Source organism: Thermobia domestica, chromosome 7 (genome assembly GCF_964235325.1).
Source record: "Thermobia domestica chromosome 7, izTheDome1.hap1.1, whole genome shotgun sequence".
Taxonomy (NCBI): Eukaryota; Metazoa; Arthropoda; class Insecta; order Zygentoma; family Lepismatidae; genus Thermobia; species Thermobia domestica.
The window spans coordinates 145,992,660-146,136,838 of record NC_137460.1 but is presented as its reverse complement, the minus strand read 5'-3'; the positions used below and the strand labels follow the sequence as shown (position 1 = coordinate 146,136,838).

Here is a 144,179-nt window from a genome sequence, read left to right as displayed (position 1 = left end):
ACTTTTGATGACATTTTGACCAGCCGCCATGTTGCATAGGGTAATCGTAGCGAATCGGGACTTGTTGTAGCTTCTTTCTTTTTACAATTTTGAGTTGAACCCCGTCTGGGACCCTGGGGCGAAAGTTTTTACTTCGATCTGTTGTCCTTTGAACATCATGTGACACTTGTTTTTCAGTTCTTCCGTCTGGCTGCCCGTTTCAGATTTATAGGGGTGGCCATATTGTTTTCAATGCAAATTTTGATGACATTTTGACCCGCCGCCATTTTACTTGTTGTAGCTTCTTTCTTTTTACAAGAGCTTTCAAGTGATATACCACTTGAACCCTCTTTCCATTTGACAATTTTGAGTTGGACACCGTCGGGGACCCTGGGGCGAAACATTTTACTTTGCTCTGTTGTCCTTTGCAACTAATGGGATACGTGTTTTTCAGTTTGTACATATATCGGACGGTTTTCGATTTAAAGGCCTGGTACGGACTAACGGAATCACCCGATATATATATATATATATATATATATATATATATATATATATATATATATATATATATATATATATATATATATATGAAAGTTGTATTCAAATTTGTTCCAAAACTGCACAGTCTCTTTGTAACTTCTTGAAGAATATGTAATAAGAAACTTTGTTGATGCCATTGAAGGTTTGGCAATGATACGAACATTGGTTATGATGATGTAAATGGAGATACAGAAAATAATACAGCTGTTGAGTAATTTCAAAGATTTCTTGTGAAAATAGTGTTGACATGTAGCGTATTTTCCTGTTTCGGTTAAGAGTTTTATATTTCATAAAATTTAGCTTAGAACAAACTTTTCAATATTTGTTTTCTTCGTGGATATTTGTGCTGCATTTATGTTTACCGTTATTACAAACTATAACACTGATGCTATTTATTATTATTGTCATTTATTAAATTTTTATGCCATGCTGGCGTATTAAAATTGTCTCACAATACATATTATAATAAAATTTCCAGTAGTGGCTTAACACATATCCTTGATTCATGATCAATAAAATAATTTTATGCAAAAACCAGTCATCCTTCATTTTATGACCTCTTCTCATGTAAAATACTAACAGTCACATTAAAAACCAATGACAGTACTTTGAGATAGTATATTTGAAAAATGTATAGCCATGTGATTCTAATTTTAAAGAAGGGATTCAACTTTGAACTTAATTTACTCAAATTTTGAATAACATCGTCCAAACAAACAATGAAAAAATCGTATAAATGTGCATCCTTCAGACGTTTATTTTTCATACATTAAATAATACGTGGCTAGCCCCTGAAGTACCCGATATGACGTATAGATGTCAGTTGTTGTTCCAAGAACATTAATATGGTCGAAAGTACTAAGTTTATAAAGCTTAAGTTTGAAGTTTGAAGACCCTACGTTGTTTAGTATTTGTTTGGTAGCCATCAATAGTGAAGCTCTCAGTTGATTTGTAAACATGAAAAAAAAGTGGGTCATTGTTATGTGATACAACCCTTTCATTTGAAACGTCTGAGTCCAATCAATATCAAAGTGTAAAGCTAGATTATACTCTGGGGATTTACTCTGCGTTCACAACAGTAAAATATTTGGTGGAAGAGTTTAAACAAGGCCGTATGAACTGCTGCAAAGAAGAACATCAAAATGTTCAAACAAATGAAGTGACCACGCCAAATATGGTGACGAAAATCTACAAAATGTTATTGGAGGATCGTCGACTGAAAGTGCACGAGCTAGCAGACGTGATAGACATTTAAAAAAGTGCTGTCCTAGCATATTGACTGAAAATTCGGACATGAAAAAGCTGTGCACGAGATGGGTGCCGCGTTTGATCATCGTGGAACATAAACAGCATCGTGAGGAAGTTTCATGAGAGTTTGGCGATGTTTCACGGCAATAAAACCGAATTTTTGCGTCAATTCATAACCATGGATGAAACATGGGTCCATCACTTCACATCTGAGACGAAGGGACAGTCGAAAATTGACTTGAAAGGGAGAACCAGCTCCAAAGAAGGCGAAGACAGCTCCATCTGCTGACAAAGTCATGGCGCCAGTTTTTTTTTTTTTTTTTTTTTTTTTTTGGAGAGGGCTAATGCGTATGGGAAAATTTTCATTGATTATCTTCAAAAAGGTAAAATAATAAACGATGAGTATTATGCAAACTTATTGCAGCGTTTGAGTGATGAAATCAAGAAACAAATGGACGCATTTGGCAAAAGAGAAAGTAATGTTTCATGAAGACAACGCACCAGTTCACATATTCGTTATCGCGATGTCCAAAGTCAATGAGTTAAAATTCGAATTGCTTCATCACAGTAAAATGAAGCCCTATTTGCCAGATTTAGCCCACTCGGATTATTTTATCTTTCCAAACTTGAAAGATAACTCGGTGGTAAAAGATTTGGCAAGAATGAAGAGGTGGAGTCTGCGATTGATGGCTATTTTGAGGAGCTCGACTGTTCATACTATAAACATGGTATCGGAGCTATTGAACATTACTGAGAAAAGTGTATCGAGCTAAAAGGAGACCCTGTTGAGAAATAGTTTTTCCATTTTTTATGTGTTTTCTTTGTCAGGTTGGATACTTTCTGGACTATAATTATAGTTTATTGAAATGGAATTGAGAATAAGTTGTGGATCCAATTTAATCACCCAACACAGGTCTTTCGAAATCAATTTATCCACTTGAAAGGTACTAAGTCTTATACACAGGTGTGTATAATAATAATAATAATAATAATAATGGTCATTGATGATAGGAAATGGAAGAGCAGTGGGATTATATATAAATTCGACAACTGAATTAATCAACTATCAATTAATTACTGGTACAGCGTTCTCATTAATAAAAGAGTACTAATAGAAAACACTATTAGGTCTATAATTTACATTAATTATGATTATTATAAATTTAATTATTGATAATTCAAGGTTACTCTTATGTTAGACAATTACAATATAATAGTGGCGAAAGTATTGTATTCTCAATTAGTATACGCTAGAATAAAACACAGATCAAGACTTCTAATTAAAACAGGATATATTTACGCACCCCGAGTTTTCAGTGGCCAAAATTTATTTAAAAGTACATAAATTTATGTAAATATTAGTTCTTCCGCTTAAAGCTTTGACTCATTTGCAATTAAGTCGTCACAATACTTTCAATTTAGCAAATTACCTTCACAGTTTAACCCCCGAATGAAATTAAAAACACACAGTTACTTTTTTTTTTTTAAAAAAAATCACCTTTTAAAGTAAATTAGAAAGTTGTAATAAAAACATTCACAAATTCAACATCATAAGCATAAATTAAAATGGCTGAGTAAAGAAATGATAACACACACTCGTAGCAAAGAGGCAAACGATAGCGCAGGTAGTGACAACTATTAGTACAAATGTTTATTATGTATTAGTGTAAAATATAAACTGAGATGTTTTTCATTTATTATTAGTCTAAATAATTAATTTGAGAGTCTGAAATTTGTTATTAACTAAATTTTGTTTATTACTTAAAATTGAAGCCTAAGGTCCCAAAGGAAAGTAATAAACAAGAATTTTAGGAATGATCCAAAAAATGGATCAAAAGATTGCGATCTTGGCCAATAATTAAATGTTGGGTCAGTAGTCACAAAATTTTTGAACGACCTCTAGATAAATCGAGTTTCCGGATATTTTACGGAACAAGCACATCAAACTGAGTTAAGTGGTAGTTTTGGTTTGGATACACTATATGCAGTTCTCCAGATATAAGACGTACAAAAAAACGTTTGGTTGAATGAAATATATTGGTTTTTTGGATCAGGAGCCACAAAAATTTTTAATGGCCCCTAAATCGAGATTTTGTATTTTTTAGGGAATAAGAACATCATACTGAGTTAAGTGGTACTTTTGGTTTGGCTGCACTGTAATAGTTCTCGAGATATAAGGCATACAAGAAAATATTTGATTGAATGAAAGATATTGGATTTTTTGGATGAGGGACCACACACATTTTGAATGGACCCTAAATCGAGATTTCTTATTTTTTGCGGAATAAGCACATCATACTGAGTTAAGTGGTAGCAGGCACGTAGCCAGGATTTCGTGAAAAGGGAAGGGGGGGGGGGTCCGTCACATGAAATACTGTGGTCATCACACTAAGAGCTCGATCATTTTAAACTATTTTACTGACAACATATATTGGTTCGTTTAGCCAACATGTATTGTTTTGTTATTACAATAAAATTATGGTAAGTATTTTTTAAAAATGGTAAGTATTTTAATAACAAACTATGAAGAAATCTTGAGTAAAATAAAAAATGTATTGAAAAAGCTTTTCACCTCAACTATTACCAAAAGCACATATTCACTATTATAAAAAGTACATACTCAATAATGTCTTGTAAATTAATTTACAATATCTGTGTTTCTTTCTCTTTTGAATCAGATGTTAACAGAACTTTCTTTCCACATAAATTTTTGCATTTATTATTCTTTCAACTACTGTCTGTTCCAAATGACAGGTTAAAGCACTAGTAGAAAATTATTTTTGAAATAACATGTTTGACACTGCAAGGATGCGATGACGAAAAATTATGAGAAAAAATTTCCACGCTGTTACACAACGGCACTATGCTTTCGGAAGCTTGAGATCTCCCTGACTAGTAGCAGAAATTCTGAGAATTCCGTAACTTTTTCTAGAAATTTCAAATTCCCTGACTCTTCCAGGATATCTCGCTCACATCGTCACCATGTATTGCAAGTAATACAAATCTCCTCATAAAAAAGAGTAACCAAAACCTTCCTGTAGTTTTTAATTTTTAACGCTGATTCTTCTTTTTCTCATTTCATTTTGTTTCATTTTTCCTTATTTTTTCCATTTCTGGTCTCGAAAGGGGGTGGATCCGGACCCCCCTTGGCTACGTGCCTGGTGGTAGGTTTGGTTTGGCTACAGTATATGTAGTTCTCCAGATATAAGGCCTACAAGAAAATTTCTGTCTGAAATATATTAGATCTTTTGATCCAATAAATAAATAAATATAAATAAAAATATTTTTTTCAAAATTATACAATACAGTACATTCTTTTGGAATATATATTCCATAGACTATCTGCAAGGAATTTGTTTAAGAATGTTATCAAATATAGTTGAAGATGGCTATTGCAGAATAAGCACATCATACTGAGTTAAGTGGTAGTTTTGGTTTGGCTACACTATATGTAGTTCTCCAGATATAAGGCCTACAAGAAAATTTCTGTCTGAAATATATTGGATCTTTTGATCCAATAAATAAATAAATAAATAAAAATAAAAATATTTTTTTTTCAAAATTATATAATACAGTACATTCTTTTGGAATACATATTCCATAGACTATCTGCTAGGAATTTGTTTAAGAATGTTATCAAATATAGTTGAAGATGGCTATTCAACGTTTCAATCACCCGCACACTCTTCTGTTTATATAGGAACATTGATTTTGTTTGTTGAGACGAGATATACTATATACGTACATTTCTCTTTTATTGTAATAGAAGAAAATACTTGACAGTATTCGTGAATACAGTATGAAGTGTTGGATCTTGTACATGGTGTGTATAATTAACAAACACTCACTTTTATATGTATAGCTGCCAATTAGCATCTCTTAAATTAAAAAGAAAAGGAGAAATATCTTCAATAGAGTTGTAGAGAAAAAAGTTAAAATGGGAAAAAAATAAAATAGTTCCAGCATCCTATTTAACTTGTAATAGAAAAGTCATTTTTCTCTCTGTGTGAAGAGAGAGTCTGTTATAGAATTACATTCTCTCTGTATACTTATATCTCTTGAGTTCGTTTGACTTACGCATACTTGTGTGAGAAAACACATAGAAAGAAAGGGAGCATTATTGTTGAATAGGTCTAATAACCAGTTTTTCTATACCCACTTAGAGCATAGAATGAATAGCCGAGCAGAAAACACACTCACTCTTCATCGTACACCCCTTATCTCCCTTTATGTGTGTATTTGTGTGTGCAAAAACATCGACTGGGATTTTCGTCGAATAACAACAGTCTCGTCTCTCTCTCTCTCTACTCCGGATTGAATTAGCTGCTGATTTGCAGCAGCGTTCCCTTTTCCAATTGACTTTCATCTCCATTTCAAGCGAGACCCAATGACTTCCGGACTCGGGTTCCAATTTAAAGCGTGGATAAACGCCAGCGGCCTCGCGGCTAATTCCGCGCTTATTCTACATAAAACCCATTCCCACATCTCTTTACCCAGCATCCGTCTATATAAGTATGTATGTTGTAGACTTGTATAACATTTTGAAATAACAGGGAATAAGCAAGCTAGTGAAGGACAGAAAAATAAAAGAGAGAAAAGATAGAAAAAGGGAGAAAATAAAACACATAAATAGATACATTGACACGCGCGAAAAAGTTTTCCTCGCCCGTGGTAAAAGAAATGAGTGCGAGATATTTTGATCATTCGTGTCCCAGCGATGTATAACTGATGCCTTGAGGCTCTTTCATGCAAAAGCGACTATTTTGAAATGCCGATTCCCCTCCCTTGTAATTCTGAGAAAATTGCCTTTGAATGAAATTAGAGGAGTGCCATGGATACAGCAACTGCGAGGGATGGCTTCTTCCTTTACTACTATCGAAGGATGTTATTGAGCCTTTGAGGTTTTCTCTCACATATCGTTGGTGCAGGAGAAGATCATGATATCAACCCTCTCATTCTCCTGCAATTACAAGATAATTAATTACATTTAAAGTAGCCCACTTTGTAATTTCAATCACAACCCTCGTCTCAGACAGTTGCATTTCGAGATGTTAATAAAAGAATTGCTTCAAGCTACCTTTACCACTCATCTCATCCGTTTCTAGTATAATGTGAACATGTCGCGTGTATCATCTTTCTGTACTAACGACTGTTCTTGTATCAAGTATAGTTCATTTAACGAGTTTCTACATTTGATAGAAGTATATCTTATGTATCGGCAGCATAATTGAATTTGGAGTCTATTTATGTACAAGTGTAGAACTAATATTAGTAAGTGTCAATACTGCGGAAAATATTGTCCTTCATTGCTACTTTTTAAAAGAGAGTTGTTATTATTTAAAAAAAAAAAAACCTGCAATTACAACACAGCAAATCAATCGCTTCGTCAATTACTTTCTTATGTCTCAAATTAACGCTTATTAATAGCAGGACTTGGATAGTTCATAACTCGGAAAACAAAGGCCAGAACACCATAACGTTTCATGTGTATACTAAGTCTGTCAAACTCTATCGCTATGCTAAGTGTAATCAAGATTGGATAAATATAATTGATTGCGTGCATGTATTTTTTGTGGGGCCGAAAATTTTACTAACATGTAAATCCAACCTCAACTTTGATGGCCAATAACTCCGGATTCAAAGGTTTAAACAGCATAATTTTTCATATGCGTACTCATCAAGCTCAGCACGTTAAGTTTGGTCAACATCGGGTAAGTTTTATCAATCGCGTATTATATATTGTGTATCCTTGCATTTCTTTTTTATTATTAAAAAGAGAAAAATAAAACTAAAATCGAAAAACCATCCATGATTGTATCAAACACAAAATTACACCTATAATGACAAATTAGAGGCAACAACATTGGTATTTAATAATTAGCTTTCCATTTAAAAGTGAACCTACTGGTTACAGTGAGATGCGAACAACCATTGAAGTTTTCGTCGAAAGCTGAATTACTTCCGTCGGGGATCGAACTGGATTACACGGAGAGAAAACTCGCGTCTTAAGCGCTTGACTGCGGGCTACATATTCTGCTATACTACCCATAGACTAAAAATGTATGTCGATAGAAAATGTTGGATAAATCTTATTTATTTGTTGTAAGTTCAGCGTCTCATTTAAGCAACGCTTTGCAACGGAGCTGTATGAGACGTGGACCTATTAAAGGTCTCCACGGGATCTGGCAGAGCCTGCGGGCTTAGGCCCGAACCGGCTCGTGCCCCTGGCTCGGGCCTACAAAGCATAGATCAATGCGGGTTTGGCCCATAAATTTTTAAATAGACAACCAAATTTCTCAGGCTTTTTCGGGCCTAACTTTGTAATTATACTCTACAAGGATATTTAACGGACCGTTCTTTCTGGAGAACTTTCAAAGCACATCTAAATTTGTAACTTGAGACGCCTACTCAAAAAATCTGATTTACCATTGTGTAATTGAGAGTAAAGCTAACTGTGTAGTGGACAGAATGAACTAAAAGTAACAGAAATAAATATGCTTAGCTTATCTGTGAATGAAAGTTTGAGCAGCAGAATGTGAATTACATTCATTTTCTTTACATCAGTCAACAATGACTGCTTTGAGGAGAGCCCAGTACACATCCATTTGCATAAGAATTTGCACACATTGACATTTTATTTTAAAGATTTGAAGTATTCATGTTTCTGTTTCACGAGAATTTATATAAATGAAATGAAATGAAATATTTAGCTTAATGTCCCACAATTATGCACCAAGGCTAAGGGAGACGGTACCGGTATTTATATAAATGATCATTTTCTTTCGAGAATTCATATAGTTAGTAAATGTAAACGATAACCTTTATTTCGTTATTCTCTCTGAATCATGCAAACTTTTAAATTACAAAATTAAACCTCTAATTACAATGAAAATGTTAATTATTAATTTCTGTAATTCGGGCTTATTTCGGGCTCATTTGATTATCACATGAGCTCGGGTCGGGCTCGGGCTAAAGGCTAAAACATATTTCCGACCAGGCCTGCAACTCGAAGGGGCTAGGGGGGCCGGGCCCCCTAACTTTTCGTGGCTCCTCCAGACCTCAATACAAAATGTTATTATTAATACAGAAAAATACAATTTAGATATTTGTATGAGAATTTTTAATGACTTCGGCCCTCCTAACTTATTCATAGCCCCTCAAACCTCTGCGGCTGGTTTCGAGCCTGTTTCGGACTCGGGTCGGGCCTCACATTATAAATTCACGGACCTGGCCGGGACCGGGTTAAAAATTCCGGACCGTGCAGACCTCTAGGACCAACACCACATAATACGTTAAAATTTATAGTTCTCACACATGGAGACGAACTCGGGGCAACTGGCGCACATGCTAGTCACTAGACTAATGGGGAAATGCAAGGAGAAAATTTATGACACTAGTACCCCAAGTAAAAAAGAAATAATGAATCCAGAATAAAACCAATATATGTAAATAGTGATCTACCATGGAATTATTCTATTGACAGGGAGTCAAATTACTCAGAGACAAATCATGTTTCAGAAACAATAAGTACCTTAGTTCATAGTATTTTCCTCGTAGTACACATTTACGCATCCTAAATTTATTATTATTGTTAGTTTATTTTTATTATTCTCTTTGGCTTCTCTGATCTTAACCAGACAACACATTAGTTACCTTCTACTTGTACAGCGCTTCTAATAAACTCTACATTCTAGTATGACATTTATGCATATATACCATTTCGTCTATGGGTTTTGGCTGACTGCAGTTGCAACAACTGTTGCTTAAAGTGGGACACAATCACTATTCACGTTTACATGTGAGGCCAGTATCCCCATCGGAAATCGAATTAAGGACCACGCACGTTATCACTCAGCAACTGATGAGCACAATTTTTTGTTTGTTTGTTTGTTTGTTTTTCAAAGTTATTGACAAGAGGACATAGGAGGTATCTATATCTACGGTCGGCTAGTCATAAAATTTCTATCACTCACGATCGAGTTGAGAGTTTGTCCTGTCTCTCACGTCTGGCAGCAGTTGTGAGAAACCGGCATCCATTTTGGAAGCGACTCCACAACCTTGCCACAATACATTTGTTAACATTGAATTTCTGCGCCACATCAACTTGGGATCGGCCTAGTTCCAATCGCCCAATTATTCACCCGCGGTCAACGTCACTCAAATATCGTCTGCCAACCATTGTAAAGTGTCTATGCTTGATATCCCACACATGAACCACCAACTCACTGCTTGCAGCCTCGGACACATTTGGGCTGTCGTGTATGCTTGGTGGCAAAATCTGTTTACTGCGGTTGCGGTGGTGTTAAGCACGAGCTATAGCGGGCTCTTGCCTTGACTGTGCATCTCTTTCTATGTGCGTAAATATTACCAGTGTTTAATGGACTCCACACGTCACTTATCCCACGTTCTGTCCGGTTGCTCAAGTTTTGTGGGGCAGTGCACTAATGGTGACGTGATTACTTACTATATTGTAAATTATTTTGTTATATCAATAACATCAGAAGCCATTCTACCACATATCCGACTATGTAACCATCTATTCTAATAACGGGAAGAGCTCCTTCGTGGCCAAGCGGTTAGCGTACGCGCCTTAGCGTGGGAGACCGGGGTTCGATTCCCGGCGGGGGCTCATGTGGTTCGGATTCCACGTTAATTAGTAGGTCCCGTCTCTATAGCCTCGCTGCTGAAACGGACGTTAAACACAACATCATAACATGAAATACGGTACCAATAAAACATGTTGAACGTGTTTTACGCACAGCAATATAAACAACCCTTTTTATGTAGATTCTAGTAGTTGAAGTCCATAGTATTCATAAAACCTATCTCATAAAGTACACAAGATGAAAACTCTTACAAGGCCAAAGCTTAATAACAGGGTTTTTTCAAGTATTAGAAATTCTCTAACTTTTGTAAGTTTGATAAGTAAGTAAACCATATCGAAGTCAATTTAGGGAACTTTATGAGAAAGCGTCCATATCTTCTTCTTTCATAAAAACAGTACCTTAAAATCTAGAATAACTTACAAATGCATCACTTCTGGGATCAATACTGGGATCAATAGACAATGCATATAATGCATCATATATTTCCCCCGCTTGATACTGAATAGCAGTCACTGCATCAATATGACTTCCCCACCAAATTCACTTAAAGGATTCACCGTTTTTTTTCGTAGTTCCGCTTCTAACTCCCTCCTATGTAGTTGCAGAGTGATATATTCGATTTCACAAACATTTTCAAAATGAATGATTTGGCAAGAACTGAACGTAGCGAAACAATAACATATCCTAGATACAGTTTGGTGCGACGTTGTCGTTTCTAAGAAATCAAATTAAGTGTTGTATATACTGTCCCCTCTCCACTACCACTTTAAAAGCGTAACATATGTAAAGTCCAATAACATTCGTTGCCTGGGAAAAGTTCACAAAGAACATAGCCAGCTATAAACAATACCAACTCCCTTTCCACTCTTTCTTCTACATGCCATGTCTCTATTTGTCGATACAGCCACCCTAGTACTATGAAACTCTCTTCTTTCATAGTGGAATGGAAAAAGATGATGTAATTGATGCTACTTTGCAGGGATATAAACTCAAAAAGTCAGTAGAAAATACGTTATAAAATTTATCTTTTGAGACTCGTTTTGGCGCCCCCTTGACCGTGGCGCCCCGGACATTTGCCCGGGTTGCCCGGCTCTTGGTCCGACCCTGATACTTTTTACCCATGGAAAGGAACGAGATTGACCACCCAAATTTACAAAGACATATACCGAGGTCCCATGCTCATGCTAAATTATCAAATTTTTAATGTGACGTTTCCAAAATTTAAGGAAGTGGTCCTATGCACCCTCTCAAAATTTGAAGAGTAGGTCATTGCCAAAATTTTGAGCAGGTGGTCCTATACACCTCTAATGGACCTATACTCATCCATAATGTAACAAGACCTCATAATGGGGGATATATTAGGTTAAAACCCTTCAACTTTTGAATTTGTGGCAGTTTTACACTTATAAAAGGGACCGAGTTGGAGCACCCAAACCATGGTACATACCATGGTCCTATTAGCCCCTTCCGAAATTTGAGGCGGTGGGGAACGTACCCATTGCCAAATTTGAGAAAGGGTAGCTCTATGCAATTCTGATCCAGGAACCATGGTCCCTGAGCTAGGGATCCATTGACATAAAAATTCCGTCAAGTCACTCCCATACTACTAGCACTCACAAGAATTTTATAGGGTCCTCAGCATCCACACAAAAAAGAGAAAAATAAAACAAGGATAGAAGAGAAAAGAAAAAGATTATAACAAAATGCAGAAAGAAAAGGGGAGAAATTATAATTTTATGCGTTATTTGCTTTCTTTCCTTTAAAATGTGTAAATTCAAAGGTTGGTATTCAGAGTAGTGTGATAAAAATTAAGATAAATGGTTAGAACCATGGAACCTCCCTGGTCACACCGCTATGCTCTTATTCAAGAATATTTTCACTATGCAAAGAAAAAGTCAATAAAAAAAATTTAAAAATCAAATTAATGCATACAACTGCATTTTCAGGAGAGTCAATATTCAAAATTTTCCAGGAGGTGACTAACGGATTCTCCTGCTAAACCTGGATTTATTAAAAACTCCCAGATCCCCCCGCTTGTGGACTGTAAATTAGAGATTCCCCACTGACTTTCAAAACCCGGTGCTTTTGACTATCTGTCTCACTTTCTAATTATTATTATTATTATTATTATTATTATTATTATTATTATTATTATTATTATTATTATTATTATTATTATTATTATTATTATTATTATTATTATTATTATTTTCTTCATTGTGTTTGAAATATTCAACGAAATCGAAAATATCGAGGCTGGGGATGAGCGAAGCGAAACCTTTAAGGAAAATGGTAACATTAATTGGACAATAAAGATAACGATAAATCTCTCTAGCGCTGTTGCTCAGGAAGGACTATGGCCGGTTATATTAAATAAACAGTACTATCCTAAAAATAAAAATAGGTAAAATTCGTGCTCCCGTATATCCGAATGCTTGAGGCAGAGGTCTTTCGTTTTAATTCTAGCGTCCTTTGCTAGAATATATTCTAGCGTCAGGTGCTACAGTTTTGATTTTCCGTGGAGATAAAGAACTTTGAATGTTAACTCAGAATCACAAGGTAATAGGGAGCTACGTAAGCTTAAATATAGCAAACTCAGGTATACAATATATATATATATATATATATGGTGATAGAAACTGACCTGTTAGACCATAAGATCCAACAAAACCCATCTGGTTAGTCATAGACCTATTTAATACATTTGCTATTATTTCCCACCTATTATAGCACACTTTCGGAGAGTAAGAGAAGGTGACACATAGAAATGATCGAAAACTACCGATTTTAATGTTGAATTTATTGTTCTTCGGATCGCTGAGCTGAATAGTGACAACCTCGATGCCGTTTATGTCCAAGTTCAGTCTCACTAGCACACCTGAAGGGGAACTGTGACGTAAAAATAATCGAAAAGGATTAGTATTAATTTTGAATACATAGTTATTTGGGTCCGTAAGTTGATGGTGACAGTTCTGATGCTCTTTTAAGTCCAACTTTAGTCTCCATTGGGGTGAGACCTTTCTAGCACACTTAGGGAAAGTGCGAGAGGATGGCATATAAAAATAATCAAAAAAAGGCCGATGTTAATGTTGATTCCATAGTTTCCGGAATCGCTGACAATTACATTTCTGATGCCGCTTAAGTCCAAGTGTAGCCTCCGTTAGCATCCCTAGGATAGAATTGTGACATGTAAGAATAATTGAAAACAATCAACATTAGTGTCGAATTCATAGTTTTCGGAATCCCTAAGTTGTTTGTTGACAGTTATGATGTCTTTTAAGTTCAAGTACAACCCCCAATTGAAGTATGACCGCTAGCACTCCTACGAGGGTGTAGGAAGTAGAGAGGTGTTAAGATATGACCTATATGAATATCGAATCCATAGTTTTAGGGGTCCTTGAGACGAATAGTGAGACTCCAGATGCGGTTTCAGTCCACGTTTAGCCTAGTTTAGCACCTCTAAGGGAAGGAAAGGAGTGCAACATAAGAATAATCGAAAATGATCGGTTTTAGTGTAGAATCGGTAGTTTTCGGTGTAGCTGAGGTAGTCATACTCCCGATAGATTTAAAGCACAAGCACGGTCTCCAACGCCATGAGGGTGACAAGGTGTGAAAAATATGTCCCATATGACCCAGATTGGTGCCTAATCCATAGTTTTTGGGGTTGCTAAGCTGCTAGATGACATACCCGATGACATTAAACCCGAATTCGGGCAAGAACGGGCATATCAGCTGGATTGGGAATTTACAGGGGCAACGCCGAAAGCGTTGCTCGTACACACACACATTTATATATATTGAATGTATACTCTGGCGTAACACTGGAACACCTGAACAATATTGACTAAAATTGGTAAACAGACTCATATACCTTACAATCTGGAAAGAATACAGTGAGAGTTGGAAGCAGTGATATGTAAAAACAATGAAAAACGACCGATATTAATTTGCACTCCATGGTTTTCGGGATAACTGAAATGGATAGTGATTCTCCAGATACTTTAAGTCCAAGCAGTTCCTTCCATTAGCAGAGAAAGGAAAGAAGAGGTGAAAATAAAATGTCAAAAATGACTGAGATTAGTGTCGAATTCATAGTCTTCGAACTCAGAAAACGGCTGGTCCATTTGAAATAAATTTAGGAACACAGTTACACTAATACTCGCATCAAGCTGTTTCTTTTTTATATCAATTTGATTAACAGGCGTATTCTGTGTTGATAGGGTGTTTCAAAATTTATGCCAAAAGTAGAGTATCTTCAATATTTCTATCATTGAAATATGTATCCTACGGTTGAAGTCGATTCAAATATTTTCATAAAACTATTTTCCCCGTGCAAAGAACAGACATTTGAGCTAGTAAAATATATAACTTATGGTTCCAATTGTTTCACAAAATACGTAATATGCAAACATATTATTTGCATTTGAAGCAGCGGGACATGTTGGTTCAACGGTAGAACAAGTCCTCGTTTGATTCCAAGTCATGAACATCACATCCGTGGATTTTCTTGGGGTTCTTCCGTTTTCTCTCACACTTTGATTTTACCAATTATTTCATTATCATTCACTTTTATTAATCACCGGTCTCCTTTAGTATCAGGGCATAAACATGGAAAGTAAAACGAGAAATTTCACTTTTTGGTATTTGAAGTAGAATTATACTAATTTATTAACAGGAATTTTGTTTAGCAAAAATATCGGCAGCTACTTCATCCTATATTCAGGTTATATCTTATTAAAGAATCAACAGCGGGTAATTTTCAACCAGTAAACTTATAATCCTGTAAAAAGAGGTAATAAAGTACGTTGAATCTTTCCGTAAATTACATGGTGTGTAAGATGTGTAGGATGGTGATCCATTAAAGAGAGAATTTGCCTTCGCATTTATTCTTCTGTTACCCTTGAGTACGCCTATGCATATTCAAGGTGACATTGTGAGCTTCCGCTCGAAAGCACACTCTAATTCATTTTGTTCCACTCTGACATTTATGTAGACTTAATACTTACCTAACAATGTTGCACTGAAAGTTTGTCTTTCTTAGATTATTTGAGCAACTTATATCAATTGTCACTACTATTCAATCAGAAATACATTTTGTTTCAATGTATGGCATGGTCCCATGATCAATAGTCGGCTAATCGAGATGTACACGATAAATCACAAATATTAATGAATGATGCTAATTGGTGTCCCCTAATGAATACCCAACTCATATACCACTGCTCTAACTTAGGGCCACAAGTCACGAACTGAAATTGCTCCTATTTAATTAGTTCTACATCCTGTATGGTGGTCTCTACGCTAGTGAGTCTGATACTTGTCGGGAATCGAACCTAAAACCTCGTCTATGATAGACAATCGTATTAGCATATTGAGTAAAGAAAATAGTCTTTTGAGGCCTAAAGATTTCGTTGATTTAGATCGAATGGCAAGATACACTATATCTATGTTTAATTGGTCTGTGACACTTTAAGTATTTAAAGCAGTGCATATTTAATAACAGATTTGAATAGATCACATTAGAATAGGAAAAGTTTGAAGTCATTACATGAAATAGCAAATGGGTATTCAAAATCTATTTTCAAAATATTGTTCTAAAAGAATTGTTTTCGTGATTGAAATAAATATGAATGTTTGATCATAGTTATTGCGATTGAGTGGATCGAGACGAGACGAGACGAGACTTTGTAAGTCTCGGTCTCGTCTCGGTTGATAAGTAGCGATCTCGGTCTCGATCTCGTCTCGATTCAAAAATCGCCGTCTCGGTCTCGGTCTCGTCTCAGTCAACAGATGCTTGTCTCGATCTCGGTCTCGATCTCGAAGGCCAAGTCTCGGTCTCGTCTCGGGTCTCGTCTCGAAAGTCTCGAAATAAATAGTATGAATTAAAATTGTGAAAGTATTATTATCGTAGTCTGTCGTTTCCGCTTCTTACTTTTTGCCTTCATTCTTGGCTTAAAATTATGATATGATGTACCTCTTCGTAGCTAATTTGCTAGAGCTAATGCTTTCCATGTGTGTTTTCCAGGTTCAATCATCAGTGGGTATAACATACTTGGGATAAAACCCTAGTAGTAACTCATATTTCACTTTCAGCAATAGACTTTGTCTCAAATAGCCTCAGTACTGCCAATACAATTAAGCTCTATTAAATTAACTCCAGTACTATACAGTAGTTTATACCCTTCCTTTGAATCAGAATTCTTCAATACCTCCTAACAGATAACGCAACACATAACAGCATGAATGTATTTAATCGCGCCGAAATTGAAATTTTACAATTTCTCAGTTATTATCAAAAACATTCTGCTTTGATTGCCATTTTAAAAACAGAATATAACGTTCATTATCTTAACAAATAGAGTAAATTATTACTACAATATATTTTGTTTCAAATTGATCAAATGCTTTATTACCGTTTCACATCTCAGTGTTTAATTGACACTTTAAAACAGGCACTTTCTTAACCTTATGGTGAGAGCTACGGCACTCATCTTTACTATCTGTGGTCTCGAGTTGGATCACCAAACAAGTTAGATTCAAAGTCTTATGTTTCGTATAGTTCGCGTCTCACTTTAAGTACATTCTGTTTCTTATACAAGTTTATAAGGTCGTAATGTATTATATAAGGATATATCCAGTGCCATAACATAGATTAAGCTTATTCCTGAGTTCTCAGCGGTGCATGTGAAGTTTATTCGAGAAAACTAATCATGCGTTCATTACGCTGAAATTTTATATTGCTTGAAAATTACTTGCGAAACATGGACATACATATTATGTAAGTATATAGGTAATTCGAGCTATATGTATCTATTTTCTCTGTCCCGGCAAAACAAATGATTCTTAACTTTCTAGTTTTCTTTTGTATTAATTTTCGTAGTTTTGCTACAATATGAAAGCTCATTTTTTTTCGCTGTACGAATTTCGTTAAATTTTGGATCTGTTTTTATCCTACCTTACCTAGTAAGTTATATATACAGGAACTTTAGGCTATACTAAGTCATTTTTCGGTCGAAATTGAGTTAAGAATACATTATTAATAGACTATGTTCTTTCTAGTGGTGAACAATGTAAGTCTAAAAGCATCCTATTACTTTGTAACTACTTAATATAGTTTGAAAACAGTACTATAGGCCATACTTAAGGAACTGGTTTTTCGCTTCTCTTGTAAAATCACGAAATTATGACTTGGTTTAGTTTACCTCTGAGGTCCAGATATAATAAAATCATAGCCATAATCATAATCAACCATTGTCAATCCACTGCTGGAATAGGTCTTTCCAAGTCCTCTCCACAACTATCTATCTTGAGCAATTCTTTTTGAGGTTACTCTCCAGTTGTTCTTGATTTCGTCAAACCTTCTTGTATAAGGACGTTTCCTAGGCTGTATTTATCTCGTGGTATCCTGTCTAGAATTGTTTTTGTCTATCGATCATAATTTCTTGCAATATGTCCAGCACATTTTCCAGCCCATGTTAAAAATTATTCAATTAGTACCAGTCATTAGTTGCCAAATAATTCATTTCTATATTTGGCCTACAAATAGTTCAAATCTGCTACTTTTGGCGCACAGACACGCTAATTTTTGATCTTCGAATCTGGCAACACCGACTCAATGATCGAAATCAACACAATGTGAGGACCTCCGTTTGATCTAGCTGCTAGCACGCCTGATTTCGGTTCGGTGGTCCCGAATTCTATTTCCGATGTGGGTACAGTTGAACGACCGAAATGGTTCGGATTTCATTATTATCATTAGCTCCACGTCTCCTTTAGACGCCCTAGCATAATCATGGGACGTTAAACTAAAACAAACCAAACCAAAAATCAACACAATATGTATTACTAACTGTAAGTCCTTTATTACATATAGTTATATGGTATGGATCGAGTTTGAGGTGGTCGGTGGTCAAACTAAAACAAGTGAAATGTAACTAGGGTGTATTTAGAACTTTTAATTAAGCACGGTTTTAATGTAAAGTGTAGATCAGACCTAGGGCTTAGGGGGGAACAAACAATATTACTGAAAAGTTATCAGTTACATTTAATTTCAGTTACAATTTGCATTTACATGTATTGCTGGAACGAAAACTTTGACATTAACATTATAAATAGCTCAAAGACTATAAAAAACGTCATCTTTTGAAAACATTCTTCCACCATAAAACAAATTACGAGTTATTAAAATATTTTGGAGCTTAATTACATTGTTTGCACTATATTTAGAATAATATTTAGCAATTTATTTAAGTTGGCAACACTGCTCAAAATAATGGAACTGCGACTTGCTGTAATTAAAACCACCAAAAATATTGTTGTAATGTTATAGAAGCAACACAAATACGTTATTTTAAGCAGTATAACAATCACTATCCAAGTGTTTGGTATCTCTGAAAGGGTTTGAAATAACAATTGTTGTAAATGACATCATGATCACTTAAGTCTTTTGGAAGCATCTACATGATGAGACGTGATATGTCAGCACGTTTTCGAAGTAAAGTCTTTAGAAAAAGTTAAATTTTTCATTTCTTGTAGCTTTGTTCCTTCATTCATTCGAAATACATTATACCATAATCATAGTATTTGACGCTAAGATACAAATCATGCGCATTGCACCGTCTATGCTATTTGAGTTATAAGAGATCTCCAAAATGTTGATGTTAGTGATACTGTATTTTTCTTTGTTACACTGAGTAATATATGTGGTATTGTGTTTTTATTTAATATCTAAATCAGAAATAGGCAATACCTTACATAGTGCAATTTGAGAAAATACAACTTTCTTTTGCTTTGGTAACACTGCTTGTTTATATATACGCGCGGATCCAAGGGAAAGGCTATAGGGGCTATATCCCCCCTTAATGCTCAGGTATACACTGAATAAAATGAGCTTCAATTCTGCTTTACACTGGGTAAAGAGGCAAAGTATGGTTTAGCCCCTCCCTTGATCATATCCTGGATCCGTGCCTGTATATATGTATATATATACAGAAAGAGAGAGAGAGAGAGAGAGAGAGAGAAGATTATATATAACGGCAGTGGATTTTCTTTCGAGAGAGGCTTGAGGAACGGGTAACAAACATTTGTGTCGTATGTGCAATGCAAAAAAATTATTATAAATTTATTTCGGGAGGAGCTTGAGCCCGATACTTACCCTCTAAATACGCCACTGTACATCAGTCAACCGTTCCCATATTATCTCATACAGCAACGAAACAAATTTTGAGTAAAGGAAAAGTAACTATCAATATTCGAGACGAGACCGAGACTTTCGAGACTGACCAAGGTCTCGTCCCGATTTATAAAGGTCTGTCTCGGTCTCGGTCTCGGTCTCGTCTCGGTATGTGAAAGTCCGTCTCGGTCTCGTCTCGGTATATAAAAGTTCGTCTCGGTCTCGATACCATCCCTACAACAGAGTGTTCGGAATGAAATTAGTGATTTTTAAAAGTGTAATATAGTAAGAGAGAGAGAGAGAAAAAAAGAAAGAGAGAGAGAAAAACACATTTGAAGGAAAAGTTAAAAAAAAAAAGCTTTATAATTATATTATTATTACTTACAAGCCATTATAACTCACTATAACTTCACATGACCTTCATTTGTGACTCGGAGAATATACAGCCTGAATTCTATCACTTTCCACGGATTGTATAATATATGACGTATGACAGAATCAATCCCATTCCTAATATGTTTATTAGTTCGTCAAGGATACGAACCATTTCACCAGAATACACAATGTCTTTCACACATCCAACAGGAAAACAAACAGAGGAGTTAAATCAAATGAGCGTGGTGGCTAGGGAATTGATCCACTACCGCCTATCTATTATCCAAGAAATTCCGTATCAAGATACTCCCTCAATCGTAGGCTCCAATGTCGTAGGGCATCATCCAACTTCTGTGTCACTTGAGGTTGCAAATTGTAATTGCGAAATTATAATTTCTATTAATAGAAACAGTTACAATGTACAGAAAATAAAAATAAATTAAATAAAACAGTAAATTATAATAATATCGTATTGTTACATAATATAAATTTAAAATTAATAGAAACAGTTACAATATATAAAAAAGTAAAAAGAAATTAAATGAAACGGTAAATTATAATAATATCGTATTGTTACATGATATAAATTTAAAATTATATAATAAGCAACAATGAATATCAACAATTTAATATTATGATGTCTTTATTACCTACATTAATATGAACATGCATATTACAGTCTGAGGAAGATAACGTTACGTTATGGAAACTGTTACGAAATAATTTATCTTTAATAAAGAAATGCATGCTTTGGTCAGAAAAATGTTAATTATTTAAATAATAATTCCTGAGTGAACATGGAGGAAGAATATTTACAATTTTGTTGTACAGAAATCTCTTGTTTTCATGACTGGCTAAAACAACACATATTCCAATTTTCAGAAGACGTATACATTAAATTCGTCGAAAATGGAAACAGAGATTTTAGTATTAATTTTAAATTACACAATGTTTTGAAACCGGTGAAAAATGGGGGACGCAACTGACCACCAAAGCATCAAAATTTCACAAGGCATAAAATATTTGTTGACCTTAAAGTCGGACAACTCAAAAGCCAGAAAAAATATTGGGTTATCAACTATCTGTTGTCTAGCCAAAGTGTTAGTTGCTTCTGTCTTAACTTGTGAGTTTGCTGTAAGTTAATCAGAATATCGCAAATTTCCTAGATTTTAATTTTTTAAAATTATATATTTTATCTCGTATATTTTGTCTTGTATCGAAAACGAGACGTCTTGTCTTCAATTTCAAGACAGGTCGAGACAGAATTCGGCGATTCGACAGAAATAAATTTTTGAGTCGCGTCACAAATCGAGACAGCATTTTCTCGAGGCGAGTCGAGACAGTCTTAAATCTCCATTCGATTCGTCTCGTGCACATCCCTAGTTATAGCTAGTTACGCTGTGTCTTACTTGACTCCAAGATTTGCTATCGTGCAAGCAGTTTGCAGACAAGCTGAAGGCTAAGGGAGGGCAACTAGTAGTTTTAAAAATTAGACTAATTTTTCTCGAGACATTGGAGACAGGACGGGATATTTCTCGACTTATGGTCTCAAAAGTTCAGGATGAGACAAACATTTGTATCTACTCATCTCGAATTCTACAAAGCGTGTCTCGTTGCGTGGGCATACTAGCAATGTATTTCTTGATGTAAGAAACTTTCCAGTGACAACTGCAAGTAATACAATTGACAAGTGACCTTAGATCCTTAAGATTAACTGAAAACATTTGGAGAATGAGCAGCGTGTTGTGTTTGTAATTATCGTATCGTATATATATAGTTGTATTGAGTTATAGGACAAAGATAATACAATATCTTTATAACTGTTATTCATACTGTTTATGAGTCTATAACTATGTTTAATTTGTTGAAAACAGTGTAAGATTTATATGACTAGTTGTATTCATGTGAGCGAAAAATGATCTCTGCTATTGATGAATAAATATTTTTTCATTTTAAGGAAAATTATACAAGGTAATTATATGTATATTGTAATGTATGGTAGAGACGTTACACGGATTATTTCTTTTTGCACTTACGTAGTACTATAATAAGTTCTATTTGAATTCAATCGATGATTGCATGAAGGATTACATTTTTCTGAAATTTGATTTATGCACTTTTCCGATTCTCTACAGATATACGCAACTTCGTGTATAGAAAGAACAGATATTGAAGATGTTACAACGGTGCGAACGCAATATTGGTTAAGAGTAAGAAAGATCTACAGTCTTGGATTTAAATAGCTTCCTTTAATATCTCAAAGCTACAAACAATTGATTCAGGTCCTTCCTGCAAACAAGTTGTAGATCAGAATTGACTCTAAGGGCCAAATCTGAAGTGTACTAGGTAGTATAAGACAGATATTAAGAGCAATGTCTTACGATAGTTAGGGAAATAGACGAAAAGTTTTTGCTGAAATATTCAGTTATCTGTTACTAGTTAGCATACGTCTTTGGAGATTACACCACTGCAATTTAGTTCGTACTTGTTTACGTAATGTGAGCGTAACAATATTCATGAATAAAAGTTAATTATGAACTCTTCGTATTGGATAGCTCAACAACTTTAAAACCACTATTCAAAGAAATAATTATAAAAATATTCTCCAAAAGAAGAATTCAGGTTCAATTGTGAATATTTTTATATTTTCACATTGATTTTTCAAAATTATTTTTTCAGATTTACTAAAGCGCATTTTGAGATTTGATATTATAATGAATAATGCGTAAGACCATGAATTTATGGAAATTTCATTTTTCTTGTTATGAAACGAAATGACGGCTACATATTTCTTACAAAGATAATGAGTTGATTCAAAAAGAAAAAAAAACATAGTAGACTGGAAAAGAACGCCTTTCCTTCCTGTATTCGCATTCAACTCCATAATTTGACATTAATGTGTGAATTGGTGCATGTTTGTTATGTGTGAAACACAACGCAAAAAGATACTTAAATATTGTTCCGGAGTTATAAAGTCCCATAACTATCGCTCACGCTGACAAAGGAACTTGTTTCTCTTCCTGTAGAAGCTTCCTTCCCTCAGCCAATAAGGAAAAGGCCTGAAAAATTCTCTTTTTCTGCTAGTTTTGAAATACCATGTAAAATATTTGAGGTCCATCAATGCGTAAATAACAACAGTAATGGCCTCTGCATTATATTTTAAAGGATGACTTAGCATCCAAGAAATTCAACAGCGAAGCTCTCCTCTCTTCTCTTTCCTTAACTCTCACAAATGATGTCTTCATCTAAACAATTAAAGTCTTACTTTTATCCAAACACATCATTTCCGAAGCAAAAGACACAAGTAGATGTATTTCTATAGAGTTCTATAGAATTTCTTTATTTCTGCTACAAGAAAGATGGGAATAATGCAGCATCTTTCTCTCTCTCTCTCTCTCTCTCTCTCTCTCTCTCTCTCTCTAGACATATATATCCCAATTCACAGAACTGTTCAAGTATTTCTCAGCGTTGCAAACCAATTTTTTAAACATTATCGTACTATTCTGAATCTAATGTTACAAAGTGGTATTATGCAGTAGTATACAGAAGTGTATTTGTATATGAAGTAAGGGTGTGTAATGGGTTCCTCTATGCCTTGCTTTTTAAGAATTTCAAGCCTATTATAGCCTACACTAGTATAAGTTAAAAATACAGTGAAATGTGTATATCATATAATCTTAATCTCTATATACAGTGATATCAGATGGTGGCCCGATGAATTTCTGCCACTTCCTCCCTCGAAGCTGCGAAATTCCCCCAGGGCATATCTCCGATAATGCTCAACATACGATATTAGTATTTTTGCAGTACTACTTTCATTTCACTGTGTACTGAAAGTCTCTCGGGAAAATCTGAATTTGGCAATATCTATATTTACACAAGAGGTCCTGACTGACTGACCAACGAACAGAACAAACGGCTTACGCTAAAATCTTGAAGTTTGGATAGTACATAGAATTTATGAAGTAAGATAACACTAAAGAAGGCTTTTTGGAAATTCGACATGGAAGGAAGGGGACATTGGTGGTTGCAATTACAGTAAGATGTCAATATTGCGGAATCCTTTGAGATCAGGGACATAAATTTTGGTTTTTACTATTCTGAGAGAGATAAATTTTGGTTTTTACTATTCTAAGAAAGAAACCTGACAATACGGGGGAAATGTCGGAACAAAATTGTTTGAGATCTGAATGTGATTGTACAAATTCGAATTTTCACAACGTATAAATAAAAGTTTTCCAAAAATCTCGAGTTGTTTGGAAATAAAAGGATTGTCTCAAATTAAACGCTCCATATTTTGTTCATCAAAGTCAAATACAAATATGCCTCACATGAGTTAACATGATTCACATAATTCTAGTCGAAATCCACAAATCCATCATGTAATGACATAGTGAACGTGTACAATTAATAAGAAATATGGTGTCAAAGTTAATCTCCGTTTTCAATCCACATTTCACATATTTATTACAAAATATTAAATAAATTATCCAATGACAAACGAGGAAATCTGATTTGTAATTCCTGATTGCAAATTTACCCTAATCGTTGGCTGAAGTAGTTTCTTCATGTCGCCTTTGACCATTCTTATCAGTAGAACAGCTTAGTAAGATATATTAAAAGACATCATTGGTTCATGTGAATGTAACAGACCAATTGGACAATTCCCAAATGTTTATGACCTGCTAAACTCTGATTCATACAAACTTGTCCTCAAAATTGAATTGCAATTGTATTAACAAAAGCGATAAAGTTATATTTTAGAATACCAATCTACACCTAAGTTTTTAACTCTTTACACCTTTCTTCTGTCAATTCGTTCGATTCCCGGCGGGAGCTCATGTGGTTCGGATTCCACGTTAATCAGTAGGTCCACGTCTCATATAGCCTCGCTGCTGAACGGGACGTCAAACTCAAAATCAACTCAACTCAACTCTTCTGTCAATTCATTATTTGCGGGTGTCAAAGAGGAAAATCCATTAGCGTTATGTTCCTTCTAAACGGTATCATTTAAATTTAACACCAATAAGAGATGAGCCATTGTTAGTAAGCATGACTTGTGGCAGCTCATGTGTTAAAGGTTTATTGTTAGTGCTCATGTTATAATTGTCATAAACGAATAACGTTATAAAGTTGATAAGTCTTCACACTTCTTGTTTCAGCAATTTGAAATTTGTTCTTCAATTTTCCACTAGTTTCTTCCTTGTTGATAATAAGTTTTCTCGGTTGTATTTGATTATGTTTAAATTGTGTTAATATTGATTGTTCATTAGATTAATTATGTTAAGATTAGACGATAAAAATACCCAAAAATATAAAAATAATAAAAAGCTGGATACACTTCGCAAACTCGGCCTTCATACCACCTTGTAATCTCGAATCTTTCAAGAAAACTTAGAGGGATAAGCTATACATGTGTTTAAAAAAACAGCTTGTAAAATAGCGCTAGTGTCGATAAGAAACTCAAATAGTCCGGGCTCTGTATTCCAGTTCTATTCCATGAAAATATCAGAAAATAAGGCGACGCCACTGCTTAAGGTGACGACGTTTTCTTTCTTTTGTTGTTGAAATTATTGGAAGCATAGGTCTGAAGAGTAGAATTGAATGGTTTTAGCAATGAATGCAACAAATAATTAGAAAGTGCACGGATTATTCTCTGATTATTTATTTTATTTGTCTTTGGACCAAGTTTAAATAGCCTTCTCTTGAATTTGATCGGATTATTTTGAATATTGTCCCTCTCTACAAAACATATTGAAAAGATCATGACGGGGATAAATAGCATCGTTGCTGTTATCCCCATTAAACACCAATCGATCGATAGAAAAGACAAGGGAAATACGATGCCATTTATTGGCTGTAGTCGAGCCTTTACACTTACCTTACGATCACTTTGAAGATGTCATGCAACCCAAAATATAGTTATGAAAAGCGGGTTGCATAAAGCCTTAGGGATATATTAAATCGTTTACTTCTTGGTGCATATAAAAGACGTATAATCGAAACGTGACTTCACACGCAATAGGTCAACATGGGAACGAATATTCAGCACCAGATAGAATGACAAATACTAGAGAGAAAAGTGGGAATATGGTGGTATTATTTATTAAGTACTCTGCCTTTCGGCAGGTCTCTGCGACTAATGATTTCTTTTTTTTCAATTTTAGATTTGGGCCTGGAAATGTTTGTTTCACATTTCTCGATCTTCAGCTTCTTCTTTCAACTCCCAATATTTTCTTCTTTTCAAATCATCGATCAGTTGTATTCTTCTTCTTCCTATTCCTCGCTTTGCTTCTATGGCGGTATGAAAAAGACAATTTCTTCGTAAGGTGTGACCAATCCAATTGACCTTTCTACGGAGGATGCTGGCTATAAGTGTCCTATCTCTCTTATTCGTTTTAAAACATCTTCATTTGTTGTTCTCTCTGACAATTTTATCTTCTCCATTTTCCTCCAACACCGCATTTCGAATCTCTCTAAATATTTCTTCTCTAACTTCCTTAATGTCCAAATCTCTGAACCATATAGTCTAATGCTCCATATATAGCACTTGACCAACTTCTTAAGTCCAATATTGAGCATGCTAGTTAAGAGTGATCTTTCCTTGTTGACTACTTCTTTGGCTATGGCACTTCTTGACCTGATCTCTTTGGTGCAGTAAGCGTCTCTCGTCAAAATACTTTCCAGACACTTGAATCATCGACCGTTTCAAGTTCTCTTTGTTCTACTCAGACCCGTAAGGCGTGTTTCCACGGAAAATTCTCATGAGTTTCGATTTTGATGTTGATTTTCATTCCATATAGCTTCCCAGTGTCAACTATTTTGCCAATCATCTCCTGTAGTTCTTCTTCGGTTGAAGCTATTATAATCGTATCATCTGCATACCTGATCTTGTTAATGATCTGCCCTCCAATCTTGAAATCTCCAATTCCCGTTAATGCTTCCTTCATTAAACATTCAATATAAATGGTGAATAATTGGGGCGACATACTACATCCTTGTCTGACTCTCCTTCCAATCTCTACACTATTGGTTTCTCCTTCAGCTTCATTCAAGCGTATGTGTATTACCTGTCGTATGTACAGGTTTCGAATGAGTCGTCGGTCTCTCCAGTTGACTCCGATTTCTTTATGTATTTTAGAAGTTTCGTCCAATTGACCCGGTCTGAAGCTTATCGATCGTTCACCAATTAGATTAAAAGAGAGGCGTCACATATAGGGTGTTTCAAAACAAAACCGACAACGTTTGAGAGGCAATCCCTATAAAACAAAAACTCTCTGTGTACACCAACCCTGGTCTAAAACTGCTTCCTTTCGGTGATTTGACCAACGGAAAATTTGTTTTAAAAGTACAAAAATAGCTGTAGGTGAAGAACAAAGTGTCAGGCCGAAGTCGAGTAAAAGAGAATGTCCATTATTTTTAATCGTAGATTCCATTAATGGTGAATTGAATGTGTTTCAGGGACGCAACAAGGGTGGCCTCCAAAGAAACAGGAGAATTCTTGGAATATGTTATCAAAAATTGAACAAAATTAAGTACAATATTTCGGGGAACAACACTCATAGTACATCATTCAAGTTAGAAGTACACAGTTATAATTCGAAAGAAGGAGACATACACATGTTTAATTGACCTACTTTGTCTCAATACATGTACACCTACTCTCCGAGAAAGACTTCTCCCTCCAATGAACATATCCTTTCAGTACATGACTTATAATATGTAGGTTGCGTGGGAGTTCGCAGCTTTTGTAAGCATAATTGTCTCATTATTAAGATTATTTTGTACTTCACAGACAACCCTCTTCTCATACATATCTATCCATGATGTGTTTATATTTTTGAACTAATACACTATTGAACTTCCTATTAACAACACTTTTAACTTCTCTCTGACTATCTTCTTCATCAGTTCCTTAGTTGAAGTTTCATAGCCTCATTTCTTTCTCAGTGCCCTTTCACTTTTTATTCTTAATATATTTACAATGCCATGAATTATGTAATAGTTAAGAATCAGTGACAGCGACAAAGGGAGACATGGAGGCGAGCGCCTACAACCCGTGACGATGCCTGCACCTCTAATTATATTTTGCAATGTAGGTCAAGTAATATAAAATTACCCTTTCCGGTATACAAAAATTTGCTGCCAACCCTTCCAGCTAGTCTAGTAGTTAGCGCGTGCACATTTAGTGCGCATGGTCTCGTTTACTTGAAAATTTAAATTCACAAATTCATTTTACCATGTGTCCTGTAGACTGAAGGGCATAACCGTGTGATGTTAAACTAAAAATACTTTTCATTTAAAAAATTTCCTGCCCCCCAATTTTTTCTGCCTCTCTACTTGCTCCTTCCCCCACGAACAAATTATAGCTAGCGTTGGCACTGTTAGGAATCCTTCAGTAGTTCCTGTGTCAATTTCTTCCGAATTTAAAATATTTTTCATTGAATGGTTTACAGGTTAAGAAATAGTTATTGTGATTCATTCAAGCAGTTTATACCAGTGCTTCTCAAACTTGTTGTTACCGCGACCTACATTAAATATTAAAAAGTACTTTGTGACCCACCTACTTTTACTCAAATACACATTGTCATTCTACGAAATGGAGGTATAGAATATTTCAAATCAATTAAGTTTTGTAAATCATATTTCTAATTTTTCCATTGAAAGGTAACACAGAGCTAACATTATTTCCAACGCAATGCCCTACCTGGGACAGATTTTGACTCACTCATTTTCTTTTCATCCCAACCCAGCATCTCTATTGACCATACAACAGGGCAGGGCTCTGAGTAACCACTTCCTTTTCACCTCATTAACAAACACTTCCAATTTTCATTTCCTGATTTGTACTTACTTTACAACGTATGTTTACGCATCACAATAAAATGTTCATAATTAAAAGGAAAATTTTCTCGCGACCCACAGTTTGAGAATCACTGCTCTATACTATTAGTTCACTATTCTTGACTACGTAGATCTTGTATAAGTGATCTTAAAACGCCTGCTAATGTGAATACACTGTGTGAATACATCGTAATGTAAAATACACTATTATGAAAGGCGTCCAGTAAACATTCACACATATTAATCCCTAGGCCTTATCAGATATGTACTGAAGTTACCTGTACTATTTCCATACGCAGTCCTTTACCAATACAAAATATTTGTGGCATCTACAACTTCTTTACTTCGGCAACATAAAATTCTATTTCTTCGTTCACGTATCATTAGACAATTGTCTAAATCACTTTGTTATCCATGATACGACTAATAATGCTTAAAACTCGTAAGTCAAATCTACTTGATACTTTTATACGCTATTAATGTGATTTGCCTCTCACTCCACTTAACCTAGAACTAATTTTCAGCGTATGTACCAACTCCAGGGTAAATCCGTGAATTCCTACTACGTGTTTTGAGATGCGTTTCCACCAGTATATTAGATTATAAAAATAAACTTAAACTCAAATGTATCATCTTTCGGAAAACATCAAGAAGACTTAAGGACTCGACATTGCTAATATTATCCAACAAAAATAATGTAATAAATGTTTATATTGTTACTGTATATTATTAATTTTTATTAAGGTATTTTCTTTTTAATACAAGGAACAATACTCCAGTAGCTCAGCTGGACCGACAGCTCTGTTTCTAGATTTTGATAAGCGTAATTCATTTCACTACGCAAAGAACAACAAGGTAAGCATAGCTGGAAATATGTTCACTTTTTCCAAATATCTCTGTTGACTGCAGAAAGCAGTCCAGCGTCATACCTACTTGATATATAGATAATAATAATAATAATACGTTGCAAATTATCCTACGACCCTACATGCTCATATAAATTGATAAATTGGCACATAAATCGTACGTAAATACATATGTAAATATAGAAATATAGTGAGAATAACAAACATATTCTTAATTTATTTTTAAATGAAATCAAATATCTTGTTCTAGCTGAAACAATTCGACTCAAACATGAGCAACGCTACAGAAAATATAAAATAATGAATGACGTTAAAAGAATGTTCGTTAATCTTGATCAAACTTGCTCATTTTAAAAATATTTGATTTGGCACCAGTGGTTTTGGTACATGTCTGGCTCTCTAATTTCACTCGAACTTATTCTGAAACGTTATTAGTAAAGTTTAGAACTGAATGACAATATTTAGAACACAGAACAAGCTATTAAAATCCAATAGTAGGTACATAGTCGCAACTTTTAATGTACGTTGAACACTTTCCTGCAATGAAAAATATAGCCGCATTCTGTGAAAGCATTTAATTTTATTCGTTTTTTCCTTTCCAGCTCTAGTTCTATGCACTTCTAGAGAGAATAAACTAGTGATGGTCAAATAGCGGTCTGCAGGCTGGAGCCGGTCCCCGTGAATGTTTCAACTTCGTTTGAAAAATTATGATTTGTTCTCTTTTTATCATCATGCGTAACAGGAAGAGTTTAACTGGTTATTATAATATGCCTAGACTTGACTCCTAACTGTGAAAATATTTTCTTAATCTTTTGGTTACCAAGTTCGTTCTGAAAGTTAAGGCCATTACTACTGGGCCGACTTAGACAGAAAGAATAATAATTACTTTCATATGTTCGTAACTCAAGCCCTAATTGGCATAGATACCAGAAACAAGAAACAGTATGCGCAGAATAGAATAGAGCCAGAAAATACGTGATTTATGCACATTCAGCAAATTGTTGCTTCGGTGGGGCGGAGAGGGTAAGAGGGTAATTGAAAATGGACCTCAGATATGACTCCTAGTTGTCGTGGTCCGTAGTACACTATACATCGGCTATCATTGGAATAGATAGATCACCTTTACGAGATTTAACCAAAGCAGTCCTATTTTCAGATTTGTAAAACATATCAAATTTTCTTTTATGCGATAAGAAATTCAAAAATTACAGTCGATGCTGGCAACTCTGCATTTGTATGTTTGTATATAATAAGTGATTCTCTTCCCTTTTCACCCCTTATTTTCATCTGAAAGCAAAAATCCACTTATCTTTTTTTTTAAAAAAAAAATCATGAATTTCCTTTTGGCTGATATATTTTTTCCTAATTCATTATCTTCCCCATAGAAAGTGAGCTTTTCTGTAACGAAACAGTCATTTCGCTATTTCCACTTTGCAGCGCACAAAAATTGGTGTCAGCGATATGTATCTACCACTCTCTGCATAAATACAAACAAAAACCCCCCGTTGTGAGATTTTTCGCAATCCAAGCATGCCTAATAATTAGACAAGCTCTCTGCACTTTTTGTGTTGAAGAAGATGCTTCCTTCTTTCTCTCTAACGGCGGAAGGAAGGGACCATTCGATGAATGTGTGTTTTTGTGTGTGTGTGTGACTCATTAAAATCGTTTTTCACTCGTGTGATCTCCCACCGCAGAGTGGCCAACCTCCATGATCATATTTCCCCAATGACTGTTAATCAGCTAATCGTGAGTTATTACAGTTATCAATAAACAACAGGGAGAAGCATGATAATTAATGCAAAGCCGTTATTACCAATTTATAAAATACTGCGAGACAGAACCAAATTAGAATTATACTTCAGAGCTATTTTACATTATCCCTCTAAAGCGACGGTTCATTGGATAATCGGAAGTCATGCATTTTCTGAATCTTTGTTCTATTCTGCGTCTTCTGCTCTATCAAGTGTTTCATGTGTTTCGTTCGATTAGAGCCTGAGATACAAACATTTCAATGTAACTATAAGGAAAATGTATTTTTCTTAAAAAAAGAAGAAGAAGAAAAAAAACGATACGAACAACCTTATCTGACAGAGTGAGCTTGTTAGCCAAAATTTTAGAGAAAATATTTTAAAACTAAAAAGTCAAGTCTCGACTCAAGTTTATTGTGATGGTAAGCCACATTTTCCGTCTGAACGGACTATTTTCTTTTTTTAAAAAAAAGGAGCAAATCATATTATTTTAAATTTTTATTCTATACGCTGCTATATGGTCATCATTAGTGTAAAGTATAAATTTACTGAAATTATGATTTGAGGCGTTGGACGACAAAGTGGTGTAAGACACTTTTGAGACATTTTGAGATATTGAGACTTTTATTAGAATCGATATAGAAAAATCGGACAAAATCGGTTTTTTGTGCTGACATCTTTTGGCCTATTTTAAACTCTGAGATACGCAACTTTGCCATTCAACAGGTTATGATTTCAAGTTCACGGAAACAGATTAATTTCATGTTTGAAAAAAAAATAGCTACGCCACTTTAGCATCCAATGTCTCATTTATCTTACTAGTATACAATTGAAGACCAGTTTCAGCTATTAGTTCTCAACCAAATGAGTTAATATTTACATGACAAGAAAATATGAGACCTCTAGAATGGCAATAACGTATGCGCCAAAATTTTCATTTATACTCGCTATGTGTGTGTTTGCGTGTGTGTTTGCGTGTGTGTCAGTATATTCTATTTATGCATTCTTCTTTAATCAGAAAATGCCATTGGTTCATACACCTCAGATGCGTGTGCAATTTCAGCTCGAATACAACAGCACTTAGCTTTATGTATTGGTAACGTCTTAATTTATTGATTGTATTGATTAATGTATTGAATTACAATTCTGGATAAATACCACGTTTCTATACTAATAATAAGAATTTATTCTGATCTTATAACTAGTTATTTCAAAAATAAAAGGGGAAACAGAAACGAAATTTCAAATGTCAGTATATAGTGAGAAAATCTTGCGAAATTTTGAGCACATTTTCTCGAAACTAACAATTGAACATTTGGCGTATATATCGTTGCTACTATATAGGCCTCATAAATGGGATTAGTTATGACTTTCTTTAAATATCATTAAACGCTATGGATTTTAAAATAATTTGGGTAGTGTGACTCTTTGGTAGAGACCTCTTAAAGGATTTCTTGTTCGCCAGTAAAATGTATGATCTCGTAGAGGAAATATACCTCTCTATTGCACTTGTACCGTTTCTTCCCATTGTCTTCATTCTACTGACCACTTCATATAATTCCTTCCCATTTTTCATCCACCTCCTTCAAACTACAGGCATTACTACTGAACGTTAAATAACAGAAATAAAGTTTCTTATTGCGCTTTTACAGAAAACAACAGTTTTCTGAGTTCTAAAGGTATGTTAAATGGAATTTACATGGCGTTGATCATTTGATCTTTATTTTCTTCCCCATATTTAACAATCCATGCACCAGGCACGTAGCCAGGATTTCGTGAAGGGGGAGTGGGGGGTCCGTGACTTGAAATACTGTGATCATCACATCAGGGCTCGATCATTCTAAATTATTTTACTGGAACATATTATTTTACTGGAACATTGGTTTGTTTAGCCAGGATTTTGTAACGGGGAGGGGGGGGGACGTGATATGAAATTCTGAAGGCTCAGGAGCTTGATCAATGTAAACTACTTTACTATCAACATATATTGATTTGTTAGGACAATAAAATTAGGATATGTTGGTAAGTATTTTAATAACAAACTATGAAGAAATCTCGAGTAATAAAATAAAAAAAATATTGAAAAAGATTTTACAATATTTACGTTCTTTCTTTATTATTATTATTATTATTATTATTATTATTATTATTATTATTATTATTATTATTATTATTATTATTATTATTATTATTATTATTATGTTTATTCAAATATAACAATTTTCCTTTCATTATGACCTCAACTATTTTAAAAAGTATAGGGATGCACGCGAGACGCGAGAAGTCTCGTTTCTTCTCGCATTTGCGAGACGAGACACGAGACGAGAGTGAAAATTTTATGCGAGATGCGAAACGAGTCTAAACCATGCGAGACGAGATGCGAGACGAGACTCGGTTAAGTCTCGTAACATTTATGAATTACATTTAATTATATATTTAGTTATTTTACATTTATTGCGTTTTCTAAGTTGAGCGTTAATGCCTTCAGGAACAGAAAAGTGATTGGGGCAATAGACATTTTATGAGATTTAGTATTATTCAAGGTTGATTTTCAGAATTGAAGCCTTCTTTAGTTTCTAAACATCATTACAAAAGAAAAGCTTTGTAAATTGGAAATTTATTACAACATCGATTTAGGACTTTATTTTGCGACACAAACACATACACGCGGGCGCGCACGAATACATGAACTTCTGTTTTTGGTCTGAAAAGCGAATAAGACTTCCTATTGCTGCGAAATGTGATATTTATGTTGTTTCTGTCTTTTTCACATTACTACTAGCGATTAATGTTAGAGGATGGCGGGGAAATCCCCTCTCGTCAAAGTTTATCCCCAGCCCGGCTCGCAGAAATAACATGATATTTTTACATGGAATAAGTATTTTCTTTCTTTATATTTATCAAAAAATCCCCCTGTAGTTCGGAAGTTTAATTCAAACACTGGTTTGGTAGGATGGCCCTATAGATTTGGTGGGAGATGGTAGGAATGGCCCTATATCTGTCAGTAATTTTATTTTCTAGATCTGGCAACTATATAAGTTGAAAACGAAAGTTGATAAAATGCGATAATGCAACATTGCTACAGGCGCGAACGAACCGAAATAATTGGGTCGTATTGTGTTGTGAGGAGTTTTGTCGTTGTCTACAAGCGCTTTTGGTGGTATAAAAACAACTTTATAATGGAAAATTACCCTTCAAGGAAACGACCAAAACGTGTAAATGTTGATAGTGGCGACGATATTTTAGAAGAGCCAAATATTGCTGGAGAACTCTAAGCTGGAATACAATGTTGGATCCAGCAACAATTTATTCTGGTTTTGCTGTAAATTATGCTATTAATTTGACGAAAAATGGTGGTCCAGCAATCAAATTCCAGCACAACTTTTCTTTTAATTTGGAGCGGAGGGGACACAAGTTCGGATACCATGTTGAACTCTAGGTTCCGTCTCCTTAGGATGTTATGAACATTCATCCCATGGAAAGCAATGGCAAGCCACCATGGATTCACCTTGCCAAGGGACTTTTAGGTCAAATACCTGCCTTCGGACAGAATATCACATCATCATTCATTAACATCCATAGAATAACACATTGCAAAATTTTGACCCAGAATATATGCGAGACTGCGAGACCATGCGAGAAAGTCTCGCGCGAGACGCGAGATGAGACTCAAAATTTTATGCGAGACGCGAGACAAGACTTCACATTTGCGAGACGAAACGAGACGAGATCAACATTTGAGGCTGCGAGACGAGACAAGACTTTTGCATTTCTCGTCTCGTCTCGTCTCGCGTGCATCCCTTAAAAAGTACATATTCTTTATTATAAAAAGTACGTACTCAATAATGTCTTCTAAAATATTTTACAATATTTGCATTTCTCTTTCTGTTGAATCAAATGCTAATAGAACTCCTTTTCCATATAAATTTTTGTTTTTATTATTCCGTCAACTATTGTCGGTTCCAAATGACAGGTTAAAGGAGCAGTAGAAAATTGTTTTTGAAGTAACATGTTTGATTCTGCAAGGATGCGATGACGAAAAATTATGATAAAAAATATCTACAGTGTTACTCAACGGCACTATGCTTTCGGAAGCTTGAAATCTCCCTTACTAGTAGCAGAAATTCTGAGAATTCTGTAACTTTTCTAGAAATTTCAAATTCCCTGACTCTTCCAGGATATCTCGCTCACCGCGCCACCATGTATTACAAGTAATACAAATCTCATAAGAAAGAGTAACCAAAAGCTTCCTATAGTTTTTTTTTTTAATTTTTAAAGCTGATCCTTCTTTTTCTAATTTCATTTTGTTTCATCTTTCCTTAATTTTTTTCATTTCTGGTCTCGAAGGGGAGGGGGTTCCGGACCCCCTCCCCGTTGGCTACTTGCCTGCATGCGCAATAACAAATTTGAATCGTTGCTGTTTTTCTTAACTTCATTAGTGCATTTGAAGCTTTCACCTTAAAGATTTATAGGCAAAACCACTGAAGATGAATTGATTGAGATAATTAATGAGCATATCAGTAATGAGTTTATTTATTCCCGTCACAAAAAAAGGCCAGTGACATACTCGTTTTTCATTAAAAGACTCCCAATATACAAAACAATGATCAAAATACAGAAATGTAAACTGAATAAAGCTCAATGTATCAGAATATTAGACAATCCTGAACGGATAGATTTTGAGGACAATTTGAATACGTAAATAAACCAACGCCCTGGCCACAGTAGAATACCTCTTCTTGTCGGATCGGGGAAGTGAAGTAGTACCAGATCTGGGTCAGTGGTAAGATAAGTGACCATTCTTTCTCATCAGATGGTGTTGGAATTGCGGCGCCTATCCAGCGTCTTGAGTCCAAATGGGGAAAAATTAGAAAGTAGTCCGGTCAAGAAAGCCAACATTAACGGCGAGGGAAGCAAATGTGCTGACCACACATTGCCCCAAAAGCATGAGTCCCACAAGAGTTGTAAGGTCAGGAGTTTGGTCTTTAGTTGTTTCTAGAAGATGGAAATTTCTACAGAATTTTGGGATTTATTTCCCTTTATGGTATTGAATCATTAGCTATAGTTCATGGTACAATGAAAATATAGTTTACTATAACATGCTGAATAATAAACTAGTTTAACATTGTGGTTTAACTTGGTTGACTGGTTCGGAGTTTAAAGTGTCTTTCAGCTCCGAGGCCAATGAATGAGACGTAGATTTAAGTATAACGTGGGACCCAAACCACATAAGCATTCGCTGGGAATCAAAGCTGGGTCTCCCGTGCTGAAGGCACGCATGCTAATCATATACCTGTAAGAGTTCAGCGTGGTACTACAGAATGTGCCCATCTTATTTTCGAAACGTCATTTGCGACTTCTACTATATAGAACGTATATGTGGACAACTACTAACAGCCAGTATTAATACCAACAATTGGGTTTAACGAACCTTTTGATAATGTCATTAATAAGTATTTAAGTTACAATTACAAAATGGTATGAGTCATGCAATAGGCAGCGAGAAAGTAAAGTATGGTGGCCCAACCTTCTTTTATTACTTCTGTAATCACGAGTTTTACATTGTTTTTATGAGACGAAACAGGCTCTATGCTTACTTGTGAATCACGAAGAATCTAAATCCCTTCTTCTTTGTTTCTTTAATTGAAACTGAAAATTGTAATTTTTCAAAGATTTTTTTTTATTCAGTTGTGATGAAATGAAAAGCAATCAAAATAATAGTTTTTAAATGGTTTTCTTGTATTCCAGCCAATCTCAAAAGAGTGAGGTGGTAACCAACATTGCATTCTGATTGAAATAATGAAAACAGTCCAGCGATCACATTTAACCTAGTCTATTCAATTGAGCAGCAAATGTACAAGGTTTACTGGCTATGTGGCCATAAGGTATCATAATTTATGAATAACTTAATTTGGAAGAAGTAGGTCAGAACAAACTTTGTGATAATCGAGTGTAAACATGAAAGTTTGCATGGTTATAGAACGTAAACTCCTTATTTGTTCATTGAAAAGAAAAGGAAAGGCTTGCTCAGTGTAAGGAATATATATATATATATTGTATATTACCATCCATAAGAACGATGCATATTTTTTACCATTTTATACTTAAAACAAGGTTGTTAACAAGTTGTTTCGGTAATATCACCCAATCTTGTATGACAACTATCTTAAACTGGTGAACATTTGCCGGCGATGGAAGAAGTCAAAAAGGCGAATAAAGTTTTTAAATGACTGGAGTGTCATATATTGCTTGTTTACAAAATTTTCCACCGCAATTTCTAAGCCTCTTTTATTTCACAATGCTCTACAATAAAACGTTTCTACTTGTTAGGCGCTCAAAACTTTTCTGACTACCAGATTTCGAATTGGGTTAGACAATTTGACTGTTTGGATTTCTTCTCACTTGCTAATAAAAGAAAGAGAAAGAAAACCATACTAGGCCTATTATATCTCAAATATATTATTATATGAGGTGTGGCAATCAAATAATGAGATGGTGTCATAAATGTTATGTAATAAAAAGAAAGTTACAATTGACTGTTATTCCCTTCAATATACTCCCCTCCCTATCTATACACCGCTGCATACGTGCCTTCCATTGTTCAAAGCAATGCTGTAGGTCATCAGATGTCACCTTGTTCAACAATCTCCCGTTTTTCCTTTCACCTCTTCCACAGACAGAAAATGTGTTCCCTTTAATGCAGTTTTCACTTTTGGGAATAGATAAAAGTCACAGGGAGCCAGGTCTGAGTAATACGAAGGATGGTCGAACACAGGAAAGCGCTTGGCTGCTAAAAACTGCTTCACAGAAAGGGCATTATGGGCAGGCGCATTGTCTTGGTGGAGGATCCATGCATCGTTCTTTCACAAATCCGGTCTCTTCTTCCTTATTCTTTCCCTCAGCTTGATTAGGAATTCTTTGTAGTAGGTCTGATTCACCGTTTGACCCTGAGGCACCCATTCAGTCATGATGATACCCCTGATATCGAAAAAAAGAAACGATGAGCATTGCCTTCACTTTCGACTTGCTCATTCGTGTTTTTTCATTCCTGGCGATGTGGGAGTCTTCCAGTGCATGGATTGACGCTTAGTCTCGGGTTCATACTGGAAAATCCATGTTTCATCACATGTGATGACACATGTTAGCAAGTCTGGTTCTGCTTTGAGTCGTTCGTTAAATGACGTCACAGCAAATGGTCTTTCCAAAGTCTTTTTGTTCCTGAGAGAGGCTTTTTGGGACAATTTTGGCCCAAACTTTTGTCGTGTTTAAATTGTCATGCAAAATTTGTCTTATTGTCTCTTTGTTAATGTTTGTCATGTCTACAATCATCCGAATACTCAGACGTCTGTCTATCCACACAAGTTCATTAATTTTTTAAACATTTTCATCCGTTCTTGAACTCAAAGGGCGACCGGGTCGTTCATCATCTTCAACCTTCTCTCCCTACCTTCTGAAAATCATTTGTGCCATTCGAAAACTCGCGCACGTGATAGCATTATCACCATATACCTCTTTTAACGTTGTACAACATTCCGTCGTTTTTTTTTTTTTTTTTTTTTTAATTTCACCAGAAATTTGATGTTAATACGCTACTCAACTTTACTGTTTACCTTGATTCCGGCACTACTACAGAACACTTTCCTCTTCATGCAAGCCTGCAAAGAAAAGAAAAGCTTTCAGAATCATGAAACAAACAGTGGCTGCTCATGAAGGTTCAAGATCAACAACATATCATTAGCTACATATCCCCCACGATCTTGCTCGACAGGAGGTGGGCAGTCTCGTTATTTAATTGCTACACCTCGTATATTATATATGTATGACATAACACCCAAGTCACACTAGAATATCGCTTCGTATAAGATCAGCGGAGTCAAGCAGTGTCGAAAGACGGGTGAGCGTTAGTATTCCCAGACAGTGTTGGCATTGTGGTGTCCACCCAGCGGCGTGATAATTGGGGAGCTACTTGAAAGAAAGAATTAGCGAACTCCGGTCTAGAAAGCCAACACTAATGGCGAGATAAACCTATATGCTGACCACATATCACTCTAAAGGCATGAATGCCACAAGCCAGTTGATAGGCCTTGGCCTTCTAAGAGCTGTTGCGCCTGGGGTTTCTTTTATGTATATTATGTAATACTATGTATATTATTATTAGTTTATTTTAATAGACTATTATTATCTTACTTTAATATTATTATTTTATAGTATTATTTTATATAGTAATTGTAACATTATACAGCAGTATTTAATCGTATATGAACTATAAAAGTATGAAAATTTTGTTCTGTTACATAAATTCTTTTATACAGAATTGTACATATTACGTATGTCGTTGTATGCTGCCATAAATGACAAACCCGCAAATACATTCATATGAACTAGTAGTTATTTTCGAGATTTGTTATGTAACTGCGAATTGACATAAATCGCGTATTACATAAGTCGTAGGGTTACTACACGTATTCTCACATCAAGAATAGAGAGAGCATGACAAGAGATCGTTAACATAAAGACATTCACAACGTGTAGAAGTATTGCATATCTCGAATCAGGAGAACTTGTCTTCGACTCCAGCGCTGTCTCGATAGAGGTGAAGTGTTATGCGTGTTATCCCAGTATCGTGATGCAATTGAGAAGCTATGAGTTAAGAGATAGCCAACTCCTATCTAGAAAGCAAGAAATAATGGGGACTATGCAACCCTAGTTTGCAATGAACAAAAGCAATTGTCTTATTATACTTTTTCGTAGGTTTCAGTACCACGAAGTTTCATTTAGTTCTCACTCTTAATAAACAAATATTTGGATGGTGTGATCCAACAATTACTATTTTCCTTTCATCTACCACTACCACAGACAGGTTGTAAAAAAACCCCGGTGGCAGGAAGAGAAGTACAGAACTTTAAAAAATCGAGAAAGATACATACTTTTAAATTATTTTATGAGTATGTTTTTCCTCCTCTAATTCAACTCTATAAAACATTCATGTTAGAAGAAAGTAAAAATCGGTAGAAATTCTTTTTTATATCCTATGTTTAGAGAATTATTCTTTCGAGAAGCAACACTAACCCTTTATTCGAGAGTTATTAACTTGGCCCGCCTCTTGCCGGTTAGAATCCGTGACGAGGCTCACATGTTGGCCAATCAGAATGCATCGCTCTCGCCTCTTTTTCTCTCTTCAATGTTGACTCGTTTTCATTCCTCTATTGATTTCAATGAGATATAATTGTGCGTAGTTTTCTGTAACCAATGAGAAAATGCCTGTAGTTTATGGAACTGGCCAATCAGAACTTCCTTCTTGGAAAAATAGGGGGCTAAACTTTATATCCCCCTCCTTTGCTCTTTCTTTTACCCTCCCTTCCCCTCAAATCTTTAGCTCCTAAAGATCAATGGATAAACATATTACAAAAACCACTATAAACGTTTGGAATAGGAAGATGATAGGAGAAAGCGTTTTAGCTGTCTGTCATTTCACCATAGTTTCTCGTGCTTAGCTGTGATACACAACCGTGTACACAGACGGCATGACAACTGCAGCCGCATGCAAATCTTTCTTGATCAAAGACCTTCTGGGGGATGTGCTGGATAAACAACCTGAATTAGAACGAGTATTGGGTAAGTTTCTCTATGACTTTTTCATTTCTTTAATTTATATATACTGTCAAACAAATGTAACGAGATTATTATCTGATTTCATCTAATTTAACCATAATAACGACTTGCACAGTTTCTACAGAAAAAAAAAGTAAATTCGTAAAATTTCAAAATTTCTTGACTCGAGTCCACGTAAGGCAACGGATACCCAGATGGATTTTTAGTTGGATGAAGTGTGGTCAACACATTGTATTCTGTTATATCTGACATTTTAGATACAAGTTAGCTACTTCTTAATTTAAATATCTCCAATTTTATACGATATTTGATAAACACCAAAAATTCAGTGTCTCTGCCGGGAATGAAACTCGGAACCACGCGCACGCAAGGATTTGCGCGACTCAATTGGCTACATGAATATATCCCTAAACTTTTCCGCGCCCAGTCTAATATTTGTAGAAAATTTTATATCTTTTAATATACATAAAATATTTTCCAAAAGGAAGCAATAGATATGTTTGAGACATGTTATATCTTTGATACTATATTAATAGTAACAGTAAAATAAGAAAACAAAACATATTCTATTCAATAAATAATTCTTTTTTGTATTCTATCAGTGATTTATTTTATTTCAACAAACGTTTCGAAGATTATAACAACAAATCTATATATATAAAAGAGAACGTACAAAATCCTTTGTTCCCTCATCACGCTAATACGGCTGAACCAATTTCTTTCATTTTTGGGGGGTTATTAGGATTTGGACCCTAGATGGTTTTTATCATATCACTTTAATTTTTAATTACCAGTGTCTTGAGATAATTGACCATTCAGGTGTCCATAACGTACAAATCCTTTGTTAGTTATTCATCATAGGTAAAAATAAACGTATTTATATGCAACCCGCATGACCGTGTCACTCGGCGGGTTAACATAAATGACAGGCGATATAATGTTAACATTTACTGCAATCACTTGAAGGCGAAAAAGTAAAAATTATCTAAGTAACAAAGTTTATTGCGTTCCGGGGTGACCGCAGCGAAGCGGGGCGGGTTAACATAAATGACAGGCGATATAATGTTAACATTTACTGCAATCTTCTATGGTTTTTATCATATCACTTGAAAGCGAAAAAGTAAAAATTATCTAAGTAACAAAGTTTATTGCGTTCCGGGGTGACCGCAGCGAAGCGGGGTGAACGCTGCTAGTACATAATATAATTTTCACCAAATTATAATATTGTTAATTTATTTAATTATTATTATTTCTTTCATCCTTTTATTAATTATAATAAACTGTTCTAAATTTCACCTTTTTTAAAAACTTGCTTCTCTATTCAAGGGGGGTGGTTATTCTGTACCAGTCTTCGTAAAATTCTGAGTACAGGAGTGAAACGCAAAAAATACAGAACTCATAATTCCTATGCCGATTAACACAGACAAATTCGCAAATTCTACGTTATGTTGGCGCAGATCATTACGGAATGTGCCTGTTGGTTTTATCCCTTAATTTTATTTCTATTGCTTCTCTTAATACCTTTTTACATTCTCCTGACGTTTCGCTAATAACAAGCATTTTCCTACAAAACTATGATTTACTTTTAGTATACGTGTTACCAATGCTGATTTTTCTGATGAAATTAATACTATTAAGTCAATGAAACAAATCAGCATTGGTAACACATCTACTAAAAAAAATTATATATTCCTCACACTTGGTCATAATTGTACGTCCAATATATTTTAGGACACATTCACATGGATTGAACAAACACCTGGGATAGAATATTAAAACCTTTAGTTAATAAATTATAAACATCTCCATGAAAATTATGTTGCATATATAAACATGTAGGTCTACATATAATAATAATCGATTCTGTTTTAGTACGAAAAAAGACTCTTCGAGATATTGTGTATAACTAATTATTTTGTATTTACTATCTTTAATGTAATGATTGACTGAAATGCAATATTTTTATAGATAAATAATTTCTCAAAGATAGTGATAATTTGGTTTTATCGAGTTTTGTAAACATTAGATCGCCATCTAATTTATAATGTGTCCTTATTTTCGAAATGTTAACAAGTTGAATGTTAGTTGTCAGTAAGCTTAGAATGAAGAAAAAGAAATATTTCCAAACATTGACTATTGACTAAAATACCGTATTTTCTCATGAAATTTGTGAACGTTTTAAATCTATTTTGACCACTGGAAAATCGAGGTTCATAAAATATGGGGATTTTTAAATAGAGGTCTTGATCTGGATTTTATTCTAGTACATACGATAATTAATATTTACAATCATCATTTTGTTGTAATTTCGTAACATAGGACTAATTTTAAATTATTATTAATGAAGCTTATAACAAAATGACTGGAAAGTAATTTATACAGATCTAGCATTCTCTATTCGTGCCGGAAGCATTTAATTATTGAGGGCACTGTACGGGTGATTGACTTTTGATCGATGCGTCCTTGATGAAACTTGATGTTTCGTTGTTGTGAAATGCGAGAATTAGCCTTGGTGAAACGACTACGAATCCGCTACATAGTGGTCGAACTGAAAATAAGTTTGTAAAAATGTGTGCGTAGCATATACGGACCAAAAATAAAGTTGAAAATAATCCTTTAAAAATTAGGATGCGCAAAATACGCAGTGTAGCAAATTATATGAGAAGATACGGCAAAGCATTAGTTTTTCAATGTTAGTCCATTGTGTAAATACACTGGGAATATAGGAAGTGGTCCTTGGGTTGCTGATGAATCTATCACAAGTAGAGTAATGGTAGATTGACAGGTAGATTATTGGTAAAGAATTGTGGTAAGTTATCCTGACTACAGTAATGGAAGTAAGAATTTACAATATTTTAAATAATTTCAAGGTGGAAACAAAAAATAAAAATGAAATAGAAGTTACGAAACAGAAAATTATACATTACTTTTCAAATCAACATTGAAATTATGTTACAACCATTGCATATAAATGATCGTAAAAGTTAGGGAATTATGAAAATTTGAAAAATAATTGTATGATAATTATGCAGTTTGAAAGTTGTACGATTACTTCTAATTTACACGTTAATGTGTATAGTTATTTGCAAAACACATTAACTTGTTTAAATAAATACACGCTTGCTATTCTCTGAATATAAAATTAACAGAAAATTGTTGACTGAAGTTAATGAAACACACAAGCTAAATGCAAATAGTCTTATCATTAACTACTTTCAGAATATAGCTTTTTAAGCTCCCAAGCTTATATAATTTCAGAACATGCATATATATTTAATGTGATAAATGTTTATTTTTCCATATTGTTTTTACTAAGGGCAGTGTTAAAACCCTAAACCTTTTCCTTTGCGTACGTCACTGGTATCAGTGCTGGGAATATACTTCAGACTCCAATAAAAATAAATAAATAAATAAATAAATAAAAATCTTTGCTTCAAATTACTTACGGAAGAATGGTAACAAAACTCTTATTAGTTGTTACATTTTTTTAAACAAAAAAGGATTACACTATTCGAAAAACAAAGAAGATAATATTGAAGACATATAAAGAAAAATACTTCTTCTTCAGTCATAGATGTTACGAATGAAGTATTTCTAGATTGGTTGTATGTTGTAGAATTGTATCAGAGACCATAAATATCATCAATATATGACAAGCATGTTTGGAATTTGTATTACCTTCTGTGATTATTAACCGATTTTCTTTTATATATAAAAAGGAGGGTGCCACGGTGGATAATTGGTGGAGCGCTTACCTCTGGGACATGGTGTGGGGTCCCTGGTTCGATCTCCGGCCAAGAATATTTGTGGTGGACAATATCGTGTCCGCAGATTTTCTCGGAGTTCTCCCGTTTCCTCCCACTTTATCATTCCACCAATTCTTCCATCATCATTCTCTTGCTTTAATCATCGTCTCCCCTAGCCTAAAGCACAATCGTGAAACCTTAAACTGAAATATGTCATTTCATTAAAAAAAAAAAAAAAAAAGTTCTCAGTTTGACCTGTATGTGTGCATGTGAGTATGGCTGTATGCGATTATATAGAAAACGTTTAGTCATATTCTAATGCGGTTTGTATTAATTATTCGAATAAGTAATTCCCAAAAAAGGTTTATACGTATGAAATATTTTAAAAATATTAATTAATTAATCATTTAAAAAAAACTCCTGCTTCAAATAAAACTTATCCTAAGATATGCTGCAACCAGAGATTCAACAAACTAAGGTGGGTTACATATACCTAGGGCTTTTCTTTAAGAAAGCCAGCTTTCTGCAAATGATTTAACTGGTGATGGATGTTTAGGCCATTGCCGATGTCATGACTGTTTACATACCAGTTTTGCTCAATTTTCGCCAGAATATCATCTACTTTTCTGCGATTGATCGCGCACTGCGAGAAACACCTTGGACGTAGAAATTTCCAAAACAAAATCGACTGTTTTGCTGTTTTGTGTCTATGTTTCCTGTTGGAAGTGTCTAAATATCTGCAGCCTTGTAATGACGAACCTATAGGAAGTCTCGATGGGCAATTGGTAGAGCGCTTATATCTAGTTTCAAGAGTCGGAGGTTTGATCCCAATCCATGTGAGTTCGTGACGAATGACATTGAAAGAGAGAGGAGGGAGAGAGACTCAAATATGGGAACAGAGGGGGATACATTCTCATATAGAAGGTTAGAATCGGAAAAGCAAATGGTTGCACAGCATCCATATTCTGAGAAAAATTGTGATTTTGTAAAGCGTAAAAATCAAATTTTCTCAGTCGAACTTGCGATCATCACACTCGCAGTTGTTGAATTAAAATGGAGAAGTATTTTTGAAGCATCAGATTATTACGTAGAGACGGAAAGTTCTAAAAAAAATGAGAATGAAGAATTAGAAAATTCACAGATTTCGAAGATGGGTTTTGAACCAAGAACTTCTCAGTTATGAAGCTACAACGTTAAAAACTCACCCCTGGAGAATGGAACTTGACGAATCACTTGCGATGCAATGTATCGAAGAAGCAATGTTTAAGCCACGTGATATGCGAGAAAGTTCAGCGTCTGAAGTGCTGCAAAATATCATAAGTATGTATCCGGCGGTCTGGAAGTCGGACACCGAATCGATATCAGAAAGCCATTACTTGCTATGTCGTACTATTTTTGTTCTATATCAATAAAGGTTGGAACTGGAATTGAATAGATGGCTAATGGAGGAGATAGAATCTACTCTTGAGAAGGTGAATCGATTGCAAAAAACTGCATCTCGACATCTTTTACCGTTTTTGATCTATGGAAATCAGTAATAAGACCGGAAGTGGTAGTAAATTACAGTCCTTTCCGGTATTGGTAGAGTGTTGTGAGTTACGATGACATGTTCTCTTGACACTCTGAGTCGATTGCAAAAAAACCGCTTATCGCTATCTAGTAGAGTTTCTTTATGGCGATAAGTGTTGAAACCGCAAATGGTTTATTTTAAGCACTTCCCAGTTTGAATAAGGACTAATGGAGAAGGTCGAACCTGTTCTTGGGACACTGAATCGATTGCAGGAAATTGCATCTCGAAATCTTTTACCGTTTCCGCTCTGAGGAAATTAGTATTGAATCCGGAAGTAGTATTAAATTTGAACCATTTTTCTGTTTTGGTAAAGTGTTCGGGATAGGCATGGTACGTTGCCTTGAGACGCTAAATCGTTTGTAAATAAACATTTCTCGCTATCTGTTACCATTTTTGATTTATGGTGATAAACTTTGAAACTGGAAACGACAAATTTGAACCACTTCTGGTTTGAAGAGAGAGTTAATGGAGGAGATGGAACCTATCCTTGGGACGCTAAATCGATTGTAGAAAACTGCATCTCGATATCTGTTACTGTTTCTGCTCTGATTACCTGTCGATAGACGGACGGAAGAACGGACAAAGGACAAAGCCGTTCTATAAGACTTCCAAAACGTATACATTTGCTTGAAAGATCTGAGGAAAAACTTTAGTCAGAATGGCGGCTATCAGATTCAAACCGGGGCTCTACCGATTATGAAGCAAGAATACTAACCACTAGCCTATGCTCATTTAATAATGATTTAAACGACTGTACTTGATACTTGATATCAACAAAACTTTTTCACACACACACACACACACACACACACACACATCTATTTCGGTATACATAATACTACCACTAAGCTTTGGGATGTAATTCTTTATACCAAATTAAAGAAAAAATGTTACAAACATATGGGAATGAAGATTTCTGTAGTTTCACAGTACTAAAAGTGAAAAAAAAAAATATTTGAAACACTCTAGTTTGAAAATTATAGCACCTATCTCAAAGAAACACTTGAGAACAATTGGAAACTCTGTTACTTAGAATTTAAATTTTAAGTATCATTTTTTAGAGTCCTATAATAAGTATGGTTGTGCAAGTAAGTCTTTCAAGGAAGTTTGAGTTTTGGTTTTGAAACCCAGAGGAAGTACGTACACAAATGGATATTTTAGAAATAAATGGCAGTTATCTTTAGATAAGCCATATTTAAAAGCCATTTTATTTCCCTGTTCTAATTGCAAATAAATAGTAGCCCTATTACTTTTCACTTTCATGAGTATAACCTTCTCTTCTGGTTCTCTCTTATGAGCTATGCAACCACACACAGTTTTTTTTTTTTTTTTTTAATTCAAAGAAAAGTTCTTGTAATTATGGGTATTCAGTTTCTATTACCGAATATTGTGAATAATTTTTGATGAATTTCTCTCAAATGGATGTAATCAATTCTTAAAAAAAATTAATTTAATTTAAAAAATAAAATTCATATTATACAGTTTGTTTTGTATAATCTGTCTTCTTCTTTCTCTCCATATTTTCCCATTTATGTGGATCGACGATTCTGATGAGTCTTCTCCATAAATCCCCCCGGAATTCTTTCCCTGTTTGACTCGTCTTCCTGGGTTATTCTTAACCATCTCCATCAACTTCCTTCTTGGCCACCCTATTTTCCTCTTTACATTCACTTCCATTGTCATCACCTTTCTGACCAAATAGTCATTTGTTCTTCTCCTTAGATGACCAAACGCAGCAGTCTTCTTTCTTGGAGCTTCTTAGATATTTCTACAAGATTGGTTGCTCCCCTTACTCTCTCATTCCTCACTCTGTCTCTTCATGTTACCCCACAAATACAACGTAACATTCTCAATTTGCAAACTTCATTTTTTTTACATGTGCTCTCTTTATTAATCATATTTTTGCTCCGTAAATCATTTTATGTGTTATTTCCACGTCCAAATCACTATTCTTGGCAACAGATGAGTCTAAATATATATATATATATATATATATATATATATATATATATATATATATATATATATATATATATATATATATATATATATATATATATATATATATATAAAGCACTTCATTTAATCTTTCCTCTTGTAGCCTTACTTGCCTATTTCCTTTTCCGTAAAACTCGAAATATCAAGTTTTCTTTCTACTAATTTTTAGGCCTCTATCTTCCAAAGACTTCCTCCAACTCTCTGCTTTCTTTTTAACTTCTACACAATATTATTCACAAAAATAATACATCAGGGGGCTTTATCTTTCGTATGTTGTAACACCCATGGCAATGTTAAAGATTCATGGGTTTAAGGCTAAGCCCTGGTGTAATCCAACCCAAACATGGATTTGGCGTGTTAGTCGATCCCACACTATTTTTTACTTGGGTCATAGCTCCTGTATTTAAGAAGTTAGAAGTATTATAAAAATTCTCGTCTCGTCTCGATTTTCGAAAAATTTTACGCGTATGTTCATTTTTGAAATACAAATTGCTTTGTAGACTAGAATGACACGAAAATGATACTTTGTGTTTAGAAGCTCATTGAATATCCAAGGAATAGAAGAAAACTCGGTAATTGTTTTGCTTGTTGAGTACGTGCACTGAGTTTCTTTCTCCTCCCTAGTATGATTTTACTTTTAAGTCTCCCCCTGTAGGATTTATAACTGATCGGTTTGAAGACACTACTTAATCTACAATTTACTGCCTGATATAAATAGTCGTCTCTTCAGTTATGCAATACGACTGTAGTCGTTACATGTGCTACATTACATCTGTACCACGAGTATATATGAGTAGAGTCGAATCACATTTCGTCGCTTGTGTATCAATAAAATGGTCTTAGTGCTTGTATTGGAATATTAAGGTTATAATCAGGGAATTAAAACTCATGGGTGCAGGTCGCCACGACGAACAGAAATTCGAGTCTGGAACCTCATTAATTTACGGCCAAAACATGTGGGCCAATGCATCACACTAGATTTTTTTTTTATTATTATTATGACGTTTGATCTTCACAACTGGCATCTAGGTCAGAAGAATTTTTTACAAACATTGTAGTTATAACTATACCTGAATTGAAATGCAATTCAAAAATACTTAGAGAATCCAGTTAAATGTTCAGCAGACAGATACATACCATATATAGGTTACTTGTATCGTACCTAAGACAATGAAGAAAGTTAAAAGTTGCGAAAAATATGCCACAAAAATCACCTGTTCAAAATGCTCCTATTTTTCTTATTTGAAAATATGTTAACACTACATGAAGGTTGACTTTTCATGAATGACTTCATCCAAAAATGAATAGAATATACCGATTGCTGTAAAAGATTTAGTTTTTCTTGCGTGTGTGAATACATTCGAAAAATGGGTCGCTTTCGCAGCGCAGAAGTAGAAGCAATGTAAAGTAGATAAAAAGCATAGATTTCTTTGGTTCTCTGTCGACTTGTTCGTGTTTTCATCTCCTGTAGTTTCTCCAGTGTCATACTACTGCCTACCGGATAAATAGATCTCGAAAATTGTAGAAACTATCGCGTATGTACATATTTGCGGCTTTGACATCTGTTATAGTATACAATAACGTAACTGTATTTATCTGCATAAAAGAATTTGTATTGAAGCTGTACTGTATGTTTTCATACTTTTATAGGTTATATCCGAGTAAAAGCATGACGTTTCATTTATAAAATAATACTCTATAAGTAATATAATATTATTATACATTCAATTCGACTTACATAAAATTCAAGTTATGTAAAGGTAACGAAACACATTATTTACGGAAGTCGGGGGGTGTTACTGTACTTTCTTAATAAGTTCGAATCTGTCTCCTCGAGCCTCATTAGTTGAGGTTCGAAGTGTAACAAACACAAAAAGTTAACCATATAATTAATAATTTAACCATGGAAGACTACCCAACAACATAAACACTGGAATTTAGTTATACGCAACTCCAGCGATCAGTTTTGCTTCCTCCTCGACTGATATGATTGAGCGGTGATTTAATCTTTTGCCACAGCGGTTTTTAGTTTTTAAAGATCTATCGAACGAGGTGTCACTTGCCCCATATTTGCATTTAAAATTTTGAAATTGGGCCCCATGTCCCCTTGAAGAGTGGCCCTGGGGGGACCACGACGTCACCATTTGATTTGCCCCATGGTATTTCCTATTTGAGTTTTTGTTTACTTCATTTATGTTCAACTGTTTTCGACATATTTCTGTGGAAAGATTAAAATGGGCCACCCTGTAGATCTATATATATATACACATATATGTTCCATGATAACCACTGTAAAACTGTATTCGATTTTTTTGTTATACGCTGCGTATTGTCTTGAGACTTCTTAATTGTCCTCACTGTTTGGTTTCAAAATCATCCGAGAACGAAATTGTGACTGTCTCTCCCCTCGATAGCTCGTACATATTATTTTGCTCTTAATGCAATATGGTGTATATACTCTTTAAATCCTTCGCAGAAATCTCTCTGCTTTGGTTTCAAACCAATAAGTTTTTTACAAGTTAATTTACCTCCCTCAAATTAAAAAGAAAACACTAGGATAACATTCGTTAAAAAATTTTAAAGAACAAGAATTACTTGTGTCAGTTAGGATTAAAATTCCTGAGGGCAAACACAACGGAAATATCAAATAAAAGATAAAACTTTCTCTCGCTTTCACAACCTACATTGTCACTTCCACTTCTATAAATTAAGTATTTTTTTTACTAAGAATTGTCACAAAGTTCTTTTGGAATATTCAAAAATATTATTGAAGCGAGCGTAGGGAAGTTTCTACCATTCGACTAGTTCTACAGTTGTTTGGCCCTCTGTCCGTCTCCCCATGTGTCTGTTCCACGATAACTTTCGTAAAACTTATATGAATTTAATTAGACTTGGTATATTCCTTCGTTCGACTTACAGAAATAATCTGTTTGGGATTGCAATCTATTAAGAACAGGAGGTTAAAATAGAGTGAAAACAAGTTTCGCCGGATGTAATAAGTTTGAACTTATACATCCATGACAATTATCCGACATATATAACGAACGTAAAATTTATCCAATTTTACTAAAACTTGGTATCAATGTTTTTTTTTTTTTTTTTTTTTTTTTTTTTTTTTTTTAAGCATTATGGCACCGCAGTTTGGGATACAAAATCATAGAAATGCGATGTCAATGAACATTGAATCGCAAAATGGAATACACTTTCGTTCAAAATTTATTACTAAAGTGAGTTACATTTGCAACAAAAAACAACATTTCTTTGCCTTTCCTTCAAGACAGAACGATTCTCTTTCGATATCACGTATTCGTACTAGCAAATGTCCAGTGATAAATATCTCTAAGCTCGAAAACCCAACGTTTTATCTTTAGGTGTTTTAGATTCTCAATTATACAAACAAATCTACTACGGACTAGGGATGTCCAGATCCGGATCTCGGATCTGGACCCGGATCTTGAATCTGGATCCGAAATTCTAATCTCGGATCTGGGTCCGAAATCCGGATCTCAGATCTTGATTCTTACCCAAACCCACATCCCACCCACATTGCGATAAACTTGAATATGTAAAATTCGCCGAAAGTAATTTCACGAAGTCCTGACAGTGAAGAAGAAAACAAAAAGTTAAGACGAATATTGAGAAGTCTATTTGTCTCCTTCATTCTACTCTAAAGATCAAATGCTTGCCTTACTTGAAAAAAAAAAAAAAAAAAATCTGATTTGATCCGGATGAGAGTTCGAATGTCGAATCTAGGTCCGCCCGGTTCCAGGACCGAGATACACACCTGGGATTTGGAACATTTGAAACCAGAATACATTTGAAACTGGAATGCAAAACTCGAATATTTAAAATTCCTCAAGAGACCTATTTCATTGACAATTAAGAAAACATAAACAGTTAAGACAAGTATTGACTAGTTTTTACGTGTATTTATCTTGCTCAGTCTGCTCAAAATATCAAATGTACACGTTACAATTAGATTTAATAATTATTTAGTAAATCACAATATGAGCACCGAGAATAAAGCATCAATTTTGGTGCCCCTTATCTAGATTTGAAATTTCGGATTCATACATAGAATCAGGCTAAGATAAATATTTGATATCTGGAAACCGAAACATGTGCTAGTACCAAGATCGTAGCCGTTATAATGCGAGTGGAAGGCACTTGCACTAATACCGCGTGTACTTTGGGGAACAAGAGAAACTAAAAAAAGATAAATATTCTTTTTCAGGGGTAAGTCACGCTTTAACATGACTTTTCATGAGTGTTGTGTTCAAATACGAAAACTGTAATGGCGACTTGTTTGAAATAAAGGTCTTTTCATTTTTAACAGTAAAGTTAGGTACTTTCACATTGGGGAAAAATTTGCAAGGCACATTCCACCGATTAGGGTGCTGATTCTTATGGAAGCTTTCACTTGAACCGGAAGATTTTCTCATGTGGGTGTCGGATTGCCACAATTCACCTTGCTGAAAGACGTGGTTTATCAGGAGGTCGGCCAAGTTACTTTTGGACTTAGCCTGTAGACTGCTTCTGGTCTCAATTATTCCCATATAACAAGACTAACCATATACATAGTTGGTTCGAAATGAGTTAAAATATCACTAATTGACCTTAAGGGGATAATAACGATTTAAATATTCGTAAATCAGAAGAGATATGAAAGTTAGCGTTAAAATAAATCCGATAGGCCTAATTCCGGAATGAAGAGATTTATATGCAACCTAAAGATAGCAATAAAACTCCTTATATAACATTTTCAAAGATAAGATTAACAGTTATCTTCTTGAAGAGGGTTTACGGCAGCATAGAAAATTATAAATCCAATTATTATAAGTAGTACCTCTGACAGCCCTGCATTTCAAATCACAAGCTCCCTTCATCCTGACAAGTGGGAATTCACTTGCCCACAATGACTTTTCAGCCGTTCTAGTAACATCATCAATATCTCAGTTTGGGTTTGGGGATCATGCTTCAGTGAACCTTGACTATCACCATCAACAGCTATTAGAGAATCAGAACTTATTTCTATACTAGATAATATGGATAACTATAGCTTCTCGTCTATAGAAGACGGAGAGCGTATGGTATTATCGCAGGAAATATTTGATACATAAGACTTAGATTGTCAGTATTTAGGAGCAACTTTAAAAAGAATCAGTTACCTTAAATGTGCTACCGCTTAGCCGAGAATACCCAACAGCCATGGTCGGGTGGTCTGCGACATTAGGCTGTGGATCGTTTGCTGTGAATGTCTTGGATTCGAATCCCGCTTCGGGCATAGGTGGTTTTAACTGTCCTTATTTACTTCTATGTCTATGTGGTGTCGTAATGGTTACAGTGTAATCCGTGCAAAACGTTTAGCAGGTTAAATAATTTGATAAAAAGCTGTTGCCTTTTCATATATATATATATATATATATATATATATATATATATATATATAAACAAAAATTTCGTGCTGACCCAGCATCGTGAGAACAATTGGAGAGTTATCTGAAGTAAGAGGTAGCGGACTCCAGTCTAAAAAGCCGGTATTAGGGACTTCGGTTGTCGATGCGTTGACTACACATACCCACTTTGAACGTATGTCCACTGGTAGGAACCAAAGGACTGTCGTGCCAAGAGTTTATAGTTTGTTTTAATTATCATAAATGGCTTCTTTATTGTTAAATTTTATCCAATATTTTCATTTCAACTGGTTTGCGAAACTCAGAGCTAGCTACTTGTTTTCTTTGTAATTCATGTTCATAGTCAGCACAACTAGTCACTAAGGAAAAGCAAACTTCTTAATAAAATTCGTTTCGCGTCTTTCGTCGCTCTAAGTTTAGTTATTTTTTTTAGCCTTTTTAAAAGTTGAAAAGCGTTTTATCATTTTCCCCTAGTTTACCCTATTTTTTTCTAGTTTTACCTATGCTTCTTTGCACGGACATTGCACCTATAGGCACAGCTTAATGTGTTCGTTTACAAAAGCGGGCCTTTCTCCTGTCACTATAGAAAGTGAGCGTGCCCTGCATCAGAGAAATATTAATTGACGTATGTAAATGAATATACGTATCTGTAAGTCATAATTACTCACAGTTAGTTTTTGCATCGTACATAGTTTCCTCATCTTCATTAATCTCTTCACCCTCGCTTCCTGAATTCCAGTTCTAGTATTCTTTCTTGAACAAGGTCCATTTAATGGGGGACTGATGTCTCATGTAGGCCTTTTAACTATAACATCAGCAATAAAGAAAGTAGGGTTTAATTTGCACTAATTTTAAAACATTATGCTAATTATTACCTAAATAATAATAATAATAATACGGAGCGAGCTTAGGCTAGTTGTTAGGATTCTTGCTTCGCACTTGGGTAACACCAGATTCGAATTCGGAGACCAGCCATCCTGACTGAGGATTTTCCAGGGTTGTTCCTCAGTTATACTGGGCAAATGCTAGGTTAATAGCTTAATTTAAGGTTGCGGAGACCTTCCTTCCATTCCTTTTCCAATGTTGTTTTCATCTGTTGATTACTACAGTGTAAAGTGGCCTCTGAGGATGTATTTGGTAGCTTATAGTAAATAAACAATAACGATATAATATATCTTCACGAAACGTGTGGGTTAATTTAACTACAGCCGTACAGTCTCAATAGATAACTTAAGTTTTAATATGAATTTCCTGACTTTTAACTACTATTTTCGTATTGTTTTAGCTTTCAATTTTCTCATGTATGTTCCCACCGAGAATTGGTCCTAAGATCACATGAACAAATGCAAATATGTTAAATATTTTTGAACACTAATATACAAAACACAAAACGCTTCAATGATAGGATGCATGAATATGTTTTGGTTACGTCCTGCAAATGTATGATTAAAGAAACCTGGAGGGTGAAGAAGAAAAAACAGAAATCTCTTTCTTTATTTACTCCTTCAACAAACCCCGACCTCAGATGAGCAAGCCATAAGTTAGGTGATAAAGTCATACAACAAACACTTTTATTAATAATAATACTACTACACAACCATATCGCTCTGCTGAAATTCTCGTGTGTATGTTTAAAAATCTACTGTTGTGCCACGCACCTTTGAAGTGAAAGATATTCATTATTACATTTGTTGAGGTTGGACTCTAGTGAGTCAAAAACTACAATTAAAAAGAGTTCGTTTTGTCTAGTATTCCTGAGATTAGAAGGACTTTATCTAAAAGATATTTCATTTGTATATGAGAAAATAGTAAAGCTTATTTTCTAAGAATAAAATAAATATTTTCAATGTGAAGCTAACATTAAATTTTGAAGAGGAGCTAAACAGAAGAATTTGTTACCCTTTCCATCAGTTTACAGACAGTTCACTATACTCTGAAATGGAATGAAGTCAAACTTGGAAACATTTTACTAAAGAGGCTTCGGCAGAAAGTGCAACATGTAAATATTGTAAGGTTAAAATAAAATAAAGAACAAAGGTAGCATAAACGTGTTATGGAAACATTTAAAAACACAGCAACCAACTATATTAATGAATCCGAAAAAAGTATTGACGAAATTTAGATATTCAATTTTATCATCACAATTTCAGATGTAGGTTTGGATACGAATCAAGATCTGAGATTCTAATTTCGGATCCGAGATCCGGACCCAGATCCGAAATTCGAATTTCGGATCCGGATCCGAGAACCAAATTTCGGATCCAGATCCGGATCTGAGATTCGGATCCGAGATCCGGATCTGGGTCTCATTGGGTCCGGGATATCCGGATCCTAAAATTTTTGGCCATCCCTACTACGGAGTACACATCATATTACTGGAGATTGGTAATAGAATTGACGAAAAAGATAACCTTGAATACATAACATGAAAGATACCTTTGACATGATACTGAATCTGGAAATAAAGCACCTTAGTGAGATTTCGAGATGCAAGAGCCCATCTAAAGCTTTGGAAACAACATCACTAGCAAAAACACGGAATTTCAGCATTCCTTTTTTCCTGCTTTTCTACCTTTTCATAGTTGATTCAAGCTCAAATAAAGGGTTGGTTCCTCAATGACGCATCTAGTTGTTACGTAACAATGGTCGACAAATATTCTCTTTGTTGAACCCTGGATTCGAGTAGCAATATTAAGAAATGTAAATACGTTTGTATGAAATAAACTTATCGTGTCTTTATCGTAAACATGAAGGCTTCTAAGACTATAAGTCCAATTCTCCGTTTCGTAACGACGTTACAGATTCAACACGTCATAGAAAACTCGATATGGACACCTTCAAAAGCAGATACCTGATTATACAATCTATTCGACAACAAATACAACTGACAATGCTTTTTCTTTGCATTGCTTTTCATGATTATTATTGTTCGTGATATTTTAATCTCTTCACGGGTATGGCATCAAATGATGCCACATATTTATCGGGAAAATAATCCAAATTTTTTTCACGAAGAAGTGTGCGAACTAAAGGTAAGTAAAAACAAGCGCTTTAGAATATATATTTTTTTTTACTTACCTTCAGTTTGTACTCTTCTTCGTGAAAAAAAAAAATTCGGATTATTTTCCCGATAAATATGTGGCATCATTTGATGTCATATCCGTGAAGAGGTTAAAAATAATTTTCTATCGACATAAACCGTAAAATATAATAATAATAATAATAATAATAATAATAATAATAATAATAATAATAATAATAATAATAATAATAATAATAATTTGCTACACTGCCGAAAATGCGATACAAAATATACAAATTGCGGCGCAAGTTTAAATTTGGTTAACAATTTACAACGCGAAAACCAAAAACTTAAAAGTGGATAAATAAATAAAAATAATATTAAACGCTTCTTGAAATATACCTTCCTTTAACTTGTAAAAATTACCTTGTTGGGAGTTGCAATCAACCAAGAATAAGGAGGTAAAATGGGGTAAAATTCACCCAATGTTGTAAGTAACACAATTTTCCAATATAAAGTACGTTAAAAGTATTTATGATAAAAAAAAAGAAAAAAAATTAGGGTAAAATTTCTTTGGGGTATTCTTATCATCCTCATAGTAAGGGGTTAAAATCTGTCAAGAGTGAAAATGGATTTATCTTCCTCAATTTAGAAGAATATGTTTTACACGATTTTGATGTAATATGTCGTAATTTTCTTTGAGGTTTCCCCATCATTCCCTCTGCATGGAGTTAAAATCATTAAATAATTAAGTTGTGGATTTACCTCCTCCGATTTTTTTTTTTTAAATTCCACAATAACTTTCGTAAACTCATCCGGTTTTGATACAACATTATGTATATTTTGTTCGATTCTTTTCCGTAATTCCCAGCGCTTGCGATTCAAGTACCTCAATAATTAGCAGTGAATGTTCGATGGATTACTCTCTCGAACATACAGAGGCTTCTACCGTTCGACTCAATTGGGATTTGTGTATCCGCCTGTTCCACGATAATTATCGTAAACCTTATCCGTGTTCAATAAAACTTCGTATGCCTTTAGCTTGCAGAAATAATCCTGTTGTTTGGGATTGTAGTCCATCAAATATAATGAAGTAAGAGGGTCTATCATCCATCTAAATCTAATCCATGTTGCTCGTTTGCACATACGCGTACAAAATAATTTTTCAGTATAACCAACGAAGAATTATTCAATTTTGATAAGGCGCAATGTATATTTTCTTTAGGTATTCTGATCATTCTTATTGGTTGCTGTTGAAACTGACCGTTGACTGGCCAGTAAAAAGTTGTAATTTCAACCACATTTGGGGTTCCTCATATAAATAGTATGATAAGAAAATATTTTTCATTGACAATGATCCCTAAAATTATTCTATTTTGAAGCAGTTATGGCATATATTTTCTTAGAGGCTTCGCTATCATTCGCACTGCATGGAGTTAAAATCGTTCATGACTCATGTGTCATGGTTAATAAAACGTTCAAATTATTTATTTTGAAGTATTAAAAAATACTTTTGTACCTGAATGTACAATCGAAAACATCTATTTAGATATGTATTAAGAAAATCTAAATGAAGTCCAGAAACAAATAATTTTCAAGAAAAGCCCAGATCGCAAATAGTTTAGAAGGACATGTTGCGTACTTGTTGTTTTCAGTTATAGTGAGTGAAAGTAGTTTTCCAGAGCAATATATAAATTCAAGAAAATTAGAACAGTCTATGAATTAGATAGATGCTCTCTTAATCGCAATCTCTATTTTCAGTCGACGACAGTCTGATATTTCGAGAGTAGAGAGAGACGTTTCCGGTTTTAAAAATGTAAGTTATAAACCTTTTTAATTGAATCTTGCCTCTGGAGAAAGTTTTCTTGGTGGTCTCTTGAACAGGCCTCACTGATAAAAGTTCTTTTGATAATTAACTTTCTTAGCTTTCTTGTTCAGTAATTATGAAAGAGCAGACAAATTTAAGTGCACTTAGTTAATTGTTCATGTTTGTTAAATGCAACATGTCTGCCAATCATTGTAAAGAATACTTAATTTGATATTAAGCCAATAATTTTGTAATAAATCATATTTTTGAAATTCTTTTCTTTTAAAGAAATAACAAACGTAAGTTTAGCATATTTAATATTCATAAATCATTTAATGTTATTGCATCAATAGATCTTTATCATGAGTTGTAGATACTTCCATTATGAAAATCTATACTACCGATATGCAAATTTATTTATATTTTATCAGAAACTTTTTAAATTAAATTAGACACATGCGTGAGGGGTTGAATTAAACACTAGAGATTTTAAAAAAATAAGTTCCTTGATAACTTCCATAAACATTATTCGACTTTTATGCAATATGGTGTATATAGTCCTTTTAGACTTTTCTATTTGGAATGAAAATCAGTCATGAACGCAGGTAAATTTATCGCAATTAAGGATGAATTGTTTCCTTTGTTATTAGAAGCATGTTCCACAATAAGTCTCGTGAAAAGTATTCGATTTGTACGCAATATGTGTATTCAATTAACAAGTCTGCGGTAGACTAAAACTCTTCATGCTATAATGCTCTGGAAGGTTTTATTTTGTTTTAAGAATAAGTTTGTGTCTTTTAAGCTGGCATAATTGAATACTTTTGCTTTTTTTAGTCAGGCTTATATACGTCATTCAGGTTTAATACTATCTTACTAGGTATGACTCCAAAGTTGAACATTGAATTTGGGGATAACCTATATGTTTCCTGGCAGGGTTTGTAGAGCAAGTTCCAAAACATGTTTCAATTCCTTGTCCGGAAGTGATCCCATCCTTTCAGGGTTGGAAATATAAAGAACAACTTGGCCTATATATCCTCTATATCAAAGCGCTTCGCATGACTAGTAGATTAAGAATATAATATGCACTACCCAATTATATCCTATATCAAGGTAATAAAAATATTATTTCACTATAAATATCCTATATTAGTGAACCTCACTACTTTGAGAAAAGTCCGTTCTCTACGGAGCATACGTTATCCGTATGCTATAGGCAGCGCTCTTAGATGTTACATCGTGCCGTTGCAGGATGCCTGATTTCTAAGTCTTCCTTATATTATATACATATATGTATGTTACCTTCGTCAGCTATATGTTATATACGTCAATTTATATGTGAGATCCTGACCGCCTATATTGTTTCACACTGAATCTACTACTCATGCAGATCACTTTGATATATAGGACATATAGGTCAAGTTGTTCTATATATTTCCAACTCTGAAGGGGTGGGATCACTTCCAGGCAAGGAATTGACACTTGTTTTGGAACTTACACGACAAATCCTTTCAGGAAATATATAGGTTATCCCCAGATTCAAGGTTCAACTTTGGAGTCATCCCTGGTTAGAGAAGCAATATTTTCATATATATATATATATTTAGTTTCTTTGTGATTTAAGTTTAGCTTCTCGTTTGAACGTCAAGTCTATGTGAGACAAAGATCTCCAATTTAAATTTGTGTCCCGCTGCGATCGATAGTAATCCGAGAATGATTACAATTTAATCTTAAGAAATCTAATTTTGTATTTGAGGTTAAAATTGGAAGAGAATTAGGGGGTAAAGAGGGTGAGTACTCCTAAATTTTGAGGTATCCTTATTTAATAAAATAATATGATGAGAAAATAATTTTCTTCGATAACTTGGCTAATATGATTCGATTTTTATGCAGTAAGTCAGTACCGTAACTTACACTACCACATACCCTATTATGCGTGGGAGATCTAAGGCTAGAGGAACGCGGAAACTGGTTGGGTGGCTCCTGAGGCTTCAGAAACATTTCAATTGTATGGAGTTAAATTCAAAAGCGAGAGGTTGATTCTACCTCTCCGACGTTTCTAAATATTAACTCCATGGTCTTGCGTAGCGTAGTCGCTAGCGCTTTCGCTTTTGGTGCGAGCGGTTCCAGGTTCGATTCCCAATAGGGACACTCGGTTGAAAAGCTTTAACAGAGTTTTTAGAGCAGCCACCTTTAGTGAGGTTTTTTCTTGGGTTATCCTCATTCACAGCAGGCAAACACAGGAAGATACCCAACATACTGGTCCAGGCTGCTTCTCTCCTTCATTCCTTTCTTCCTTGCCCTTCTTCGGACAGTGTGCTCGCCGATGGACTCGTCCCTCATGCATGGCAGACTTAAGACCATAGATTCCAGTAGTGCCCAAAATTATGTAGATAAATAAAATAAAATAAATTAAAAATTAATTCAGTGATAAGTTTCGTAAAAATTATTCGATTTTATGCAATGCGAAGTATAATATATTCTTTTTCAGAAGCAGGGGTGCCTACAAGGGGGGGCTATGACGCAAAGTGCGTCATTGAAATATTTGGGGGGGTAAAAATCTGTATAAATATGTTTGAGGAAGTGTAAAAATTAATCGAAAAGAAGATTTTCTTCATGGAAGAACACCTACGGGTAGAAAATTGGGGGGGGGGGGGTGCGTCATGGACATAAGGGGGGATAGGCACCACTGTTCAGAAGTACTGTATATATTCAAAGTATATCTTCAGAACTGTTCCGGTATCTTTTCAAATTTTCTTTCTTGTAATAATCAATCATAAACATTACTATCTTTTGTGTAAAAGTAAGAAATTAGATGCTTTACAGTGTATTTTTTAAAATCCAAATTACTGTATTCTAATTTCTATAAGTTATTCCAGAACTATGATTTTATTTTTAAATTCTGAAGCGTTAATGATGAAGCGGGCATCTAAGAAGTAAGCGTACTTTCTGGATAATGACAAAATGAACTTCTATTTGATACATTTAAAAGGGAAGGAAAATCGCGAATCGATAAAACTATCCCACAGAAAGTAGTGGATATTCTACAACATTATTAACGTCTAACGAAAACAGTCCAAAGACGAAACATATATCAATCAATACATTTCTTTCAGCTAAATAAAATTATAAATAGGGGTTAATGTACATTCTGATGTGCAGCTACTAAAAAGAGCTCCTTCGTGGCTAAGAGGTTAAGCGTATGCGCCTTTGGAGTGGGAGACCCGGATTCGATTCCCGGCCGGAGTTCATGTGGTTCGGATTCCACGTTAATCAGTAAGTCCACGCCTCAAATAGCCTCGCTGCTGAAGGATTTCAAACTCAAAATCAACTCAACTCCCTACTAAAAAGAAAAAAGGGAGATTTAAAGGAACGCTGTATGCACTATTGGTGACGAGAAAGCAACTCTGGCCAACTATATTTTTCAAAAACGTCGAATTTCTAGACTAATTGTATCCCAATTTGGATTATTCTTTTTTTTTTGAAAGAAAGCTAATTAAATGTTCAATCTAAACTATTTCAAGCATTGTTTACGAATTCCTAACGGTTTTAGAGATTTTCTACAACCAATAGAAGAACAGATTTTCAAAATGTATCACTTTACACTTTAATGGAAAATCGTGGCTTTGTGTCAAACTTAACGAGAAAGAAGTATTATGAAAATTTATAGGTCAGAGCTTCTTGAACAAAAGTGCTTTTACAGAATTGGAATATCTTAAATACTCTCAGAGTTACAAGCTTAAATCGGGAGACATGCGCATTCCGGACGGCCGCCATCTTTGACCGCCATTTTAAGGATGAAGCGTACACAGGATTTTAGGGGACTTTTGATATTTCATTTAAGATCACATGAAAAAAAATCCTGACATTTTCAGCTTTTTCTAAATTATTTCAGCTCCACACCAATTTTGGTCTTTTATTTACTGGACTAGATATGCCGTGGTTTTAACGCACGCACGCTGACCTTGTAGACTTCATTGCACGATTCATTATTGGTTCGACCACATGTAATCTTTTGGTCATGACATGATGTGATAATGAACTTTCACAAGCTGCCATCCCGGGTCTTCTTTAACATGACGTCCTCTTGGATACAGTTTTATTAGTAATGTAGGTTATGGAGGAGGCTTCTGTGGATAACATTTGGCTATAAGATTGACAGTGGCATCCAGTACAAACCCATTGTCGCGACAGTTGTACGAGGGACTATACGGGAAATGCTAAAGTTTGAGTGGGAAAGAGACATGCGTATCCTATCCAGAAGTGATTTCTTTTGGTTCCATTTCGGTCACTACAACACCTTCACTCTTCTATACAACAGCTTAGAAACCGATATATCTAGATGTAGCTTTATTGATCTGTGAGACATGGTTTGGCAGGTATCGCTGCCTGCAAGTTCTTCGGATAGAAACTGATCGGCTTCTGTATTGCTTGGTAGTGGCTTTTAATTACATGATCTTAGGAATTGGTTTGATATTCTGTGAGCAAGTTGGTCACTTCATTTTGTTATCCTTTATATACACTCAATTTAAAATTGATAAACTTATCTCTTATTTATATTTTTAAACTAATTTTTACACTGTAAACGTCCCTAATCAGCATAAGGGTGTAGAATATACACTAGTGTGAAAAACTTAAGGACGAGATAGATACACAAAGTAACATAAAATATTGAGCAGTCGATGAAAATAAATGAAAACCGAGCAACATATTGTCAGACGTTTCGTACATGTATACACGAAGCAAGACATTGAATGGTGTGACATCAGCGTGGCCGTAGTACCGAATAGGTCTGCTCCTCTAAAACGAAACAGTTGAATGAAACGGACGAGATAGAATGTGACAGTCATTGTGGTAGTGTTACAACAACATGGCTCCATACATTTGGATGACTTGACACGGTGAAGAATAATAGGGAAACTGGAACAAAGAAGAAGTGTGACGAGTGAGACCAGAAGTTTGGTACTGCCGCGACCTTCTCTCTCTTCCGAGGGTAGTGGTACTGCCCACAGCATTGTATCAAGTGTATAGGAAGCGTTCAGAACCACAGGCAATGCTGTGCGACGGAGAGGTATGACTGTGGAGGTACCACTACAGTCAACTACAACAGCAAACAACCGCTACATTGTAAAACAGGCAAGAAGGGACTGCTGTGAAATTGCGGGTGCAATTTCAAACACATTTAACAGACTGAAAAGCGCCCAATTTTACGCTTTATAGTTGCACGTCGACTGAGTGAGAGTCGCCTCTTTGCCCGACGTCCATTACGTTGTGTTCAGTTGACAACCGAACACCTGCGGCACTGTTTGTGGTGGTACCAAGAATATTACGACTGGACCGAGGACAAGTCGCCTTCTCTCCGATAAGAGCAGATTAAATCTGATTAGTTATTCTGAACGTACACTTATCTGGCGAGAGATGGGAACACGCAATGAACCTAGGAACATTGTCGAATATGATAATTTTGATAGAATGCTATAGGGAGACATTTTTTAGTAGGTCCATATACACAAAGGACCACCCAGAAGTTGTCAACAGCGCTGGTGTAGATATAGAAGTCCGTACCATAACAACTCATTATCAACTTTGTGAGTAGCATTGGAACACGTTGCAGAACATGTATTAATGTCCATGGGGATCACATATCATTTTAAGGACCATTTCACTTTTTCGGTAATGCTAAGAGAGCTTTCATGAGTCGCTATGACTTCAAAGTAAGTTATTGTTCCTGTAGAAACATGCCCTTTTTGTTCTAATGAAATGTTTCTTCCCATTATTTTTTGTATCATACGGAAGCACTACTTGCTATGTATTTTTTTTTTTTTTAAGTTAGACCGATCAATGCACTTGCGAGTGAGACAGCATGCAAAACTTACTTACGTCCTTAAGTTTTGCACACTAGTGTATATTAAGTTAGAGAAAAGGAGAGATGGATTAATTGGATATTTGAGTATATTAGAAAAGTTCCCTCGCTCCCGAGAATTCTTTGGTTTGGCCTTACAAGCTAGAATGTAATGAACTTAGTCTAACTTACCTGTGTGCTCCAACAATGCCTCTACTTTCGTTTGCACCTCGCACGTGTGCGGAATATGATAACGTCTGGTATTGCTGCTTGCGCTTGGCTTCACTACGATCCTCGATTTCCGAGGGGTCGTGGCTCTATCCGCCACCATCCACTTCCTGGAGTTCATTTCGTTACGTATTGTACTACTTGGCGGAAGTCACAGAACCATGTCTATCATTGCGGCACCGTGTATGTATGATTTATTGCTTTACTTAACTATTTTAGAGGTTATTATAGTGATTCAGCAATTGTGTGATATTGTGGAATGAAAAATCTAAATTGATGAAATATTGTGGACAAAATTGACTTTTCTCTGTTTATGCAAAATATTTGTGGAAGTTCTGGTATCGTAACATCCAAACGAAATATATATGTATGCGAAGATGAAGTAGGTTGGGCTATGAATGCGATAATAATAATAATAATAATAATAATAATAATAATAATAATAATAATAATAATAATAATAATAATAATAATAATAATAATAATAATAATAATAATAATAGAGGCATTATTATTATTATTATTATTATTATTATTATTATTATTATTATTATTATTATTATTATTATTATTATTATTACCGGTACTATTATCACCAGCAGCATGCACGTAGCTAGGATTTCGTAAAGGGAGCCTGTGGGTGCTAGTCTACTATGGAAGAAGGCCCAGAAAAATGAAACAAAAAAAAAAAAAACTTCAGAAATAATAAATACAATTATGAAATACTGCGGTTATCACATTAGAGGCTCGATCAATCCAGGCTGGTAGCCAGTCCAAAAATGTAGGGTGCGCCCGGTAGAAGTTAGGGGACATCCGACCTAATCATATTATAGTTCATTACCATATTATAGTTGATTTCCAAGGCTACCGTGAAAATTTTAGGGGGCTAGCAAAAATTTAGGGAGGGTACGGGCCTGAATCAATCTAAACTATTTTACTGCCAACATATATGGTTTGTTAGGACAATAAAATGAGGAAATGTTAGTAAGTATTTTAATAAACTATGAAGAAATCTCGAGTAAAAGAATTTTTTAAAAAAAGTACTGAAAAGCTTTTATAATATTTACGTTCCATCCTTTGTTCATTCAAATATAACAATTTTCCTTTCATTATGAAATCAACTACTATAAAAGTAAATATCTATCTGTTAATATGCTACAACAGCAACAAAAGCGCTTGAGCTCCAACCTATAACTTTTAATTTCAACCTTTGATTTATGATTATTTCTGATTTCACGTTTAACAAAAACAAATATTTTAAATATATGTACTTTAAATAAATTATTTAAATAGACCTTTTTCATAAAGTTTATTATTTTTAAATTATTGTTCAAAGCTTTTGTACTTCAATAAACCTTTTCCAAAATCAATGCAAATGAATTGTGCTGCCACCTTAGGAGTTCTTTTAAACTATACGTTTGTGGACGTTTAAATGTTTGTGGCCAATCCTTTCGACAATGAGATCTCGGAAACTACAGGCTCTAGAAAGATGACGTTTTCACTGATGGATTGAAAATTTTGTGTAGATTGTCCAGTTCAAATTGAATATTTTAAAAAAACACATGGTTATTATTTCTTTATTACATTTTTATGGGTGCACTGGAAGTGTTGAAATTAAAAAAAAAAACAAACTAAAACATCATATCCTACGCATTCCACATTCCACACAACATAATTGTATACAGGGATTGCATACCACTCAGGCGTTTTGTTTCATGGCCAAATGATAATGATAAATGAAGGATAACCATTTCTCCACTCCATGTTGAATCTTTATTGTTTGGAGTGTTTTGCCCAATGAACACCATACATCACTGACATTATAATTAATTGTGTGTGTATTTTTTTTGCTTGTTCATACTGCATACAAGCAGAAAGGAAACACTGATCATACATGAATTAAAAACTCCAAGCGGAAGTAGTCTCAAATCTTGCAAACAGTGCCAGATAAAGAAAAAGTAATCGAAAATATCTCCCCTTTATGGTATCTGTTGCCCATTTTTATCAAGACCTCTTTCACTTGCGTCTGGAAAGGGACATGTACAGATGTGAGGAATAACAAGGAGATTCATCTCATATGTGAATGATGCGCTGTGTAGAGAGCGCAGGTTCAGCTAGGTTTATATGTTTGTCTCCAAAAAAGTTTATATATTTGTCTTCAATCCTTTCGACAATGAGATCTCGAAAACCAAAAGTGCTAGAAACGTACCGCTTTTACTAGTCGATTCCAAATTTTCAGTAGATTATCCAGTTCTAATTGAATATTTAAGAAAAACATGGCATTATTTTTTAATTACATTTTTAGGGATACACTAGGAATATTGAAATTAAAAAAAAATCACATCCTACGAGTTACACATTCCAACACTACAAAGCTGTATATAGAGGTTGCATGACCATCAGGCGTTTGTTTCATGGATAAATTATAAAGAAAAACGAAAGATAACCATATCTCCAATCTAAGATGAATTTTTATTGTTTGGAGTGTTTTGCCCAATGAACACTATATATCACTGACATAATTAATTGTGTATTCAATGTATTTGCTTATTACATACTACATTCAAGAAGAAAGAAAACACTGATCATACATGAATTAGAAACTCCAACCGGAAGCAGGCTCAATCTTGCAAACGGTGCGAGATATTGAAAAAATAATCGAAATTATCTCCCCTTTATGGTACCTCTTGCCGTTTTTTTTTTCAAGACGTCTTTCATTGTGTCTGTAAAGGGCATGTACAGATATTGTGAGGAATGACAAGCTCATATGCGAATGATGCGTTGTGTAGAGAGAGCAGGTTCAGCTAGTCTATTATTATAAAAAAGTATATATTCAATAATGTCTTGAAAATATTTGACAATATCTGCTTTCCTTTCTCTGTTGAATCAAATGTTAACAGAACTTTCTTTCCACAGAACTTTTTATTATTATTATTATTATTATTATTATATCAACCAATGTCTGTTCCAAATGACAGGTTAAAGGAGCAGTAGAAAACTTTCTGAAATAATATGTTTTATACTGCAGAGAAGTGATGATGAAAAATTACGATATAAAATGACCACACTGTTACAGAACGGCACAATACTTTCGAAAGCTTAAAATTTCCCTGACTAGTAGCAGAAATTCTGAGAATTTCGTAACTTTTCTAGAAATTTAAAATTCCTTGACTTTTCCAGGATATTTCGCTCATTCGCACCATGTATTGCAAGCAATACAAATCTCCTCTTACGAAAGAGTAACCAAAAGCTTACTGTAGATTTTATTTTTAACGCTGATTCTTCTTTTTCTCGTTTCTTTTTGTTTCATCCTTCCTTATTTTTTCATTTCTGGTTTCGAAGGGGGTCCACCCCCCTTGGCTACGTGCCTGTCGGCAGCAAAAGAGAAACTTCACGAACATTAAGCCTGTACACGGATTTATTCGGGGAGCACTGGGCTTGGTTGTCTATATTTCTGATTAACCTAATAGGCAGCAGATTTTCTTTAAATTGCTATTATTCTATGCACCCGAAATAAGATAACATGCTGTTTTCATTCTCGTTGCAAGTAATTGATCGTTCGAGAACAAGTAGCAAACGCGCCTGCTTTCGTTGTTATTTGGCCTGAATTCTATCTCAGTCGGTGTTTCTTTTTGACATACTTCCAGATCACTTCCTTCTCCCTCCCCTAAGCTAAGATACATTAAATTGTGATTATCATTTTTGTGCAGAGCACCTCTGTACCGAATAGTACCCCATGCAGCCTCGTCATATTTCGATTTCCAGTCCCTGGACAAACTTTTTTTTTTTTTTTTTTTTTTAAGAAAGTCTGATCCCAGTGGGATATAAATCCTTACTTCAGATTTTTTTTTTTTAAAAAAAGACAAGTATTAGTTTGAATCCCAATTTTAACATAGTTCCCATCTGTAATAACCTTTTTCTTGAAGATGAAACGTTAAACTCCAATCAATTGATCATCTTACAATTCCATCTCTTACTACAGACGAATATATCGAGCTATCCTAACTTCTGTAACAATAGTTTTTAATTCTTTCAAGTCTGGAACTCGGAGAATATTAAATTTCACAGAATCCACAAATCAGAAATGCCCATGTTACTCCAGAAAATAAGTCGCTCCGAGTATCGGTATGCTGAAATCTTTTTATGCCCACAAAATAAGCAGAATGTCATTTTCTTCAGTATTTCTCTATACGAGGACGGTCAGTGAAGCATGTCGTAAGTCGTAAATCAGGAGAGAGCCAAATATATTTCTGTACATTTACTATTTATTTATTTATTTGAATCAGACAACATAAACTTGTTTCACCCAAAGAATACGTGACAAGTAGCCGAAGTTTCGGAATATCCATCTCAAATTATATCTACTGAAAAAAAGAACACGTCATTAAGTCAAATTTATTTAGTTTGATATGGAACTTCGTGATAGATCAAGCACTCCTTCTCAATCCACCAATGGATCGTGAGCCACAAACGCTTCTCTAGGGCATTCATGGAAACATTCAGAAAAGCTCTACCCTTTCCTGTTAATTTCAATGAGCTATCAATTAGATAATAATAATAATAATAATAATAATAATAATAATAATAATAATAATAAGGTACTTTGTAAAAACATAGATTTTATGAATTGTCTTAAATTGTAAGTATAAACTTGTTTATAAGAATCCTTAAACAATTTATCCATCATATTTTGACGGCCACCAAGCCAGTAGAGTATGACGGGGTAGCCAGTACTATAAATATGCCAAACTCTAAAACGGGTATAAGAAAAACCGGAATAAAAACCACATACAGTAGAGCTTAGTAAATATGGCTCTACTATTTAGACATTCTCTCACACATGCCAATTAATATTACTCCGATGAAAGGCACTTGGTCCCCTATAGTGTCAAGAAACCTGAACCTTGAGAGGTTATAAGTATAACTAGAATATATTTCTTTTAAATTATATTCGTTATATATTTAAAAAAGTATAAACCTAATTTATCTTGTATTATCGGTATACGAAAGAATTATCTCATTAACATATCTGTTTTACAGTTAGTGAACATGGTGACGATGAAGAGGATCAGTTAGAAGACAGAACAAGAGAAAAACGTAAACTACTTGCCGGCAGCAAAAGCCGAAATTGCAGCCTATTCCATGTGGAAACGAATTCAAACGATATCTCTTCAGAAAACTGGGAAAAAGACAATCGTAAGAAGCAGGATGTAGATGAGAAACCTCGAAAACCACGACGACGAAGAACGGCTTTCACACATTCTCAGCTGGCGTATCTCGAAAGAAAGTTCAGATGCCAGAAGTACCTGTCAGTAGCAGACCGCAGCGACGTCGCAGATGCTTTGAATTTAACTGAAACACAAGTCAAAACTTGGTACCAAAATAGAAGGTAATATGTTTCTCCATATATTTAATTATTTATAAAGACCATAGGAGATCAAAGGATTGTCAAAGGTGAAGCCAAATCTGGTAGCATAGTCCGTCATATTAGCTGATCCATTATCAATTTTGCTAACTTCTCTTAGATGTGAGAATTTTTATTTTTTAAGAATGCAACATTATATAAAGACATGAATTTAATTTGAAATTATTAAACGAAAATTACGTACATAAAAATCCAAGCTAGTCTTACAATTATGCAGAACGATACTTTATCGTTTTCTATGCACAGTTGATGTAATTATATTAATCAGCATTTTCTGACGTGATTGAAGTACTTAGATCAATTATATTTGATAGCTATGACCTACTACAGTTACATTTTACGTATTTTTACGTAAGTAATATAGTAATTGAATTCGCGTCGAACAATTGAAATAGCATATTACTAACCTATAATACTTAGTTTAATTGTTTTTGTTTCTCGTTTATCAAAACATATTTTATTTCAATACTTTATAATTCTCTACGTTTCTCATTCAAATCAATGTTAATTTATCATAAAACTTTCTGACATTTTGTTGTCTTTTACTTACAAGAATTTGTCTTTTCTAAGATATTTTGCAGATTTATATATGTGAAACAGGCACTTTATTATATTGAAATGTCTTGTTTGAATTTTTCAAGTATTAGTTTTATGTAATTGTAAGCTTTCACTTCCATATTTCATAACACCTTTTCAAATGTTTTGTTTTAAATCAATTGTTTGCTTGACTTTTTCTTTCTATTTTCATATTGTATATATTTGAAAATATTTTTATTTGAAATCAAATTTTCTTTTAAAATATTATTTTGGTTTTGTTTTTGGAAATCAAAATAATTTTAAATGATTTTTTTAACAATAAATAAAAGCAACTGTAAAGATATTTTAAAATAAAAGCAAATATTTAGATAAATAAAAATAAAACAGAACCCTAAATTATTTCTCAATTAGTTATTATTTTAAATGAAAAGTCAAATAAATAAGGAGAATACGTTTCAAAAATAAAACAAGAATTGAAACAAGTAAATAAAATATCTAAAACAATAATTTTAAAAAATACTATGAAAAACGGCAAAAAAATTCAAACAAATGAATAATATTTTGAACGAAGATATATTGAAAAATGTACCTGAAAACAAAAAGGGAAAGCTTTTAAATAAAGAGAATTAATTTTGAACAAAATTATTTTGGTAACTAAAAAGAAATTTTAAAAACAAACAATGTTTTGCAACAAAAGAATGGTTTCAAAACAAAAGATATTTTAGGAAACAAGAATTTAGAATAAAGCAGTTGACAAATTAAAATTAATTTGGTTTGATAGAACAAAGAAATTATGAATGAAAAATACAACAAAAATGTTCGAGCACAAAATAAGATTCAAAAATAAATGGATATGCTTTGAAAATAAAACAAATTAGTTTCAGTTAAACTCTGATAAAGAGAGTAAAGAGGATCACGTAAAATATTTTCATGTATGGGATATAGAGAGCAACCGCCAAAGTCGTCGTTAGACATTAATCTGAACGGATTTATTCCATTAACGAACAAGCCCTCTAGGCTGTCTATGACACAAAAACAGAATTGAAAATTTCGCTTATAAGTATGGGATGTAGGCTATAGATAGCAATCGTTAAATTGCCGTTGCTCATTAAGATATTAACGAATTTACTCCGTTAATAAACTCAGCCGAGATAATTGATTTAGCTATCTATGTAATAACCAGAATTCAAGAAATCACTTACGTGTATCGGATACGAGCTACCGTTAAAGTTGCACTTATCTATTTTAGCGGATATACTCCATTAACGAATTCGACCGAGATTGTGGCTCTTAGTATTTTCCACGAGACGAAAAATAAGGTTTTCACGTCTCGTCTCGTCTCAATTCTTGAAGGGTTCTTTCCTAGTCTCGTACTGATTCTCGGCAAGTTTCTTCTCGTTTCCTTTCGAAAAGGTCTCGTCTCATTTTTCCGTAAATGTATGTACAGTAGATTCCCAACTATCCAGTCTAATGTGGCGCAAGGATAGGCTACACAAAAAAGCTAGAATTCTATAATCACTGACTTCTTGCCCCACTCATACTATTAAAAATACACTTTTTATATCAAATTTCGCTCTTATACATGTTTTCTTACCTCTTAATACAGCTCAGAACTTTATAAATATTTGTTACTAGCAGCGTTCACCCCGCTTCGCTGCGGTCACCCCGGAACGCAATAAACTTTGTTACTTAGATAATTTTTACTTTTTCGCTTTCAAGTGATATGATAAAAACCATAGAAGATTGCAGTAAATCTTAACATTATATCGCCTGTCATTTATGTTAACCCGCCCCGCTTCGCTGCGGTCATCCCGGTGCTGGCATATTGTAAAAGTGTCTGTAAAAATAAGCAAATCAATTAAAAAATTTTAAACAGAAGATTCAAGCTATTTTCCGCTGTATATCGCCTGTCATTTATGTTAACCCGCCGAGTGACACGGTCATGCGGGTTGCATATAAATACGTTTATTTTTACCTATGATGAACTAATAACAAAGGATTTGTACGTTATGGACACCTGAATGGTCAATTATCTCAAGACACTGGTAATTAAAAATTAAAGTGATATGATAAAAACCATCTAGGGTCCAAATCCTAATAACCCCCCAAAAATGAAAGAAATTGGTTCAGCCGTATTAGCGTGATGAGCGGACAAAAAATTGTACGTTCTCTTTTATATATATAGATGTAGTGTACCGTACGTTTTGAAAAATATTACAGAAAAAAAGTCCAAGTTATCACCGAAATTCACTCTATTACACACATGATTGGTATTTGGTGAATCAAAAAAGAAGCTTAAATGTCCCCACGACCTTTAGAAAACATCCTGCCATTATTGAACTAACAAGTCGTACAAACATAATTCTTTTTTTGCGCTGAAACTACAGTTCATGCTCTTTCCACAAGGAGAACTTTCTGTCCTGTTGGACGTATACAAAGTATTCTAATTCATATATAAACATGGTAGGACTTTTAGGACGTTACGTCCTGCCGGAAGAAGATATTCCTCATTCTATTACGGATTTCTCTCTCTTTCTCTCCTTCTTCTTCATATTCCTTTTTAATTAGGCTGGATAGTTGCGAGCCAGTTAGTTGAAAGTTTACAATACTTGACTTTTAAAAACAATGTAGTAGTCTTGTTAGATTAATTTAGTAATATAACTAGTAGCGGCCCCTGTCTAAATTCAGCACGACTCGTGCGGAGCAAAATGAAGTGATAATTTTTCTAAAGGCTTCCAAGCATATATATGTTATGATGGACTGCATATTGTGTTCTATTTGGTTGGGTTGCGTAAAATTAATGCAGCGATTTGGGTACTTTTGCTTTGAGACATACTAGTGGCCACAGAACATACTGGTTCTATCTCGTGTTAATATAATTCGAAAGCTTATGTTTAACAGTTTGCAGATAAACACGTCATAGGAAACATATTTGTGCATTTGTTTATGTTCATGCCTGAGAGAATAGGGAGCCAAAACATGACATTTAAAAAATATACTTCAGTGTAATTATTTAAATTTGATCGCAGAGAAGCCCAAACAATTCGAAACAATGTTTTCAAATATGACAAGTGAGTTTCGTTTCAAAGTGTGAAACTACAGTAGACTTCCCAACTATCCGAATTCAATATTCAAAGTTATCTATTACAGAAACCAAAATTCAAAAATTCACTTAAATGCATGGAATATGCGCAGCAGATGGCTACCGTTAAAGCTGCGTATGGAATTGAAACTTTCACTTTTTTCAAAGGATTTTATATCGAACAGAAAAAGTTCATAAAAGCGTCACATGCAATTACATAGATGGTTTTGAATAGATATAAAGATTGTCAAGCCGTTTACAGCAATTTGATATCTCAAATCATTCCGGAGGTATGAAAAAAAAAATGGTGAAAAATGCTATATTGCTTAAAATGGCGTATTTGTGGAAGCTTTTAAAAACAGTTATTGGAATCCTTTTCTTTTACAAGAACCCAGCAACAGCTTTTGGCAGATGTAATTCCAATAATTTCTCGGAAATACATAATTTTGACCAGTGTTGCAAACTTTATAGGAATGGTAACGAGATGAGACTTTGTACAGTATCGGTCTCGGTACTATCCCTGATGTTTTCATATAATGTAATTCTCATATATGTAACAACGTATCATAAATATGAAATAAAAGTATTTCAAAGATTTATGTTATCAGTTTAGTTTAAAGTATTAACTTAAATTCAATATAGTATAACTTACAACAACGCGGGCAAACTTTACCCAGCCCCTTCCATCCTGCTTATACTACACGTAGCAAATGTGGACGTGGTGCTTCTTGGGTTAATATAAGTTATGAACTTACGTTAGATTTTTTTACGAGTGTAAAAATAATTCTTTTTATATTTAAAGGAAGGTTGCAGACTGCTGGCATGCAGTATTTTAAAAATTGCAATAACTTTCAAGATCTAAGGGCTAAAAACTACCACTCATACCAATGGTAAAAAATGCTTATGCTTCATAAATTTCTATGTAATTGTGCTTTTTATACCAACATAAAAACACCGAATCCATGAAACCATTTTTAAACATATCCGTCTATGGGGTCACGAGAAAAATGACCTAAAATTTAAAATACTCTATAAATACATGTAAGTACACAGGCACGTAGCCAGGATTTCGTGAAGGGGGGGGGGTCCGTGACATGAAATACTGTGGTTATCACAAAAGGGGCTCGATCATTCTAAACTATTTTACTGGAACATATATTGGTTCGTTTAGCCAGGATTTCGTAACGGGGGGGGGGGGGGACATGAAATTCTGAAGGCCCAGGAGCTCGATCAATCTAAACTACTTTACTATCAACATATATTGGTTTGTTAGGACAATAAAATGAAGATACGTTGACAAGTATTTTAATAACAAACTATGAAGAAATTTCGAGCAAAATAATAAAAAATAGTATTGAAAAAGATTTTACAATATTTACGTCCTTCTCCTGTTTATTCAAATATAACAATTTTATTTTCGTTATGACCTCAATTATTATAAAAAGTACATACTCAATACTGTCTTGTAAACTATCTTCTATCTTCTATATATATAAAAGAGAACGCACAAATCCTTTGTTACCTCATCACGCTAATACGGCTGAACCAATTTCTTTTATTTTTGGGGGGTTATTAGGATTTGGACCCTAGATGGTTTTTATCATATCACTTTAATTTTTAATTACCAGTGTCTTGAGATAATTGACCATTCAAGTGTCCATAACGTACAAATCCTTTGTTAGCTCATCATAGCTAAATCTAACCGTATTTATATGCAACCCACATGACCGTGTCACTCGGCGGGTTAACATAAATGACAGGCGATATAATGTTAACATTCTTCTATGGTTTTTATCATATCACTTGAAAGCGAAAAAGTAAAAATTATCTAAGTAACAAAGTTTATTGCGTTCCAGGGTGACCGCAGCGAAGCGGGGTGAACGTTGCTAGTCTTCTAATATAAATAAAATAAAAAGTTTGTTTGTGTGTTTGTCTGTCTGTGTGCGGCCTGGAGACCAGACGAGTGGACCGAGAGTTACCAAATTTTGGTCAGGGGTACCTTGGCTCAGGCCCCAGGTTAAGACGAAGTGCTTTTTTTTTAAATTTCGATACAGGGGGTCTCAGGGGGGCGTTTACCGGAACCGGCTTGGGAACCAGAAAAATTGACCGAGAGTTACCAAATTTTAGTCACGAATACCTTGGTCCAGGCTCCAGACCAGAGTTAAACGTTTTTGTCGAAATTCGAATCAGGGGGGTCTCAGGGGTTTTTTACCGGGACATGTAAAAGTAGTTGAAAATTACCGATATTTATTTATTTATTTTAACAATCACCAGATACAGCTCAGAGGTCATTTTACACTGGATATCCAACAACATTAACAATGGAAAGGATTTGGGAAGGTATCGGCCAGGGCCTGTTTAGTAGGTGCCATCCCGGCATTTGCCTGGTAGGACTGAGAGAAACCCTGGAAAACTTCAGTCAGGATGGTCGGCAGCGGGATACGAAGCCACGACCTCCCGAATACGAAGCCAACGCTCTACCACTTGAGCTATTAGTGTCGAATTCATATTTACGCGGTCGCTGAAATCAATGGTGAAACTCGGATTGCATTAACTTCCAAATTCACGCTATTCAGCTCCGGGCCGGGGGTCACCGGAGGGGGGTGAGATACCAAGACATATAAAAGTAATCCAAAATGACGGATATTAGTGTCAAATCCATAGTTTTCGCGGTCGCTGAAATAAATGGTGACACTTCCATTAGCGATGACTTGCAAATTTAGTTACAATTGAATGCGGGCCGGGAGTCAGCGGGGGTTGCATACTGAGACATGTAAAAAATAGCCCAAAATGACCGATATTAGTATCAAATCCATAGTTTTCGCCGTCGCTGAAATCCATGGTGATACTCCCACAGGTGTTGACTTCCAAATACAGCCCCTGTGCGAAGCATGTGTATGTTCAACTAGTTTTAGAATATATGCGTTTCTTTCTGTTGAATCAAATGCTAACAGAACTTTCTTTCAACATAAATTTTTGTTTTTATTATTCCGTCAACTATTGTCGGTTCCAAATGACAGGTTAAAGGAACAATAGAAAATTGTCCTTGAAACAGCATGTTTGATACTGCAAGGATGCGATGACGAAAAAGTATGATTTAAAATGTTCACGCTGTTACACAACCGCACTATGATTTCGAAAGCTTGAAATCTCCCTAACTAGTAGCGGAAATTCTGAGAATTAAATAACTTTTCTTGAAATTTCAAATTCCCTGACTCTTCCAGAATATCTCGCTTACCTCGCCATCATATTGCAAGTAATACAAATCTCCTCATAAGAAAAAGTAAGCAAAAGCTTCCTGTAGTTTTCTTTTTAATTTTTAACGCTGGTCCTTCTTTTTGTCATTTCATTTTGTTTTATCCTTCCTTAATTTTTTCCATTTCTGGTCTCGAAGGAGGGGGGGAGTCCGGATCCCCCCCTTGGCTACGTGCCTGAAGTACACCAACTTTGAGGTCATTTCTTTAGCGACCCTATGGACAAATGCGTTTAAAAATTGTCCAATGAATTCAGCATCCTCAAATTAGAAAATAAATAAATAAATAAATAAACTGTATCCAAGTGTAGGCAATTTTCCACTGGCATCAGTGATAGTTCTTAAAACATGAACTTTAATACCTATATGCTGAGAAGAAATGTATGTCCTACTTTATTTACTTGTTTTTGATTACCAGAAATTGAATTCTGATCATTATTTTTATTTGCTGCTTTCGAAGCAAGGGTCATTAATATTTTCCTTATTTTTGCATTCAGAATTCTGTGAGCATTTTGGCAGTCGATACTATAATTTACAGAAAGCTACTTGTAAGAAGGTATTCAAAATTGTCGACCTATTTTTGCCTTGGTTATGAGAGTTATGGTCCTGCTAATCCTACATATAATTGAAGCGCTTGGAGGATAAAGAGGTTATGTAACAAATTGAATATGACGGGAAAATTTACTTTCACAATGTTGTCCGTTAACATATCGCCTTCATCGTTTCTAAATATCTGCACTCAGACGAGAACTCACTACATAATGTGTTACGTAGCATGATTAACATATAAGACGTGCATGAATCGCCAGAATGCAACGTTTCAGAAAATGTAACATAACACCTTTATCCTCCAAGCGCTCACTCCACATATTTAAATACAAATGACTCCTTTTAATTTCAGAACGAAATGGAAACGTCAAAACCAATTAAGGCTGGAACAGCTGAGACAACAGACATCACTAGAGAAGGACCTCTTGACGCACGTGACGAATGCCTCAGAGGCTGCATCTTCTACACCATGTTGTACGTCGTATATGATTCCTAGTACAGACGTGTCTAGGACAGGACAATGTTTTCTAACAGCTGCAGGGATATTTCGAAATATCGGTTATGTTCATGGCTGCCAAATATAAATATCTCGCAAAACCAAAAAGAACTTTTTCTCAAAGTGATAATTTGTATTCATAATAAAAGTACCAATCCCGTAAAAAATAAATAAATTTGTTACATATTCTTATGAATGTTAACTTTTGTTTTGAAAACCAAACTGTATTACAATTCTCAACAATAAATGTTTTTTTCTGTTTTCTAATGAGTTCTTTCAAATGAAGTTAGAACCTAAGATGTTCCCCGCAATATATATATGTTCAGGGTCGGATTTAAGGGGGTGCAAAGGTGCACGTGCACTCCCCTTCGTTGTAAATATACACTACCTAAAGTGAGAATCTAGCAGTGAGTTTTGCAAAATCAATAGTTTAAGTCAATTTTCTGAAGGTTGAAGGAAAATAATTCATCGAGAGCAAACACTTAGCATTTCCAAAGGAATTCTTCATTCATATCACAGATGCCTAAAGGCATTAAAAAAAACTCAAATTTAATTCAAATGTACTGGTAGTTATTGGTGCACCTTCCCTCAGAAACAGAGATGGAGTGGGTCAGTGGGTCGTGGGTCAACAGCATGTGACCCACCACCCACCATGACCCACTGCGACCCACCGTGTCAGTTTGATATACCGACCCACTCTGCTCACTGCATTGTAGACAGTATCTTCTGAAGACATAAATTTGTCTTCGTTCTACTTTCAAGACCTTCCTTTCCCTTCCTTTTCCATTTGTATCTGTCTACTTACCTGAGGTGAGTATATCTAACCAAGTGAAAAAAGAACTTCAGGTACTTTTGGATATTGATTTTTTTAATTGTAATAATAGCAATAAGACTTATACTACTACTTGGCTTTCTAGACCTGTGAGTTTTTAGAGGAGCTAACTACTGGAAAAATTACATTTTTGAATCACTGTAATATATAAATTATTATATAAAAAATTGAATGTAACTGTGTGTGTCTGATCATCACGGTCAAATTGCGAAGTCAAATGAAATGACTTTTGGTATATAGTTAGGCCTTAATTCAAACTGGGATGTTTTATTGCCTTCATTATAATGCATAATATCCTAAGTAGGTAGTGAGGATCAGAATTTTTGCGAAAAAAAAAAATAGTATCTCGCACGCCGTTAAACATACGGAGCTCAAATTTAGTGTATTAACTCTTTATTGAAAATAAACAGAATGTGTCCTAGCATTTTTTTAAAAATTCTCTTATATGGGGGGAGGCACTTTTTATATATGGAAAATTGGTAGTGAGTTGGTTTGTAAAAATGATCGACAACGATCGATGTTATTTAAGAAAAAAAAAAATCAAAACAAAAAATACAGTGTTTGGCTTCATATACCCATGGCTTTCTACTATAATAATTGCTGAAGCTTATGTTTATCGTATGGAGCGCTTACAGCACAGGGCAATCAACCCACAAAGCTGGGAGAAAAACAGGCATAAAATTTGTAGTGTAAGCTTAATTACACGGAAATTTTAAATTTGGATTGTACACTGAGAAAAAAAATTGTAGGTGGCGTACTAAAAAGATAGGTTATGGGGCGTTTACACTTAGTCGATTTGCGTTCGATTCAGTTGAATTGACGTCACTTTCAACTTAATCGACCGTGTAAACGGGACTTCAACTTAATCGCTTGTTCATCGAAGGCGACTAATCGACTGGCAACTGAACTGAAAGACGTTCTATTTTCTGTGGTTGAAATAATTGAACACATCCATCGATCTGATTCGGCCTAGCTGCTTCGATTTATTGGCAAACGCAGCGAGTCGATTCAGTCGTGCGACTAAATCGACCAAGTGTAAACGCCCCATTACATGCATAATTCCTGTAGTTTTGGGACTTAACGTACAGCAGACGTATAACTGAAAACGCATGTTTTATAATACTTTCTGTATAAGTGTTCCATCTATACGTACTTTCTGTATGAAACAATGTAGGCGGTCAGGATCTCACATACAAATGGACGTGTATAGCATATAGCTGACGAAGGTATATGCATGTGATATACGGGAAACTGTTAGATGTCACCTGCAACGGCATGATGTAACAACTAAGGGCAGTGCCTATGTAGCATACGGATAATATATGCTCCGTACTGATTTCTATAGTAAGCAAGAGGATACCGTATATTTGTACAGCGGGGGACACTTCTAAATGGTACAGCCATATGGAGATTTACGGCTAAGGTGTACCATTTAGAAGTGTCCCCCGCTGTACAATATACTGCTGTCCGGAGAACGGATTTTTCTCTGTGTACGCATAATTATATGGAAAATTTTACACTTTTTTTTCCTTTACGTTGGTCTACTTACCTTGATTTGGAACTTTCAAATTTCATCCTTTTTTCCACTGAAAGTACCGATAATTGAACAAGGAAATAATTATACTATGATAACTTAATTGAAATTCATCGTAATTTGGCACATGGCAAACATCAGTGTAGTAATTGAAGGGGAAGGTGGGGAATTCCCATTTACCTCTGAACACTTTCCAGGAACCTCGTTCCCTTTCGTTTTCTAGACGGGGAAATCATTAGTTTATCAGGTTTTAATTGATAATTTATTCACAAGATTCCCTATCGAAGGCGTGGTAGATGAAGTTTCTGTTCTCCATGAGTCGACATTGCCAACTGATATGGTCGATATGGAAAAGATGTTGTATGGTGATAGAGAGATGATACTTCTTGCTGAGTATTTCAAAACTGATCAAGAAAAATCGTTATCAGACTTAAGTCTAACAAGCAGATTGTCGATGAGGAGTTGCAGAAATCGGGTAGAAGTATTATCAATTTCCACGACAGAGTGCGAACGAGGATTTCCCTTTATGCATTTACAGATGACTGATATTAGAGATAGACTAAGTGCTCAAACGTTGTCTAACTTGTTGTTCATCAAGGTTAATGACCTACCCCTAGATAAGCTCAAAGTAGACGCGCTAGTTATTTCTTGGCTGAAGGATGGACATCATTCCGCTGCGGATGTTTTACCACGAAAAAGTTCTGAGGCCAACAGGAAATAAACCCGATTTCAGATTTGTTTTAAGGTGGAAAATTACGAGTTATGGAAAATGTATACTTGTATTACTAATGGTTTATTTGTGTTATTCAACTTGTACCTAATTTTTAGTAAGTCTCTTCTTTGTTTTAGGTAAACTACTTTGAATAAATATTGATAATAATTGCAATTATGCATATTTGTAACTTAAATTTAACGTGGTGTTTTAGTGATTACACAAATTACAATTATGAGCATACTTTATGGAGATGCTCTCACATAGGGTACCCGAGCACCTTTATACACTATGAAAAACTGATTTTTCAAGTCTTTTGTGAAAAAACACTGTGAACTGAGAAACCATAACCTTTTCCATATTCTATAGGGGTATTTTCCTGCAAATAGAAGTTTCTTTTGGAATGCGTTCAGAAATTAACACTAGCAAGAATACTCTCTTAGTACAAGTGTATTTTAGGCACACTATTTTTCCCCACACTTCGAACTGTTTCAATTTCCTCATCGTTGAGGTGAGATCCACCGTTATTGTAACAGAGTGGTGCTTGAGTGATTGACTAGAAATTCAAACTCCGATTAGTGACAATTTCACAGCCTTGTTTTATTACAAGTGTAAAGTCTTTAGTCAGTACAGAAGAGGTCGTGGATCGTGTTCAGAGTTAATGACGATGGATTTTGGTGAGTCAGAGTAGGTCACAGTGGATGATAGTGGTTCATGGTGGGTCTTAGGTCAGAGTGGGTGGTGGGTAGTTTTTATTGACCCACGTCAACTCTGCTCAGAGAATCCTGGATCCGGCCCTGTATGTTTTTCCTTTTTTTTTACCTTCTCTTTTTCTTTCATGTCTTTCACAATTACCACACGATTTTGTATATCGGGATATATATATATATATATATATATATATATATATATATATATATATATATATATATATATATATATATATATATATAAAATCTGAAACAAATCATAATACATTATTATTATTATTATTATTAGTAGTAGTAGTAGTACTCGTCCTTCGCACAGGAAGAACAAGGGAACAAGGTTTAATAAATATGAAACTGGAAACTTAAATATTGCGGAAGTTGCCCCGCAATAGAAATTTTCAAAAAAGGAGCTTGGTTACTTTTATCAAGAGCTTATATACAGAATTTCATGCATCGCAACTTGAAGTGGATTGAGGTTTTCTCCGAGCCGCTGGATAACGCTGTAGAATCGCAATAATAAGGGAAGTAATCACGTAATTCTACTTGGGTACCTACTGGAGAAACCTTGGATTTATTTTTTCATTATCAAATTTGTAAAATTCATTACGAAATATTATTCGACAAAAGCTAAATAAGTATGTCAAAAGCAAGTTGTTTTCAGTTAACACGGGATTTTCTAAGGACTCAATATACAGTTATTATTATTATACGTGCGTACTAATGGTCCTAGGTATTTCGCTCAAGTAAAGAATAATAGCCTATAGTAGGTGAAACCACGGGCGCTGAAGCCTTTGTTTTGGGGTACACATATAAAGTGTAAGTAATTTTGAAGCCGTAACGAAAGTGAATTCATTAATATTAAACCCTTTTAAAATATTTTGCAACAATATAATGAAGAGCAATGTTGAACTGTTATTATTGTGCTACTGCTGTCTTATAGCAACGCAATGGAATTTCACAAATTTTGTCTTAATATGGATGCTGTCCGATCAATTTTTCCACCAATTCTAAACTTGCATACGTAAATCATCCTTGTCTATATATTTGAATTTCTGTCTCTCAACATTTTCACTAATAAAAGTAAACCCCCACTTTTTTTTTTTTTTTTTTAATTTCCTATTTCCTAACAATATTTTCCTATGAAAGTAGCATACATATCGTCCACTATGAATGCACAGGGCTTGGGATCTAACTTTCGACTCTTAAATCAAATGTAAGCGCTGTAGCAATGTGCTATCGTAACTCTATAGGTTTGCTGCTAAAAGCAGGTTCGTTTTTAGATTTTGTTCGGGGAGGTGGGGATTCTCCACCGACATACGAGTTTCACTTTTTAAATCAGTATTTTACTGGTAGTAAAATACTGCTGCTAGTAGACACAGTAAGCCATGTGATGAAATATATCGATGGTGTTAAGGTAAAACGTCGTAAGCCTCATTTCCAACTTTTTTCGGGAGATAAAAAACTTCCATTTACATCCTTGCAAACCAAAAGTATAAAAAGTAGTTTATTTGCCTTAATAGTACACACAAGCTTACAATATTTTTCTCACCTATGACTTAACCTATAGTGAGCTGAATAAATAAAAATCCACTTTTTTTTGGGGGGGGGGGGGGGGTTACGACTTTTTACCTTAACACCGTCGATATCTTGTTCTCTTATTGTTGTCAACAGTAACTACCTGGAAATCTTTTTCTTTTAGAACGTCATAAGCACATGAAATTAAATACAATAGAAAATACCAAAATTTCTAATAGTGTTTTCCAAGACTTGTAATTTTTTCAACTATTCGTTGTAACATTTATTCAATTACATATTGTATAATATACCCATGAAGACTACTTATTTAAATGAAATGATACTACAAAGTGACTATTACTTAATTTCCTATTTAAAACATGCGAGTTTCTTTACACACTGTGAAACTACAGCAGACTTCCAAATTATGCAAATTCTATACTGAAACCGGAAGTAGATCTATTACTTCCGGCAGTCATATAATGTGAGAGATGCAACCTATTCACCGCACGCTGAAACTTCATCAAAACAATTTATCGCTATCTCTTAAAATTAGTAATGTGTCGGAATAAATATTAAAATCGGAAGTTGCAATAGTTTTTACTACTTAAGGCTTCAATTTAAGAATGAAGCTTAGGGTTTTGAATTCATACCAAAAACAGTTTGTCGCTTTCTATTATCGTTTTCGTTCTACGGAAATCAATACTAGAATCGGAAGTGGTAGTTTATTTGTATTACTTCTAGTTGCAATAGAGAAATAAAATCAAAAAGTGAAACTATTCTTACGATACTGAGTTCAACTTTAAAAAGTTAAAGCTGGTTCTCGATATCTATTATGGAAACCGTAGATTTCTACTATTTTTGGTTTGCATAGAAGAAGAAGGGTAGAGATGAAAGTTATTCTTGGGATACTCAATCCACATCCAAAAGCCACTTCTTGACATCTCTTATTGTGTTTGCTCTGTGGAGATTAATATTGAAACCGGAGCATTACATTTCTACTAGTTCGTTTTATTACTATTACTACTACTACTACAATTAGAGATATACGTATATGCGGTGATGATACCTTTTCTTCAGACGCTGAATTGATTTTGAAAAATGGTCGTCGTTATCTATTCCGATATTGTTCGTTAGTGCAAGGCGATCAACGTTGAAACTGGAACTATTACCTGCATTTTGAATAGAGGGTTAGCACAGTATGCATGGTGAATGGACTTAAATTCTCGTTCTTATCGTTTTAGCTGTATGGAGTTCAGTATTGAAACCGGAAGTTTCACTTCTGTTTTTGCTAGAGATGGAGTCTTTTCTTGAGATCCTGAATCGATTCCAGAAAACTGATTGTCGCTATCTGTGACTGATTTTGTTTATGGAGATTAACGTTGAAACCTGTTCTGACGTTGAATCCATTCGAAAAAAAAAAGCTTTGATACCTGTCGAAAGCGAGACTTACAGACGTGTAGCCTTTCTATAAACTTCCGATACTTGCGCACTGGATAGATTGGAGATGTGAAAACCACGAAAGAAGATAAACCAATTTTCTAATATCGAAGCGATGTTATTACGAACTTTAGAAGAACAACTCACAAGACAAGGTGGTTCAAATTCACATTTCAAAAATATATAGTATTATGATAACTGTCTGATAACCTGAATTTAAAGCACGCTGAAGCATTTTGCATACTGTCTATCGTCCAACGTACCTGTGGAATGTTTGTGATATGGTAAGTACATATCAACAGGAAAATATGTACATATCAACATAATTTTTCCACCGTTACCACACTTCACAACTAAGTTCCGTTTCTCGAGATACAATACTACCTAGTTACAAAGTTTGGAGTGGAGCTGTAGGCATTCGGAGTGGCACAAAGGAGAAGAGCGGAAGATGTATGTAGTGTGTGTTTAACTGTTCATGACATACGTTGATATTGTACTGAGTTCTGACGGAGTGTGGCGATTACGAAAATCGTGTAGCAGTAATTGCACTACACAAGGTCGGGAAGACAGTAGGTGAGATTTTCAATCTCCTGAAATCCCTACAAATCAGTAAGAGATTCGTGTATCGCGCCATACAGCGATACACCGAGACTGGTCGAAGAAATCCTGTTCGAACACAAAGTACGATGGCTGCTGAGATGAATATCAGTATTAATTCCATGTCTTGTGTGTTCAGGAGTGATCTAGATCTATGGGCGTATAAGAGGTGGACTGGTCACTTTCTGACCCAAACATTAATGTTCGATAGGGTCCTTAAAACAAAAAGATTCTGTTCACTGACGAAAAGGTGTTCACAATTGAGCAGGCCTACAACGCCCAAAATTACCGTGTGTATGCCACGTCATCTACTGCAGCTGCTGAAGCAGCTCCAAGGGTTCAGAGGGCACATCACCCTGCCTCAGTGATAGTTTAGTGGGGAGTGAGCTACTCAGGCACAACCCAGCTGCATTTTTGCGTACAAGGTGTTAAAACTTCTGCCATTGTGACACAGTGCTAACACCTATAGTGAAACCACTTTCTGCTACCATGTTCCCTGGAGAAAGGTGGACCTTCCAGCAGGATTTCGTTCCAGGTCACAAAGCGAAAACAACTCAGAACTGGCTGGCACGGAACGTCGCCGACTTCATTTCTACCGCTGATTGGCCTTCTAGCAGCCCGAACCTTAACCCGTTGGACTACAAACTTCGGGCAGTCCTTCAGGCAAAGATCTGCCATAAACGGCGTCCATCTGTCGACAGTCTGAAACAATCCTTGACCTGAGCAGTGAACAATTTTCCCATGGACGTGGTGCGTAATGCCATTGACCAGTGGCCGGACAGACTTCGTGCCTGCATAAGGCCAAGGGGGGCCATTTCGAAAAATGATTCGTGCATTAGGTGTACAACATATCAATGTAAAACAGACCAAAATAAATTACCGTGGTGTTAATACTCAGAGTTATTCACATTCAAACTTGTGACAGGATTTATGATATAACTAGGTACAAGCAAGAAACTTCCTTACAGTGACTTCCACAATACGCGTAAATTTGGCAATAGCACATTATCGCATTCTGCGCAAGTATATTCCTCAAAATCTATTTCCTTAAATATAGATTAATAATTAAATAAAATATAAAACATGAAAAACTGTCAAATAATACCCCTACTTTAAATACTTTACACATACAAATATATAACTTACAAAACTGAGCACAAATCTGGCAAAATCTAACAGCAAATGTCATCTTGCTTGTTCTTCGTAAAATGAATACAGGAAGTCCATAAAGTCCTGCACGAAACAAACTCCAAAACTTCGAAACCGTTACGTTTAAGTGTATAAATTTTTGGGGTTGGAAGAAGGGAAGTTTAAAGTTTTGTTCTGGTCACAATGCTCGATGAAGTTTGCGCTGGTAATCACGTGACTTAAGATGGCGTCTATTAAAGAAAAGCCACAATGTGTTTTGTGGTTTGCGGAATTAAAATCTTGCGTTTCAGTGGGGAGAAAGTTCCAAGTAATGGGAAGTGTGTCAGATTTACCACGCAGTGGAAGGTCAGGAACGAGTGACGATGTGATTCACACGTTGTAGGACAGCGTAGCCAGGAGTCCAATGAAGTTACTTAAACGTAGGTCATTGGAACTGGGAATACCGAAGTCAACGTTACACAAGATCGTACGCAAGAATTTGAAGGTCCGGCCCTATATGTTAAAATTTGTGCACGAGCTGATAGAGGGAGACTCTGACATGAGAATGGAATTATGTAAGTCAATGCTTACCCGCTTACAAGAAGATGGTGACCTGTCTCGATTTCTGTTTTCAGATGAAGCCACATTTCATGTGTCGGGAAAAGTGAACAGGCACAACTGCCGAATTTGGGGGGTGGAAAATCCACGTGAATTCGAGGAGCACAAACGGGGTAGTCCCAAAATCAATGTGTGGTGTGCTGTTTCAATGGACCACATTATCGGCCCTTTTTCTTCGAGAAAGAGATGGTCAATGGTAACAATTATCTAAACATGCTACAGACATTCTTTTTGCCAGAACTTACTAGGTTAGGCATCCTTAATGAGGTCCACATGCTGCACCACCGCCGCACTATGCCCTTCAAGTTCGACAGTTTCTTAACGAAGAGTTTAAGGAGATGGATTGGCCGAAGAGGACCCCCACACACACCTTGGCCTGCAAGATCACCAGATTTGTCGCCTTGAGATTACTGGCTGTGGGGACACATAAAGACCAAGGTGTATTCGCAGAAGCCAGCTAATCTGCACGATCTCACGAACAAAATAACTGATGTGATTTTGAACATTCCAGACAAGCACCGCCAACACGCAATTCTTGGTTCCCCCAAAAAACTGCAAGTGTGTTTGGATATGAATGGTGCACAAGTGGAAGTTTGGCGATGAACCTTAACTAGCTGAAACAAAACTTTGAACCTTTATGTAAGTACACCAAAAAGTATTTGTTAGTACCATTACGTAGTTTCCAAGTTATAGAGTACTTACCTGCTGGACTTTATGGACCCCCTGTACAGTTTTCCTTCTACATGTTACGTTTTTCGACATTAGAACACACAACCAAAAGAATCAGTATCTTGTGTTTTGCCTGAAACACTCAATTTTATACTGCAATATTTATAATATATAACATTTCATTACGCAGTAAAGAGAATTAACGGCGATCCACCTTAAGCAAATCCTTACATTACTTCTTTTGTAAATACAAAATCGAAAATTCAATTACCAAAAAAAAAAAAAAAAAAAAAAAAAAAAAAAAAAAAAAAAAAAAAAAAAATGTAGTTTTCCTCTTCAAAGGTAGAATTTTGTTCTCTGTAATTTTAAGGATTCGTGAGGCATTCTATTCCTGAAGAAAAAAAGTCAGTAAAAAAATCTGGTACAGCGGTGGACACTTCTAAATGGTACACCGTAGCCGTAAATCTCCATATGGCTGTACCATTTAGAAGTGTCCACCGCTGTACAATAGAGTTGCCTTGGTTTTCGTAGTCACTTATTCTTTTATATAATAACACAATATGTAATAACACGTTTGTCTACCATGATAAATTGTATGAACTACTAATATGTACACTCATGTCTAAAATTATTGTCGCATGTCTATAAATATGTTGTTGTAGGAATATAACTTGATAACGAATTCGCCCGGTATTTCTTATAGTGTTCGTATTATATAATCGGCAAAGACATGTATGTGGCAAATTTCATGTCAAAAGAGCAGTAAACAAGAACAATAAAACGAAAGTAAAACTTTCTTGTACATTTTTCAACATTTTGTTTTACTCATTCTAATTTTCGTATTTATAATTCTTTTTCTATGAAATTTACCATAAATATACATTTCCCGATTATACACATAGTATCAGTATTAAAAGTACCCTGCAAAATCATTATCAAATTATATTCTTACAAAAAGAGAGTTATAGATATGCGACAATCATTTTGGACATGACTGTACATGATGCACACACATTGCCATAGTTTATTTCAAATTGTGCTTGTGCTGTGGAAGGACTTACTACTTTTATTCAGAAGTTTCATTTGCAACAGACACGATATATTAAATAGTTGCAAAACAGAAACCACTGAACTAGTTTTCCGGTTCTATAATTTATTATTACATACGAACTGATCAATTCGCGTTTTAAAGGAAGCTACCTTTTAATCCCCCTCCCTCTAAAAATAAAATAGTGACTTAACGAACTATTCTGGAAAAAATAAAAGCTTCACAGAATGGAGAGTGAAAAATACTAAATTTTTTATACATTATTTTAGAAATTCGCTAATGTTTAGTTCTTTATAAGTCTAGAGAATATTTCTTCATTGTTTTTATCACAATCAGGGATTCATTTTTGGAAGAAAAGCAACTTTTACACTTTTTCCTACTTGTACGTTTAACCATGTCTAACCAGCGTGGGAACATATTTTCGTCCTTAATGACTTTTAAGAACTTTCAACTTCCACTTAATACGGATACCAACATACCTTAATAGCTATAAGTAAAATTCTGTCTACATATACTGCCTGTTCCAAATGTAGTTAAATAAAGTATACAGGATCTTCGAGCGAAGGAAATGGCATTTCTGTGCACACGTGATGACACTTGTATGGAACTTCTTTCTCGAAAACGTTGTACATACTATCAGAATGCTCGTGCGAATTTCTAATACAACTGTTCGTGTTGTAACCAAACTATTACATGTGGTCTCATTAATAGTCAATTCTGAAATCCATCATAAACTGAGCTGGAACACCACGTAGATGGTGACCGCTGGAATTTGTTGCGGCAATGGACGAAACTTTAATCTAGTAATCTACTTAGGCGACTGCAGAGAAGTTCGGGCTATCCCCTACACAGGTGTTCACTCACTCACACACAAATTGTCACTGCGAAGAAGTTTCTCGAAAGGTTTTATGGTAGTTGTTGGTTTTTGCGACAGAAAAGTTGACGATACGAAGGTCGAAAAAAAGTCAAAATTAATGTTGCTTAATTACCAAGAGCATGTTCTATCCCAAGTTTATACAGAAGAAATACTAGTATTGTACGGCTACAAACCCATTGTGTTGAACTGAACCAGGAGAAAGCTTCAAATTACATGGCCAAAACATTCCTGGACGAGATACAACTGATACCCAAGTTATTCCGTTCAAGTATAATCCATGCAATATCCAGATCTTAGTCCCACGGACTACTGTGCTTTTGGACTCTTTAAATAGTAACTTTCATCACGTTGGTTTCACACGATAAATGACCTCTAGAAAGTTTCCAAGCAGGAGTGGGACAATATACGCCTGATACAGAGGCCACGAAGTCGGCTACTATGGAAATTATGACGTATAGTGTTCCATACTGGTGGCCATAACATTGAGTATAGAGGAAGGATTGCATCTCTTAGGTAAGTAACAAAACGTATGGAAACGATGTGAAATACAAGTAAGGATAAATATGGCGAAAGAAGCAAGAAGTATTTCAAGGAAGAAATGAAATATCTATTCTGTGAGTCCTTAAAATAAAGAGTTAAGAAAAATACCCAAATTTTTTTGTGAATGGGTACAGGCAGGAACATGAAACTTACACCAAAGCGATGAAAAAAGATTTAAACACTTTCGAAATATGGGTTTAAAGAAGAATGGAGATATTAGCTGGACCGATAGGAAAATAAATTAGGTGATGTTAGAAACAGTGGGAAATAAAAGAACAATTAGATGTAATTAGCTGATGGGGAGCGTTCTTTGCATGGGAAGAATGGGTTTATTGACCCATTAGATACTACACCCTTTCGCGGAAAATTTGAACCCATACCCACCTTAGATTTCGCCCATTAATCAAAGTGGCATAATAAGATTCCAGCTTGAGGTAGGTACCATGTTCCAAAAGTCATTTCACAAGGGTCAACCGTTTTCCCGATCACAACGTCGATTTCATGTGAAGAGTGTTCGCTCAACTCTCATAAAATGGGAATTCTCAAAAACGTTGGAATACGTATCCACTTATTTATAAAAGTTTATAAACTGAAGTTCAACTTCCAAACTTGATGGGCTCGTGAGATTTTTTTTTTTTTTTTTTAATTTTGAACCCCCACTAACTTTCCAAGATATGCTCTTTAAATCAAAGTAACATTACAAAAACCCAGATCAAAATAGGTATTAACTGTTCCAAAATTCATTCCAAACTATTGAACTACTTCCCCGTCATGCGATCACGAATAATCCAACAATATCGCCTTGAATGTGAACAAAGAAATCATAAAACTGGGTTTTCTCTCCTAAAACAGAATTTTTAAAAACACTGGAACACAAGTCTTGTATTTTTAATGAGTTTATATTCCGAGTTTTATATCTTCCGAATTCAATGGTCTCTTGAGATACTATATATTTTACATAAATTTTGAACCCCTTCTGCCCCCTTAGGATGTGCCCTTTAATCAAAGTAATATGATAAACTCAAGGCAGATAACTAAGTATATTCCAGAATTCTTTTCAAACTATTCAACTATATCCCCGTGATGCGATCACAAACAACCAGCAACATCTCTTTCAATGTGAAGAAAAATTATAAACATTCCCTTCTCTCCCTCCCCTACAAAAAACTAACACCAAGTTTCATCTTGTTCACTTTGTATTCTCATAAATTTTGACCCCCACGCTCCCCCTTAGAATACACATCTTAATTAAACAAACATGATACAAACCCAGTTCGAAGTAGGTGATAACTACATCCAAAAATTAATTTCAAGCGGATCAGCCATTTTCCTGTAATAGGATCACAAACTAGATATGTTTCATTTTTATATGCTAGATTATACACAGAAAGGGCTGCAGTTAGATCGTTTAAAACATCAAATTCCTACGTGGGCATGAACGGATGAGGTGATGACTGATGTATGAACATTTCTTAGTTTGCTGAAGTAGATTACCAATAATGACATATGTTTTACGAATAATGGTAATCAAAGTTTTTATTTTTAAAAAAAATACATTTAGTTCTTTCTAACCACCGCACTGCTATTTCGAGACGATTAGATTAGTCTTGAGACTGGATTTCTGTATATCTGGACTGCCACAAAATTGAACTGTGGTCATTGCTGTGATGTATAGTACCATTTCTTACCAACTAAAAGTTGTGTTTATCATACAAATATCAATATACGATGGCAAAAAAACATTCATGATTAGTTGGTGGTTTTATTTTTTTTTTTTTTTTCTGCACTGACGCTAAGATGTGGACCTACAGTTAAAGAGGAACCACTGCAATGAGTTTCAATTTAAAGGCTTTCCTATCAAATCGAACCGGGACACCGTGCACCAAAGGTGCGTTACACTAGCCAGTAGACCAACAGGGGGAGGCAGGGATCCCCTGCTATTATAACACTAAAAGGAGAAAAAAAGTTTCATTCACAGCAGAAACGAATAAATAAATAATACCGTTACTTGATAAAGCGAATAATTTTACATCATGGAACTTATTTCTATGCTTCTGCTTTGGAGACGGTAGTCGCGATAAGCTGAATGCATGATCCAGAACCACCACTTATGTATTCCTTCTCTATGCTCTTTACAATTCTGTATCCTCTAAGAGGAAAAATCCACGCATTTCAACAATTTTATTACAGTAATTCCAAAGCTACTGAAACGAACGTCTACAAACACTTCATTTTTTTAAAGTTGTTTTGAAGGGAGGACATCTGGTTAATTCAACTCAGAAGGATACGTAATAAACACAGTACTAAGGATACGTAATAAACAGAGTACTAAATAATCAGTCGCTAGTAGCTTATGATAGAAAATCCAACCAACATTAGGAGAAGCTTGCGTTTCTCCAATCTAGTCTCAGATCAATGTTCCATTTTTACAACCTTATTTAACACATTGGTCTTGTATTAAAACTAAACAATTTAGAAATATATTTTACACGTAGAATATACCCAGAAATTAAATATTTCTTAAAGGTATTGCAATAACATTTGTCGTAAAATTTTGTAATGAGATGAACACTATGTTAACGCTTTATGATCCCTTTGTTGTGTCTTTGTTTAAAACTGCTAGTCTGCAATATGACCAGATTTTTATATTACAAATAGAAAGCATTATAGTATTAGGAGGTGGGGAACTTACTGACCAATATCCTTCAAATTAAAAAAAAAATCAAATAAAACAATTTTGTTTATTTTATTTTAGTTCCTCATTTACAGTTTCACCGTTATTAGTCCGCTTTCTTCGAACGTCCTTTCTTAACTGGAGCCGGTTTTTGAGACCTAAGCACAGCACTGGCTCGTCTCAAGGCAACCTAAAAAATAAATAAAAATATATACTCTTCATTTTAACAAAACAAATCACTTCAACCTAAATAGTATGCTTATCTTATTTACAATAATGTAATAACATACAAGGACTATCCCGAAAGTAAAGGGATAAGTCCTGGCATTGCGTGAACGTGCGCTTGATCGGAAAACTGCTGGCAGGGGAAGGTAGGGGACTTTCAGTTTCATAACGCGACATTACTTTGTTGGCTTCGAACAGTCGAAACGAGTGGACAGACTCAAAAGTGTGCCCCTATATTTGTCGCCGCGTTACGGCAACAATGGAGTGAATGCTGATACAGCGCTACGTTGTGAAGTTGTGTGTTCAACTCAAGAAGTTCTCCACCGAGACGATCGACACGCTCAAGACAGCATACAGCAACGATGGATTGTACAGATCGCGATGTTCAATTGGCACAAAGCCTTTCCATCGGCAGAGATGTCCACGACAAGGAATGGTATAGGTGCCTGCCGACGACGGTTACGGACGTTAATCCTGTGGGTTTTATTGAACACTGATCAGCGTTAACTGTCCGTAGTATTACAGAAAAAAATAAGGATTTCAAAAACGAAAGTTTATGAAATTACAGTCGCTCGCTGTCAGGTGTTTTTTTTTTTTTTTTTTTTTTTTTTTTTTTTTTTTATCGGAACAGTACTAACAATGCTTCCCCACCATGCAGCCCTAACCTCTTTTTCTCCATGCGACTTCTTTGTTTCTCAGGATGAAAAGCTAGTTGAAAGGACGTAGATGACACCGTCGAGGACGTCCAAAGGGCTATGTCGAAGGTGCTCTACGAGATTCCAGAAAAAGACTTCCGAGACGCCTACGAACAGTAGAAATATTGTGGGTTCTCTGTGTCGAAGAATAAAGTATGTTTTCTACACTCAGTTTCCTTACTTTCAGGACAGTAGAAATTTAGCCATTTCCATATCTGTACATACTACGCGTACTCAAGGTGCCACCTAAAACGGTTGCTGAGCATTAAATTCTGCCATATTTTGTGTAAAACAAAGGTAAACAAGGTGATTTAGTTCTATCTACTTTTTAACTGGCAATTAATCCTCACACTGTTAAATAACCTTCCTTAATATTCAATAAATCACTTTTAATGATTACAGGAAAATTATATTGTATCTAGTGGTTGCTCTTGAAGGAAGTCATAACGGTAAAAATTTAAGACTTTATTGCTACAAATTAAGGGAAAGAAAGCTTACCTAACATTAATTATTGTATTCAGCTTTCTGAAACTAGATAAAGCATTCTTTCCTTAGCTTGCAGTGATGAAATTTATTTTATCAATTTGACTTCCCAGGAGCGAATGTGTAGTGAGTATATAAATCTTTCTGAAAATCGAATGAATGAGTTGCCACCATTCGATTTTTGAAGATTTTGGTTACATGTAAGAAGCTAAATAACAAACTACCCAATAAAGTAAGATTTAAATTCTTACGAATTAAAGACGTCTATTCAGAACCTACGATTGTAAATTTAATCCACCCAGTAAGGTGTTAAGATTATTTTCTAGCAACCCTGACACAGCACACAGCATGAAGTTACATTCGTCGTCTATTTTATACTTCGTGTTACATGTAACTATATTAAAAATTATCACTGAAAACAAAAAATAGCACAAAACAGACATGTGATTTGCAAGCCCCACTGCATACACTAACTAGTGTATTAAGTGATGTGCCAAGACACTCGCTAAATATTTCATCAGATAGAAAGGAAAGAAAAACTAAATGCATTTATGGAGTATCTTCTTTTTGTGTTTGTATGTTAATTTTCTGACAGTATACTCTTCATTTCCGAATCGAATGATTCCGGAATTCGTTGTACCTCAGTAACCTAATACGTAATCTATCTACCAATACATATTTGTTCGAAACAACTCAGTCATGTTCTTTGGAGATACACACACACACATCACACCAATCTAGCAGCAACGCACGATAAACCTGAGAATTTTGTGGATCTCTAATGTAGTAAAATGGACAAATTGGCTATACATACTTTTACAATAGCGAAGGCACTAGTTTCGTAAACACGTTTACATTCAACAGGCAGCCATTCATCCACCTGCAGTGTACTATGAAACAGGTAATTCGTCAGGGGGTTCAGTATATACGAGGTGTGTTAGAAAAGTTAATGATAAAATTTTATTGTTTACAAATCTCCTTCGACACTACACAGCGATAGAGACGTTGTTTCCATTCTTAGTAGCAGTGCTGGAAGCCTTCTGATTAAATACATTTCAGCTCGTCTGTTGCGATGTTCTGGGTATTACCCGAAGTACCAATATGGTGTCCTTTCAAGTTATCCTTGAACAAAGGGAATAAAAAGAAGTCACAGAAACGGAATCACCGAAATGGACGAAATGGAGGGGGGTGGAGTGAGAAACCACAGGAATGCTTTTTTCTCCCAAAATTTCATTGATGGAGACTGCCCTGTAACATGGCGCGTTGTCGTGGTGCAGTATCTAAGTTCGTTCACAGCTTGGTCACCCCATGTCGTTCTTTTCCTTTTTCCTGAGTATTTCACAGATTTCCCGATAAAAAGTTTGATTCATAGCTTGTCCTGGTAACACAAATTCCTTGTGGACAATCCGACTTCAAAGACAATTCATTTTATTTACTTATTTATTTTTTGTCTTCCACTTGTTCCCGGCTTTCTAAAAAAACTCGTGTCCTGGAATTATCTTTATGAGCTCTGTGTAACTTTTCATAAATCACAGTAGTGGATTCGTCAAGCTTTAAACGAAATTTGATGGCATAACATTGTGGATATCAAACTTTTGCTGTCCATTTTCATAATGCACCTCACAAAATCACTTCAGTGACTGGTAGCAACTGAAACACGTACAAACTTGTACTGAGTCAGCGACAAAGGTAAACTGCTGTGTGAAGATGGAGGCAGCAGCGTTCGTTGGTTCGTCTGGTAGTATATTGATATTGCTCCTCATATTACTTTTCTAATGCACCTCATATTTAGTGATTTATAACAAAAAATAAACTACTTAAATCAGATTTGCTAAGTTCTTAAGTAACTGACATTCAGCCAAAATAAAAGCTGTGAACACTTTGGATAACCAACGCATGCATTACCATAATTTCTCTTATTTTCAGATAAACAAAACAAAAAACAACTATCTTCATTATACTACGCCTTCAGTTTGTACTGCTTGGCGTGAAGAGTTAGTTTACTGCATTAATCTGCAAGTCACTTTTTAATATTACCTCTAATATATTATATGTGCTTCTCTAAAACACAATGCAATATTATATGTACTGGTACAGTCTTCAGCAAAATGATATATACTTTATTAGTCTTTTACAAAGAAGTAAATTAAAACTGGTTACGTCAGTTTGAATTTATACACACAAAACGTATGTATTTGTATATTCATTTTTGCTAAACTGTATAGAAGACTACTGATCTACTTTTATTAAATGTACACTAATTTAACCTTTTAAGATAATATACTTTAACTATCGACCTTAATATTTCTTAGCACTTCGTATAAAAATCAATCTTGAAAGTTACGTTAACAAAAATGCATTTGTCGTGAGTAATAATTGTCAAGTCATATATGTAATAGCAATATAAACTGGGGGGAGCGGTGGCTCAATGGGAGTGCTCATCTCTAATGCGAGGGGTCCCTGGTTCTATCTCAAACAACGTGAATTCATGGTGGACACCGTGTACGTGCGTTCTGCCAATTTCTCCTACGTTCTCATTCCATTAACTGTTTCATTCACTCTCATTAAACACTCGTAATCTCCTTTAGCTTAAAGAGCATAATCATAGAACGTTAACTTAAAATATTTAATTACAAAAGTAGTACATCTTATATTCACCACGGATCGACTAAATTCATCTACAAATAGGCTAAATTCCTTCAACAAACTAAACCTTAAATTCGACATCACAATTTTGATTGATTGATTGTTGAGTTTAACGTCCCGGTCAGCAGCGAGGCTATATGAGACGTGGACCAACTGGTTAACGTGAAATCCGAACCACATGAGCTCCCGCCGGGAATCGAGAATCGAACCGGGGTCTCCCACGCCAAAGGCGCGTACACTAATCGCTTAGCCACGAAAGAGCTCTGACATCACAATTTTGTTTATCTACACAGACTCTCCGTGCAACATCAACTATTCAGTACATTATAAACCTACAAGTCATTTCTTGCCCAACAGTTTGATTCAATGTTTTAAAAGTTCGTGATGTAAATATTCGTAATATTCGGGTAGAAAACAATATATACCTACACAATAGGAAAGACATACATTCTGTGCCATAAAAATAAGTTTCTCAATTTTCTCGAAGACACATCAGAATTTACTTTCAAACATATTTTTTTCCAGCTTGATGTGATCTATCGATTTATATATTTCCATCTTCGGACATTGTTAAAGGAAAATTCAAGTTCCTGTGTTAATTAAACTCTGGGCTAGTCGTGTATCTCATTAACCATACCGTATACTGTCATCTTGCTTGGGTTATACTGAAAAGTTTGGTAAAGGGTACATAACAGTATCAGCTTTATTTTTTAATAGATGGCGTGGCTCGATTTTTGCGAAAACATGCACGAGCATTTACTTATTTTGTTCAGCTCAATGAGATTATCAGTTAGTATGTGCCTGATCTTTGGTTTGGACATCTTTTACCGTTAAATTTAGTATATTTTTCCGTTCTTATCGCTGCTACTATTTATTTTGCCTCTTAGAGGCTTATATTTCAAATGATAAATACATTAATCCGGCACGGATAGACATCATAAAAAAAAAAAAAAAAAAAAAAAAAAAAAAAAAAAAAAAAACCTTACCTTCGTGAGGTCTCGCCTATACTTGTTTTTCTTAATGAACTTCTTCAGCTTGTACAGAGATCGTCGAGGTCCGGACTTCATTGTGGTGCGAACCAGAGATTTGCTAGGTTTATACTGCAACAAAACAAACCAGTTATAAGAACAGTTGCGCCATTATTCTTTATGTAAATTAATGAACATGACCATGCAAGAAAACTGAATCCTGCAGGGTGTCTACTAAAATTCCAAAATGAAATTTCATGACTTTTTCGTGACCTTTTTCTTTACCATACCATAAAATTCCGTAACATTCTCAAGAGCGAATGAGGCCGAATTTTTCATGCATGCGATAGAAGAATGCTTTGCTTGCGATTTGGCAGCATCTAAAGCCGACCATAGACATTTTTGGTGGTAAATTTTGATTTTTATAGAACAAAAATTTCCAGTCTGTACTTATATTTGTACAGAAAAAAAAAAAAAAAAAAAAAACAAAACAAAAAAACAAAAGCTAAATTTTGTTACTTTTTCTTGACTTTCATGACCGTTTTCTGATTTCGTGACTGATAAGACACCCTGGATAAGTTTATTACTTTCATTTTCTTGAATTTACGTATCTTACATTACTAGACCAGGATAGTACTGCCGGTTTTGGAGGAGAGTATCACTGCTACAGTGTATTTAATGGTTTTTCAAAAGATGTTATAAGTAGTCTGATTTGTTTACGCTTAATAAAGAACGATATAAATTATATAGTTATCAATGTAGAACCATTCCTGCAGTAATGAAAACGTATTGTGAATAGCAATACACAGTATTTGCATTATGGATATGCAAATTACCAATGCAAGAACAATATAGAAAAATCGACAATTCAGTGTGGTTCTACGATGCATTAAGCAGATTATATTCAAAATGGTTACTTTCTAATCGATTTTTATTATAAACATAATCTGTAAGAGGCAAGAATGACGTCAATGACTAATATATTAATTTAGCCGGTACTGTGCGGTATTTTGTAAGTGTTGGTTAAGGATCAACGAACTTTATGATGGTTGCATTTGTGTTTTAAATGTACATTTCTCGGTTAACAGAAATTATTTTCTCGAGTTTGAGCCAAGAGAGAATTCAGGTAAGTTTTTATTCGAGGAATAACGAAGTCTTCCCCGCTGGCCTAGTGGCTAGCACGTGAGCTTCTGGTTCACGTAGTCTTGGGTTCGATCTCAGGTGGGAGAGAACAAAAAATTAATTTTACAATCAATCATCAACCTCCTTTAGCGTAAAGGAGATAATCGTGTGACGTTAAGCTAAAACTATTTTTGAGGAATGTCACCCCTTTAAGGGGAAAGGGGGTGAATAAATTTTCTCTGTACTTCCAAAGGATTAGAGGACTGGATAGCTTGTCTTCCGGGGTTGACTTGTAGAATTTGATTAAGTGTATCTTTCTTTTTGGATCATTATCGAAATCTAGCCTTTTGGTCGAGTTGGATTAAAGTATTTGATAAAACATGAATGTATGGATGATATAACGGAAAGCATCTTTGCTTCAGCATACAATAAACTCGTAACTTTTATTTATGAGGCCAGAAATTCCCCCTGAATTTATATGTGGTTGTAACACAGAGGTGGTAAAGGTTTAATTTTATTATTTTCATACAGTGTAATTTGGAACTTAGGAGACCCTAGTGTTATCTTTTTGTGTCCCTTTCTAGACATAATGATAACACGTTATTCTACTGAATACTTTTTAATGGTTTTGCTGATTAGTTTGAAAGGATTGAGTAACACAAGGTGCCTATAACTTAACTATATCAGATGTATGGTCTTATTTAATAAAATCTCCCTCCACCGCCACTCCACTGATCTATTATTATGTTATCCACAGATGGAATTCAAAGGCAAATCGTCTTTAAGCAATTGTAATCTTTATTTAAACTCAAAATATTAAGTACATACGGTTGCAAGAGAATTGGTAGCTGTGTTGGTTTAAAAAACAATACTGAACTTATGAATTACCATTGGCACGTATCTTCATGAATTGGTGAGACTGCGTGACTTTGACTATTTTTCATCATTGCTATCTTCGAACAATGAGAACAGTGGAAAGCAAAATTCGTCTTTAACTTCTTAATATGAAAAATTGATCAGTGATTTTGTGCTTCAAATAAAAGGTTTATCGTCAGGTACGTTTTTCAATAGAGACTTTTTAAAAATATATTTTTTAAACAGACTATGTATGATTCGTCTCAATCTGTCATCGTAATGTGAATCCGTACTGAACAGCACTTCATCATGAAAAGACACCGGAACAGCATCTTTAAATTGTAGAGCTTTATTACCAAAATCTGCGCTTTGTGAAGAAAGTTTTTCGTGCACTTAGAGCAACTTACGGTCGGAATAGTCGACCCACCGCACGCACTATTGCTATAACACCATCTAACCAAATTTACATTACTGGATAATCAGAGACCCAACAGACCATGTCCAGCACGTAGCGAAGAGAATATAGCGGCGGTAGCTGAGAGTAAGTGCCATGACCGTGAACAATCGATTAGACACTCTTCTCAACAGTTTGATTTGTCGTATGCAACAACTTAGAGTATTTTGAGTGAATATCTCAGTTGAAAAGCATACAAAATCCAATTCATGCAAGAATTGAAGCCACCCTCGTATGCGTTGGGTTTTCAGTGAATGAGTTCTGGAAGAGTTCAATGAAGATTCGCTATTTTATCGCAGAATTTTGTTCAGTGATGGGATCATTTCTCGCTCAATGTATATGTTAATAAGTAAAATTGCCATATTTGGGCTGACGAACAACTCGAAAAGTATCTAGAGATGCTGTTACAACAAAAGAAATGCACGGTTTGGTGTGATTTATGGGCTGGCAGAATCATCGGTCCATATTTCTTAAAAAATGAGGATGGCAGGAACAAAAGTCACTGGGACCCACTATCGCCCAATGATATCGAACCACCTATTATCTGAAATTCAAGCCTGTGATATCGATGGTACCCGGTTTCAACAAGATGGTGCTACTTGCCATATAGCGTGTGAAATAACTGACTACTGAGAAATTATTTCGGTGTGCAGCTGATTTCACGTTGATCAGTGAATTGGCCGTTTAGAACTGTAGATATCACACATTCTGATTATTATTTTGCGTAGGTAGTTTCCATGAAGTCTCAAGTCTATGTGAAGAAGCCAGCTTCGAGTTACCTTGCAAGCAAACATTACTCGCATTATTCGCCGGATTTCGGTCGTTATGCTAGAACGAGGGTTGAAAATTGGACCTTCAGAATGGACCACTTACAGCGCGTACTTGTGGCGAACATTTCAATGAAATAATCTTCAAAAAATAAATATCGATTGCTCTTTCGGTTTATAATAAAGTTTTCACTATCACACTCAATTTTATGTTTTATTTCAAAATATTTTCCTGGCCTTCATGATGAATCGTTCTGTATACGTTCATTCTAATCAGTTTCGGAAGTAGCTCACTAATCTTACAATAACGTAATATCTAAGAATTTTCTTATGCCATGAAAATGTATTTTATAGGTTTTCTGGTTTTAATACAAAATTGACTGAATTTCACTGGATTTATATAGGGACCTAAAATTGTGAGGCTTCCCCACTTAAACTTCAATCCCTCCCCACAACGAGACACAGAGTATCTTAAATAACATATGGGTTAAGTGGTTTATTACCAACTCGACAATAAGAATTGTGATAAATTAATTAGAAGTTAACCAACTGGTAACACTGCTGTTTGTATTTTAGTTACAAAACCGGCTGTCTGACCTCGTACGCTGGTCGGGATATACGAGGCACATGTCAAAAAAGAACTGATAATATATAGAAGGTTGACAACACTGATGAAGTTCAGCGTGCCTCAGTATTATGTGCTTGCAGAGAGAATCGTCCGGGCGGAGTTGTGTACGTGCGAGTAGCAGTAAGAAAAATGGCTGCCGTAATGCAAAACTCCCCCAAATGTGCAGTGAGATCCATCATACGATTTCTGAACGCCAAAGGACACAATACAGCTAACACTCATCGGGAATTGTGTGTCATTTACGGACTGACAGAAATAAATGAACAGAAGGGTGTTCAAATGTTCATGCGGATTGATCTGGTTGAACGCATTAATGAGAAAGTGCGATGTATCGCCGGTTCACAATAACTGAACTCGCCAAAGAGTTTCTAGAAGTGTCTGCGAAAACAGTGCGTGAAATGAAATGAAATCTTTGAGTTTAACGTCCCGCGGTTATGCCGGTTAGGCTAAAGGAGACGGTGATGATGAGTAATGAATGAAATGGTGGAATGAAGAAAGTAGGAGAACCCCGAGAAAACCCACGCACACGGTGTTTGTCCACCACAAAGTTCACTTGGCGGGGGCTGAGATCGAACCCGTGCGAAAACAGTGCATCAATTATGACTGATACGCTGGGTTATCACGAACTGTTTGCGAGGTGGGTGCCAAAAATGCCGACAGATGCTCATAAAGAGTAGAAAATGACAACTACACGTGATTTTTTGACCCGCTTGGGGGACGAGAGGGGTGACTTCTTTTCTCATAGTGATGGAGGATGAAACTTGGATATCGTAACACCACAGGGGAGTCGAAGCAGCAGTCAATGCAATGGCGGGAACTCTGGTTCTTCTACAGCAAAGGAAGTTAAACAAACGATATCAGTTCACAAAACCATGGCAACCGTGTTTGGGACCAAACGGATGTGATTCTTGTGGAATTCTTGAAACCAAAGCGAATGATAACACAAGATAATGTCGTGGGTAAAATTCCGTCTCGAATTTTTTCCGGTATTTGTGCAAACACCCTGTATATTCATGACAAATCACAACCTATCATTCAAAGAGGATTATACCTAGATATATCATAAATACTGTCACAAGTTTGAATGTAAATAACACAGAGTATTAATACCAAGACAATTTATTTTGGTCATGTTTTACATTGATATGTTGTACACCTGAAGCACGAATCATTTTTCGAAATGTCCCCCCTTGGCCTTACGCACCACGTCCATGGAAAAATTGTTCACTGCTCGGATCAAGGATTGTTTCAGACTGTCGACAGATGGATGCCGTTTATGGCAGACCTTTGCCTGAAGGACTGCCCAAAGTTTGTAGTCCAACGGGTTAAGGTCCGGGCTGCTAGAAGGCCAATCAGCGGTAAAATGAAGTCGGGGACGTTCCGTGCCAGCCAATCCTGGGTTGTTTTTGCTCTGTGGCCTGGAGCGGAATCCTGCTGGAAGGTCCACCTTTCTCCAGGGAACATGGTAGCAGACAGTGGTTTCACTATAGGTGTTAGTACTGTGTCCTGGTACAATTTGGCAGAAGTTTTAACACCTTGTTCGCAAAAATGCAACTGGGTTGTGAGCCTGAGTAGCTTACTCCCCACCAAACCATCACTGAGGTAGGATGATGTGCCCTCTCAACCCTTGGAGCTGTCTCAGCAGCTGTAGTAGATGACGTGACATTCACACGGTCATTTTGGGCATTGTAGGCCTGCTCAATTGTGAACACCTTTTCGTCAGTGAACAGAATCTTTCTGTGCAGATTGTTGGCGTAACGCCCAACAGTCTCTTTGATTTAAGGACCCTTTGTGTTCGAACAGAATTTCTTCGAATTTTTGCTGCGACTGCTTTCTAGACCTGCGGGGTTCGTACCGTTCGTGGTCTGCCACTCCTTGCGCGGTCAGCTGCCGTTCCAGTCTCGGTGTATCGCTGTATGGTGCGATACACGAATCTCTTGCTGATTTGTAGAGGTTTCAGGAGGTTGAAAATCTCACCTACTGTCTTCCCGACCTTGTGTAGTGCAATTAGTGCTGTACGATTTTTGTAATCGCCCCACTCCATCAGAACTCAGTACAATATTAACGTATGTCATGAACAGTCAAACACACACTACATGCATCTTCCGCTTAATACACAGATGGCAGCACTGTGCCACTCCGGATACCTACAGCACCACTCCAAACTTTGTGACAGTATTTATGATATAACTAGATACAAGAGTGGTATGAATAATTATTTTGTTTTACTTCATCTCGTAATAATTCTGTTAGAGATTATTTCTTTCTTTTTCTTTTTTTTTTTAAATAATAATCTGTAATCTGGATTCTTCTTTGTTTTATTATATGAGAGGGTCTGCTACAGATATCTGTTTCGCCTCCCCCACCCTCTCTCTCATTCGCCAGACTAGCTGCATTTTCACAAGATCTCACAGTACACATGTTTGGCCAGATAAGATTTTTTTCTTCCTTTTCAAAGAAAGAACTGATATTTAAATGTGTTACTCAGTAGACTTTGTATATTTGTTACTATGACCTTTCACCGTAACTTTGGAAAAAAGTGGTACACAAAACTATAAATTGTAGTTTAGTAAAATTATGTCAAAAAATCTTAAAAATATAAATTAGGTTATTTTCATACCAATTGAAAATTTCCTTGTGCTGTGGAACGTTATTCAAAATCATTATATCCTGGCATATCGGATGTACAGTCAAATATTGACATTAATAGATATTTACGATTTCTGAGTCAGTCTCTATAAATGTGTCATAATAAATCTGAACTTACTGTATTGGGAATACTTGTGTGTACCCGCTTAGGTCAATGTACTTCGACGTTTATTCAGTATCTAGATTCCATCCCTGAAGTGAAATTCTGGAAGGTTTGCAAAATATCTATTAAAGGCTCCAGTAAAGTTTCTCACCCAAAACTTTCTTTAGACGTGAGAATTGATGTAAATCAGGGTGAAATCTAGTGAATAGCGTGGATATTCCAACAGTTCTTTTACTCTAAATCCACAGTTTTCTCACTTAGTCTAGGCCTCAGCCCATTCCCGTGTGCAGGTTTGGTCCTGTGATCGTGTTCATGGTCGTTTAGTCGCCATATTGGATTCATGATGGCAGATCATGACCTTCTTTAAACGCTAATAACTCGGCCATTTATGGACCGATTTTGATTATCATCTTCCCTTGGAAAATCAACAATTTTGTATTCTTGCACTTTTCGCGAAATCTGTGCCATTTTCCAGGAAAGAGTAGAATTAAAGATAACATTTTATTCTACTTCTGTAATTTTCTCGAAAAATGGCTAATAATTCAACATTTTAATAAGACAAAAAAAAAAAAAGCTTTAAAACAATATACAACAATCTGGATTTGGTTTAAAACTAGGATATATATTGAAGGAACACTAATAGTATGTATAATTTTAATTGTTGTTACATATATGGCTTTATTTAGACAATCCTAACTGCCTTTTTGTTGTAGTTACAATACAAACTAGTGAGTATTTTTTTTTTCTTTTTTGTTACAGGTAGTGGGGTAATTGGAACAAAATGAGTGACTGTAAAGTTGGTAATCCTACGAAGAGATGTAGGGACGATGGAAAAGACACTAACTGTGCATTTTCTGTAAGAAGGTAAAACATTCTGTTCAAGTATGTTCAAGCAAAAACGGTATAAAAAATATTAATAGTGCTTGTGAACTCATTGGGGACAATGTGTTACGAAGTATTGAAAAAAAAAAAAAAAGCATAAAATATAACATGGCGTGCTACAAATCTCACATACTTAAGGGAAAACGCGCTGAAAAGAAACAACAAAAATATGGTGGAAAATTAATCTCGGAAGAGGAGGGTAACACCGGGACCCAGCAACAGAGACAGAGAAGTAGATCTCAACAAAGTAGACAACATTTAAAACATACATAGTTTGTAACAAATTAAAAGCAAGAAAACTCAAATATTTGTAAGAAGTTCAGAGCAGAGCAACTAGTGAAAGTCACTCGGTTTTACCTTGATGCAGTTTTTAAGCGAGTAGCTACATTGGAAGATATGCTGCAGACGTCCACAGTCACAAGAATTGTATAAAGAAATATCTTTTGAATTATCAGAGATTTTGAGAAAGATGGTGCCGAAGAAACTTGATTGTGAGGGCCTAAGAGAATCTTTTACATTTTTAGCTACACTTTAATTACAAACGAAAGGATACCGTATTGCATATTTACGCAGTGAATTCGACGAGAAATATCTGTTCAATGACACACCTATTTCAAATACATAGGTGACAGTATACTTATAGAACACTTTGATAATAGTATTTATTTTACTTACTCAAAGGACCCCTCTGTATCACAAATGGTATTTTCAAATAAAATAACTGTTAACTATACTTGGAGAAGAAATTCGTAACTGATTATATTAAAATATTGAAACATTGCGCAATTACATTAAAAACTATGATTTTGGTTTAGAAAATACTGACTGCGACGCAAAAGATCTATTTAAATCGTTTACAAAAGTCGAGAAAAAGTACAAAATTTCTGGTCAAAATTTTGCTCAGCCATGTTTCTCTGCTATCATACTTCTCGCCAACTCGAGTTGAAATGTCGAACTGTTTTCCAGATAATATATTTTTCTAATACACAATGGCATAAAGAGTACCCCTTTGCACGTTGGATTGGCACAAACTATTCATGAAATGACTCGCTCTAAATTGTTACTTAAAATTATGAGCCGTTCTTGGAATGACTGTTAGTTATGATTTGTTAAAGAGACAACGTAGTACTTGCTTCAAGAATTTTAAGGTATTCAGAGGGCAAAGGCGTATCCTTCTCAAGGAAATTAAATTAAACGTCCCAATATGGGCAGCAATGGACTATTTTGATTACGAAGAGCAACTCCTTTCTGGTATTGGAGGCAGCCATGACAGTTTTACTGGTCTTCCAAACTGAAAGTATCAATGTTGAAGACAGCGACACCAACCTAAACAAGTGTTGTCGAAGAAATGCGTTCCTTTCACAGTTTCCTACCATGTCAAAAGCAAAAATAGTTATATATATATATATATACATACACAAAGAGGAGAAATTAGGAAAATTTTTATAGTGGCACCTCGACCTAATTTTGACCTAGTAGCTCCATCTGCAAGAGAACAGGATATGATCTGGACTTCGTGTAGATACTTCGCAAGTAGAGAAAGTGATCCTGATTAATGTAAAATATCTAACTGGAGTGCATTCAACTGAAGCTATTCCACAGACAGTAACTGCTTTTACACCTATATTGCCACACTCCGCGACCGAATTAAGTTCAATATATACTTGCATTAAAACTTTCAAAACTGTCTGGCAACAGTAAATCAAAAGTTTGGATCTCTTTGGGCTGATGAAGTAGTGTACAGAATAGCAAAAGATAAGAGTTCTAATATCTTTCTTGACTTAGGAGCTTTTCATCTTGCGAAAGACGTTATGGCTTGTGTTGGAAAATATTTAGCAGAGAGTGAAATACAAAACATTTGCACGTTTGGGCCAAACATTGTCGAGACTGTACTTGCCGGAAAGCATTATTCTCGTGATATAAGAGGTCTTTCTGTGCTAGCTGAAACTCTGCAACCCTATTACTTGAAGCATTTACAATGTGTCAGAAAACATAGTCAAAGAAGTTATACATTAACAGAGTGCATTAACATGTACAAGAAGTCAAAGTATAGACTCTTGAACAACATATACAGAGCGTTGTGGAAGAAATGGAAAGTTTGCTGAAGAACAACTCAGGGAAAAAGATACATTTTGCTATTGGCTCTAATTCCTGAACACACTATTCCTTATATTGAGATCTGACACAGAGAGAAGGAAATTGGGATCTAAATATCAGTGCAATTACCAATACCAATATTCTTCGCTTTTGATAGGACAAACTATTCTCGGTGGGCAAGTGTGTTCTTAGAGGACTGTGTTACATCTTCTGCTGGATTTTCCTAACATTTATGCGGAATTCAAAGCCGGACATTTTGTTGTTTAGCGAAAGTTCAGTTATGTGGCTACAGATCAAGCGCTAGAACAAAATTACAACAAATCAACTAAATAACTGCCTATATATTTACTTTTTCCTTAACACTATGTTAATGTATGTGAAATTCCACAGTGTCTTATTTATGCACAGTACGACAATTATATAATGGGACTGATTTTACTGTGGAGAAAAGGAAGATGTTAGAAAGAAATGAGCGCATGTTAACAAAAGACGTAATCTTTGTCTATGAACTGGCAACACTACATCGCTGCGCGGTAAGCATGACGAGAATTACGACGTCATATTCAGTCTCAGTGAGAGACTGTTGTCGTGGCAGCGACATGAAAACGAGCGAACATTAAATTCTGTTTTGAACTCGGTAAAAGTGCAGCTGAGACTGTGAAAGTGTATAGGAATACTTCTCTCATGCACGGATATTTAGATGTATGTGTGATTTAAGAAGAATACAGAATTAACTGAGATGAAGCAAGATCTGGTTGCCGAATTTCAGTGCGGACGGAAAATCTCATCACAAAAGTGAGAGAACATTTTACAGAAGATCGTTGTATGACTTTAAGACTACTGACAGGAGTTGGGTGAAAGCTGGGAAACTATTCGTCACATCTTAGGGCAAAATTTAGGTAACAAAATAGCCGCAGCTCAGTTTGTGCTCCATTCATTGTCTGTCTAACAAAAAGATGACCGTCTTCATTATGCAAAAGACATCCTTGAAACTGATCAAAGAAATGGAAATTGATAATTCCATTGTTGTGGATGACGAAAAATGGTGTTTTCGCTACGATCAAACAACACAACGCCCAGCGCTGAATGGAAGTTACCAGCACATCCACACGGATAAAAAGTTTGTCTGCGAAGGTAGAAAGTCAAGACAATGTTGTTTCGTTTTTACAACGGCAAAGGAATTAATCACTAGGAATTTCTTTCAGAGGGACAGACCGTCATTGCAAATTCTTATAAGTAGAGACCGGATGTTAGGCAAAAATGCATATTCTTTAACAGGTTGACTGCCATGAGCATCATATGTGGTAATCACTATTTCTCTGTGGGGCCATGAGCACCATATATGACGCTCATGCTTGATATCACAAATTACTGTGAGAGCATGAGATATGGTGCTCGGCTTAAATTGGTACATTTTCGGGAGAAGCAAAATATCGCGACAAAAATGTGATTTGACTATCCATAATCGAGCCAAAGGTAAGAAGAAATTCATGGCCTCCTGGGACTACCCTCAAATCACCTTGGCAGTCGACCTGTTAATATTACCCAAGATATGATCAAAATTGACATTTTAAAGTTTATATCGGGGTTTATAATTTCAATATAAGCCAATTTTATTTTGCCTATTTGGCCTTTTTCGCGCATTCCTGCCTAAATAATGGCTTTAGGCCTAAAGATGCCTATTCTATGCATTTTCTTCAAAATAAGACTTTATTGGGGAAATATATAAATTCGGTATTTCAAAAAAGGTTTCTGTCTCTTTCGAGATAAGTTCTGTTTGTAGTGATAAGACGTCGTGAAAGTTTGGATTGCTATGTGTACTGATAAAGTGCTGTAAAACTTTGAACGGGTGTGTGAACTGATAAACTGTATAAAAACTGAACCGTTATGTGTAATGATAAAGTGCTGTAGAGAATATATTTACCAAATATACATGGAATACACGTCGAACTTCGTTATTATAGCTATTAACAAACAGGTATGTTTCTATATTCTTTGACCATTATCAATGACTTGAATTTATTTTTAAATTGTATTTCGAGTTACATGTTGGTGCCTATTTTACTGCCTTCTTTTTAAAATTTTAAGTGTTCCAGGATTTTAATGCCTAAAAATCCGGTCTCGACATATAAACGTGTTTTGGAACGTTTATTGAAAAGAATTCGATGTGTACGGCCTAAGTACTCAACACAACGCAGTTGGTTCCTGCTTTATGACAATGCGTCCATTCACCGAGCAATAACCGTACAGGAGTTTCTGAAACGAAAGCAAACGTGTTTGCGCTCAATTACCCTTCCTATTCGCTCGATCTAACCCCTTGTGACTATTCCCAAACTGAAGTTGTTATTGAAAGGGCGATTCCTTGACGATGTTTAAAACATTCAAAGGATTAACATCACCTCTTCGGGACATTCTGTATAAATAAAATGAAAAAAGGTAGTATTCAATTGTCTTGTTTTTATTTCATTCAACAAAATCAATCTCCTTATATAATTGTCGGACTGTGTACATAGTTGTGGCTCAATTCAATTAACCACTTCGTTCCCCAGGTCCACGTATGTGGACCTGAGTTCTGGAACGTTATGTTCCTACACATTGGTAATTTTTGGGTATCTGTGCGCATTACTGAGTTCTCTAGTTGAAAAATTTGTCACATTGTGGCAAATTTCTGATTGTTTTTCCACATATTTTATTTTGTTTCTATGAATGCTGAGTCAAGATAACTTCGGTGGAGCGGAAGGCACATAGACGAACATTTTTTAAAAGATGTGACTTCTAGAAGTAGTAGCATTTTTTTTTTTTTTTTTTTTGATCTACATAGTAGCATTTCGGCTACACGTGTGTTTAGTGTAGGTCCACAAATGTGGACCTCGGGTATAAAATATTAATAAAATGTATTAAATTATACAAAAACAAATTAAAAGCATATATGGCATAAATATATTATTATCGCATATATGTACAGATTTTTTCCATTTGGGTGGTGATACAGGGGGCACTGGCTCCTGAACTTCAAATGTTAATAGATAAATACTTTTTTATTGTATGCGTAACAGTTAATTATTAAAATCTTCCAAATTTATGTTTCTTAGGGGGCCTGCATTATCAAGATTAGTATCCAAATTGGAGAATTAGGGGGGGGGGGGCACAACCAGAGGTATTTTCCTAATTTTGAAAAAAAAAAAAAAAAAAAAGCACGCCAGGTACTAAATTATTATTATTTTGATGCTATGTACAACTAAATAAGTGTTAATCCACTTTGATTTATATCTGATATTTGTGTGAACTTCATGTTGGGACAGGAAAGAAAGGTACCTACAAATTGATCATTGGGTTCATATTGTGCTATATTTCATATGTCCTCGCTTAAACATGATGCATTAGACTAAATCGTGGAATTTCTATCTTCCATTTCTGAGTTGTATGTAATTTCTAACAGTGACAGATTTAGAAAATATTTTGGGAATTGTCTTTGCGTAGGAATACTTCTATTTTTCCAGAAATTCCGGAATTTTTGAAACGGAGCGCCTTGAAAAATTTGAGAAATACCCAAAGATACACACAATAGGTATGCAAAATCTCAATCTGATGCCTTGAAAACTGAAGGCGTGAAAAAGTTTTGAAATTTGCCTTAAGAAAAAAAAGCTACGTCCCTCCGCCCACACTTGTCGCCGCCAAATTGACCATCCTTGACTTGAACAATGAGAAAAAAAAAAGCTCCGCCTCCACTTGTCGCCGCCAAATTGACCATCCGATTCCAAAACGCATCTGGGGTATTCTTTGGTCCATCTTTGACTTGAACAATGAGAAAAAAAAAGGCTTAAATACCTGTTATAGAACCTAAATAAGCGATCAAAGACGATATTATGCCATGGTAACAAACGTTACCAAAAATCTTAAAAGGGCTAATCGCCAATCGTCCAATACCATATTGTGAACTTTCTCGATGTTTTTAGATATGACTGCAGGTTTGAGATGTCCTTCATGTGGATCATCTTCAGGAGAAACATGGCGACGATTTCCTAACTATTGAAAATGAAGAAGACGCCTTATAAACCTTCAGAACTTGGATTAATTTCCACGGGCTATAAACTGTCTAAAATAACAGCTTCTATAACGCACAGTATCCTAGTTCGTCCATTTGAACGAAACCAACACATCTAGTTTCAAAAGCCTATACACAAAACTATTTAGCACATCACTTACGGAGAAACATAGTGATATCAACGCTCTCTTTGAGCAAAGGCCGAGAGATACATGCAACAAAAACACATTAAATACTATGCTATTTATATATATATAAGAAAAACAACACTAAACACTGATATGGGTATAGACACAGACTACTTCCACAAACAAAATTACATTTCACATTTCGCGAGATAATAGCCCCTTTGTATCACATCTATAGATGAATGAAAGATTATATTTGGGGGTACACCACAAACACTTTTCTTACACCACTAACTAATGCATACGGGGATTAGCACTGTGGGTAACACTCAGGGTAATTCCACGACGTAAGTTCCTGGTTGCTACGAGAAGAATCCGTAAAAAGATGATGGTAGTATCCAGCAGAATGAACGCAGGTAGTCGCATTGGAGGACCAGTTTGCTACTTATACGCTGGGTCTGCGGACCCGGAACTTCACGAAAGGGAAGCTAGCCATTGTACAAGTCTTTGGTCGGCTATAAGACGTATGCCCCTTTAATTAATTCTATAGCGAATTAAACGAACGTGTTGGCTATCTTGACATGCGGAGAAAAACTCCTAGTTGAGGTGTTCTAGATGTGAGCTGGGTTTACCGACTGGTCAATGTAGGCACCTCATTTTAAAATGTAATCAGGTTAAGCCACCTGTATGGATATGCAAATTAAATGTTAAAAGAATTTGCGTTAATTCACAGCAGGGTGGATTGATTTAAATCACGATTTTAATCAAGATTTAAATCACTTGATTTTTTAAATAAAAATCGTTGATTTAAATCAAATTCCGAAATGAATTAATTTAAAGTGAAAGTAAGTAAAATTCCGTTTGTCTTCTGTTATTTCAATTATGGAAGATAATAATCATAATACAATGAGACTCAAATGTATGTAAGCACAGTATGAAAACGAGTATCATGTAGAGAACGATTAGGGTAAATCCCGTTTGAACGGGTAACGGGTGAACCCTGCTTTCTTCTCTTTGTAACACAGGGTTTTAAAATTTCTATTCCAACGGGGAAATCACCATGGACATTTAAGATGAAAACTCTTTTGTGTCCACGTCTATTTGTTTGTTTCCAGATAATAGGGGCGTATTTCCCCTCTGCAAAACAAAAATAATAATAAAATTTTGGGCGCATTTTATGTACTAAATACATAGAAGTTCCTGGAGATCGTAATACGACAAATTTTGGATGCGTTAAAATATCGAATAATACTTTTAATAAAGTGGATACTTGACTCCATTGCAGAACACGCTGCGATCTGCAATGTGATCGCAGAAAATTTGCCGCGCCTGTGCAGGAAAAATTGTCAGAGGAAATAAAATAGTCAACAGAAAAATATAAAAACGTGCCTGCTATGTATAGATGTCTTAAATGCACGGACAACTCGCATTTGGACTGTTTTTCACATCACATAAAGCATATTTTTAACAATCACAAGTGTTTCTTTTGCTGGAACTGATCATCTTGATTTTTTTTTTATTTTGGAATTCCTGCAGAAAATTTTTGACTTACAAAAGCTCATCGCATAAAGACAAAGAAAGTTCTGCCATCGGCTAATATATAGGATCAGAAAACGATATTCACGAAGAAATTAAATATCGACTAAAAGCAGGGAATTCGTGTTATTATTCAGTTCAAAATCTCTTATCGTCGCGAATTCTGTCGAGGAATTTGAAGCTTTAAAAATATATAAAACGATAATTATGCCTGTTGTGCTGTATGGTTGTGAAACATGGTCGCTTACGCTGAGGGAAGAACGCAGACTGAAAGTGTTTGAGAATAAAATCCTAAAACGAATATTCGGAACCAAAAGGAACGGAAATGAGGAATGGCGAAAACTTCATGATGAGGAACAGCATAATTTATATCGTTCACCAAACATTGTTAGGGTCATCAAATCTTGGAGGCTCAGGTGGGCAGGGCATGTAGCGAGACTGGAAGAAAGTAGGAACGCTTTTCAAAGTTTTAACTGGACGTCCAATCGGAAAACGACCATTAGAAAGACCTAGGCGCAGACGGGAAGACAATATTAAGATGGATTTCGCAGAAATAGGAATACAAAATATAAACTGGATTCAGTTGACTAAGGATAGAAGTCAGGAAACTTTTGTGAACATGGCATTGAACCTCCGGGTTCCATAGATCATAGAGTTAGTTAATTTCAGGCGAAATTTATGTACTTTATATGTACTTCGTGTCGCTAGCTAGTTCCAATTGTTTAAAAATTTGCCCCTGCCAAATATCAGTACCTTTCGTGAAAAGAAGAGTGTCATGTTGATATACATTGCTGTACTTTTTCCTTAATGCTTAAGAAACATTGTTTGGGATTGAAATAGGTTAACGATTGGAAATTAATTCAAAATTAAAACCCAATACTTTCACTTAAATGGCATAATTAACATTTAATAATAATTCCTAGTGTTTTTTCTTCAGTTCGCGACTTGTATTGTACGAAGAAAAAGATTTGATTTAAATCAAAAAAATCAACAAAAATGATTAAAAAAAAAAAAAAAAAAACATGATTTTTTTCCCACCCTGATTCACAGTTCACTGGCCATAATGCAGGAAAACACGATAACTTAGTCATGAGAACATGGAGATAAAAACGGACTGAGCGATATGGTTGGCGCCGGTGAGTCGTTGAAACATCTGGTCTGTTCTTGCCGCCAGCATTTCCAAAAATAATTGAAGAAAGCACTTAATTTAGTTCCAAATAACTAAGTCTTTGCATATTAATGAATAAGGAAAAAACACTGAGGATCCAAGTAATAGAAATACGATTTTCATACATATAGTTCAGATAATGAATGTAGTCTTTGTTACTCACTAAAATCTTCTCACCGCAAAACAACGTTTCACATATATGAATGGGTGAATGATGAGACTTTTGTTCTTGATTCGTGGGAAAGAAATTATTAGGAGTTACCATCAAAGAAAAATTATTTGCGTCGCAGAAATAAAGTATAAATTGAAGAATGATTTCTCTTTCCAAAATATACAGTGTCCAAAAAATTACTTATATAACTTGGTGACTGTTATATAGGTAATGTATGTTCTAGTAATAAATTTATGTGCTTTAGAAGTTCCTTGGTATGTATATATTGCTCTTTTACTACGCTATTATTAACGCTTATTTTCTTATAGACGATCTCAAGATGTATACTAAAGACAAAACCAAAGGTGCTCAAAATTTCCACTAACGGCCATATGCTGCTTTTGTCGTCATTAATAAAAATTATATATATATATATATATATATATATATATATATATATATATATATATATATATATATATATATAAGTAAACAAAGGGCTGCAAGAAATGCGATTACGCTGAAACCTACCACAGTTGTAGATATCTAATTCGGTTTTCAAGTTTTAAATTTTCATTGAAAAAAAATGATCAACATTGACTACTGTTTAAGTAAATAACTAAAAACTGTTCCCTTAACTCCTCCCATATTTCTTTTGATATAACCGCGATACAATAATTTCATAGGTTTACTTACGTGAGCTTTGGCAATCTTATGCACCAACACAAATCCTTTGTTGTCTGACGCTGGCTCAATTCCTATGACTTTCTTGTGGATAAGTCCATTATAACGGAACGAATTCAGATTTGTAAGATTGTTCGGCTCCTGAAACAGTGTAAATTTATAATTAATCACACACTGAAACTTCACTCGACAAAAAGAACCTAAAATAAAGACAAATCATATTACTATAAACCATATTTAATGTAATACACAAAATAAGCACTCCAGAAATGCATGCAAATAAAACTAATGTTTCCTCCCTGAAGAACACGACTTACGACTAAGATTATTGACGGAAAGTATAGGTCTATTTTCTTATGCTTCTGGTATCAATGGCAAGTGGCCAACCTTTTGTAATGGAGATAACATTTGACTCACTCACAGTCCTCAAGCAGCCGTAATATCCTTCTCACAGTTTTACTACTGATAAGTGTTTAGTTTCTAATTCTGTTATAACAAAATCTAAGATCAGGCAAAAAGTATTGTATCTCAGATATAAATATATACTTACACTACTGAAGGGCTTCCTAACATTGCGCTTTTTCTGGAGGTAAGCGCTATTGTTTCGAATTATCATCCACGATAGATCGGCAGACATTTTGAAGACAGTGCCTGTAAACATAAATACATTTCAAATTATATAAATTCCATAAAGAAAAAAAAATGCAGAAAGTTGGGAGTACCTACTATTCATTAAAACTAAATTCCCTATACCACACGAATAGATGGCCGGGTAGATGGGTTTGAGTACTGAGGTATGGTCAGAATATCGATTACCTGTATCTGCTATTATTACTATTCTACACCAATGTTTGCTTCCTCTTGACTACCTCCCCTATTGCATCATGATGGTCAGCGAACACGAAAATTCTGTAAATTAAAATTAAATACTAACTTTGTCTTCCAAAATAATACAGAACTATATTATATTAAATGATTTCAACCCTCTCTGGAGGTTGATCAGTAACTTTTCTCCCGCTGCTAAACTTATTCTTGATTATTAATCCACGTGCGAAATATTCTTGAATACCAAAATTACGAATATGAAGAAAAATCCACAAATATATATGGGGTTTTCTACACAGTTTTAATTTGGTGATTCAAGAACAACTTCTACGTGGATTAATAAATCAATAATAAGTATACCGGGAGAAGAGTTACTGCTGAACCTCCAGAGGGAGTTGAAGGGAATGGGATACAAGATTAGTATTTAACTTAATAGTATGTATCCCATAGTGCCATTAGCAAATAAAATACTGTGTTTTTACAAGAAACGAACATATCAAGCGTGGTAACCATCACTCTACTCTATAAAGTTCCATTTCTTAAAATAATTACAAAACTCTTACAAAGAATTTCCAACTAGTGCCAACAAACTTAGTATTTGAGCTTTTATATATATCGTTGGTGGAGTCCCTGAGCCGTTCATTTCACGGCGAGGTATGGTAGTGGTAACGTGTAACGATGGAATAGGGCGACTACGAGAACCATGTTGCAGTCATAGCGCTACACAAGGTGGGCATGTCACCACCACGGATCTTTGCCTACCTGAAACCCTTGTCAATCAGCGAATGATTAGTCCACCGCACCACCCAATGAAACGGAAATGTCAATAACCGGCAGCGTGGTGGAAGACAGCGCACAGTCAGGACACCACAAACAGTTAAAGTCATAGCTGCAAAGATTCGGCGAAATCCCGTCAAGACTTAGTGAAGTTCTGGAACTCAGAACCTACAAACCAGGGTTGGCAAAAACCATGGTTTATATATAAGGTTTTTTATGGTTTAAACTTTTTTTTTGTTTGTTTAAACCAGGTTTTTTTGGTTTAAATAATTTGCTTTATGTATTTATATCACATATGGACAGAAATAAGTTTGTTTCGCCTTGGTGTTATTATGTAACAACCAGGTTATGCTAGAAGGGCTCACAAGCTTAAAGCGGAATCCAAACCGCTTCTCGTCTTACATCCGAGAGAAATTGCCCTCCATTTGAATTCGAAACTGGGACTAATTAGCCACAAATACGATACGTCTGCCGATTCAGTCATGAAGGACTCCTGATAAAAATGCGTTGTACTGATCTTTACATACTTGTTAATATAATTGTCAAGAGTCACTTCAGAAGGACTAAAAGATACACAGTTGCACAAGTGAAACCATTATACTGAATTACATATGAGCAATTACAAAATAGCAGAGTACAGAAGAACTAACTTAGTCCAAGTTAGTTTACTACGACTTTTATTAGTCCAAGTTAAAGAAATACGACTTAATTTGCATATCAGTAAGAAAAGTGAATAAATATACGAATTATTTGAGTCCACTTTGGCTCTGACACATTTATACATAAATAGATACCCAAGATACTTCTGATTTCAATAAATGCATCTCGTGGAGTTTGTATGACCCCCTCCCCCACAAAAAGTACGGCATTTCGATGTATTTTATCAATAGTAAACATTATTAAAACGAAACAATATTTACAATTTTTCTTTGATTGCAATCGCATAACAATAATAACGAACTATAAAAAAATCACAAAAGAAACATTGATAAACATCGATATCACTGCCCATACTGTAACAGAACCACCCCCATGCTTTACAGTTGGGAGCAGACAGTTTGTCTCATAGGCCTGCGACGGTGTTCTCCATACGTAAACAGGACCGGTTGTTGGGAAACAAAGTGAACGTAGATTCATCGGACCACATTACGTGTTTCCACTGCTCATGAGTCCAAGGCTTGTGGTCCCTTGCATCACTGGGATACGCCGCTTCGCATTTACTGCTGTGACCAAGGGTTTGGCGATAGCGACCCCTGTCATGAATTTTCATTTTATGAAGTTCCCGTCGCACTGTATTCCACGAAACCGGGTTCTGTAGACCGGAATTGAGTTCAGACGTAATTTTCATTGCAGTGGTCTTCCTTTCAGCTGCTACAGTCCGTTTTAATGCCCTCCGGTCCCTATCTCACAGGATTGTCTTTCAACCACTGTTGTGCTTTGCAGACGTCGTTTGCCCACGAATTGTGTATGCCTTCGTGATATTGGACACTGTCTTTCGATACCCCCACAGTGTTCGCCACTGTTGTCACTGAAGCTCCAACCAGATGGGCACAACGATCATGCCTCTTCGGAAGTCTGTCAGGTCGCCCATTTTACCGCACCACTTTCACACCATGACAATCAAAGGTAAACTGGTTATTGCTGACGGAAGAGGAAGGTCCACATGACACATTGAAAACAAAAAGCGATCGGCAACCGCAACACGTGTTGTACAGTGAAGAGCCAAACTTACGTGTCCTGTATGAAGTGTTTTTAGATTTTTTGTCTATCCCCTACATATATATATATATATATATATATTCCTAGTTATAATAACTCAGGGGGTATTAATACCAAGGCAATTTACTTTGGTCATGTTTTACATTGATATGTTGTACAAATGACGCACGAATCATCTTTCGAAATGTCCCCGCTTGGCCTTGATGCAGACACGAAGTCTGTCCGGCCACTGGTCAATGGCATTACGCACCACGTGCATGGGAAAATCGTTCACTGCTCGAATCAAGGATTGTTTCACCGTTTATTGCAGACCTTTGCCTGAAGGACTGGAAAGTTTGTAGTCCAACGGGTTAAGGTCCGGGCTGCTAGAAGGCCAATCTGCGGTAGAAATGAAGTAGGGGACGTTCCGTGTCAGCAAGTTCTGGGTTGTTTTCCCTTTGTGGCCTGGAGCGGAATTCTGCTGTAAAGCTCCACCTTTCTCCAGAGAACATGGTAGCAGACAGTGCTTTCACTATAGGTGTTAGCACTGTGTCCTGGTACACATTGGCAGGAACACCAATGCAGCTGGGTTGTGCCTGAGTAGCTCACGCCCCACCAAACCATCACTGAGGCAGGACGATGTGCCCTCTGAACCCTTGAAGCTGCCTCAACAGCTGCAGTAGATGATGTGGCATACACACAGTCATTTTGGGCGTTGTACGCATGCTCAATTGTGAACACCTTTTCGTCTGTGAACAGAATTTTTCTGTGCAGATTGTTAGCGTAACGTCGCAACAGTCTCGTTGATTTAAGGACCCTCTGCGACATTAATGTTTGGGTCAGAAAGTGACCAATCCGCCTCTTATACGCCCGAAGATGTACGTCACTCGTGAGCACACGAGACATGGAATTTCTGCTGATGTTCATCTCAGCAGGCATCACACTTTGTGTTCAAACAGGATTTCTTCGAATTTTTGCTGCGACTGCTTTCAGGACCTGCGGGGTTCGTACCGTTCGTGGTCTGGCATCCCTTGCGCGATCAGCTGCCGTTCCAGTCTCGGTGTATCGCTGTATGGCGCGATACACGAATTTCTTGCTGATTTGTAGGGGTTTCAGGAGATTGAAAATCTCACCTACTGTCTTCCCGACCTTGTGTAGTGCAATTACTGTTACACGATTTTCGTAATCGCCAGACTACATCAGAACTCAGTACAATATTAACGTATGTCATGAACAGTCAAACACACACTACATGCATCTTCCGCTTTATACACAGATGGCAGCACTGTGCCACTCCGGATACCTACAGCACCACTCCAAACTTTCTGACAGTATTTATGATATAACTAGGTATATATACAGGGTGTTGGAAAATACATCTTACAACACTTGGAAGTTGATTCTACAAGTAAAAACCTCGACGAAATGTCATGCAAAGAATGTTGAAAGACGCACAGTTTGCGAGTAGAAGACGTCCGAAAATCGCAGGACACCACGTTTAAAACACAGCAACTCAACTAAAGATATTACTGATGGATTAGAAGGCGAAAAAGGAAGCCTTACCTATGAATACAATGGTGCAGCAATTGAGGCTCAGTTAAAAGTGCCCAAGGGGACTCTCAAAAAAAGTGAAGAATTCCTTATGGAAGATATACGAAATTGAAGACTGTTGCAAATGTTGAGATCGGAATGTAGCCGGTAAAAACTGACGATCAATGTCCACATGTTTCACTACTGCTGGGACACCGGCCCACATTCGAAAAATAGCAAAATAACACTGGAAAATCTACTACTGCACACGGTGTCCGTAATAACAGTGGTGTATATATAGAATACTTAATATAAGTTGGTTAGTACAACTATAAATATTTACACACACACACACACACACACACACACACACACATATATATATATATATATATATATATATATATATATATATATATATATATACAGAGAGAGAGAGAGATGTACGTAGCTTTTCGTACTGATGAAAAAGATACATTAATCATCAAGCTGAGTCAACGCTTTCGAAACTTATCGCATGCTGAATTTAACATTAAAGTATACGGCTAGAAATACTTTTTAATATTTTAAAAGAACAGTTCTTGGGAAGTTTCCGAAAGACAATATCATGGCACATCCAATGGTACTAGAGCGGGTTTCCGGAACATTGCTTAAGTCGGGATCGAATTTGGGGCATTAGCAGACATATCTACGTAAAACGAAATCCATCATATTAACGGTGTATCTCTCTCTCAGGGTTGACAGGTTTCAACCAAGTGTTAAAAAAAAAAGTATTAAATCAAAAAACGAAAAATGCTCACAATATCTCGATGAACACACACGTGTAGGGTATCACGTTTCACTCCGTATATTATTCGTATTATATCCAGACCTAAATTTCCCATTTATTACTTACACGGGAGGATCCCACAAGTTGTCGCTAAAATCTGATTGCCACATAGCACATCAAATAGAACATCATGAGAAATGAACATGAGCAAAATTTAAGGTGCTATGGACCAGAAGGATAGGAGCTACGGGGATTCAAAATTTGAATATCCAAAGAATTATATCATGAAATTATGTACGATTAAAGTAAATATCTTGAAAACAGTTAAAGCAATCAAAACAAAAGTTGACAATATAATGAGAACAAAATGCCCCATCGAAAACCATAAACATTATTGCCATAGGTGAAGCAATATTGCCAACTCAGCATAAAAATATTTTATTATAAATAGCACTATATACAAATGTGCACAGATATAAAATGCACTATTATTACTAAACCTAACAGTGAAGTACAGTGTTACACACTATTGGAGCTACGTGTGCTGAAAATGTACAATGGAAAAGTCTGATATGTGGCAACAGATGGTAATCAAGGAATCTGGGTCACATACTATGAATTTAGCAAAATGTCAGCAGTGTCACAAAGTATTGATGCATTTGAGAAACGAAATTGTGTGATACCATTTTTACGTCCTGTGTCAGCTTAGAAGCTATATAGGAGTGCAAACTGGGATCCGAGTTACTATGGAAAACAAAGATAACAATGAATTGTAAGGTGAAAAGTACTACAAGAACATATCCGAGGCGGGACTGGAACCCGCGATGCCTAATATGTTGGTTGTCAAGCCTTGTAGACCACAACGCTATCCGGACCGACTAAAAATGAAATGAGGTAGTAACAAAATAATTACATTTCCAAAGTGAATATAGTAATATTACGGTGCACAAATATAATCATATGGTATGTAGGAGCGGAAATAAAAGAATGAGTTACTTAACACGAAAGACACAAACCAAGAAAGCACTCTTCCAAATATTGATAACCTGGAGAACTAGTTTACAGAATTAGAAAACACGTGTTTCTTTCCTCGCGTGTATCATTTTGTTTTCGCGAGTTGTCTGCTTATTCATCGGGCTACGGAAGTATATTGCAAAATCCTCACTTTTTTCTAATGCATTCTTTTATTACCTTTTGTTCCCACATATAAGACTTCTCCATTGTACATTTCCAGCACATGTAGCTCCAATAGTATGCAACACTGTACCACTACATTTCACTGTTGTGTTTACTGATAATAGTGCATTTTAAATCTATGCACATTTGTATGTAGTGCTCTTTATAATAAAATGTTTTTATGCTGAGTTGGCAATACTGCTTCACCTATGGCAACGATGTTTATGGGTTTCGATAGGGCATTTTGTTCTCATTATATTGTGCAGCTTTTGTTTTGATTGCTTTAACGGTTTTCAAGATATTTACTTTAATCGTACATAATTCCATGATATAATTCTTTGGATATTCAAATTTTGAATCTCCGTAGCTCCTATCCTTCTGGTCCATAGCACCTGAAATTTTGCACATGTTCATTTCTCATGATGCTCTATCAGATGTGCTATGTGGCAATCAGATTTTAGCGACAACTTGTGGGACCCTCCCATGTTAGAGATTATACTATAAAAGCATTTTTTTTTTTCTGGTTATTTTATGGTTTCTTTTAATAGTTTGTTATTATTGTTACGCAATTGCAATCAAACAAAAATTCTAAATACTGTTTCGTTTTAATAATGTTTACTATTGATAAAATACATCGAAATGCCGTACTTTTTGGGGGGGAGGAGTCATACAAACCCCACGAGATGCATTTATTGAAATCAGAAGTATCTATTTATGTATAAATGGGTCAGAGTCAAAGTGGACTCAAATGATTCGTATCTTCACGTTTCTTACTGATATGCAAATTAAGTCATTGTATTTCCTTAACTTGGGCTAATAAAAGTCGTAGTGAACTAACTTGGACTAAATTAGTCCTTCTGTACTCTGTAGTATTTTGTAATTGCCCATATGTAATTCAGTATAATGGTTTCACTTGTGCAACTGTGTATCTTTTAGTTCTTCTGAAGTCTCTTGACAAATATAATAACAGTTATACAAAGATAAGTACAACGTATTTTTATCAGACCTTCGTGAATGAGTCTGCAGACGTATCGCCATTTGTCACCAATTAGTCCCGGTTTCGACTTCAAATGGAGGACAATTTCTCTCGGATGTAAGCCGAGAAGCGGTTTGGATTCAGCTTTAAGCTTATGTGACCCCTTCCAGCACAACCCGGTTGTTGCATAGTAACACAAAAGCGAAACAAACTTATTTCTGTCCGTATGTGATATAAATACATAGAGCAAATTATTTACCCCCCCAAAAAACGGGATATTTTTATTTTTTCAATAAAAATCATGGTTTTTGCCAACCCTCATGTCTCTAGTTAGTGCATGGATTAGCCTTTTAGCTTTACCGCATAGATCATAATTGTTTTGACTGCAAATGCTGCATCACATTATCCAATTTGGATTTTGTCTTAAAATATTTATTCCGGATTTGGTCGTCCGCCTAGTTTTTCGCTAGAAGCTTAATAATTGGCTCTTTTCTGTACCAAAGTTTAATATTTAATTCACACAGTATAGCCGAGCGAGCGTTAGCGAGTGAAAGCTAGGGATGGCCACAAAGTTCCAGTTCCGGCGGAACTGGTTCTTGGAGATCTGGTTTTTAGAACCGGTTCCAGACCTGGACCCGAAAGCCCTCAAAGACCCGTAACGGAGGCACAAAGTTTACCTTCAAAACACTGCAAAGAGGACCACGCGCTTGTGCCCTCCCCGCCCAGACCTGTTTGTGGCTTCCAGAAAAAAGGTCCACCAGTGGATGTTTAGCCAAATGAGTTTGTCAGTTACACAGTCTGTTTAGCGAAATGAGACAAGCGGCCGCCTGCCTGTCGCTTCCACCATTTCGTCTAGCACACTGTTCACAGCCTGCCAACAGCTTCGGGTTTAGCGGATGCCAACAAAGTTCCGGTTCTGGCCATCCCTGGTGAAGGCGGGTTAGAATCCCGTAGGGCATGTTGTTTTCTCTCTGTTACAGCTTAAACGGGAAGGGGGACCTGTGTTCTAGAATCTTGCCGCCATGTTGGTTGTTACCGTTACATTGAAAAGTATAACCTTATCCAAGTTTCCTTACAGTTATTTGCTTAGCACATTTTCTACAATTTAAAGCCATGATTTTTACTTTTAATAAATTTTCCTGATTATCATCTTATTGTTTCACAAAATGTAATAATGTTACCTGATATTCAGGGCTGCGTGTCTGTATATACTCCCACAATCCTACCATGCAGTTACCTTCCGCTAAGTAGTTCCCTCCACTTGCCAAATAGTTCCATGTTTAGAATCATTTACATAAGAAAACAAACAGAACTTTCGCTCTCCTTATACATTATCAAGCACACAAACAAGCAAACTATTCATTTCTTCCCGGTAAATTTTCAAAACTTGGCTAGAAACGGACGACCAACCTTGGAACCTAACCCTGTCTTAATGTTGGAACTAGCTTTTAGTAAATAAGTCTACTTTCGAACAACGTTAGGAAATTGAACAATGTTCCAGAAACCAGCCCTAGTACCATTGGATGAGCCTTGATATTGTCTTTTGGAAACTTCCTAAGAACAGTATTTCTATTTCTTACCAAGGTGGAAGAAAAAAAAAAGTTTTTTATAAAAAATACAATAATCTTTTTTGATTTAAATAAAATCTTTCTCCTCGTATAATACAAGTCGCGAACTGAAGAAAAAGCATTACGAATTAATATTAAATGCCAATTATGCCATTTAAGTGAAAGTATTGGGGTTGAATTTTGAATTAATCCCCAATCGTCAACTATGGCTTTTTTTTTTTTAATTTATTTGTAAATTATAGACTTTTAGTCAAGCATCATCCCTATTTATCCTAGGGTCATGGATCATACCTCATTCTCTTCAGAACAGAACAGCCTTTAAAACGGTAACATTCACATTTTCCCAATCATGTTCCTGAAGCGGAAAATTTTGAGAGAAGTCGGGATTTTTTTCAAGTTTTTATCCCCCCCGGACTCCCCTGTTTTAACGCACAGATATCAAAATCAACTGGGAAATACTAAGGGTGTACAAAATTTCAAGCTTCTATCTTGAATAGTAAGGGCGGGAAAAATATTTAACAATGAGCTAAAAACATCCCCACGATACCCCAGATGACCCGTATGTAATATAAAAATTTCCTCAGACATCCCTATTTATCCTAGAATCATGATTTGTGCATTATTCTCTTCAAAATAAAAGTTTCAAACGGTACGATTCAAATGTCTTTATCGTGTAGGCTATCTGGGGCTGAAAATCACGAAAAAAATGGATTCTCTGTTAAGAAATATCCCCTTTTTTACTTTTTACCCCTCTCTACCGCCTCTGTTTAAAGGCAAAAACCTGAAAAATACTAAGGGATGCAGTGAATGAGTGTCCAAAATTTCAAACTTCTACATGCAAAAGTACGTCCGCGAAAAATAATATCCCCAAATACCCCAGATTCCCGTATAAAACAGGATCTCAGGCAACAGGTGCCTTCGATTTCAATTCAGGCAGAGCATGTACCATCACCATCTCAGATATTGTTGAAACTTTTTTTTTTTATAGCAACTAGACATGTTTTTAAGAGGCCCATTTTTTTTTTTTTTTTTTTTTGTTTTGTCGAAAAAAATTTTCCCGCCAAGTAATGGGCCATCAAAGACGGGGAGTACAATTTATGAATTGTAGAAGACATGAAAAAAAATCAACTTCGGAGCTCCACCATTCAACTATGGAGACAGGTAGAGTTATAATTCTTGTTTTGGTATGTACATAGGTATATAAATAAACTATATTTTATTATAGTTTGGTTTGAGCATGCATATCTTTTTTTGTAAATAAACAAATGAACGTCAGTTTATCTGAAAATTCGAAATTTGCGAATTTTTTTCGAGCACTTCCGGTTCGAATCTTAACATTCTGTTTTCACGGTTGGTAAGACCTAGTTACCCACTTTCCGAGAAAAAATTTGTATCGCTTCTGTGTGCAACAGTTTTGCCGCAAAAAATTGCAAAATTTTCAAAAATCGACATTTTCTCGAAAACGCCATCTTTTAAAATTCTGAAATTTTGTCAGATGGTTCAACCTTACATGAATAAATAATAAACACACCAAATACCATTTTCGACCAATGCTTCATGAATTAACTACAGCCTTTTGAAGTTAACGAAGTTTCTTTAACTTTGATGTCACAGTTAGCAACACTGGAAACAACAAAAGTGCAATGATTTGATGATGTTTGTGGTTCACATTCATTAAATGAAGAATGAAAGGCCTTCATGACTGGTTGTTATTATTTTGATCAAAAAGGCTCTCTGAAATAGTAAAATGAGCCGCCCTTTACTTCTCTTTTCTTCAACGGAAGTAATCTGAGATGGAAATTACGATTACGAAACACATCAATTTTAAGTTTACTTGAAATGGCCATCCAATAAATTCTGATCTGTAAAAAGCCTGAACTATTACCCCAGTGATGGAATGCTCCAGACGAAGTCTCAATTAAGTGCGATGTCATTACAGTGATCGAAAAAGGACAAAAAAGTTTCCTTACGCTTACGGACTTTTTAAACTGAACAATCCCAGCATAAGAATGGATCACTAGGAATTTTATAGTATTCGACTAAAGTCGGTCAGTCCGCAACCTGCGAGGGAAGTGTGTGTGTGTGTGTATTATGCAAATTTTAAGTTAGCTGCTACTGCGTTGAAACAAATCAAAGGTTCAGCCTGTAGTGAAGCTGTCATGAGTGATCTATTTCCTTTAGTAGTATGATCCGTAGAAAATGACAGTTGTCTTCTTCAGGAATGTGGTGCAGACCTGCAACCAGACGGGGGCTAGGGGCCTGTATCCCCCTAAACTTTTCGTAACCCCTCCAAACCTTAACAAAATGCTATTATTAATACAAAAAACACAATTTAGCTATTTGTAAGAGAAGTTTTAATGATTTTCTCAAATTCACATATTCATGCCACCCCCAAACCTCTGTGGCTGGTTGCGGGCCTGATGTGAATGTCCTGGAGTGGAAGAAATAAGTGTAGAGTCTTTAATTATTGATTCTGATGAAAACGAAAGTGTTACATATGCCATATGGGAAAACTATGATCTCATTAAAAAACTGTGCCACTTTCTGTTTTCATATCGTACATTGCTGGTTTAACTGTAAGAATTGTAATTCCTACATCAAGAAAATCCAAAGAGAATTAATTCCTAGCGAAAAGCATTGTATAAAATTTCAAGATACAATTTCTATTTTACTTCATATGGACTTTATTGAATACTGGGCTGTTATTCTGCAAAGTGAAATTCAGTTATCACCGGAATATGAAACAACTGACAGTTTTGTTGTAATAAGGGACGACAAAACACACGATTCGGCTCACATACTCATAGCCATAGACAAGATTCTAAAAATACTCCAAGAAAAGCGAAAATATAGGTTATAGAAAACGGTTCGAATACGTGAAAATAAGTGTCTACAATTTCCCGAACCGTGTCAAGTGATTTCTGATGGTGCTGCATCCCTTTAAAAAACGCTTTCAGATGATCGAGATGCAGACGGGTCGAGTTGCAACGGTATTAAGGGGAGGGGGGGGAAAGAATGAGTTAACGCGGCATAACCTTATGCGAAAATAGATACACAGTATTAAAACCGCAGAATTCGTGAATATAGTGCAAGTACAAACTCCGGGTATTACTCTCGTTTTGTTGCCTGGAACTGAATTCGACAACTTCAAAAAAAAAAAAAAAAAAAAAAAAAAAAAAAAAAAAAAAAAAAAAAAAAAGAATGGGAAAGTGTGCGACCGGTAACTGGTATTCAACGAAGTCACCTTTGACTTTCGGAAAATGGCGAAGTTTTTATGGCAATAACGAGTCACCATGAACTAACTTCATGCTTCCCCCAAAATCGAGCTTCTGCAATTCAAAGTGTAGATTTAAGAAGTTTGAAAAAAGGAACTTTTGTTACATACATATACATATGATAGCCAGTGATGCGTAGCAGAAATATTATGAATAAATCATGAATTACGTGAAATTGAAGTGCTGTTTAACCTTCCACATGGACCTTCAGCAGGGTACAGGTTTCCAGAAGAGCATAAGGGAAGTGAAAATAAGCGTTTTGTGACTATCGACAATGTGCTACGCAGGGGCGGATCCAGGACGGACTTCGGGAGCGGGGTTGTAATACTGCTACTTAGAGTTACTTTTAAGAGCTCCAAACATTGGGATGAGTTTTATTTATATACAAAATAAGAAAGTTTCTTCTTCTGGGGGGGGGGGAGGCGAACGTCCCCCTGGATACACCCCTGGACGAGTTGTGAGTGTACCAACACCTATTGTGCATCTGCACGGTTACATGCTACTATACCCTGGCCGGTGAATGATGATTTCTGACAGATCTGCACAAGGTCACGGCGAGCGAGCAGAAGACAGCAGGTCAACCAACCCTAGGCTCAGAACCTGTCCACGTCTCCATGGGAACCACCGCACATTGCCAAACTTTCACTCACCCCCTCCCTCTCTTTTGTCGCCCGTTCAGTCAAGTCCCTTTGGTTATCTTTTGTTTAGAACTTCGCTTTGGCGTGTTGTGTGAATATTGTGTGGGTGAGTTAATTTTTCTTTTTGATTCGTATAAACGTGGACCTTGAGAGAAAATGGCAAGTACAAGCAGAAAGGAGAAACGTGTTGTTTTAAATAGTCAATCTCGGGGACTTGTGTATAATTTGCGGGAATATTTTGAGGCAGAAAGGGAAAATGGAGGACCATTACTTCCACTTTCTAAGGTTATCCAGAGAGTGTCTGCAGCTTTGCATATCGGAACAGCCACAGTGACAAGGATCACTAAAGAAAAGTGCCCAGAAAATTTGAATAAGCCTTCAGGGGTGTTAAGAACTCCGGGAAAAAATAAAAAAAGACCTTCAAGAGTGACAAATCTGGATGCATTTAAAAAAGATGCGATCCGGCGGCATCTTTATGATTACTATCAGCGAAAAGAATTTCCCACCCAGAGAAAACTACTTGTTTCACTTAAGGATAGTGGTTTGTTCGATGGGGGTAAAACTAGTTTATCGTTGGTATTGAAAGGTCTTGGGTTCAAGTGGAAGAAGTATTCAGGGCGAAAAGTTTTGTTGGAAAGAACAGATGTTGCCAAAAGATGTCAGTTTTGCGGAGCATTTTACAAGAGCATCGAGAAAACATCGTGTGGATAGATGAAACACGGGTTAATGCAAATCATAGTAGGTCGCAGGGGTGGACGGATGATACTATTGCAGGCACAACAAAAACACCTCTTGGAAAGGGCAGTCGTCTCATTCTGTTACATGCAGGTTCATATGAGGGTTTCATACCGGTTTGACTGCTGTTTCAGTAAAAAAAAAAAAAACACTAATGACTATCATGAAGAGATGACAGGGGAAAAATTTTATGATTGGTTTGTCAATTCACTCCTTCCAAACATAAAACCCAACTCTGTCATTTTGATGGACAATGCATCCTATCATTCAGTACAACTATGCAAAGCCCCTACACTCAGCAACAAAAAGCAGAAATTTTAGATTGGTTGCAAAAGAATATATTCAAGATTTCAACACGTCAATGACAAAAATCGAACTTATTCAAATAGTAAAGCTTCATAAACACAGATATGTACAATACACAATAGACAAAATAGCACAATGGATAATGGGCACAAAGTAATTAGGATTCCTCCGTATCATTGTCATTTTAATGCTATTGAAATGATTTGGGGCCAAGTGAAGGACTTTGTAGCAGAAAACAACAAGTTGTTCACGTTAACGTCTGTGCGAAACCTCGTAGAAGAAGCTATAGAAAAAGTTTCACCCGAACAGTGGCGAAAAGTAATTGATCATACACGGGGTGATATAAAAAGAGCGTGGGAATCGGAAGATATTTTGCAAGAAAGAGTAGGCAGACTTATAATAAACGTTGGAGATAGTGACAGTGATAGTGATTCTGAGGCTGAAACATCTGAAGAGGGAAGTGTTCCCTCGGGCGAGAATGAATTATTCGAAGATTGTGGTGTTTTTCCTCTAGAGGAGCAGTGACAGTAAAAGGTATGTAGGAAAATTTTTCATTATGTATATAAAAAAAGTGCTACATTGGTGCATATTATATTCAATGTTCGCTGTAGGGTTTTTCACACTAAAATTTATTTTCTTTCTTACATACACTGTAGATTTCAACTCTATCGTATTGCTGTTATCGAATATGAGCGACTAATACATAATTAATATTATAAAATATATTGTGTTTTTCATTCGTTTTTCATTAACAATTAGTACGAAATGTTAAAAATCTCGCCGCCCGCATAGTTCGGTCGCCCTCAACGAGGAAGCAGATGATTCTCCCCCTGCGCGAGAAGCACATGGCAACACCGCACTCCTCAGTTGTCCTCGCGAGCTGAGCTGTCAGAAATCATCATTCACCGGCCAGGGTATAACGAAGACACCAAGCAAGCAAATGATTGGTCCATATATATATATATATATATATATATATATATATATATATATATATATATATATATATATATATATATATATATATATGGGTGATTCCACGAAAAAGGGAAATTTTCACTTGGAAAATTTTTGTTCCGTTGATGGTCGCCTATTTCGATAAAAATATCACATGCACTTACTACTACTAAGTACATGTTAATTAGGTGTTCAGCAGAGCTGAATCGTTATTGGTGTAGTAAATAATAAATAATAAACTTTTTAGCACCCACGGAGTTGAGACCATAAGTCACGGAGTTGAGATTAGTTAACACGGAGTTGAAAATTGCTGTGGAGTTGAGAAATGTGATACATCTGGGTGATAAGTTTTGGTTTATAAGTGATTAAGCTTATAATTTACATAAAAATTGAAATAATTTTCCAATAGTTTTTGTAAGTTAGAATTATTCTCCTTATGTTGGATAAAATTCTAACAAACTAGATGACACGTAATTTATTATACAAAAATACTCCAGAAAATACTGCAAACATATGAAAATATATCTAATGAAGGTTCAAAAATTGAGTATATATATACAAGGGCGAATCCAAGAGGGAGCTATAGGGGCTATAGCCCCCCCCCCCTTGACACTGAGGTATACACTGGATAAAATGGACTTCAATTCTGTTTTACACTGGATAAAGCGGTAAACTATGGTTTAGCCCCTCCCTTGATCATATCCTGGATCCGCCACTGTTGCGCTTTCAATATGTTGACTATCATATGGAGAGGACAAACTTTTCCCATAAGCTTACGAAACATATGAAGTAGTCGCTAAACCTGTCTATTGTCTACTTCATTTGTTTTCTGAGCTTATGCAAACCGTCTTTTTCTGTGTGATCAACTCAACACGTCGAAAGTGCAATACCGTTGGTGTTAGGAATCACCGTGCAGTTGGTGTTAGGAATCACCTCCCAAACGTTGTCGGTATTGTTTTGAAACGCCCTGTATAATGCACACAAAATGACAATGTAACGCACTCATCATTTCTGTTTTCTTTGGATAATTCGATGCTCTTTGTTATGTAGTCCTCATTTTCCACTCCAATGAAGGAAATGTCTTGAGGAAACAGGGAAGGGCTGTTCTAGTCTACACAGAATGACAACTGCCAACGCTTTTTAAACGTCAGGTTTAGTAGGTCAGAAGAAATTCCTCCCGATCCGCGTCATAAAATTGACTGTCCGTACATTGCCCTCAGACTCTTCGACAATCCCTGAAAAGAAAACAATTAGCTGATCATAAGATTGAGACGTTAATAAGTTAAAAACAGATACCATCCATCTTGACTTGACTGAAGTTTTACCTCTGGCTACCTTACAGCCCCAAATATGAACTTCCGCGAAACACTCCTTAAATGGGCTAGGATCCACCAGCCGGCCTTTGAGTGTGAATGACACGTGGTCAGCGTGTCGGCTCCTACGACTGTTGCGATGGTCTGCGCGATCAGGTTTCAGTACATCTCTACTCAAATGAGTTTTTCAATTGCCTCACTGTACGAAGTAAACACCATTAATTTTTAGGCTTCCGCCGGGAAACAAACCCAGAACCACGCACGAAAGGCGAGTATACTAGTCACTAGACCATAAACGAGCTTTATTTCTATCAATATATTGAAAGAACAAATATTTGGAAGAGCATGAGCATAACAAATACTATAGGATTATCAACTCCGTGAACTTGTCTCAACACCGTGGATTCCTTAGTTTTCAGATGGACACGGAGTTGAGAACCATGGAGTTGAGAAAATCGAATATAATTTATCTTTACCGGCCCACTTTTTAACCAGTACATGTGAGTAATTGTGTACGAATTTCCTACGTTAAGGCGTAGGTTCCTCAAGGGAAAGAAGGTATATACCATACAAATACATTCAGTAATAAATACCACGGTGTTGAGTATCAATTAATATACGCACCTGCTTTCCACACACAAAAATATTTTTCCTATAGCTTTTAACACGTGCACACAACTTTTTCTGTTCTTCAGTCAAACATATCTGCCTTGTCTTCTTGTGGGTGTTGCCAATGTGGACGACCATGCTATCTGTTGAGAGCAATGATAATTTTTTCTATTGCCATGGGGTTGAGACGAAATAGAGGTGACAGAAACGAAGCATAGTCAAGCTTTCGAAAATAATCGTTATAAAGGTTTACTTTCCACAAAACCGAAACATTGAAGTGTTCTCTTCCATTTAATTACCATTAAATGATGTTTGATTTGCGACTTCAGTTGTAATTTATTGATTAAAATCAGTCAACTGTAGTCTGTGACAGCCCACGGTGTTGAGAAATTGGGTAATAATTAATTTTTTACGTATGTTTCGTGTTATATTTGCAAACTGTTATACATGGCATACCTACTTTGTGAAGGTTACTACCAAAAAAAAAAAAAATAAATAAAAATGAGGTGATTCTTTCTAGTAGTAGTTTGAAGAAATGCCCGTGACGGAAAATTTCCCTTTTTCGTGGAATCACCCATATATATATATCAGTGAAATTTTGTTTCTGAAGACCATTTTAAGTAAGTAAACTTCAAATTTGTGTGTTTCGTATTCGTAATTTCCATCTCAGATTACTTCTGTTGAAGAAAACAGGAGTAGGGGGAGGCTCATTTTACTATTTCAGAGAGCCTTTTTGATCAAAATAATAAAAACCAGTCAAGAAGACCTTTTATTCTTCATTTAATGAATGTGAACTACAAACATCATCAAATCATTGCACTTTTATTGTTTCCACTGTTGTTGGAACTGTGACACTAAAGTTAAAGAAACTTCGCTAACTTCAAAAGGCTGTAGCTAATTCATGAAGCATCGGTCGAGAATAGTAATTAGTGTGTTTATTATTCATGTAAGGTTGAACCATCTGACAAAATTTCTGAATTTTAAAAGATGGCGTTTTCGAGAAAATTGCGATTTTTGAAAATTTTACAATTCCTAAAATTCTTTTTGCGGCAAAACGTTTGCACACAGAAGGGATACAAAGTTATTATTAACTTATTATTATTATTATGGGAAAGTGGGTAACTAGGTCTTACCAACCGTGAAAACAGAATTTTAAGATTCGAACCGGAAGTGCTCGAAAAAAATTCGCAAACTTTGAATTTTCAGATAAAATGACGTTCACTTGTTAATTTATTTACAAAAAAAGATATGCATGCTCAAACTAAACTATAATAAAATATAGTTTATTTATATACCTATGTACATACCAAAACAAGAATTATAACTCTACCTGTCTCCATAGTTGAATGGTGGGGCTCCGAAGTTGACCATTTTCCATGTCTTCTACAATTCATGAATTGTACTCCCCGAATTTGATGGCCCATTACTTGGCGGGAAATTTATTTTCGACAAAACAAAAAATATGGGTCTCTTAAAAACATGTCTAGTTGCTATAAAAAAAAGTTTCAACAATATCTGAGATGATGATGATACAATTTTTTTTTTGCCTGAGTTGAAATGGAAGGCATCAACAGTTCCCTGAGACATCCCTATTTATCCTAAGATCATGGTTCGTACATCATTCTCTTCAGAATAGAACAGCCTTTCAGATGGTATTATTCATATGTCTCCATCTTAGACGGGAAAATCACAAAAAGAGCATTTTTTGTTAAAAATATACATTTTCTTAAAAACATTTTTGCCCCTTTGGACCCCCCCCCCCCTCGTTTTCAATACTAAGAGTGCACTGGATGAGTGTGCAGAATTTCAGTCTTCTGAATGCAAAATGTAAGCCCGCCAAAAAATAATAAATATAGGCACAAAAATATCTTTTTTTAAAAAATTAATTTATGACGTCCTCACATCCAATATCTCGACGCAGAGAGGCGTGAAAGCATATATAACGTGCTCTACAATGCATCCAGTCCTGATAAAACGAAGTAAATAGCTTTATTGGTACTTTTTTAATCGAATAATGAAGATTTTATCCTATCATCTAAAAATAGGCGATATAATTTAAAAGGTTAAGCATTAAGGAAAAAGTACAGCAACGCTTATCAAAGTGACACTTTTTTTCCCCACAAAAGTTACTTATATTTGGCATGGGCATATTTTTATGGAAACTGCAACTAGCTTGCGGCACGAAATACATACATTTTGCCTAAAGTTATAAAATCTAAAAAAAATTCGGAGGATAGGACACTAAAATACGCCCTATTATCTGGGAACAAATATATAGACCCGCACACAAAAGAATCTTCGTCTTAAATATCGATGGTGATTTCCCCGTTGGAATAGTTAATGATTTACAATATAAACACTAGTTACGAAGAGAAGAAAACGGGATTGCTCAGTTACCCATTCAAAACGGGATTTTCCCTAATCATCCCCTGCATGACACTTGTTTTCATACTATGCTGTACATACTGTACATTTGAGTCTAATTGTATTATCATCTTCCATAATCAAAATAACAGAACAGAAACGGTACTTTACTTATTTTCACTTTAAATTATTTCGGAATTTGATTTAAATCAACGATTTTTCTTTAAAATTTCAAGTAATTTAAATCAATCCACCCTGTTTCTTATCATTTTTTCAAAATCGAAAAATGCTTCTGGCCACATACTCTAATGTTGAATTCAACATGCGATAATTTTCGAAGGCGTTGACTGAGATTGATGATTAACGTATCTTTTCCTTTAGTACGAAACGCTACGTTGATTAGTCAATGACAATTTTCTGTACAGCTGTGTATGTGTGTGTGTGTGTGTGAGGAGGTGAGGGAGAGCAGTGAAACGGAAATAGCTCTTTGTTCTATGCTGGTCTTCACCAAGTGTCCTTTAAAAAGTGTATATATAAAAATATTTATAACATCTAAAATTAATCATCACATTGAAGTTTTCTTAACACAAGTTTGTGCAGAAATGCACAAACATCAGTCTACTGAAACGCAACGTACTCGGTAATGCGATTTTTATCTACAGTGCATGTGAAGTAGAAATGGCATTACTCGAGCAGACGGTTCTACTAAATTTTCACATATTTATTGCATTCTAAGGTCTTTTTTTTTTTCCCAGAACATGCAGGAAATGAAGAGCTAGCGCATAAGCCACGAGCCAACTTGTGCTATGGTGGCCACTAAAAAGCACGAATGCTATCTAAGAGTCAGAGCAGGAGCGCAGCAGGGGGCCCAAGCGGAGCGACGGGGTCCGTCCGTAGAGAGCAGGTGCGTCAGCGACGGGGGCATACGAATAAACGAAGATAGTGGAAAAATACATAAAATATCTGCAATAGTTTTCACCTTCAAAAACACTTAAATCAGCGTAATAATTCTTACCTTCAAAATGGCTTTATTGTTTTCCCGGGTACAAATGGCCCGCTGCGAGGAGAAATTCGTCTGCTTTGAATTTTTACTTTTTTCCACACTTCGCACAGTTGATTTTAAGTTTCAACATACCATGACGCTGCAAAAACTTTACTGTATGATATGACGCTCTTTATCACAATTCTTTGTAATAAAATCCTATGTTATAATAATTATAATAATAATACATTTTATTGTCGAATCAGCTACATAGCCATAGACAACGTCAAATCATAACTTTCTACAATAATGTACAGCAATAGTGATTGATGTTTGCATTATATCCATCGTAAACGTCCATTGCTAACACGAACAGAACATTCCCGCCGTTTATTTCCACCTTTTTCGCATTCTTGTATTCTTTCGCTTCAGTAAATAGTTACAGTTAGAATACGTTCACTACAATTCAAATTTTTTTTTTTTTTTTTTTTTTTTTTTTTTTTTTACGATAAATGATTCACATCGCATTTTACCTATAAATTTTGTTTTCGGTAGAATCGTCTACTCGAGTGAATCCGTAGAAATATTACTTAATTACGGAAACAACCCGTTTTACTTAGCTGTTTATCTAAAATTGTGACACCACAGAAAGAATGAATCTACTTAAGTAATGTTTCATACTAATTATGCCAATTACGGAACTAGACAGAATGCATGATCTAAGTATATTTCACAATGCAGCTAAGGTTTTTCTGAAATTAAATTCTGTACAAATATCAAAGAGGTGGCAATAGCAGGCGCGCCACTATGGTGGGTGCGGCCGAAAACGCATAATTTTAATGATTATTGATACATGAGGATAAGCATTTATTCCTGAAGCTTTTCAACATGGCAATCACTTTACGAATGGGTTAGGTTATGTTCGCTTATATCTGCGGAATCTGACCAGCTACACGTTTGCCACTGAAATAAATACATTGCTTACAGATTACTGAAGTCGGCCCCTACTCTTTAAAATTCGCACAAGGTAAGTCTGAACAACGAGAATAGATGTGATTTTAATGCATAGAAAGTACCTAGCACATATTAGTGTGTTTTTCGCACGGATGATCATCTTGGCATACTTACTGTTATTGCTTCGCGCTTGTTCCTATGGGTGCAACCCATCGCGAGCACACCAGCTTGCCCTGTCTTCAATGGGACGACAATATTTGGTTTGGAGTGACGACCTAGTACAGCTTGGTGCGTGCTTTTCATATAAAAACAGTTTTCATGATATGCTGCTTTGCAGGCATATTATCAATGTGTACGCAAATTCCCAATACAATGAGCTAATCGAATGTTAGCTACCATACTCGATGAAAACGCCAACTCGAGAAGTGTATATTTTAGCTCATATATATGCTCTTTTTTTACCGCAGAAACCTATTTGATAATTTTCAAGCAAATACATACTGAAATTTAATATACAAGAAACGCATTACTTACTATCACACAATCTTCATAATGACAAAAATTGAGCACGTGGATTGTCTTAAAACCCCTCTAGAAATGCACATGTACAGAAAATTTCAAAACAGTTCTCTCACTTGCACTACAGTCTTAAAATCAACAACGATTGACCGCTCAAATACAATAAATGCCAATTAGAGATAATTTCTTATGAAATCAATACTTGTTTCGTTTTACATACCTTTGTAACCACGTTTAATTACCTCCTCAGCACTCCTTTCTCCAGTTTGGCCACGACAAGAAATTTTATTTTGGACATCAGATGGCAGCACAATGCAAGCCACATTTTAATGAAAGATGTAAAAGAAAACAAACGCGAACCGTAGACGACGCGAACCACAATGAAAATAAATTCAACCAGTTGAGAGAGAATGCTCAAAGAGCATTGCCAGAACGAACTTAAAAGAATGGAGAGATGGAGCGAGAAGGTTAACTGTGATTGTTCCTAGATGTAAAAGTAAAACTTTTTATCCGCACTTTCTTCTGTTTCTCGCTAAAATTCGCAAAACATTTATGACTTACGGTTCCTGAAATATGGCTCCTTAAATCTTCCGACATTCGAACTTTTGGGCTAATATCTTGGGGAACGGTAACCAGTGGCTAATGGTTACTATTTGGTACCAAAATGTTCACCATCCTCTTAGGTATTGATCAACACCAATAACTTATAATCCCCTTAATAACTCTCTATAACTTATAGTTCCCGAGGTATGGCTCCTTAAATCTCCGGAAATCGGCCACTGTTTGGCCAATATCTTGGGAATGGTAATGGGGCGTTTACACTTAATCGATTTGCGTTCGATTCAGTTGAATTGACGTCACTTTCAACTTAATCGACCGTGTAAACGGGACTTCAACTTAATCGCTTGTTGATCGAAGGCGACTAATCGACTGGCAACTGAATTAAAAGACGTTCTATTTTCTGTGGTTGAAATAATTGAACACATCCATCAATCTGATTCGGTCTAGTTGCTTCGATTTAGTGGCAAATGCAGCGAGTCGATTTAGTCGTGCGACTAAATCGACTAAGTGTAAACGCCCCATAAGAGTGACGCGGAAAATTCCAACACTTTCTCAGTTTTTGATACTCTATCGAATGGAAGGCTCAAAGTTGAAAAAAAAAAAAAAAATGTAAATAACAGGTAGACAGACAGACACACAGCCATAGAGAATGCACGAAGTTATGCATCAGTTGACCAAGCGCCAGTTTTCGATTTTCGAGATATTTACATCAGTGTGTAGGAATCAATGTAAATAATGTAAAAAAAAAAAAAAAAAAGTTTGAAATCCTACTACTTGCTTAAACGTTCAGGAAAAGCTATTCGACTAAACGCCAAGAACTGGATCGTAATAGTAACATGTTTTTGTTGTTTCAAAACTTTTAAATTTATAGTTGTATTATTATTTTATGAATTTAAATTAGTCAATTTCTGAGACATAAATTAATACAAAGATGATTTAAGTAGCGAAATAGTTAACTACCAGTAATTGAAATAGATTGTATCTATTGGTAGAAATAAAAGAAAAAAGAGAGATGCATCTTTTCTATTTCTTTACACAAACATACAGCTCCTCCGTGGCTAAGCGGTTAGCGTACGCGCCTTTGGCGTGGGAGGCCGGGGTTCGATTTCCGGCGGGAGCTCATGTGGTTCGGATTCCACGTTAATCAGTAGGTCCACGTCTCATATAGCCTCGCTGCTGAACGGGACGTAAAACTCAAAATCCACTCCACTCCACAAATTTCTAGCAAATATTTACATATTATTTATGAATAAATAACCTGCATGGAGGGAGACCTCCTGTCGTATGACTTCTTGTCTAATTGTTTCCTTTTCTACAAAATTTATAGGTTTAACTTACGGAATAAAATTTGTAGGTAAAACAGCCTTATCCATCATCGTCCTTGAATAGTGATATTAGAGGAAATTCACCATAATCGGATCCGTCCCCTAAGTCGAACCCCTGCTTATTTCGCAAGAGAAGTGGCTCAGACTGTTGGAATGGACAGTAACAAAAAGACAAAAACGTTATCGTTACGTTATGAAGGATGAAGCACCAAACAATAATAACCCTTTTAAATTATGATGGCACAACACCTGTGCCATGGCGTCGACTTTCGGAATTTGTTTTATAAGTCTGTAGTAAAGCTTTTTAGACTGGGTTTTTTGCATTCATTCAAATATGGAAGCATCATAGAACATATTTTATGGGCATTTTGCAGCCTCGCGTCCTCTGTCTGGGGACTGTGACGTCACAAGTATGGACGATAGGTTTTAAAAAGAAAGGGTATATTTGAGAAGTTTTTCTAAAAATCCCTGACATATTACTATTTACCCTACTCGTTGATTTCGCTATGAGACAGGCTTTCGAAATGTACCACTCAAATTTCCCTATCGTGCACTAGAAGCGGGAAAATCTGGTCCAAAATGGAAAAAAGGAGATTTTTAAAGAAAAAATCCCTTTTCCCTATTTTTCTCTTCACAGGTACACGATAGCGAAATTTGAGTGGTACCATTTGAGAGGCTGCCTTACGCTGAAGAAAATAAGGTATGAGTCATGTTGCTAGAGTCAACAGACATATGTAAAAAAAAATCTCGATTTCTTTATTTTTTCATTTTTTACACATTTTTAGTCAATTACTTTAGTAAAGTATCTACAGTATTATCATTATTTATTCTAAAGTCATGATACGTACTTCGTTTCCTTTGGCATGAACCAGTCTTTCAAACGACCCACTCGCATGTCTCTAGCATGTACCATAGTGGAGAAAGTTCGCAAAAAGGGAAATCGGGGAAAAAGGGATTTTTGACAAAAATGTCCCTTTTTCGCGAAATTTCTCCACTATGATACATGCTAGAGACATGCGAGTGGTTCCGTTTGAAAGACTGGTTTTGGCCAAACAAAACGGTGTATCAATCATGTCTCTACGGTAATCAGGAATGAGTCAGGATTTTTTTTTATATAAAAATGGGTTATCCATTACTCACATAGGGAAAAGCTGATACTGTTTGCATATGGGGCAATATTTTTCTCTCTCTTATTTTTCAAGATATAACATTGAAACTTCGTACAGTTATTACATATAGTATGTATTATGTTTGAGATTTTTTTGAGCTCAGTGGGTTTCACAGGGGCCGGACAGAGGGCCCAAAATCGGGGGAAAAGAGATTTTTCGACAAAAATTTTCCCTTTTTGCGAATTTTCTCCACTATGGTACATGCTAGAGACATGCGAGTGGTACCGTTTGAAAGACTGTTTCATGGCAAAGAAAACGAGGTACAATTCATGTTCCCACAATGAACAGTCTTGATGATGATGATGATGATGATGATGATAGTATAGAAATTCACTGAAAAGGTATTATCAAGGGAAAATATGTAAATCGGCTGTAGCATCAAAACTATTCATCCCAGGGCCACTCTTTGTATCTCATTCTCCTCGCCATAAAGCAAAGTTTTTTTTTTTTTAGTAGAATTCGCATGATCGTATCCTATACCAAAGAGGAGATATTCGCGATAAAAAAAGGGATTTTTTAAAAAGAAAATCCATTTTTTCCATTTTGAGCGGAAATTTCCTGCATTTGGTATACTTTAGGAAAATTTTAAGGACGCAGTTGCTGCTTTACTAGAAACAAAGCGGGGTATGAACCATGATCCTACGATAAATAGTCTTGACACAATAGATGATTGAGTGAAAGTATACAAAATACTCAAAAAAGCCATAATTTAAAAGCGTTAACACCCGCAAAGTTGAGGCATTCTTTGTTTTGGTTTGGAGGGAAGTTTTGACGTCCGTGCAAAAACCTGTCATTTGGGAAAGTTTTAGGAGGTTAGTGGACAGACTCTGTACGGCCTAATCTTTAGGAACTTCTTTGTAACCGTGTTGCTTGTTCGGTAGCACATACAGTTGAAACTGGTTAAATGTCGAGTGAAATGCAAACAACAAGGTTGCCTAAGTCGGATCCCATGTTATATCCGAAGGGGGACCCCTGATTTCTTTGTATATAGGCCCTACAATGGAAAAAGTATTGCAAATTTTGTAGTCGACTTCATAGTTCCTCTACCAGAAGTTGTTATAAGGCATGGAGACTGTATATTCTGCGGAATATATGATGTCTTCGTTGTTTTCGAAAACGGGTACTTCTTCTCAAATTGGAAGAAACCGTGCACTTTATTTTAGGCATTCTTGTTGGTACAAAATTGGAACACTTCACTTGTAATGTAATACCAAGGCATCTCAGCTCGTGTACTTTATCAAAGATTACAGATCCCCTTGACTGCTAAAGGACAACTGCAACTCTGCGCTGCGATACTATTGGATTATTCGCTATCAAATTGGAGAGGGTGGTGTAACAACTTGTTCGAAGCTGCTACATGTTACAACTTGTTGTTCGTTCACTACTTACAGGATTCCAAGATAATGTCAGAATTATTGATTTTTCGCTCTTAGAATAAGCTGATATGGATAGAAGAAATGGGACGGGGTTAAAATATGGGACATTTGCCTCTCCCCAGGGTTGGCAAAAAACATGTTTTTTATTGAAAAAACAAAAAAACCAGGTTTTTTTGGTTTAAATAATTTACTTTATGTATTTGTATTAGATATGGACAGAAATTAGTTTGTTTCGCCTTGGTGTTATTATGCAACAACAAGGTTATGCTGGAAGGGGTCACATACCTGTAAGCTTAAAGCGGAATCCAAACCGCTTCTCGACTTACATCCAAGAGAAATTGTCCATTTGGACACGAATTTGTGGGATTAATTGGTCACAAATGCAATTGCCGACTCACTCACGAAGGACTTCTGATAAAAATACGTTGTACTGATCGTTACATAGGCGTACTTGTTAATATAATTGTCAAGAGTCATTTCAAAAGAACAAAAAGATAAACAGTTACACAAATAGAATTATATATAAATCGGGAAACTCCCGCCTTAACCACTGGGAAAATCTTGCTATTACTTTAAATGTATTTGTATGTAAAATTTTAAGGTCAACATATCGTAATCACTACGCTAAAACTGAGGTAATAAATTACAAAGGACCTCGCACTTTTCTTATGGAAAGTGGCTTTCGGCTAATGTTGTTGAAACTTCGCTGGTTGATAGTTCTTAACATGTGGATCAAAAGTCTCAATGGGCACAAAGACCGAAATCCACTCCTTCCCCCCAAAAAACCGCCTCCGAGTAGCTGGGGGGATTGAACTGATTTCAGCATGTAAAACTATTTGTTGTTTTAATTAACTCAATAAGGACCCCAAACAACCACATGTTAGACTATCAAACTACTCCACTTGACACCGCCCTTTGCCCCCCACATATCCTCCCCCCGCGAATTACCTTACGGATGTTCCACATTACTGTAGTTTATAGTTGCGCGTATGTGTTGAAATACCTACAGTTTTGGTCTCACCGGCGATATAATGGGTTTCACGTATCGCTGATTACGAATCTGAAGTGAGAGTTCTAGAATTCAAGATGGAGGATCAATATGGCGGATCAAAAACACGAAACTCCTTAATGTAGCCACAAATAGCTGTTTAATAAGGTATTTTGGGTCGTTGGTTACGAATCTGAGATCAAAATTCTTGAATTCAAGATTGCAGATCCAATATGGTGGATAAAAACGTCGAAGCCACAAATCGTAGTAGACTAGAGTGTTTTTAGATCGCTGTTTAAGTACGCAACATTCCTTGATACTTCAGCCACCATGTAGAATTATTCTGCACTCTTGCCCTTTACCAAAACTCAGCACAGATATCTTAATGCTGAACGGTGTTAAAATAATTCATCAATTATCTGTTCATTATTTTCATCATTTCGGTTTGCAGCATCTAATTGGTACTTAGCAATGAGTCATCGGGATATCTAATATTCTGTAAATGTCGTGCATGGCCTAAATACCACAAGACACTTGCAACGTGCGCACATGTACCTAATGTACAAGCACAGCTTTGACATGTACAGTAGTAACCTTGAATAACATTTTGATCACAATCCTGGTCATCTTCATCATTGCGTACATATGCTATGAAAACTTGAAGCTTAGTTGCATTGCGGAACCTTGAGTAGAGACGTATGCGCAGGAATCCCGGTTCAGTTACGTTTTCGTCAAGCTGGAATTGCTCATTGTTATCTCGTATTAGTTTATTTTGGACGTATGAGGAGAGAGATCTACTTGATATGTGCCTACAGTCAAATCTCGTAAGTAGTTTAAGTTAAGTACAAGGAAATCAATTAGGCCTTGATCATTCAGCGGTACCCATTGACCGTTCCTTCTAATAAGATTATCTACCTCCACTCTTGCTTTAACAACGTTCGGCATGATTGACCTATTTCCCATTTCTCTAGCTAATTCAATGGTTGCATCTTGCATGAAAATAACGGGATGGTATCTGTTCAAAATAGCTCCAGCTATGCGATAGAAACTATTCAGTTTCTTTGCATGTTGCAGATTGAATGTTTATGCTAGAAACTTAAAAACAGATCTTAGATGCCCGTTTCTTGCCTCGACTATCCATCGACTTTTAGTAACTAGTCGAGAAGTATTCGCATCTTCTGTTGATAGTTGACTTTCACGTGGTGATAGGAGTGCGGGCATTCTATGATCAATTCCTAAATATTCCAGTAAAGGAATTGCATCGCGGTATCCTCTGTCTACTAACACAATGACCAGGATTATGATCAAAATGTTATTCAAGGTTACTACTGTACATGTCAAAGCGGTGCTCGTACATTAGGTACATGTGCGCACGTTGCAAGTGTCTTGTGGTATTTAGGCCATGCACGACATTTACAGAATATTAGATATCCTGATGACTCATTGCTAAGTACCAATTAGATGCTGCAAACCGAAATGATGAAAATAATGAACAGATAATTGATGAATTATTTTAACACCGTTCAGCATTAAGATATCTGTGCTGAGTTTTGGTAAAGGGCAAGGGTGCAGAATAATTCTACATGGTGGCTGAAGTATCAAGGAATGTTGCGTACTTAAACAGCGATCTAAAAACACTCTAGTCTACTA

The 144,179-nt window shown here is 35.6% G+C and overlaps 2 protein-coding genes across 2 annotated transcripts; one reads left to right on the top strand and one right to left on the bottom strand.

The window, feature by feature from the left end:
* The first annotated feature begins 40,768 nt into the window (after nucleotides 1–40,768).
* On the top strand, nucleotides 40,769–78,196 carry LOC145688953 (uncharacterized). The gene is made up of 3 exons (XM_081763114.1): nucleotides 40,769–40,996; nucleotides 69,658–70,006; nucleotides 77,816–78,196. The coding sequence occupies exons 1-3, from the start codon at nucleotides 40,906–40,908 to the stop codon at nucleotides 78,045–78,047; spliced, it is 672 nt and encodes a 223-aa protein (XP_081619240.1). The 5' UTR covers nucleotides 40,769–40,905; the 3' UTR covers nucleotides 78,048–78,196.
* Nucleotides 78,197–92,901: 14,705 nt separating this feature from the next.
* On the bottom strand, nucleotides 92,902–137,485 carry RpL28 (ribosomal protein L28). The gene is made up of 5 exons (XM_081765365.1): nucleotides 137,331–137,485; nucleotides 115,690–115,790; nucleotides 115,152–115,280; nucleotides 97,889–98,002; nucleotides 92,902–93,043 (listed from the first exon to the last, which is right to left on the bottom strand). Exons 2-5 carry the CDS (start codon nucleotides 115,774–115,776, stop codon nucleotides 92,960–92,962), a joined length of 414 nt encoding a protein of 137 aa, XP_081621491.1. The 5' UTR covers nucleotides 115,777–115,790; nucleotides 137,331–137,485; the 3' UTR covers nucleotides 92,902–92,959.
* Nucleotides 137,486–144,179: the final 6,694 nt, after the last annotated feature.

Coding starts and splice junctions, on each gene's coding strand:
- LOC145688953 (XM_081763114.1), top strand. CDS start 40,906: ATGACAACTGCAGCCGCATGCAAATCTTTCTTGATCAAAGACCTTCTG. Junction 40,997..69,657: donor TGAATTAGAACGAGTATTGG/GTAAGTTTCTCT, acceptor TCTGTTTTACAG/TTAGTGAACATGGTGACGAT. Junction 70,007..77,815: donor ACTTGGTACCAAAATAGAAG/GTAATATGTTTC, acceptor TTTTAATTTCAG/AACGAAATGGAAACGTCAAA.
- RpL28 (XM_081765365.1), bottom strand. CDS start 115,776: ATGTCTGCCGATCTATCGTGGATGATAATTCGAAACAATAGCGCTTAC. Junction 115,281..115,689: donor TTAGGAAGCCCTTCAGTAGT/GTAAGTATATAT, acceptor ACACTGTTTCAG/GAGCCGAACAATCTTACAAA. Junction 98,003..115,151: donor ATAAGATTGCCAAAGCTCAC/GTAAGTAAACCT, acceptor GTTTTGTTGCAG/TATAAACCTAGCAAATCTCT.